Source organism: Gymnodraco acuticeps, unplaced genomic scaffold (genome assembly GCF_902827175.1).
Source record: "Gymnodraco acuticeps unplaced genomic scaffold, fGymAcu1.1, whole genome shotgun sequence".
Classification (NCBI taxonomy): Eukaryota; Metazoa; Chordata; class Actinopteri; order Perciformes; family Bathydraconidae; genus Gymnodraco; species Gymnodraco acuticeps.
In genome coordinates, this window is record NW_022991654.1 from 202041 (window position 1) to 346219 (window position 144179).

A 144179-nucleotide genomic window follows, 5' to 3' on the forward strand; every position below is an offset into this window, starting at 1 on the left:
AGCATTTACCAGACAGGGAGGGTTAAACAAAATGAAGCTATTGCATTATGGGAAAAGTAGGATCAAGAGTTTTTCTCAGAGCTTGAACCTTACTTTGGGCTGATTGGTCAGGGTTTGCTACTTTGACCATATATATATATTTGAAATATTTTTCTTGCAACATCCTAAAAGTATTGCACGTATGTAATACTACATTATTGAAGTTTTAAAAAAAATCCCAACCAGTTGAAAATAAATTATACCAAGCCTTAGTTACAAACCAAGGTACCTTTAAGCTGTATATTTCTTTTTTTAGAAAAACCTGCATTGGCTGGTGTTGCTACTTGACAAAATGCAGATGTATGTAGCTCACGTAAGATTGCTGCTCATACTGCAGTGAGAAGGACAGATGTTTAGTCATGGCAGATGTCATTATTCTGAAATGACTTGATGCAATGCCAGACACTGGGAAAAAACTCACATACACACACATAGTTATGTTTTTTTGTTGGATGCCCTCTTGCGTGATGATGAGCTGTCACCACAGTTTCCAGCCCAACTCCCAATGCCCCTGCTCCTCTGACCATCGGGGCAGAAAGGGCTCTGTACATGTGTAACACTTAGTTTCAGTGACCAGTTCTGTCATCCTCCCTCTCTGAAGAACTCCTCCACCCACTTCCTTTCTGTGACACACTTAATGGCCACTGTGCACTCTCTGAGAAATACAGCTGCAAGAGGCTCCTAATGTTATTTTACACTCTATTACCCAACCTTCTTTCCACGTCCCCGCCCTGCTTCTCAGAAACTGTTGTGATATTCTTCCTTCCTGTTGACTGAATGTATAAATGCATCCACCCTCTGTCTGCTCATTCTATCGCTTGAATCCAGATGTTTTATTGTGATTGTGTAACTTACATACCTGTTGACCATATAGTGCGATATGCCACAAGTTTAGCAGCTCCCACAATATCAGTGAAGGTCCTAATGTCTGGGGAAACTGCCCGCCCAGAGGACATTGCATTAGGTGCATGTGTTTTGAAAGTTGACTTCCCCTTGTAGCCGGTAGCAGGTGTTGGCTTTAGCATTTTTTGGAGGATACGGTGATGGGCTGGGAGGCGTGGGAGCGGAAACTGTGGTTTCAGAGTTATTGCCCCACCCTGCTGTACCCCTCCTTCCTCATCTGGCTTCTGGATCTCCTCAACAGGAACATGGTCGAAAATAGTTCCAAATTATGAAATATCGTATGAACTAGTTGGGGCTGTGGAGAAATATTAACAGACAGAAGAACTTTGCGCAGTCATAAAAACATATTTTGATAGTATGAGTGTTCCTTGATGATCTCTGAGTTGCTGTTACTGTTGCATGTTTGAAATCACTTTTTGTTGCTGACCTTTTAACGACAGCTTTCTTCTTTGAGGTGAGAGTAGTATAAAAGTGGTCGTTAATAAGAACTTGAAGGCTAGCTAGATACATGACATCATACTAAACAACAACAAAAAACTCATTTATGATGTGTTTGGCAAACCCCAGGTAGTTTACATTGGTTAAGGTTTCTAGAGTGAGAAATTACCCAAATCTATTGGAAAGAGTAACTAACATTAAGCTAAACTCTAAAATCATCCAGGACCAGCTTCTTATTACATTACATGTCACTTGTTAGACCCTTTTATCCAAAGCGACTTACATACTCAATACTGTGGGCAATCCCCACAGGAGCAATTTGGGGTGAAGTGTCTCAGGGACACAACGACATGCTGAATGCAGTGGGGTTTGAACCTGTGCTCCCTTGATCCGAACACCAACGCTCTATCCACTGCGCCACACGCCTCTTATGCAACCTTTAAATGAATGATGAGCTCGTCGGTGCTGAAATGTTAAGGTAATTAGCATGAAGGGCTAATGTGTACAACTTACTTAAGAGCACATACACATAAAGCACAATTATCTGAACTGTAGGAGAAATTAAACTCAGTCATTAAACGCCAAATGTCACTTGTAATGCATATACAGTCTATGTCACTGCTGCATAGGCCCATTGCATAGCTTCAGGGTTGGTGTTTAGACAATATCACTTCCTGTATCAACAAATCCATCCCATCAACGCCGGATCTAAAATTAAAATGCACTTAGCGGTAGTCGTTTTCCAGAGATGATATTCCGGATTGTCTTGTAAACCCATTTTTATTTGATACTGAGGGTCAGACACATGGACAGACGCCATGCTGTGGCCGGCTGCTGCATGTGGTCGATTGCTTCAGCTGTCCGTTATCTCTTCCCTCCAGGTGTAGCCCGCAGGCCACAACATGGGCACGGCCGTCTCTGTGGTGCCAGTCTGCACAGCTGGCTGAAGCGGCTGTGTTGCTGCCATTGTCTGATGCCCTCTGTGCACTCTGGGACGGAGACAGAAAGGCAAATGAATGAGAAAAGGATCCAATTGTGGAACAGAAAAAGAGAAAGTACAATAGCGACAGAGAGAGAGGGCACAGAAATAGAAAGTGGTGACAGCTCAAAAGGAGTTGTAGGCTTCACATTGACAGGAAGGCGTCTGCTGGGATTGTTCTTGATCATAATGTACCGCAGAGTCCGGACATACGACCATATAAAGATGAAACGATATCAGTATGCTTACAGTAGGTATAACCACCACTTATTCCTGATTTAATTAACATAACTCTGGCTGTTTTCCTTTCATCTCACCGTGCTTCTTACTGCATACTAACAGGCAGTGTATTCAAACAGGCTGTTTGTGCAGGTGGTGTTTGTCTGAATAATATCAGAGTGGATACTGCTAAGAAACGTTGAAGCTTAAATCAAAACCGTTTTTAATTCAGGACTCATTAGCAAGTTCATACATTCTGATGCTCTCTTGTTGGCACTGACTTCACACTGATTGTACTTTGTGATTTAAAGCTCTGTTGTTTTCATTATACCCATTCTCCGGTCTAAGATTTGATTAATTTATGTTTTACCTGGATCTTTGGTGTGATGATTGCCATGCACTTTGACTTTGTAAGTAGTATCTAAATCCATTGTGTAATTTCCAATTTGTTATTATGTCTTTCAGTCAGATGAGTTTCCTTAGACCTAGAAAATATGTGTGCAAGATGGGCTACACTATGGTTCATTATGGTCATCCTCCATCAGGCACATGGAACCCCAGCTTGTCGCACGCTAACTCTTACCTCAAATGAGTGCCATGGCAAATTGGATTTACCACACCATGCCCTCATTATTGTAACCAGGGTTACCAGGCGCCCTTTCACAATCATCCCATTTTGTCATAGAGGGAGAGGAACAAAGGCAAAGGCCGTAGTGAGGGAGCGAAAGAGATGAGAGAAGAGGTCTCTCTTTTTTAACAAGTCAGATTTGTTGTTACTTTCATCTCCTCTGACTCTAACTCACATTTGTCTGTATGAAGTAGAGGATTTGCAGTATCCTCCAAAAAGGACATTATGTTTCTGGCCTTTTTTAACCTTAGTCTCATACATTTCTTTCATGGTTTGACAGATGAAGTCACAAAGTCCCAGTAGCAGTTTTTCTATCTCCTTAAACTTCCCCACTTCCTCCCCTCTCTTGATGTTTCTGAGTTGTCTGGCCTTACAGTGAGATGCAGTTACAACATACTTTTACTCAACTTCCATGTACTTTAAAATCCAGTTTTCACAGGATTTGTGAATTGGCTTTTGTGTTGCAACAATATCCTGTTGTGTGACGGCTGTATTTTCCACTCTTCATTCACACTTGTGATTTTTATAGTTTCATTGTTTCTTGTTATAAAGGCACGACGCCTCAAACCAAGTCTTTAAATTCTACAGGAAAGGCAATTGCTATTTGTAGCTATTTTTTATTCAACCTAAGTTGTGTGGAAGGGCTTTTTTAGGGTGGTTATAGTCTAGTTTTTAATGTTGAATGTTGTGAATTAATGTGTGTTCTTTGTCCGGGGGCCATGTTGAAAATAAGTGTTTTCACTTTACATTTTTTGTTTATTTGTCTGATAATCTATAAACAAATGCAAACAAGTAATGCTGTTGCTCTGTATAGACAGGTGTGCTTTACACATAGTTTATTTGTTGTTATTGTATCCGCAAGTATTATGCTTTATCTTGAAATGACACTTTGAAAAACTGCAGTGCACTTAAAAAAAATTAAGTCTGTAATTAAAAACAAACAATTTACTCAACTTTTCAAGTGTGTTGTCAGAGTTTATTTAACAAGTTTAGTTTAATATTTACACAAAATAAAAACACAGCACATGAACTCAGTGACCTCAATGGCTACAGCCCTGGAGTGCAACAGATAGCAAAAATATGCAAGAGGATGAATGCTTGCAAATGAGCTAGCAACATAAAATTAGCCTGGATGCTAATGAGTTGCTGCTTCCATGCTTATAACGGATATTTCCGTACACAGTAACAGGCGGCGCACTGATGCATATTATCAGGGCCAGAGGAGAGAGTGTGTAGGAGGCTGAAGCCGCCTATTCAGCCTCCTGGGATCATCATCTGCTCGATTCAGATGCCAAAGAGCTCCATTGTTTGACCCCATTCAAACAACACCATTGTACGCAGCGGGTCTGATTGTGCTTCTCTTTGCAATGGTGGAGTAACGTGTGTGTGTGTGTGTGTGTGTGTGTGTGTGTGTGTGTGTGTGTGTGTGTGTGTGTGTGTGTGTGTGTGTGTGTGTGTGTGTGTGTGTGTGTGTGTGTGTGTGTGTGTGTGTGTGTGTGTGTGTGTGTGTGTGTGTGTGTGTGTGTGTGTGTGTGTGTGTGCTGTGTGTGTGTGTGTGTGTGTGGTGTGTGTGTGTGTGTGTGTGTGTGTGTGTGTGTGTGTGTGTGTGTGTGTGTGTGTGTGTGTTGTGTGTGTGTGTGTGTGCTGTGTGTGTGTGTGTGTGTGTGTGTGTGTGTGTGTGTGTGTGTGTGTGTGTGTGTGTGTGTGTGTGTGTGTGTGTGTGTGTGTGTGTGTGTGTGTGTGTGTGGATTATTATATGGACGTGTTTGCATCCCAGCAGCATGCGTTTGCATTTCCCAAAGCAGGGGGTTTTCTCTCCTTTTGACAACAATGTATCCAGTCATTGAAATGCAGCAAGGCAAATTCAGCCCATACTGGACCCCGTTTTCTGCCACTGCTGCCTGTAAAGTAGTCGGAGATGCTGCTGAGAGAGAGAAAATAAGTTGTTGAAATGTCTCAATGCTCGGATTTGGACATTTTTATAATTGCATGCGCCATTGTTTACTGTGAATAACCCTTGGTTTAATCTTAGAAGTGTTTTGCACATAAAGCCGGATACAGTCATCAGAACATGTGATGATTATATCAGTGAACAGATGGGAGTGGGACGTATCTTCATGAGACAGTGGGCTCTGCTTTGCATGTATGTGTATGTGAGGGTGTTTTCTGTTTACTTGCCTGCATGACCGGGGATTCCCCATATTGTATATAGCAGTGCTTCTCAAACTTTTTTCAGTAATGTACCCCCTTTGAAACATTTTCTCAGCCCAACTACCCCCATTTGAGAATCACTTGTATATAGGATCGGGCAACAAGTCAAATTATTCCTTTTACATTTTAATTCACTGGTTGGAAGTAGTTCATGCAATACTTCTGCATTTTCATATTCCTATACTTTATTTTTGCCGCTGCTTTTAATTGAATTATTCACATCTTAAACTGCACTGTAACTTTTATCCATGTATTTTTTCTTTTAATGTTTATTTTATTGTCTTTTCTTTTTAATGACTGATTTTAAATGCCATTTTCTTAATGTCTTTCGTTTTTTGTAAAGCACTTTGAATTGCCTTGTGTTGAAAAGTGCTATATAAATAAACTTGCTTTGCCTATTCTTCTTTTATGCAGTTAATTTCATCATCATTTCTGTAATGTCCAATTCCGCTGTTGGGAATGGCTGCTCCTTCGCTTTGATTAGCAGGATGTTCTGAAACTGCTGTCCCACCCAGTCCAAAAGTGCGTCTGTGTGTTTCAATTCCCTATTTCGATTCAAGGCGTTATTGTCATGTGCACAGTAGCTACAGTGTAGATATGGCAATGAAAAACGTAAGTCCAAGGCTCCTCCAGCAATGCAACATAATATATAGGACATAAAACCAATAAAACCAATAAAATAGTTCTACAAACCAGAGGAAATGTTTGTTTGCATTATTCTCCCTCTGTAAAACCTAATTGTCATACAATACATACATGTTCAAACAAAAAAAAGAATAGATTTGAAAATCTTTCAAATCATCTGAATAACTTTTGCAACAGTCTAATTTAGGAAGCTTTTAACAGTGTCTCCTCCCTGGTGACCAAAAGTACTGTGTCAGCTCAGCAGTGACCGTTAATGTCACTTCCTTATTAAAAACGTAAATGCTGAACAACCAGCAAACACGTGCACACACTGTCTCTGAACACAAACTCCTAACTATATAATATTTCTTAAATCCTTTAGTTGGTCAAACTTTTGAGAAACTGTATGGATCAACCTGCCATAACAATACATTGAGGCTGGCTGGTGTCTAACCCAAACCATGTCCTGAACAGCAAATATGAATTGTTACAATCAAATCAGAGATGCAGGGTCTCAAGGTCTCAATAGTTGTCTTTGCTGATATTGCAAATTAAAATTCAAGATTCATAGGTTTTATTGTCATATAATCTACAGTGTAGAAATGGCAATTCAATTCTTATGATCCGAGCTCCTCCAACATGGAGCTGCTGTGAAGGAGGAACAATTTCAGACTTGATCTGACAATGAAATATTATTGTATTGAATTATAATGCAAAAAGTTACAGAGAGCAACTTTCAGTCACATGTCCCTCATACTGTATGTATTCAGACCTCTCATCCCATCTCCTGCTAGGTGTGATGTTTCTGAACTGTCTGGACTAGCCTTTGTGAAAATTGGGTTTGTCTTCAGGTTCGTTCCCTCGAGCTTCGGCCTTAAAGCGAAGCGGTGGCAGGGGAGAGGAAGTCTGAAGGAAAAGTGATAATGACTTGACTTTAGGCCTAGTTTCTATTTGGGTTGAGAATTGCTTTGTATAATTGGTGTGTGAGTCAGAGAGCAGCTCAGTGAAGCGAGATGGAGGCACGTTGACAAAATTATGTATTGGCTGCATTTAAAAAAAAGTTATTTTCATCTTAAAATAAATCGAAGGTGAAAAAGAGACAAGACTTCATGCTAACAGTAATCTGGGCCTTGACATGAAATTCTTAAGCAGCACTGGTAAGGGGCCTCCTGGGGTCGGTGCAAACCTCTTGAAAAGATGGATAAAAGCTATTTAAAAAGCAGAGCGCTCTGCCCATAACAGGCTGGAAAGTTTGTCATTACATGTGACAAGAGTTTGGAGTTAGTTTGGTTCACAAGTTGCACCAAGTTTGCTTTGGCTGCCCAGATGTATCAAACAAAACAATAAGGAGATTATGTTATTTCTGGAGACCATCTTTGCTAGAGAAACCGGTTAAAAGCTACTCTATTTGTCATTCCAGTTGGTTTGAAGAGTTTTTAAACAACTTGCAGAGTTGTTCAAACTTGTCAATGCTGAAGTCCAAATGAAAAAACTGAATTTAAGAGAACCTTGCACTGTCTTAATCTGTCTCCTTCAGAGCAGGTGTGTGTGTGTGTGTGTGTGTGTGTGTTTATGCGTTGCATCCTGAGCGGCACCATGGAGCCTTTCAGCAGCAGCAGACGACAGCAGACGTTATCAGCTCTGATGAGGCCCCCTGATGTGGGCCAAGGGAAAAAATAGAGGGAGAAATCAGTGTGGTCCCATGATTCCTAGTGAGCTGTGAAGGAATGACATGTAGAGCTCACACGCCATGTCACATACACACAAACACACATTTTCACACCCTTTCTGCATTGTCCTCGCTGTGTCTAAATACAGAATCTAATTATTCCTGTTTATCACCAGCCACTCAAGCTGACTCACTGTAGAGCACCATACTGTGCATGTACGGATGCACACAACACTGACCCTCCCTCATACACACACATGCGCACACTTACTCATACAAGTGCTCTCCAAACCGCACACTCTCACTTCAGCTTTGCACAGGATATTATGAAATCAGCACTGTTGCTGAAACTTAATGAAGGTCTCTGGGAGTCCTCTCTCTCTCTCACACACACACACACACACACACACACACACACACACACACACACACACACACACACACACACACACACACACACACACACGCGCTCTTCACCTTGCACTCACACACACATATCCTTGTGCCGAAAGCTGAATCTCAGCTCAGTCCCACTCCTCTGCTTCTGGAGCGAGGAGCCTGCTGGTGATCGGACTGCCGCCTGAAGCGAAGAGGCCAAGCCGGCGTTGATTCAATTTTACAGCCCAGTCACCCTATCTGAAGCTCCGATTAGTCAACCGAGGGAGACGAGAGGGAGAAGAACGAGAGGAATAGTGATGGCTATGACCGAGATTGCGGAGGATGACCTGGATGAGATGATGCACGGAGAAGCGCAGGATGTCTTCTTCCAGGAAGGTAAGGCTGGCCAAGGGTCAGTTTGGAAAGTGTTGAAGCAGGCGTGAGCACAGGTGGGGACGGCTGGTGGAGGATCACAGCAAGGTCAGACTGGTTGGTTTGTGACTTGTGGTAGAGTTGGAGGTTAAAGAAGAGGGCAAAGTGATTCTTGAAGTGTGGCCCACAGGGATCTCTTCAGCTGTGTAGGTGGGGCTGTTTGCTGCATGGTTAAGCAGGCTCTGATACGCTCTGATGCTAAAAGGTTACCAACAAATATTGATTTCTCATGGGGGAGAAAAGCTCCAGCATGCCACTAGTTGAAGCCATGTTCAGTAGTTGCAATGATTGTCATAATAAGTCAAGGTAAGATGTAATTTACTAATGATAACGTAATGCTTCCTGTCTCCAGTATCAGGAGCTTTGTGCACGGGTTTGTTAATCGATTTTTCAACTTGTATCCTTTTTAGAAAGCTGAAAGCAGCCATGCCATCTGTAGTGTGGGCGTTCTTGTATAACAGGCAGATGTTTTAAGCAAGCATTATGCACCACAAGAAAATCTTTTCAAAATGCACTGTGTTTTATTTTTAAACCAGCTGTAATGACAACCTTTCATCCTGTAAGAGTGATGAGTTACAGCAGGCTGATGATCATTCAGAGGTAAAACAATACTGTCAGGTTATATAATAATTGACTGGTGTTCAATGTTTCTGCAGCCATTTAAAATGATCCCTCGGGATTGTGACGAAAGCATTATGGATAATGATGCTTCCTTAGCCCAGCATTTACAGTATCATGTCACTCTATCATACATTATGTTGCTTGTGTAAGAGTCTAACAATTAAGCATTGACCTTTTATAACATAGTTGGACTGATGAGTTGAATAATTTATGCAGCAGAACCAGGGGTCTTTTTTTCACCTTTCCCCTACAGCGCTTCAGAGTCATAGATTTGATAGTGTTTTAACAGTGGCTGCAAATGTCCCCTAAATGTAACTTTATCGGGTCTCCTCCACCACGTTGTAACCAAGCAGCAACCATCGTGTCTGAAAGTGAAGCGAAGGGGGGGGGGGGTGCGCACTGGTTACAAAAAAGAAGTCTGGTTGTATCGGAGTTATAAGAAAATCCCACTACTCCCACTTCATTTATTAACTTTTTCCTGGTGAGGTCATGATCTCAAAAGCTACATTCAAGTTTATTTCAATACAGTATGATGTGAATTGTGGTCCCATCTACAGTCAAATAGAGGAAGCAGGGCGACCCTGTGATTGACAGGTCGCTCCAACGTGGTTTCCTGTTCGGGGTGCCCTCTGTATTTTTTTCTGTTTTAACTTTCACTCTTTGACAGCTAGTTTTCAGTTCATGAAAGGTAATTCCTGTAACATTTGTGTGTCAAAAAATGTATTTTTCAGTCTTCAAGTGTATTTTGCTCCACCTTCTCTCGTGCCACTACTAGTTGCAAAAAACAAAATTGCCAAAATGCCAAACTTGAAGCATCAAAATTGTATTCCACCGACCAATGGGCGTCCACTTCTTGAATACACACTGTGTTGGAAAAACACACAGACACACAAACATCATTCCACAAGTAGTCTGAGCATGTATTATCTTTTAAACTGCTTATAAAAGTGTTTAATTGCAGACCAACAGCTTGCATTGTGCACATTGTAGGACATATTTAAGCTCCACCGGCTCTAAGTGCTCTGCAGCCTCAGCCCTGATGATGAGTGGATAGTGAGCGGAAGATATTCCCACATATTGCATCATTTGGTGTGTAATGTATGTTAATGCCTCCACTGACCCACTTCTGACTGAGACACACCGCTGGTAATGTGACGTTCCCTTTGAACAATACAGCCAAGAGGTACGCAGCCAGATGATTCTCCCCAACAATCCGTCCAATCACAGCGCAGAGATTCGTGTGGAGGTTAGCCAGCAGCAGGCTGCTGGCATCAGCGTGTTTGTTCACAGACTCAGCTGAAGGTTACAGAATATAGATATTATTATATTTTCTTCTCTAATTAGCTCTTTGTGTTAGTGATGGAAATTATACTGTGTGTTTTGTGTTGAATATTCAAGCACTTCATTCTTTTTTGGTGATTAATGCAAATGTGCTACTGGCCTATTTTTCTTTGTAAACCATTATCATCATTAGTAGTGGGCCTAAAATCTTTGAGCTTTTCTACCCATGCAATTTGAATTCAGTGTTGAATGAACTCAGCTTAAAGTGTAAAATATTAGATTTTGCAATGGTGTGCCCAACATAGGGATCTGAATTAAACAATGAGTTACCAAAATGAATCCAAAGGGGTCGCCAGATTAATACTCCGGTTGGAAATTTGATTTATTATTATTTTTGGGCTTTCTAATTGTTGCATATTTTTGTAGGCCATAAAGAATGTTACAGACATCACACTTTGTATGAATATAACTAAAAGTTGCCTCAGAGTTACTGTAATAAAAAGAGAGTTTAAGATGTATTTGCTTTCATCTCTGCACTCCCAGAGACAATAGGGTTGTATGAAGCATTGTTAGATTAGTTTGTCTTTCTACAGCTGCTGTTCTGCACACTGAATTATGACTAAAGGAGCACTACTTTTAGCCCGGCAGTGGAGATGTCAGAGCGTTAACAAAGCAGTAACACAGCCACAAGCAAACTTTCTCTCTCCCTTTCCCTGCCTCTCCTCTTCACTCACACTCAGTGAGTCCAGTTCATGTCGTATGAATTAGCAAACAGCCTTGGTTATCTTTGCTCAGTGGAACAATGTGTTTCAGCTTCAGTCTGGCCTCTGACAGCACTCCCTCTTTTTAGTCAAAGCAAAAAGCAGTTACTTTGCAGAAACATTTGGAGCACATGTTGACCCAGTAGTGCCCTCTGTATTTAGAAATAATGGTTCCCACATACATATACACATTTCACCACTGTGTTTACTAAGGTAGTCAGTAAAGAGGGAGGGTGATTTGAGACTGGATTATAGGGGTAGTTTACCCAGAATACAAATGAAAACTAGAAGGACACTCAAAGTTTCCATAGGTGAAAAAAAAAGAACGTGTTGATCCGCACCAAAATGTACTGGGTTCTTCCCCGGCCTGTGCACCACCCTTCAACTGAGTTTCATGAAAATTGAGCCCAGTATTAATTCTGTAATCCTGGAGACAAAATGGAAAACAAACGGGACCAAATACATGACCTCCATAGCTGAGATAACAACGATTGGAACAAGCAGCTATAAATAACATCCAACTTGAAATGTTACATGCTGGGATGACGATGGGATTGTACTAAAAAACAAAGTCTCTGCTTGTCATCCCTGAAGAGCCCCTGCAAAATCACCAAACACACGCCCAAACTGAACGGTTCCATTCAATCAATCAATCAATCAATCAATCAATCAATGTTTATTTATATAGCCCAATATCACAAATGTTACATTTGTCTCAGTGGACTTCACAGTTTGTACAGAATATCAGTATGACAATACGACACCCTCTGTCCTTAGACCCTCACATCGTACAAGGAAAAACTTCCAAAGAAAACCCACAGTTTAAAGGGAAAAATGGGAGAAACCTCAGGGAGAGCAACAGAGGAGGGATCCCTCTCCCAGGACGGACAGACGTGCAATAGATGCCGTGTGTAAATTGAAAAGACAATACATTTACAACATAGGTAGACCAAATGTTTGGAAATGCATGTGTGTATAATAAGAAGATGAATCCACGAGGATATCCATCCAGGACTTATGATCCAGGACCACAGCCACGACTCAAGATCCAGGGCTCGCGATCCAGGACACAGGACCACAGGGCCATTCAGATCATATAGAAACTACAGCCACTGCCTAAAGTGGTTCTACACACACATTAACACAAACACAACGCTGCTTTCTTCCCTTGTTATCACACACATGCCCAGCACACATTTCGCAAGTAAAATGGCTTCACTGAATGACAAAAGGATATCAGTGAAAGTGCACAGCAGCTTCATTGAGACCAAAATAAACACAATGGCCTCTTTAACTCCTTCTTCCTCCTTAGGAGTAATTCAAATGGATTGATTTTGCGGTGCTACAGTACTCATGTGGTTGTTAGCACAGTAGCAGGCAGGCTGCAAAAGTAAGGTACAAGAGAGTAGTGTGTCCCGAAGGAAAACCGCAGTAGAAGTGCTTTAATGGCAGTCAAAATATAGTTGAGTATGTGAGTAATGGTGTCCTGGTTGGAATGAAGCCTTACTGTTTGGTGTCTAACGGGGTCAGGTTAGAGTCATGAAGGAGCTGCCTTCAGTCAAATGTGAGGAGGAAGGGACACTGAATTGCATTTACACTCAAGGGCCATATAGGAAATAACTCTTCCTTTGAGACGTCTGATTTGACTTTTAAACGTGCGGTTTGTTGTCGCTTTGCAGCTGAACTGAATCCCTGTCGTTGAGTTGTGATCCGTTCTGATGCAGGAATGTGTCGTCCTGTTTATTTTGCAATAGGATGCGTTACCACTCCTTCCCTTACTACCAATTACTTGAGAAAACCACTAATCGCTGGGCTCAACAGCTATTGTTGTTTGTTTTTTTAAACCTTCCGGCACAATGACATGTCAATCACTCGGATTTAATGGAGGTTCTCCATTCAGCCAAAGTCCCTCCAAAGATTAAGATAATTTCAAGATGTAGTTATTAGATAAATCCTGAGGGGAGGGGTGCATGTAATGGTTTGAGGGGCCAGGACACCTGCATGGTGTTTAAGCTTTGATGTAGAGTTGCTCTTTAAGCCTCCGCTTCTTTGCCAAAGGGCTTTTATTTAATGTTCTCAGCAAAACAACACCTGAGATTTAAAGAGGGAACCAATAAGCAGAGTATGTAAAGACATGACACAACATGCAGGCTTATTTTAATGACACACTTAATCTAATTTCCACAGAACAGCAGCTTGTCTTGAAACGGTTGTAGATTGGTAGCATTTCTCTGGAAATCTAAGAAACAAGAGACAACAATACAAAGAAAAAATTATTATATAAAAGATAATGGTTGCAGTTTTAAACACGTGGTTGTTGACAGTCAACATAAACAGAGCTAAGCTAATCTGTTGGCTAACATAACAGTTGGCCTTAGCTAATTTTGCCTTGACACAGATTTGGTGCATTTCATTGTATCTAAGGATGAAATGCTTATTCTCAAGAAAACAGATATGATTAAATTGAAGTTAACTCAGAGCATTTTAAATTGCAACCACATAATTATATTTAATTTTAGGGAGAATGTGACATCAAATATGAGCTATGAGGTGATGCTGATGACATGAAATCTATCTTACTTCGACTGTACAAGCTTTCAACTCTTGCCAAGAGGGTGAAACAGAACACACACACACACACACACACACACACACACACACACACACACACACACACACACACACACACACACACACACACACACACACACACACACACACACACACACACACACACAGACATGAGCTATAGAGCTCGTGGAGTAGGCTGCAAGACAAGAAGCCAGGTCAGATTTCACAAATCCATTTCTCTCTGTCTCTTGTCTGAACTTGCCTTGTGAGGCCAACCCAGGAAACTGAATCCTCCTCTGAGCCGCACAGTGCCCACCGAGGCTCAGGATCACAGAGACTTGAGGGGAGGGGGCTGATCTATCAGCATAGAGAAACATCTGACGGTTTAGTCTGAAAAGATGCAAAAACAAATCAGGAAAGCCGTTTGAAAATATTATTATTATAAGAGAAATTGCACCTGCGTCTGCTATAAAATATCTGCTTAAAATGTTGTTTAATAATATTTTAAACTGGTAAGATGTAATGAGGAATTATTTGGCTATATGGTAGGGCAGAATAATTGCTTAAGAGAGTTCAAAGGATCCTTACTCTCTGTTTAAACGGCAAGATCAATGTGGACTTTTCTTAGACTTACAATTAATCATACAATATCTTTCTCTTCAACACATTTTTCAGGTGCAAACCCTTGTATTGGTGAATTTAGCTCTACGTTTATCATATGGTGACTTTACATTGCTACCATGACTTCAGCTATGAATTGTACTCTCCCTGCAGCAGTTTTTGGCCCGGAGTGTCGCAGTTTGACTGGGAAGTAATTTAATTAATGTTCATTCCTGTCCGTCAACTTTCTGTCAAATGTTGTGGTGGAAGTGCATATCTGAGCTTTAGTGGACATATAGGAGAGGAGGGGCGTCTTTAGGGCCAGAGAGTTCACTGCTGGAGAATGATCTAAAACCGACCTGATCTACTTACCCTACCATCACACACACACACACACACACACACACACACACACACACACACACACACACACACACACACACACACACACACACACACACACACACACACACACACACACACACACACACACACACACACACACACACACCCTGACCCACTCCTCTGTAACCTGTCACACACGCGAGCATTGTCTTCCATCCTCAACATGCACACCTTGGCAGCCCACCCACCCACACCTCCACTGTCTGGCCACAGATGTCGTCTCAGTGTTACAACAATGAAGAACACGACAGCGCTGTAGTTTGTGCGTTAGTGGACGCTCTGTGTGGGAATAGCTCTGACCTGAGGGGACCCTCTGGAGCTGGAATATAACATCACATCTCCCTCTTTCTGCATCTGACAGTTGGCTACACTGACCTACTTTTGCCAACAGATGCAATATATATGATTTTTTTTCCGTTTTCACTATCAGAGTAGAAGAATAACAAGATGGGAGGCTAAACGACGGAAAAATATAAATTGCATTTTGGAATTTAAGGTGATTTTTTAATGGTATATACATCCTGTAAACCAGATTATATATATATATATTTTGTCTGTACAGTAGGTGTTTTTTTTGGTCACATATGTTTACATGCTGCTTATATCTAAAATGGTACTTTCACTGTACTTCTGACCTTTCCTTTACAATTCACATGTGGTTACCATGACAATCCATGCTGCGGGAAACACTGGGCGTGCTGGTTTACACGTTGTGGTTTGGAGCGTCTCACAATGAGGTAATCCTGTTTACATCAAATGTAACAGACCACCCATGACTCTTCACAGAGGGCTGACCTGGGGGACTTTTGGAGATCAAGTCATGCAGCTGGTCACAAGACTATTACTGTTTTATGAATATTAAAAACAACAATTTGGAGCCGATAAGAATCTCAAGGCGGATAAAACGTTTATTTTTCACTTATGGATTATTTTATTTACCTCAATATCTTTATGTTAAGCTTCTTTATATTTTTACTCCACTATATTTTGGAAGCCAATTTTGTTATTTTATCTATACTAGATTTATTTGACAGCTTTAATTGCTGTGCAGATTCAGGTAATTAGCTAATTCAATATAAATGAACTAATAGATAAACATATTGACACATAATAATTATAGATTAAGGTACCCAGCAGCAGTAAATACTAGTAATAGTATCCAAGTATCAGCTGTGATAAACACAATGCATCCATAGTCATAATCCAGTGATTTATACACATATTCTGAAATTAGCCATCAAGTACTTTTACTTTTGACAATGTAAGTATATTTTGATGCCAATACTTTGACTAAAGTAAGATTTTGAATGCTGGACTTGTAACAGAGTAAGTGAAAGATGTGAGTTCTTCTTACACCACTGCTGAGGTCACCATTGAGATGATATTGTTGGCCCTACCTGCAGTCTGCAGACCTCTGACGTGTCTCCGAGACCCTCAGGGCAGAGGCTCTGCAACACACAACCTGTCATTACAGAGCAAAGGAGCCCCATCACGGAGCTGCGCCACAGGGCAGCGCACAGCTTCATGCTGAAGACACACAGTATGAAATGCAGCTTTGCACAGGCACATAGAAGCTTTAAATGTTTAATACAGTAGACACACTTGTGTATTTAAAGCTACACACACACTTTGTGTTTTTTTGATGTCTCAGCTGTAAACAGAAACTAAGGTTGAGTTGACATTTTGGAAATTTCACTTGGATTCAAGTTAGGCATTTACAACTCTGGGGAAGTCGACCTAAATGGGGAGAGTAACCGGAGAAGAGGCGGCACTTTGAGTACCTCACACTCTCACTCTGGCACACACACGGTCAGCTGTGCCTGTACATCCCTATGCCTTGACCTCCCTGCCCTCCAGTCATGTGGCCTCTCCAACATATCCTGGTTTAGTTGTCAAACGTTGTCAGGCAGAGATGAAGGCAATGTTTAGAGAAGAATATACAAAGAAGTAGTAGGATAAAGATTATGAATGAAGGACATATTAAATGCTGAACTGGATAACATAGCAGAATTGGTTGTAAAGAGACTGACTGATTCAATGCCGCGCTTCATGTGGAGCAGGAGGTCGATGGTGGTGACCAGCAGCAGATGTGGCTGCAGAAGGAAAGGACTGTCTCTGCTGGGAGGTCAGTGTGGGATTTCATTCATACCTTCAAATATGAATGGGCTTATGAATGAGCACACTTAAGTTTACATACTGTTTATATTCCCAATGTGTCACAGTTATGGTTTACAGGGAGAGAGGGTATCTGAGTGGGTTTTATTGAAGGTCAAGAGTATTCTGCAAAAGTTGAAAAGTGAAAAATGCACTGAAATGCAGGTTTAAAGTGCAATATGAGTCATTTTGTTCAAAGTGTTTCAGGGAAGTGTCTTTTACAAGAATAAAATAGAATTTCCAACACATATTCTTCCTATATAGAGTATTACAATATAAATATGTACTCAACAAGGCTATAAAGCCCTTTTTCTATTCTTTCAACGTGATTTTAAGTTAATCTTTTGAATAGGAAGCTGGACAATTAAGGTTGTGAAAGTTAAGATCTTAAATTGATGTAAATTCTCATGGTTTCACTTTGCTCCCTATCTCTTTATGTGAGCCAGAGTGACATTTCTGCTTCCTGAGAAAATTCTTGAGGGGCTGAGGATGCAGATTAGCTCGATGCTAAATTACCTGTTGCTGTGATTTTGATTGACACCTGCTTTAAATAGTTAGGTATGTGTTAGTGTGAATGTGTGTGTTTTCACGTGTGGTTGCAGGTGTAAGTGCGTTCTTGTCTTTGTGTGAATGTGTTTGTGCACGCTGGTCTTCAGTAAATATAGCCGCTAGTCAGGGGCTGCTGATGACAGCCTTAATTACAGGCTGAGCTGTTCAGCAGCTGAGAGTCAAGGCGGAAGAGAGAGCCAGGGGTGTCTGTGTGTGTGTGTGTGTGTGTGTGTGTGTGTGTGTGTGTGTGTCTCTGTCTGTCTGTCTGTCTGTGTGTGTGTGTGCGCACAAGCGTTCCCTGAATATTTTCATGAAGCATTTCATAGTAGAAATTACAGAGGAATGTAGGCTAAGTGTGGTTTTACATTTTGTACAGAGTAATGTACGATACTACAGTTGAAGAATGAGTATCCAAAGAACATTGAGACAGAGAAGGACTATTTGGTCAGTTAGGTTGAGGTGTGACCAGTGGCGGTTCTAGAACATTTTACATGGGGTGGCAAAGGGGGGGCAAGAGGTCATGCCAGGGTGGCATGGGAGGGCGGACAGTACGTGGTATTTTACACTGTATATAACCTATTTATTGTTAATTCATGCCCTAACACAAGTGTTCTTAATGCACAAGAGAAACAAGGTGTTCAGACAAACAATCGGGTGCCCTTTGAGTCCCCCAAGCTTACCTCAACCATTTTAAATGAAAGGAAACTACAAAATGTATTTTAAAGCAATTAATTAATGGAACAGGTTGTTTTGCATTACAAAAAATGTGTTGTCTTAGTATTAGACAGACATATTTGCATGTGCTCACTAAGCATTATTACATATTAATTTAATATTAAACAAATCAAAATGGCCAATTATTCCAAAATGTTGCTGCTAATATAATCATATGCTTGTCAACTTTAACTGATCAAAAATAAATTCTGAAAAAATACTTGAATTATCTATGAAATTGCAATATTGACACACGTCCCTCAGTTTGTTTCAACCCTGTCACGCCATACCATTTACCCTCCTATTAAAATAATGGATCAGTCCATGTGTGATCTGCATTGAGGGAATTACATCACAAAAGTGTCAGTTTCTTCTCTTACCTATATTTCAGTTTTTGTATTTTCAGATTAAGATTGACATGCTCAACATTTCAACTCTGTTATATGAATTAATAATAGTAAATAATTGTTTATTACAAAATAAACAATAGTTTTGCAAAATATTACAATTTTGTAATGTCCTTGATTTCCATGTGGGCCATATCTTAGCTAAACAAGGTATCATGGCTACTTTTTGTCAAAAACTTCAACCCTGTTACATTTTTTCGAGTACATTCCTAGTAATTATTTATATTTTGTGCCTGAGGTGGGAACATGTAAGTAGTCCACTACCAGATGTTATGACCAAACATTCAGAGAATACTCTAATTCTCCATACTGTAAATACTTAGTTATAATTAAGTACACCAGTGGCGAGCCGTCAGGGCCCTCTAGGCCCTCTGTGAGGGCCTAAGATATTCTAAAAAATAATATTTGAAAACATTAAAAAACATTTTTTTTTAAAATATTTTTTAATATATTTTTTTGTTACATTTTTCATTAATTTTACCAAAATAACTTGATTTAATTGTATTTAAAATAATATTTCCAAAGAAATAAATCCTTCGAATCTGTCTGTTCAGTTTCTGTTGGAATGTGAAGGGTTAAATGCCGTCTCTGCGACTGTGAAGACGGGAGGGCTTGTTGGTCCCTCTCTACATTCACAGAGGGCCCAGCTATAGTAACTCAACGAGAGAGTAATGTCAAATGACAGTACAATTGACCAATCATATCTTCCCTCTAAATGGGCGGGCTTTATTTTCGCGGACTTTATGACAGGATCCGCCCGCTGTGAGGTCTATGCATGGATGTATAATAAGTATGTAGGATGTATAATGGTCTATGCAAGTGGTGCAGTGACGCGTCCTAAAACCCGGAAGTAAGCTGCGCTCGGATTCCCTCGACAGAAAGCAGTGGGATTTCTCCATAGGATTTAGGAAAATAGCTCGAAATAAGGTCTGTGGAAAACGAACCTGTTAGATAAATGCACGTTGTGTTCAGCCGGATAATATCCACATGTCTAAACTACTTTTATTATTTTTGAATCATAAATCTAATCGATAGATTTATGATCGATAGATTTATGATTAGCATAAGTTCGTTCATGATGGCTCACTTCAGTGATAGTGATGACATCGTTGCGAAATTATTAACCGAGTCATTTTCAAGATTGAGTTACAATTATAAACTGGAGTGGCAAAGGATCAGCTGAATGACCCGCAAGTGCTTCATCCAAAAGGACAGGAGGATGGACTTTGTGTTTAAGTGATTTGATCATCAAAGGTAGGCCTTTCAATGCGGGCCGCCGTGCCGACTTAATGCATTTGTAATTGGTACTTGGCTGTGGGTACCCTGTCATGATAGGTGTTTATATAAATGATGTTGTTTTGTGTGGTAGAGGGTCGCTGTCAGTGATGCGTTTTGCACCCCGGACCACTGTTTTGATATTCCGCTGAAGTATACGTTGAGACGTAATATCTCTTCTTTTTTTTTCGAGGGAAGGGGGGGTCAGAGGGCCTAGGTATAAAAGTCACGGCTCGCCACTGAAGTACACAAATGACATGACCCATCTCTTCAGAGAGCTAAAGGTGACCTGTGCAGCAACACATTTCAATCAATAATTGTCAATACTAAGAGGCACACACACAGTGCACCCGCGACTGTTACAATGAAGGCTCGATAATCAGCTCACGGCATATAGGCAGGGGTAAAGTGGAGGGCGGACCTCACCTCCTCTAGGAGGGTCCTCACCTCCTCTAGGGGGGTCCGGGGGCATGCTCCCCCGGGAAGATTTTTTTTTAAATATTGAAGTTAAAAGCATCAATCTGGTGCACTTTGAGAGCAACATTATGGATACATCTCTCAACACCCATACGAAACAGAACTGTCAACAGATTTACTTTTTCTTTATAGATATTTTACAAATCACTCCCCTTTTAAAACAAACCGTTTGAGACCCACTGGAGATAACTAGACTAAAGTTAACCATCTAAACACTGAGAGAGTCCTTTACTTCACCTGAGCTGAGGTTACCTGAGACTCTCCGTCTGACAGGAGAGAGTTCTCCCTCCACCTTGTTGTTGAAAAAGCTCCTTATATCCGTTAGCTTGGCTAGCTAGCACCAGATGCTAACCACTGTCACTACCCGATCTGCAGCTCTGCCCGATCTGCAGTGCGCATGTGCGAGATGGTCCACCATATTGGACAACTCCGGACGGCAACCCAAGATGGGACACTTGACACAGTGGCTTTTAGCCAAAGCTCAAAAATAAAACGAGAGAGAGATGAGTTATTGTTATTACAACGTGACTTCACTATTATTTAAACAACTCCTTTTTATGGGGTCTTTTATTGGGGTTAAGTACATGTCAGAATAAGTGAGAAATTAATTTAACTTCTGTAGACAGCTATATGCCATACATTTTTGCACACATTCACAGTAAATATGTATTCAGTATGATAGCTGTCTAACAGAAGTTAAATCCATTTCTCACTTATTCTGACATATGTACTTAACCCCAAATAAACGAACCCAATAAAAATAGTTGTTAAATAATAGTGAAGTCACGTTGTTAATAACAATAACTCATCCCTCTCGAGTTTTCCTTTTTAGCTTTGCCAAAAGCCACTGTGTCAATGTTGTCCTATTTGGGTTGCCGGTCCGGAGTTGTCCAATATGGCGGACTATCTCGCACATGCGCACTGCAGATCGGGCAGAGCTGCAGATCGGGTAGTGACAACCACAACGATCTCCGGTAGATACCCACTGGTGCGCGAGGCGAGCTCTCTCGCTCGCTCGCTGCACGCACGCACACCAAAATGGCTCGTGCCACACACACACACACAGAGCAGGGCTTGAATGAAACACAGAGACCCAGAAGTAAGCTACTTGTACTCACGAGGCCTATTATGTGCAGAATCCCTCTCGCTTTCAGTTGGTTTTGATTGAGTGTCCACACGTGGACGTTTAAGGATTAAAAACGATCAATGTTTCACTTTGCTGTTAGCAAATCATTTGGCGCTCTAGCTAACAGGAAGTCACCCAAGTGTCACAAAGTAATTTAGTCTATGGGTAGGTCAAAAATCGAATGGGGTGCTGGCCATTGGCCTAATCATATCACCTGTGTTGGCTTTATGTTTTCTGCTAGATTGTGCTGCTGTAATGGAATATGTAAGGAGAATAAGAACATACCATGTGGTCCAGCTGGAGTTTCATCTGCCTCCTGATCCTTGCCTCTGGCCCTCTTTCTGATACTTCATCTTTATTCCTCACATATATTTATTCTTCTTCACTAATGTCTTCATCTCCTCCTCTTCCTCCTGCTCTGACCCTCCTGGTCTCTTCAGTGAACTCTCTTTTCCTTTTCCTCTTTCTGTTCGTCCTGATCTCTTCTCAGATATGTCTTTTTGTTGTTGTTGAATCACTCCTATACTCTGGCCTGCAAGAGTCTACTTGTGAAAAGCACTGGTACAAATGCTTGTATAACTTTACACGTTAGGGCCATGTAGCCTAGCTAATAAGTAGCATATCATCAGAAAGTATTTATCAAACGCACACAGGCAGCTGTGTTTGGATCCAGTTTTTACGGTAAAGGATGTATCCTGGTTTCATTGATCTGGCCTCATTGCTGTGATGTGTAGTTTACGTGGATTTAATAGTAGGCTACCGCATAGTTTAGCAAAGTGATCGATCTCCCAGCTAACGCTGTCTGCGTAGTATTTTGTAACGTAACGCCCCAAACAGCGCCCATCTGTTAAACGCTATCGATTCAAACGGCAGCGTTTTATTAATATTTAGTTTCAAGCTCTCGTCCTTAGTAAAAACAAAACTAGTGGAAAGGGAAATGCTCCCAGGGGAAGCTGACCCATCGGCGCTGGGACTCGCTCGCTCCCTCTCTGCAGCTCTGTGAGCCGCGGTCTGTGTGAACGCCGCTCCGCAGTTTAATGCAGGGCCGTAGCTGCGTTTTTAACGGGCCCAAAATGATATTTAAAATGATTCACTTTTAACTAATGTAATGCTTGTTTCGTTGCTTGAGAAGCTCGTGGAAATAGTGTAGGTTTGTTTTAGTACAGTTTTAGGGAAACAAAAGTTAGGGGGGCAGCTGGGGGGGGGCAAGGCTCTACAGTGGGGGGGGGGGGCAGCTGCCCCCCCGTAGATCCGCCCCCCCGTAGATCCGCCCCCCCGTAGATCCGCCCCTCCGTAGATCCGCCCCTGGGTGTGACTGAATACATTTGACAGGCTCAGATGGAAAGGCTCTCTGACAGCACAACATGTGGCATGTGGAGATGCTGTGGACAATCAGTTTACTTTGTTGCAGTTGGTATAAAGGAAGGTGTTAATTGATCTCAATGGTTTTGAAAATATAAATATCTGCTTTGATTGATATGACTTTCACGTCCGTCTGCTAAGTTTAGGGCAGCCAGCACATCTTAGGCCCCGGCCACACGAGGACGAAAACGGCTAAACGCATAGGATTAACTCAAACGCAATCGCAAAAAAGCTTCCGTCCACACGCAATATTCACCTGATAGTGTCTGTCCACACGAGACAGCTCCGTTTAGCTCCAACCGCTGGAGAAGCTGCAGTACATATGCAGGAGTCAGTCAACGTGTATTAAAGTTGAAATCTTCCGGACAAAATTATAAAAGTGCCGGTCAAAGGTCTTCTTTGTTATTTATTGAGCTTTAAAACAAATGAATAACGAATCTATATAATATAATAATAAAATACACGGAGCCTCTCTTTTTCCTCCCTCTCTTCGGACAGCGTCAGTGTCTGTTTCATGCAGCAGCTGATCCAGTAATGAGTGACCCGGCCGACAGTAAAAATAAACATATTTATAACTAGTTTAGGTAGTTTGAGAGGTGTCTCCGTCCTGTCAGATTAGACTTCACTCGCGTTTATGTCCATATCGAGAGAAAGATAAATAATCTGAATTCAGTGTGCAGTTTACTTTGACGCGGGGGTGAGCAGCAGAGGTGGGGAGAGGCGGGGCTATTGCCTCATCATTATCAGAAAATGATCGTATAGGGCGTACACACGGAGCCGTTGGACCCCCCAGAGCGTTGCGTATGCCGTTCTATCCACCTTGGGACCCGTTATCGTTTCCGCAGTCGTTTAGTGCCGTATTCGGTCGTCCTCGTGTGGCCGAACGGTCTATATGACGCTAAACAGTAACGCAAACGACCGTTTTCGTCCTCGTGTGGCCGGGGCCTTATAGCGCTCTTATACATATTGGAAACAGGAGGTAATATCTAGCCTTCTACCAACATCTTAAAGCTTATTAATAACATCAATCAATCTTGTTTGTTTGCTTCCTATAGTCTCCAAAATGTAGGTGTCAATACAACATGTAATGGAGTTCAGGTGTGTGCAGGAGTATTGTCTTGCCTGTGAGGTTTCCAGGCAACCAATGGCCACCAAGACAGTCTCTATGTTCAATCTAACTCTGATCAAGAAAGTAAATGATCTTATTTCACAAAATGGTAAACTATTCATTTTAAGAGGCATGATGAAGGGAGACTATTGTTTGCTGCATTTTGTTTCCAATGTTTCTCTGCCTCTACAAGCCTGTCTTCCATTCATACAATGACAGTTCATTTCTGGACGTCAGTGGAGTATGACTGCTAAATATAATGACTCAGAATGCAAGCTAGGTTTGAACTTCTGCTTGACTCTTTCCATCCTTCGAGCACTTACAGTATCTTCCCAGCAATGAAGCCATTTATAGATAGCTTTTATTTTCTTTGACAGCTTTTCTTATTGATTCCAAACCAACAACCCTCTGAGGAGAGCTTTCTCCTTGCTGTTATTTTTGGAAAGGTTATCAGTGTCCTTCTTTCGGCACTTTGTCAACAAAGATAATTTATCTTGTAATAGAAACATCAAAGCACTTTTTCTTGCCAAATCTGTACTCAAATTAATAAGAAGGACCAGGGGTGACGAACCCTTTAACCAATCATACCAACACCTCATTATGAAATCTCTTCCTCTACTAATACCAAACTGATGGATTAAAAGGGACAAGCCATTTTCTGCTCCCTTAGCTTCTTGGGAGGGCGAGCTGAACTGGATTTGTATGGACTCAGCGGAACAGCATATCCACTTATGGAGGGCAATTATGCTGGCAGGAGCACCTCAAGACCTCGCTCTACATAAGACCAAGTCTTCCCACAGAAATGTGTCTTCAACAGACCTCAAACATCAACACCTGTGTGTGTGCTTCATGATGTTTGTTGCTCCTGAAGATGGAGGTGTTTGTGTTTACATGGTTCCCTTCCACGTAATTCAATTTGTCGGAGGTAAAGCAAATGCTGTAAACCCACTTGAGGATTGGAAAGGCAATTTTGAAAAAGCCTCCGTTGTTAAGCTGTGTAATCACAGGTAATCACACCATCATTTTCACAACCTGCCAATACATCTACGAGGACCAATAAAACGTATTTCATGCACTGGTAAATCGCTATAGAATGAGGCAGGTCGTACTCAACCTCTGGGATAACATTCAAGTGAACATGAAAGGTTTAAGTTTAAACCGACAATGCTGAAAGGATCAGATTTCTCTCTATTCCAAAAAAGGCCCTGCTGCTGTCCAGAGTACAAGGTCGAAGAGAAATGCTCGAGACAGTTCATAAGGTGACAGCTGGTTAAATCTGGAGGTCAGGCGTTGATTTGCCCTGCAGGCCGGACTGGTGTGCATAAATAGAGAGAGAGAAGGACAAGCTACAGCCTGTGGCAATACATTACATACCAGAATGCACTGTGAGTGTGTGCAGAGCTGTAAAGAGTTCATGAACTTCATACTTTTAACTTCAAATATGGCCATTTTCGAAGTTTTCGGTGCCTGAAGTGCAGTTTACAGTCCACAGTCACATTCAGTTACACATAACACTGTTTTGAATAACCTCAAAGGCACGTACGTTTTGTTTGAACTTTTTGCACCTGGCACAAACATATCTTTATACAGCTGATTAACATGTGAATGTCAGATAAAACAGAAACTTATGACCCCAATGGATGTTTCTGTGTGAGAGAGATTACATTCATAAGGACTTTATAAAGTTCAAGACATTTATTTTTTTCTTTGTTTCTCCACTTACATTAACAGCAATAAATGATGATTTGAACTGTGAGATACATTACGTGTCTCTAGTGTTTAAGTGCAAATTCAATCACACCGTATCACCTTCGCTGAAATACAGCTTAACCTGTTTAACAAGATATACTGGCAATTAACAAAAATGTTGTTAATATATCAAAATAATGTATTATATTTCAAAATGCACCATTATCTTCTGGTTTTATTAACCTTTTATTTTCTTATTTATTGGTATTACGTTAGCTGTATTTAGAAGTATTGATCAATCTGAAATTACACCTATAAAGCTCATCTTATTTTATTTTATGGGACAGACAGAGACAAAGAGAAATAGACAGACCATACTTCATGCTTTCCCACACACACACACACACACACACACACACACACACACACACACACACACACACACACACACACACACACACACACACACACACACATATACACACATATACACACACACACACACACACACACATACACACACACACACACATACACACACATATACACGCACACACACACACTCAATGATCTGACCCCGCCCCCTCCCCGTGACATCCCTCGCCTCTGATTGGCTCTCCGTTGTTCAGGCTGAGCGCTGCAAACACAAACAGGAATGTGAGTGAGGGGCTCAGTGTTTGCGCTGCCGCTGCATCGAGTCTCACCGGGGAACAGACGTCGACCAACCATCGCTCATCCGGGCGGCTGGCTCATTCTTGTGGGAGTTTTTTTTTCTTCTGATTTACATCACGAACAAGCGCAACACATTTGGCGAGAACTCACTTTCTCTTTTTTTATGAACGCATGGATGGAGAGGCGCAGGTAGACGCGCAGAGACGCCACTGAGGAGCCGTTACTGAAGTTTTGCAGAGGTTAGTTAAATCAAAGTCCTGAGCCATTTTATAAGGCTTAAAAACAGTTAAAAAAAACACCGGATGGTGGGGTGTGAAGGGGTGCGCTCATTCAGAAAACTACTCCTTTCTCTCAGCTGTGGGGTAAAGCTTGTTCTCTGGGGCAGTGGGTTAGTGGATCACTGCGATGTGAGTTCACCAAAGGTCCAACTCATTGCAGGGTAAACCCACATAAACCAAAGATATTTTCATTTTTAATCGAATTTATTAATCTGAATAGTCCCAAATTTAATCCATATCCATATGAATACATCTTTTTTGGGGGGATGCTTGAACATATAGGTGGAAATGGGCTTTATTATGTTGTCATAAAAGCAAACGGTATGTCTGTGAATTGCAGAGGTTTGGAGCATGTCTGAGCCTCTAAATATGATGTTTGTGTAATTTGTGTCATCCCTTTGACAGATGATGTGCTGTGAGTAATGCCCAGCCCTTAGGTCATTGTGTGTTTCCTTGAGACATGTGAAACAAGTTTAAATTGAGGGAACATTTTGTTGTGAACCTTCTGGCAGTGTGTTTATGTGTTTGTTTTTACACAGACAGAATCAGGTCAGTGATTTTAAAAATGTCCTTCCAGTTTTGTTGAGGATGGAGGTCAAAGGGCATCAGTCTTTTGTCATGTATTGTGTAGTGATACCACCATAGTGGATCTGCCAGCTGAACCAGAGCAGCAATACTGAAGATAGCTGTCTGTTTTCAAAGTGAGAGGCCAACTGTGTATCTCCAGTTGTTAGAAGATTTCTACCTGCCAGATGGTGTGTAGAATCACTTTTCTCCTTTTCTCCTGCTCTCTGCCTACCAAGAGACAAGTGTGAATTCTTTGATATTTTAAAATCCCATTATTTTTCAAATCCTGCCAATTGAGCTGCAATCATTTTTTAAGCTGCATGTCCTCAAAGTTGATCAAAAACAATAATTTGTCAAGCTATCACACGTCCTCATTTCTCAGCCAGTTCCAGTACACATTGAAATTAAAACAAAACAGGAAAATATATCCCCTTAATAAGCATGCCGCTTGCAGCGAGGATTTCCCCCAGACTGCTCATTCTGTTTCTGAGAAAAAAGACATTTTCTTCAGGGCTAAATGCTCTTTCAGTGCCAGGCTGACTTTGATATGGTTAAGTGGAAGTGCTTTGCTTCCCTGCCAGCCAGTTTGAGCCATGGCTAAGCTGTTTGAAGGGGGATGGAGACGAGGGGTAGCAGCGTGTTTGTGCCAAGCTGAGGCGGGCTGCAGGGATGCTGGACCAGCTTCTGTTCCCAGACTCCACTCATCTCCTCTCATTTTACCCAGACGCTCTTTATTCCCATCATCTGGTCCCTCAGTCCCAGCCTGCTTTCTTTTCACTCCTTCTTTGCACTCTCTTTCTCTATCTTTCACTTTCTTGGTCTCCCCTATAAAGGGACCCACACACACACTCACACTCGCACTCACACTCATTTCCTCCCCTTTCTCTCCAAAGTCTCATTAAAGGAATTATGACTGTGTGGTTTGGAGGAAAGTCAGACGCTTGGTTGTTTGGTTGGGTTTTCCCCCCAAACTACTTACACACAGCAGTGCAGATAAGCTGAATGTGATTTCAAGGAATATTAGCATTACCTAAAACCTAAAATAGATACTTTTTTCGTATTAGACAGAGAAAATCTTCACAGTAAGTTAAATTCAGATTTTTCCATTAAGGAGAGCATGATCCATTAGTTTATTAATATAGAGACTGTGGTAACTCAATCTTTAATTAATGGCAACAATTTTGACAAGAAGGTTAATACAAAACGGTATTTCTGTGAAATTAAATACAGTTTGTACAGATATTCATGGTTTCGATTGGCGATCTTCTGACTTTTTCTTTAATGCCATCACTCTCAAGTAACCTCATTTGTCGTCTTACACAGTTAATTCAATAGAAGAATTATGAAGCCTCTGTAAAAAGCAAAACAAAGATGATAAATATGACATGGAGGGGCTTTGTTCGAGCAGCCATGATGAAGACTTTCAAGCTTTAAAGTCTATTGACGTCTCACACATGGAGCACTTGACCTTTTCTTCTCCTCAAGAACACCCACTTGCTCTTCTTGGGAATATTGCCTCCCTCCCTGTGTGTGTGGGTGGCTGTGTGCAGCATGTGTTTCACGCACATACATATGTCTTTCCATCTGCGAGCGTAAGTGTGGTTTTTGGGGGGAAACGCAGGCCTTGCATTCTTACAGGAGGAGTGCCTCCTTCAAGTTTTCACAGCTGATAGTTATTTCATAAGGCGTGTAGTCTGCAGAATTTTAAAGTGGGACGGGTAGAGGAAATTATTTGGCTTGGAGGTTTACTGACGCATTGGAGGCACTGAGAGTTAAACGATAAAAAAAACGGTTAAATAATGAACTCAAATCTCCTGCTGAGTTTCCATGATCCAGACATCCAAATTGAACTCGACCCCCAGCCTGCGTCTGGAAAGCTGCTTTGAAAAAACTTGTAAAAAGTAGATTTTGTTCTCATTCTCTGATGAAACTTTAATGTTGCCTTTGGGGGAATTGGGTCATTCTCTACACAAATATGGAAGACGGTTGTTTCGATATGTCTGTCACAGTGCCTAAACTGGTAGAAACTGAGTTTGTTCTCAGATCTTTTTGTTTGGAGACAAAGCGATTCATCTTATGCAGAGCTATCCTGATAAACCTCCATTTAGATTGTGTTTTAGTGACAGCAGATAAGAGGTCTGCTCTGAGTCAGAGGTTATCTGGTCTCAAGATGGTGGTCTGGCCTTCCTCGCCTGTCCTGACATGTCCTATTCTAAAATCACAGCCTCTTCGGAGGGGGTGGGAGGTATGTGTTGGGAATTGCTGGTGTCGAATAGGTGGGTTGTGGTTGTTATCTGGGCTTAAGTGGTATGTGGAGGGAGGGGCAGATGTAGGGAGTGGAGGGTTGACAGTGGAGACGACCAGATCGGAGGAATGAGAAGTGGAGTTGCGAGGCCATAACTCTGGGGAGGGGAACTGAAGAACAAGAGAAGAGATGAAGACATTTCTTTGTGGTATTTTAGCCAAACTAGCGGCATGGGAGTTTTGGTCCATACTTTTTGTTCTAAACTTAAATAACTCAACATGGACATCCAACATGTTATACAGACATTTGTGGTTAACAGAGAAAGATCAGTGACTTCAGTGTTGCCTCTTGACTGTTCATTATTGGCCAAAACCTACAAAAATAACGTCAAGATGTGCTTTTATTTTGAAAAGCCCATTGCAAACATGCGTAACTATTTCCATCTAAACACACCATCATGCTTCCTAGTCATTCAAACAGTGATTACACATGACAAACGTGGCCAACAGGAACAACAGTTGTTACGTGAACAACAGGTGGTCTACTTGTATTCCTTTTTAATAGAACATAAGTAAAAGTAGTCAAAAATAATCAATAATGTGATATTGTTGTGATACATACACTTATAAATAATGTTAATGTTCTAACAATACATTTAAGCTTCGCTTTAAACCAAACACTGTAAATATTGTACTTTCTAAACATCAACATGTTAGCATTGTCATTGTTAGCATGTTACCAGGGCAACCGTGGCATTCAGAGCTGCTCCTGTTGTCTCTTGTCATGTTTTTCTAGGTGTGAGATGAAAAGTAAATCTTGCTGTTGCTCATCTGTCCTCACAGGCCCTCTGCTCCTTATATAACCGCTGCTTGCGTAACCACTGTGTGTGGCTGTCTGCTGTGAATGATTGAGGATATAAACCCCATAACAATGAGCATATCGCATGAAAGCCAGGATATTCAGACTACACAAAGTACACAAAAATGTGTTTGTGCCAAGTGTAAGTGTGTAGAGCTGATTGCGTTTTTTTTCCTCTGCTGACCGCATGTGTGTGTGTGTGTGTGTGTGTGTGTGTGTGTGTGTGTGTGTGTGTGTGTGTGTGTGTGTGTGTGTGTGTGTGTGTGTGTGTGTGTGTGTGTGTGTGTGTGTGTGTGTGTGTGTGTGTGTGTGTGTGTGTGTGTGTGTGTGTGTGTGTGTGTGTGTGTGTGTGTGTGTGTGTGTGTGTGTGTGTGTGTGTGTGTGTGTGATGTGTGTGTGTGTGTGTGTGTGTGTGTGTGTGTGTGTGTGTGTGTGTGTGGTGTGTGTGTGTGTGTGTGTGTGTGTGTGTGTGTGTGTGTGTGTGTGTGTGTGTGTGTGTGTGTGTGTGTGTGTGTGTGTGTGTGTGTGTGTGTGTGTGGTGTGGTTGCTAGTCCACCCTTGGGTTTTCCATCTTTTATTATAATATTTTCTCGACCACTTTCATTTTGTACTTTCCTCCACCCTCCTCAGTTTCTTATAGTCCCTTCCCATCTGTCTGCCCCCCCCCTTTCTCTACACTCCTCCTGGATACAGACGGAGAATTAATGGATGGGAGTTTGAACCCAGCCTCACCCCCTCCCCTGTTGTCTCTGAGCAGATCAGAAAGGCCTTCTTGGTGTGTGCGCGGTGTTGCCCATTAATCTCTCGTCCAACTGTGTGACCATGCTATGAGGGGACACGCATGCACCACATGCTCTACACTGGCCATCATGTGCAACACATGATATTTGACACACACATGCACACACCTCTGGCCGGAGCAGCTGGGAGCAGCATTTTGATTGCCATAAGCGTTTTAAGCTGATAATCTGTCTGTTTTGGTATTTGGTGCGCTCCCTCTGCAGCGTTCAGCAGCTGGAAGAGCATTATTGGTTCACCATGTCTGTTTGTCGAGAGGATTTTATGTTTGTTTGCTTGCTTGCCAGAGATCGACATACTGATATATGTTGGTTACTGACCCATCCAGTGCCAGCTGTGCTGACAGTTTTCTTCATAGTTACTCAAATAAATTGTACGCATGCTGTCAACATCGTGATGATGGGACTCTCAGCAAACACATATTTTCCTCCAACCCTTCTGACTCCTATCTCCTCTGCTTTATTTGGTAGCTGTTTGTGCAGATTCAGTTTCTGACTCTTGAATACATATCCCTTAAGTGCGCTGAAATCACAGGTAACTGAGGTCATCTTTTGAACATTTGTGGGTTTTTTTTTTACCCTCACAAATTTGACTTTTCGTAGGCATTGTAAGTGGGTGTTTTTCCTACCCAGCTGCGGGATGACATATGAATTGAGGGGGATGGATGACACCGCTCCTTTCGTCGTGAGGCGAGTTGTTGCTAGGATGACGGTTTCTCTTTAAACTGTGCTTCCCTTCCTGCAACACAATATGCGCTTAAAGGTCGCTGCTGCCCTGTGTGATGCCTACTTTTCTTAACCTAAAAATGTGATTTGTGGCTGCAGATGCAGTGGTCAGTGCTAAATAGATAAGTTGATTAACAGAAAATTAGTCTTTCTTATTGTTAATAATGAATTAATTGTTTTTAAAAGGGTTCTGAACTAGAGATATAGGTCAGACAATGGAGACTACAATTCTTTATTAGAAAGCTCTAGTGACTACAAGGTTTTCTTTTTTGGTGATGCATCTCTAATGCGAATAGTAAGAGCTTTTCCTCGTCTGACCCTTTCTCAATCTCTTTGGGTTTTTTAATTCTTTGTGAAAAAAAGTAGTGAAATGGTGGACAACACCTTGGACTCTGGGAACATGCGATATGCATTTGACACTGACAATATAATACACTTTCTAATGGATTATGTAAATAAGAATTAGTTGGAGCTCTAGAAGTGATAATACATGTTGGTGGTGGATCCCGAAATGTCACATCACACTGGAAGATTGCATTGTGTCTTTCTTTACCTGTCTTGTAAAAATAAAGGCATTTAAAAATTAAAGAGCCAATAAACAGAAGGTGAGTTGTACTAGATATAAGACTTTTGGAGCAAGAAATTATTTAGTGCTGCACGAGATTTGACTGTACTGCACAATTTATCTTTTTTGTGTGATTATTAAGACCTTAAATCATGCTCGTGATTCAGCTACACCCCCCAGTAGGCACTTCTACTTATAGGCTCACACTGGGAACACTGCAAACTGTCTCTTGACCTTTTCTGCAAGTCCTCCCTTTTCTCCCTCTCATCTTCCCTGCTCGGCCTCAGGCTTACACTGCAGATAAAAGCTGACGAGCCATAAAAATCTGAATCAAAGATGGATGTAATCCATACAGGAGAACTCGGTGTGAACAGATGTTGGATACCAGGGTTTGAAGTATGTGAACAGCTGTGTGTCTATGGCTGGGCTTAGTGAGCAGGCAGGTGAATGAGTTCACTTGATGATCAGCTTTTTAAACTGCGGTGTGTCTCTACACTTGCTGTTTGTTTTTGCTGTTTCGTTTACTCTTATCTCATCAAGAACTGTGCCTACTTCCCTTATCAAAAGTATTAACACCAATTTGAACGTGTAAGTAGTGACTGTGCTCATGCTTGTGTGCAACTTTGATGCATTATGTGTTTAATTTACAATGTAATGATCCACAAGTGGCCATGGTAGCAGAGCTGTAAAATTGATTTAATTTAGTGCCCGGCTCCCTGCTGCGAATTCGCCCAAACGGCGTGATAATCTCTGCAGTTAGTTAAAATATTTAACACAGTTTAGGAAGAAGAGAACAGTTCTCCCCTAAAGTGTACTTCTCTGCCAGGAAGAACTCATTTCTGGAAATGTTTTCCTTTCTTGCCCAGCCGCTTGGTAAATTGCTTTTCTGTTGTTATAACATCATGGTAATGGCTTAGTCAAGGCTGCAGGAGGAATGTGTGGCACAGAAATTACTGTGACTGCTGTTTATAAATCACACCCACAGTGTGTATTGCTTTGCTGTATAGGGAAATATATGTGCATTTAAGGTTTACTGAAACAGATTAAACCAGAACATCTTTAGAAACAAAAAACATGAAGCATGTGGATCATGAAGTAGGCCATAGTGTGTTTGTGTGGCTGCCTGCTTATACAATTGTAGTATAAGTGTCTGTTTTCTGAATTCAAAATTGGTCAGTAACACACATCTGTTGTCTTCCTTTCGTGACAAGTACAGCTTTGTCCTGAAACCAAGGAGCACACCTCACAGTTCTGCTATCTTCTCAAGTTAATGTGACAATAGCTGGCTGGTTTCCCATGGTCAGCTAATTTACACATAGCTGTATAACACTCTGAGCTTGTGTTATCATAGTAGGAGCTATCAGTGAAAAGAATGTTGTCTTTCTTTTCCTGCTAAAAATAACAAATGGAGCTGAAATAACCAGTGAAATCCTGTTATGGTAACTGCATTCCAGCGCCGCAGCATAGGTGGTCACTTTCATTCACAGGCTGACACAGGCTAATGGACAAATCAAAGAGGAAGAGCAAGTGGGGAACTGGTTCTCATACTGAACCGGATGCAGGGGGATGCTAATATGTCATTCAGACATCCATCAAAGCAATATACACATGGCACACTGAAGAGAATGAGAGGATGGAGGAAGGGGATGAGAGGACACTCTCTCAGTGTTTGAAAACAAAATCCACTTTGAAATAATGTATTAGTTAAGATAAAAATGGCTACTGGTGAAGTTTGATGCTTTCTCTAAACAGACAATGTGACACTGCAGAACCGCTCCCATTGCATCACCTCTATGATGTTTTATTGTGTCTTTGTATGGATGTTCTCAATAAGATGACCTGTCAATATATAAGTTAAATAAATAAAAAAGACAATTGATATTATAGTCTGACTCCTCATGGACCGTTAAAAGAAGGATACAAATGTATGCAACAAAACCAGATAATATCATCTTTATTTGTTCCATGTATTCTTCTTCTTTGTCAAAGCATTATAATAATAATAATAATAATAATAATGGGTTTCATTTATAAAGCACTTCATATTTGACTTCAAATCCCGAAGTGCTACAAGCAGTGAGCATGAACAGTATAAAAACATTACACAACACGGTCAAATTAATAAAAAGCAATAAAAACAAACAATACAAATAAAATAAAAGGGGGGTAATAAATAAATAAGAGGTCTAGGGAAAGGCTCTATTGAAGAGATGGGTTTTGAGGCCTTTTTTAAAAGGCCTCCACGGTCTGTGGTGCTCTCATGTGGTCGGGGAGAGCGTTCCACAGACTGGGGGCAGCCGACCAGAAGGCCCGGTCTCCCATAGTACGGAGCTTAGTCCTGGGGGGTTTGAGGAGGTTGGAGTTGCTGGAGCGGGTGGTCCGCAAGTAGGTATTGGGGGTGAGGAGTTCCTTGAGGTAGGGAGGGGCAGTTACATGGATACACAGTTGGGTGAGGACGGAGACCTTGAATTCGATCCTCAGTTCCACGGGGAGCCAGTGTAGTGCTTTAAGGATGGGGGTGATGTGATCGTATTTGCGCACCCTCATCAGGATCCTAGCAGCGCTGTTCTGAATGTATTGGAGCCTCTGGATGCTTTTGTTAGGGATCCCGATGAGGAGTGCATTGCAGTAGTCCAGCCTGGAGGAGACAAAGGCGTGGACTAGCTTTTCGGCATCAGACAGACAGACAGAGTGAGTGTGGGGCGGAGTTTGGCGATGTTCCTGAGGTGATAAAAGGAGTTCTTGCACAGCTGTTTAATGTGAGCCTCAAAGGTCAGATGGGCGTCCATTTTCACACCCAGGTTGGTGACTGTTGAGGAGAGGGTAATGTCCTGGCCGGAGAAGGTGATGGTGGATGACCGAACCTGGTGTGGGGTGCCAACTATAATGGCTTCGGTCTTGGAGCTGTTGAGTTTCAGGAAGTTTTGCTTCATCCACGCCTGTATCTCCTCCAGGCAGGCAGTGAGTGTGGGTGAAGGCAGGGCTGCAGAGGAGGTAGGGTTGATCCTGAGGTACAGTTGGGTGTCATCAGCGTAGCAATGGAACGATACTCCATGTTGGCTGATGATAGAGCTAAGGGGGAGCATGTAGAGTGTGAAAAGGGTGGGGCCGAGAACTGATCCTTGAGGGACACCACAGGTGACGTCGTGGGTACCCGACTCTGCCTCGCCCAAGGAGACGTTTAACGCCTTAACTAACCATAAAGCAACTTGAATGCAGAGGGCCCAGTACAACACACTGATGTGTTGTGCTCAGATAATTAAGCCTCTAGGCCCAAGTAGAAATGGGGAGTGGGCTAAATAGTTCTGATCACTTCTCTCTCCGCTCATCCCTAGATTTATATCACGCTGACCCATGTGACATAACTTAAGGGGCTTCCTAAGACCTATACACTTTGATGTGTGCAATCAGTTCTAGTTTACACAATTCCTTGAGAAGAGGTAGACAAGACAACTTGATGAACTAACCATCACAACTTTGATTTGTCTTGACTAGTCTTTTAATAATTTCAGGCAGGCTCCTCCAGTCTTTAATGGTCAAACAAGCTCAGCAGAAAAGGCCTTCAAGAATTAGGATCCAAGTCTCCTGGAAATCCCTGATGCCAAAAATGCTGTGTTCAGGAGCTGCATGCTGTGTTACGGTGCCACTGTCTGGAATCAGTTGGACTAATCTACACAGGAACAAACTATTGTTCAGGCTCATCCGGATCAGTGCACTCTATTGACAAGTTGTGTTGGCCTTACCGTTTTATATGTTTCATTATTACCACCGTCAAGTTATGTTTCAGTTTGTTTATTTGTCTGTTTTTCAGCAGGATTATGGAAAAAACCTCTGGCCCATTTAATGAAACTTGGTGGAAGGATGTAAGTTAGGCAAAGTATGACATTTTGGAACAGATCAGAATCACGCATTATCTTTCACTTATGAAAACAGCCCTGGATGACGACTGCACCCTCAGATTGCCCTGCTAGTTGCTTTTATTGTTTGTTTATATATAATCCCTGCTAAGCAGCACTGATACTGAATGGATCATCCTGGTTACACACTGGCTGAGGATGTGCTGCATTAGCAGGGTTTCTGGTGATGGCTGGAGCATTTAAGGGCTTTGTTGTCAGTGTGTTGACGCTCGCTCAGCAACAGACTTATCACAGGCTTGTGTTTTAAGCTCCTGTCTCTCAGCTGCTTTTACTTTCGACTACACTGTCTAATAAAGTGATATATTTCATAAAAATAATCTTTCAATACATTAATCTCGATAGTGCATATTTTCGTATGGCTTACAGTTCTCACAAGTGATTACACGCTGTTCCCCGCTGCTGAAATGTCAGGCGCAGCTGCCTGAATGCAACTTCAGTCCAGACACGCCTCAGTTAAGCTGGCCATCTTTACATTGTAATGCCACTTCATGTGCTGGCCTTAATTTTTCCTGCATGCACTGCACAGCCTCACAAGGACACAGATGACCTATAATTAGAATTGAGTGACTATAATAGCATTTGGGGGAATGTGAATGTACTTACAGACACACTGGGGTGTAAAGAGCAGAAGGTGCCTTCGAATGCTGCGGGGAAATGTCAAACATGATGGCTTTAAAGTAGGAAATAAAGAATGGTAATTACGTGTACTGATTAAACTGGCATATAAATCCAACTCTTGCCTAAAATACACATATTTTATGATTATGTGTCAGTTTTAATGATGCGTGTGTGTATTTCTGCAGTTCGTTGGCACCATGTTTGACCTCTTTTGGCTTTCATGTGATGGAGCTGGCTTTGGTTAAATGTTCGCACTTTGGTGTTCTCACAACAGTCACGTCCCCTCTGTGAAGAATCCAGTTCCCAATCTGTCTTGGTAATAAACCGCATCAGATGACTGAGTTCACTTTCAGCTGATTTTAGTTAATTGTTAGACAAGTTTATCGTTGACCTAATAAAGTGTTGGCTGTTTTCTGATGTTAAATCATTCGCCATAGGAGGATGTCTGAGATCAGAAGATTTTGATTATCTGGGTCAGGGTTTAAGGCGGCTTGATGAGTGTTGGACAGAAAAGGACCTGATAAGCAGGGTGAAGCATACGTGAACAAAAACTATTATATAGATCATAAATTATTTTAAACTGTAGTTTGGAGAACGTATTCATTCTTGCCAAGAGGGATGAGAATAATAATACCACGATTAGTCTCTGGTAAATACTAAGCCACTGCTAACAGACGGTTAGCTTATAGCTTAATCGATAAGTTGTTTAATGCTTTTTAAGTCTGATTGACCCATTTTCAAGAAACCTATTAGTAAATCTCTTGTCAACAAACAATTTTTAAAGCAGGGCTTCTGCATTATTCTTTGTAAGGAAGCGCAAGAGATGAGTCGCCAAAATCGTTTTCTTTTATCTATTTCAAAACAAAATTATTCTTGATAAATCTTCAAATGTTTTAATGTAGCAGTTGTCTATTGTCTTCATTAGTAAATTGTTCCAGGTCGTTCAAGAACAGAAAATAAATCTCTTGCCAAATTTGGTCGGTCTTTTTTATCTTCTTAATTATTTGTGGTTGCATAAACTGACTTTGAAATTAGTCATCAGGTATTTAGTATCTACCCAGTGACAGTTCTGTGTTTTTGTCAAATGTTTGCGCTCCTTCAGGAATTTGTTCTCTATTGTTGCCATTCAAAATGACTGTTACAGAGAGTTAACATATGTAGAGAATAGCCATTGATTCCTTTTATACCTGAGGTGTCATGCATACTTGCATCACACAGGATGTGTGGACATTTCTGTTCTGCCCATTGTTACCTTTGTGTGTTTTGTCTGTGTGATGGGATGACTGGAAGGACAAGCCAGTGACTCTTGGTCTTAAGTCAGAGTGTAAAAATGTAAGTTATCATCCCTTTGGTGACTGCAGCCAAAACAGGCTCTCTATTCTTCGGTTCAAAACTTTTGGTGAATTCCTGAATGTCAACGTGTGTGTGTGTGTGTGTGTGTGTGTGTGTGTGTGTGTGTGTGTGTGTGTGTGTGTGTGTGTGTGTGTGTGTGTGTGTGTGTTGTGTGTGTGTGTGTGTGTGTGTGTGTGTGTGTGTGTGTGTGTGTGTGTGTGTGTGTGTGTGTGGTGTGTGTGTGGTGTGTGTGTGTGTGTGTGTGTGTGTGTGTGTGTGTGTGTGTGTGTGTGTGTGTGTGTGTGTGTGTGTGTGTGTGTGTGTGTGTGTGTGTGTGTGTGTGTGTGTGTGTGTGTGTGTGTGTGTGTGTGTGTGTGTGTGTGTGTGTTGCTGATACCCAGGGAGGCATGTTCACACATGTAAAGTCAGCTGACTCAAGGAAGTTGTTTACAGTGTTATTTAATACGTAGTAATTAAACTTCACATAATACATACATTTCAACAATTTACATTAACCAGTAAAGTTCCAAACCTTAAACAGTTCCCTCATTTCCTTTATTCAAATTTTTAAGAACCTTTTTTTACAGAAACCTTTTGGTAAAGATGAGTAAGCCCTCTTTTCTCAGGAGCAGAGGCGAGCAGTGACTTTTATACCTAGGCCCTCTGACGTTTTACACAGACCTTATTTCAAGCTATTTTCCAAAATCCTATGGAGAAATCCCGTTGCTTTCTGTCGAGGGAATCCGAGCGCAGCTTACTTCCGGGTTTTAGGATGCGTCACTGCACCACTTGCATAGACTTCACAGCGGGCGGAACTTGTCATAAAGTCCGTGAAAATAAAGCCCGCCCATTTAGAGGGAAGATATGATTGGTCAATTGTACTGTCATTTGACATTACTCTCTCGTTGAGTTACTATAGCTGGCCCTCTGTGAATGTACAGAGGGACCAACAAGCTCTCCCGTCTTCACAGTAACTCGCAGAGACGGCATGTAACCCTTCACATTCCAACAGAAACTGAACAGACAGATTCGAAGGATTTATTTATTTGGAAATGTTATTTTAAATACAATTAAATCAAGTTATTTTGGTAAAACTAATGAAAAATGTATCTTAGATAAAAAAAATATCTTAGGCCCTCACATAGGGCCTAGAGGGCCCTGACGGCTAGCCACTGCTCAGGAGAAACTTCAACATTGATTTATTCCTGATAATGAGGCTTTTTTAGTTATTCTGGCCTGTAAAAGTTTTAAATGGCCAAATTCTGAAGTTAAAAGAAATACATGTTTTCATTTGTCTGCTGTATAGGACTGTATAATCACATTAGCATTTGCACTACTTTGGTGTCACCTTTTCATAAACATTCCTTTGCAGTGATCATGAGCCTGCAGGCGGATTTGTCAAAGTTGCACACTTAACTGCAGGTAACTTTGGATTTAAAACATGCTCTTTTAAAAATGGTCAGCAGGTTAATGGGACATGTGATGAAAGCTGGATTAAAACATACTGCCTTTCATTTTTAGATTTTTTTTTTCATTTATGTGCATGCATGGAATTATGTAGACTGTAATCTGTTAAGAGTTGAATTTCCATGATGTCTTGCTGCACTATTTTTGTATCTCAACTTGTTTTTCTGAGGGAATATTTAGGGAAACATGATTTCCATGCATTGGTTTTGTAGTGTAATATGAGCATGCAATTAGACCAAAGTAAAGCCACCTTATTTTCTATTTGACTGTGTTTGTGACACTTAAGAGGTCCTTAACAAGCCAATGTGCACACGTAATACAAAACCAAACCCTACCAGGTTCCATCACTCTTGTTTTCAGTTCAGAACAGGATTATAGGAAAAGAAAAACAGAAAGACACAATGTATTTCTTTTGACCCAGGGATCGCAGCCTGCAGCCAGTTTTTTCCCAGTTTGCAGCACCAGCAGTGACCCTGCTCACTGAACCAGTTCACACACATGGACCCATCAAGAAATAACTGAGCAACTTTCAGGCACACGCTTGCAACCTGCAGGGTGTGTTGGAACATGCTAGTCCTTTTCTAGTCATGTCCAAATCCACCCTCAGCAAGGTCACTAACATAACTCTCACCATCGATGGCACCATTGTTTCCCCCTCCAATCAGGCACGCAACCTTGGCGTAATCTTTGACCCCACCCTCTCCCTCGAACCTCACATCCGCCAAACAGTCAAAACCTCATTTTTCCACCTCTGCAATATTGCAAAAATCCTACCCTCTCTCACCCGCCCTGCAGCCGAACGACTAATCCATGCCTTAATTTCCTCCCGCCTCGACTACTGCAACTCACTTCTTTACGGGATCAGCACTACATCCCTCAACAGACTCCAACGGGTTCAAAATGCAGCTGCACGTCTCCTCACGCATACCAAATCATGGCATCCCATCACCCCAGTCCTCAAAGACCTCCACTGGCTTCCTGTCTCCCATCGCATCAACTACAAAATTCTGGTCCTCACCTACAAAGCACTCCACCATCTGGCCCCCCCTTATCTCACAAACCTTCTCACTCCTTATCAACCCCCACGGTCCCTCAGATCCACCGCAGCCGGACTCCTATCCATTCCCACATCCACACTTTGCAGCTTTGGGGACAGAGCCTTCTCAGTGGCAGCTCCTAGGCTCTGGAATTCCCTACCCCAAGATCTCCGTGATCTTGGGGTAAGTCCCTCACAGTCTTTCAGTCCCACCTCAAAACACATCTTTTCAACTCTGTTTAGTGTCTACCCATAAGCCCCCCCCCCCCCCCCCCCTCTCAATCAACTTCCTCTTGACTGCCTTTTTATTTTTTACATACTTGTTTGCCTGTCCTTGTTTGTCTACCCTCCCTCATACTGTAAAGCGTCTTTGAGTTGTGAAAAGCGCTATATAAATAAAATGCATCGTCATCATGTAAACAGGAGATCATTACTGAAATCTCTGGGATTTGTTCTGTTTCAACAGGCGCCTGCTTGTTTGTATCTTGTTACTACACTACCACATCTTTTTATACACTTCTCTCCTGTCAAATCTCTCCTCATCCCCTGGCTGCTTTATTCTTTCATTTCCTCCTATTTTTATCCGCACTTCCTGACACATTAATTAAAAATTAGAAAGGAAGAGACAATAAAAAGTAGTTAAAAGACGCTGAAGAGTGACATTTAACGCAACATCTGTAAAAGATCTCAATAAAAAAATGTTTTTTTCCAAATTAGGATTGGTACTTTAACAGCGCTGGCCCTGTAGCACGAGGGTGTGTGTCCTACTTCTTGGCAGTTGGCTCATAACCGTTGTTTTACGTAACACACTTCATCCCGGTTTTTTCTGCTGTTGCCATGGTGAGGCTAATTTATACAGGCATTACAAATTAGGCTCCTGTTCTTGATATGCAACGCTGGCTGATGCTGTTTTTGTTACACATAAATACACTCTCATGCACACTCATGCATGGATTATTCAAGAATTAAGTTTGTGTGTTTTGTGAAGACATGAAGCTCAGAATGATTGATGTGATTGTCAGAGGAAAGTATAAGGTTTACAGGAAAATATTTCTTAACATACACTGAATATACCAAATATCAGACACATTCGTAATCTAGGGTTTCAGCCTAATTTACTAAATAATATGTCGTAAAGCTTAACATTTCAGCTCCTACTCATCTCTTTCCCTTCATCCTATTCTCCTGTTTGTGATTGTTGCAAACTTTTTCAAAGAAGAAAAGTTATTCATACCTCATCAGTATGCTTCATTAATATACATTTGTACAAAAAGTGACAATGAATAGGGAACAGGAAAAAAGCGAGTCATGCTCTCGTTGAGATAACGGAGCGACCCTGGTGGGAGAAATGTTTGGAAAAATCAATTCAAATCTAAATACTGTATAAACCTAAACATGAATTTATGATTCCAAAAAGTTCCCTTTGAGTTTCTGTGGTGTATTTTTTTATTCGGTTGCTGTTTAAGTACTGGGGAAACAAAGTGTGAGGTGTTGTGATGGTGCTTCTGTTAGTCATGCTGTCCAACATGTCAGGCGGCACATTTTTTGGAACATTGCTAATCTACTTTCACAGTCACAGAAAGTAAACCATGCAGAGGTGCATACATAATTGATTAATTGGAAAATCATTCAAACTCATACAGAACAATCTGTTAAAGTAGATTAGCATGCTAACAGTAGTGATTGCTCTGCTATCCCCCGCCTCATTCATTTGACCCCCCGCCTGTGCAAGGACCCTCTTCATAGTGGTCCATAGAGAAGTAATCCAAGACGCTCTCTCATCCTTCATGCACTTATCCAGTCTGTTTCTCACCACACACACACACACACACACACACACACACACACACACACACACACACACACACACACACACACACACACACACACACACACACACACACACACACACACACACACACACACACACACACACATACACACACACACACACAGGGACTAATGAATTAATGCACTTGGACCTTGGAGAGCTAAAAGCAAATTGAGATCAGGTGTCCTACTCTCACACGCTAATCTCCCTAACTAACGTGTGTATATTTTTGAGAACCATTTTGTGTTTTAGACCTTCGGTTTTAGAGTTAGAATAAGATTATGTATGGGGTTAGGATAGTGGTCGGGGTTGGGCATTTTGCTGTGATGGTTAGGGTAAAGGGCTTGGGAATGCTCTGTAAAAATGAGTCCTCACAGGTACATTAGTACAGGGTTGTGTGTTTCATTTGTCCACTCTTGCCAAGTCGCAGCTCAGCATACTGATCAATCCCATGTTCACATATTCCACAAAGAAGAAACATACTCTCACACCTCGTTGAGGGCATTTGAGGCTGGTAGCGTGTGAGCGCCAGAGAAAAAAGACCAGTGAATGGCCTGAATGGCGGCTGCATTCAACACGAGCTACCGGCTGGCAACAAACCAGAACACACTGCGAGGGTTGGCATTGTTGTACCCGAAAGGCTCTTTAGACGAGATGAGCGGTGACACTAAGAGGTGCAGAGGAAAGGTTTTTATGATTCAGTGGCTGAACTCGACTCTTTTGTGCCTCGCTGCTACGTGTGTGTGTGTGTGTGTGTGTGTGTGTGTGTGTGTGTGTGTGTGTGTGTGTGTGTGTGTGTGTGTGTGTGTGTGTGTGTGTGTGTGTGTGTGTGTGTGTGTGTGTGTGTGTGTGTGTGTGTGTGTGGTGTGTGTGTGTGTGTGTGTGTGTGTGTGTGTGTGTGTGTGTGTGTGTGTGTGTGTGTGTGTGTGTGTGTGTGTGTGTGTGTGTGTGTGTGTGTGTGTGTGTGTGTGTGTGTGTGTGTGTGTGTGTGTGTGTGTGTGTGTGTGTGTGTGTGTGTGTGTGTGTGTGTGTGTGTGTGTGTGTGTGTGTGTGTGTGTGTGTGTGTGTGTGTGTGTGTGTGTGTGTGTGTGTGTGTGTGTGTGTGTGTGTGTGTGTGTGTGTGTGTGTGTGTGTGTACCATTGATTTGAATGTGGAGTTTATTGTGAAGGGGCTTGCTGAAGCTGGGAAAGTTGTTGGGAACATCCAGAAGCCTAGACGTTTAGCATGCCAACATGTCTACTGCAAAAACACATCAGGGGAGTAAAACCGGCTGTATCTTCTACAACTTTAAGTAAATGGTAAACAATTTAGTTTTGAACATAAAATTGAATATATTCCAGAAGCCAACACAACGTCTCCAAATGTCTTATTTTGTCCGACTCTCAGACTGAGACCCAAAAATATTCTGTTTACTAAAAAAGCAGAACGAGTGTTTTGCTTGAAAATGTCCTGTCTACTAGAAAATAACAGTTGACATAAAAAATCAGGTACATCTTAAAAAGGTAATTATAATTTGTTATCAAGTGTCATGTTTCCCTAAAAAATGAATGTAGGAAAAACACTGAGTACATTTCTGACAGCCTCACAGTTAGCATTGGATTTAAGCACACTGTAACTCTAAATAAGAAGCTCTTTCTCCTTATTTTGTGTGAGTGCTGTTATCTATTCTCTGCTGTCAGCAAGTCGTACCCTTATTCCCTCTGGTCCTCATCATGGGAACAACTACCTACTTGTACCATTTGGGAATATCGGGGTATTGAACGAACTTGAAGCTAAACAGCTTACACCATTATACCATAATATACAGCCTTAGTTTTCAAGTGTCCACATTCACTCCGCCTCCGTCTAAATGTAAGGCAAACTGCTGAAGTGCAGGGAACAGTGTCCAGCCGGTTCTGTGATTGCCCGGATAGCATTAGGTAACACAATGTACCATTATGTATCATTTGCCACCCACTGCTCCTGTTTTAGGAGAGTGAGTCATGAAGTCAGAGAGGTAAACATGGCTGACCAAAAAATGGTGCTGTTGTGCTCCAAGAGACCAAAATGGACTAAAACACAGTATATTATTTGCAAATTGCTGCTCACCTGTATGATATTTTTGCTTGAAAACATTTGTTAGGCCAACGCAATAATGCAATATAACTGTTTTTAAGATGAATTTTATGATTTAGACATTTTAGATAGATAGATAGAATCGGAGGGATGAAACCCTCTTTAATGGTCACACATGCAGAGCACACAGTGAAATGTGTTCTCTGCTTTTAACCCACCCTAGTACCAGGAGTCTAGTAGATTTGATTATATACATAAAATCCAGCAAATCTTTGTTGTCTAAATATATCATTCTTAGTGTGAAAGTTGTCATAAATCTTACAAAATTGGGATGAAGGATATTGATTTGATAAGATATGATTCTGTTGTGATGATAAGTGAAGTCAATGCAGAAGTACCGTGAAAATGTATTTTCTTTTGATTGTTTTTGGCAATAATCGTGAGCATTCAATTTTAAATTAAATCGAAAAACAAGATATTTTTGGCTACATCTTACCAAGGAAAACAGACCATTGGTCCAGATGATTCACACACTGAGTCACAGCCATCGGGGTCATCAGTGTTAAAGTGAGCTCGCTGCTATTAATAGCCGAGCAGTATCAGTCTCACCGGCCTATTGTCACCCCTCCTCAAAACAAGGCTCTAGTATTTCCTCGTCCTCGTGCTGGGTCTTTGTGCAGCCCCTGTCAGTAGACCAAAGGTGGGGGTATTAGGTTGCTTAATCGCTTGTATCTCTGAGGAGTCAGTGGACGAAGGTAGTGTGTGTGTACATGCTTTCATTTGTATGACGAAATGAAGCCCACACAGAAATCTCTCCACTGGAGACAGCAAGACAGATGGATCAATGGAAGAAAAAAAAACAGGACACACACAAACACAAGGCCCCAGAAACACATTGACACACACAAACAGACTAACACTGCAGTGTTTTCTAAGTTGTTTAACTGGTAACACTGCGGGACGGTTTATCTTGTTTGTGTTAGGAAGAGTAGCGGCTCACAGGAGAGCTGAACACTGAAGCTTCACCGGCTGATTCCTCCGCTTGTTGGTGGAGTTTAATTTGATTTGACAAATCTCTCTCCTCCAGCCATCTGTATGTTCACTATGCTTTTCCTTTAACCTGAATATGAAGTGATACCGAAAGGATTCCTCCTCACTGCAGTGTTTACAGTCCTCACATCATTAACATTTAGATAAGCAGTTGATCTAAAGTGTTTCTTCATTCAGGATCTCTGAATTTGACTGATGCATATTTGCATTTGGCGTGTACCACACTGCATTTTTTAAATATTTGTGTTTAAGGTAACATGAGCCAACGAGATTGCTGTTGCACTGTTGGCAGCTGCTCTGACTTCTTGAATGTTACTGATAGTGGAAACTCTGACATTTAAGTTTACATTAAGGCAAGGCAATTTATTTTTATAGCACAATTCATACAGTGATGCAATTCAAAGTGCTTTTCAGGATCAAACAGATAAAACACAATACATTTTTACGATGGTCAAAGTGAGAAGAAATAGAAAAACACACAAAACAATTAAAAGAAAGAAAACCATGTTTAACAGTTCGAAAATTAGAACATTTAAATTTAAATTTAAAAAGCCATGTTAAAAAGAAATGTTTTTAGACCTGATTTAAATGATTCTAAAGTACTAGCCATTCTCAGATGTTCTGGGAGTTTGTTCCATGCATTAGGAGCATAGATGCAGAAGGCTGCTTTCCCGCGCTTTGATCTCACAAATGGAACAGTGAGCTGGCCTTGCGCCTGAAGACCTAAGGGGTCTGCTGGGTTCGTAGCACTGAAGGAGGTCCTTGATATATTTGGGTCCTAGCCCGTTTAGTGCTTTATATGTGTGCAATAAAATCTTAAAATCAATTCTCTCACTTACTGGAAGCCAATGCGATCTCAGCACTGGAGTGATGTGATCTGTTTTCTTTGTCCGGGTTAAGATTCTGGCAGCAGCATTTTGAATTAGTTGGAGTTTACGGAGTGATTTCTTTGTGAGGCCTGTGAAGATGCTGTTGCAGTAGTCAAGCTTGCTAAAGACAAATGCATGGACAAGTTTTTCAAGGTCTTGCTTGGACATAAGGTCTTTAATACGAGAGATATTTATTAGATGGTAGTAGGCTGATCTGTTGATTGCCCTGATGTGGCTGTTAAAATTGAGGTCAGAGTCTAAAATGATACCTAAGTTTCTTGCTTGGCTTTTCAGTTAGAGTAATAGTGATTCCAGGTGTGCAGTGACTTTAATTCTCTCTTCTTTGGTTCCAAAAACAATTACTTCGTTTTTGTTGTTGTGTTGAGCTGTAAGAAATGACGGCACATCCAGTCATGTATTTGTTTTAGACATGTGATCAATAAATCAGTAGGACTGTATTCATCTATGGAAAGTGATATGTAGATTTGGATGTCATCTGCGTAATTATGATATGAAATGTTATTTCTAATTATTTGAGCAAGTGGCAGCATGTACACATTGAATAGAAGAGGCCCGAGGATCGACCCCTGGGGAACTCCACATGTCATTTTGGTTCTGTCCGATGTACAGCTACCAATTGAAACAAAATACTCTCGGTTTTCATCATAGGATTTAAACCATTTTAGGACAGTGCCAGACAGACATTTCTCTAGTCTTTCTATTAAAATATTGTGATCTACGGTGTCAAACGCCGCACTGAGGTCCAATAGAACTAAAACTGTGGATTTCCCACAGTCGGTATTACAATGAATGTCATTTAAAATCTTTAATAAAACCGTCTCAGTGCTATGACGAGACCTAAAAACCAGATTGGGAGGTGTCTAAAATGTTATTGGAGGTCAACAAACTGTTAAATTGTAGGTAGACCTTTTCAATTATTTTGCTTAAAAATGGTAAATTTGAAATTGGCCTGTAATTACTGATTGTCATTGTATCGAGGGTGTTCTTTTTTAGCAGTGGCGTAATAACTGAAGTTTTCAAGCCCTTGGGGAAGTCACCTGAATAGAGTGACATGTTCACAATCTGCAGTACATCTGAGGCAATATACTGTAGCAATAGACACTTTTAAAAAAGTTTGTCGGAAGACTATCAAGACTACATGTAGTTGTTTTTAGATGGAATATAACATCTTCTAGTGTTTTATGGCTGACTGGAACAAACTCTGACATGTTTGCTTGGTTAATTATTTGTCCTTGCAACGGGAACATAGGGTCAAGACTCGGAATTGAGGTATTGATATCTTGCCTGATCTTTAAGATATTTTCTGTGAAGAACAAAGCAAACTCATTACATTTCTGAGTGGAGATTAGTTCAGGGGCTATTTCCATTCTGGGGTTAGTTAACTTATCAACAGTAGAAAATAATAAACGAGAGTTATTAATATTTTTGTTGATAAGATCAGAGAAAAATGATTGTCTAGCTTTCTTCAGTTCAAGACCGTAGGTGAATAGTTTTTCTTTGTAAATATCATGCGTTCAGCTTTCCGGCATTCTGTTTTTTGAAATTTCCCTGACGTAAAACTGCTTTTAATAATGATGTTTACTTGGTGAATCCAAACTAAGCAAAGGTGGATAAAATATGTTTGCTGATGTCCCCGTCGACAGCAGTTCTTTGCTGAGCTTCAGGACGGTAAACACTTTGTTTCATTAATCTGGCGGCGTACAACACACTGACTATGGATAAGTACCTTATCCTAGTATCACAGTTGTAGACATCCTAGTTATCCCTTTTAAAACTGGTACAAATATTCACTCAATTACCTTTTAAAGTTGAAATGCCAACCTGCTGCCACGAGAAGCACCATGATCTATACAAGCTGAATATGTCATTCAGTTATCTCAGTAGATTCACTTAATCTCTGCTACATCATTATCTGATGCTATTTGTGGATGATTCTCGTTCTATTTTCAGCTTGTTCCCGAAGTGGCCACATGAGACATGTTGCAGTCCACATCATTTAAAAAAAAAAAAAAGGATGAAATCTGAGGCTGCTATTGCTAAATATAGACACGGTGATAAAAGATGTCTTAACTATCAGAGAAGCTGATTAGATAACTCAGCCATTGGATGGTCTGGATTGTTTCTTCCTGGAAACACAGGTCTGTGGTGCCATCTTCAATTATGTAGTGACTACTGCTTGTACTTTATCTATTGCTTTTAAACAGCTATCAGTGTGGTGAAATGCCTTTTTAGAGCTTGACCTCTTAGTCCAGGTAACAAATATGCAGAAAACACTTAACAAAAAGTGACAAGAGTCGTGTTTTGTAGCACCTGCCTGAGGAAGGAGAGCATGAAACGGTAACAGTTGAGGTATGTTTCAGTTGAGTGGTGACTGGAAGGCGAGAGTAGTCGCGACATGTTAGTGCAGGCTGTGAATGCTGCTCATCCACATCACAAATGACAGCTTCACCAACTACTTTGTGGTGCATTGCACAATCCTCCATGCACCCTAATTAACCTTTCTGTTCATGTTTTTTGGGTGTTAATTGAGTTCATAGGATGCTTTTGTTTTACCTTGGATGTATTACTAACCCTGATTATGAATCTTTAACTCAGTGTCCTATAAGTGTCAAAGGATTTGTTTTTCATGGATTTGTGTGTCTGTGTTTTTTCCAGGAGTGTCGTCCCGTGTCCCAGAGATCATGGCGACCGGCACCCACTCCCCCGGAGGGCCCAACGGCATAATCCGGAGTCAGTCCTTCGCCGGCTTCAGCACGCTACAGGAACGACGCTCTCGGTAAATCCTTAAGGCTGTTAATCTGTGGTCAGCTGATGTTACTCATTTCTTAAATGACAATGGAGGTTAGGGTGCCAAATTGATTTTCTACAGCCAAGATTAAAAGATCATAACCTCAGAAACGGAATTGATTTTACGACTAAGCTCTTTAATAAATATGTTAATGATCATTTACCCACTATTATGTTCACAATTAAGGTGGGTCATGAAATGAATATTTAACAGCGGATCAGGTATTAAGTAGTTTTATCATTATGGTATTCTTAAAGGTAGAGATGTACTGTCAGCTGATGGCCAATGAAGGTGACCTTATCAGTTTGTTTAAATAAGTTAGTAATTTATTGTGTAGGCAGCACCCCCCTAATGTCATTATACAGATCAACAGTTATGTAGGATTCTCAAGGTTCATAAAATATAAGTTTTGTAAGCATTGTGTTAAATGTCGTCGGCATTAGCTTCTCTTTATATGATATTGACTGACCTAGTGACGAGTGCAATAAGACAGTGTCCTCTTTCTTTCTTTTTTGTAAGTCTTCCATACTCTTTCGTTGACATGACATGAAGTCTTCTCATTTAAGACCAATAACTTGTCATTTCACTGGCATTTATTCACTTACACAATGTACAATCTCTGATTATGTGGGAGAAATAATTGATGGAAAAAACTAAACGTGAAAAAGCAGGACCATCAAACCAGAAGATTTGAAGGAAAAAGCAACTTCTTCGATTTCTGTCTTTATTCTGTCTGTAATAAATGTGTGTGTTGAGTCTATGACTTACATACCCTTGAAAAAGACAATAGTTGCTTTGACACAATTTGTAAAAAGTCCTACAAAACATGTAGCTACAGCTTTGGTGTTTAGTTGTATAATGTCCCTTTCAGAAATCCATCACTCTTACCTAGATGCAAACATCACTCACAATCAGAGCAGGAATTTAACCTGTGACTCAAAAATCTGGTGTCAACCTTTGTGACTTTCCACGAGCCACGGCAAGTCTTCAGATCCCGCAGAGGAACTGAATTCTTAAGGAATGATCAACACTTGATTGCATAACCAAACGGCTAACTGAGTTTCCTGATGAGAAATACATTCATAGCCAGAAGTTAGTTTCGAGAAGTTCTCTACATTTCCTGAGAGATGTTATCTTCCTTCCTTCCCCTTTGACTAATCTGTTACAGCTCTCACTCAAGACAAGACAAAGCCCTCTCACACTCAGAAATATCTCTTTACAATCTTTTGGCTGTCGACACCCAGCCCTCTTCAGCAGCCCCTGGTCATGCTGAGAAAACCTTTTTTGAAGATGCTGTTCTCCATCTTTTCTCTGTGCTCAGACAGTGAATGGGGTAATTGGTTGGAATGACTCAGGCGACTGACAGCGACTGACAAGTTACTCTTCTGATAACGAGCGAGGTAGAAAGATGTGGAGTGTGTTATCCATCCTTCTGTGTACCCATGTGCATGTTTTGTGTGTTTTACGCACGCTTGCTTACTGAAGACTATGGGGTCACAGTTATAAGTCAGTATGGAATTGTGTTAGCATATGCATATGTGTGTTTCTGTGTGTCCCTGTCAAGAGAAATACCCTTCTACTCTACAGCTTGCGTGACCCCAAGGCAATGCAGCGCTCTCATTCAGCGCTGCCCTACATTTGTGGCAGCTTAGCCTAGCTTGTGAAGACGTGGCACGTTCTAACTTGTGGAGCGCTGGAATTGGTTGTTGCTGTGGATGATGGGACTCTGGGATTGTTTCATTAAGTCTAGTGAAATGTCATTTGTCAGCTAAATCTGTAATGGTTTCATAAGCTGAAATGTGCGTGAGCAGGTACAATTTGTGTGACCTGAAATTGTTTGATGTTAGGAGGAAGAGGATTGATGGAGAAAATCTGGTATTTTTTCTCTACTTGATCATAGAAGCTAGACATGCTGCTGAAATCATAAATGGAGTTCTTAATCACACATTTTGATGCAGATTTTTAGCTTCTTAAAAGTCAAATTGGGCTGCTTTTCTTAGTCTTTAGTATAATAAATGTAATCGTTTCTAACGTATTTGCTTCTTTTCCTTTTTTTCATGTTTCAGTCAATTGAATACTTTTGATAATTGGACCATAAGTCAGACAATACAAGACATGTGATCATGCCACAATTGGATCTGATTGGCATTTTTCAAATTTTTCTGATGTGTTATAGTACAAAAGATGAATTAATCAATTAAAATGTTATAATTTATAATGACAATAATCATTAGTTGATGCCCTTTTGTACACATGATACCACTTATAGGAGCATTTGTTGCTGCCTTACCCAGAAATATATCAAACAATGAACTCTATTATAACTCTGCTCATGTGTTGGCTTCCCCCCTTGAGTCGGTCACACTGGAGAAAGAGTGAATAACTCTTGAATGTCATTGATTGCCGGTGGTGTGATTGTGCTTTGTCGTTTGTAAGTTCAGTCCTGCAGAAGATAAATGGTCATCCACAGAAAGTGGGGGTGGGGAATCACATGTTAGCATGTGTTTACAAATATGTGCACACACTTGGGATTTAGCACTCCCCTGTGATTGATTTAGAGGTTCATCTCTGAGGTAATGCTGTAAGTTTTGCTTGTCTGACAGGTTTTCGTTGAATGATTCGAGGGCTGAATGCGTCAGTACTGTGTGAGTTATTGTTCTGTGAAACAGACAGATGAGATTAATTCATGCCGAGACTGGCCCAAGGGCAACTTCAAGATGCTGTTAAAAAACACAGAAATCTCATCTAATGCTACATTTAAACAGGCAGCTGCACACATGGTTATCTGCAGTACTGTTTAAATCCTATGTCAAATATTTAAGTTGAGATGTAATGTTGTGTCTGCGTGAGTTGAATCAGTCTCTCCCTCTGCCCCCTCCCTAAACTCTGTTACAGTTTTTTAAACCTATGCTCGGCGGAACTATCTGCACCTTTTCAGTTTCAGAAGGCGTTGATGAGAAAGTCTCCCTTCTTTGCTACGAAACCTTTAAAGTCATCCTGAATCCCAATGTGTTTTTGAATCATTGCAGATAATGCTTGTATAAAGGACTGTCTATTGCAATCACTGATGATGTGTTTGTGTGTGTGTGTGTAGGTGTAACTCTTTCATGGGGAACTCGGTGGTGCAGAAGAAGCCTCAGTCCAAGCCAAAGAAGTCCCACCTGTCGGGACACAAAGGAGGCAGCAGCTCCAGAGAGCCGCAGCCCAAAAGACTGGAGGAAGTTTACAATGCTCTCAAACAAGGCCTGGAGTGAGCAACCCTAACACTGATTTACATTTATACTGCTGCATATACACACTTCACTCATGTATTCCTCTTCAATACATTATCAAATTATCAAATGTTCTTTTAAGTTATTTAGAAAGAAGTGAGTTTAAATCCATGCATTTTAATATTCTCAAAGATTGATAAGTTGCTTGTTTTTTTTAACCTCAAGTTATTTTCTTTTTTTGTCCCCTAGTGAGTACCTTGAAGTTCATCAAACAGAGCTGGACAAACTCATGTCTCTGATGAAGGACATGAAGAGGAACTCTCGCCTGGTGAGAAGCTAATGCACACATTTTACAAAATAAGTGGTTTCTCTTTAGTCAGTGTGAAGCTGACCGTTGAGCGGCCCAGACCAAGCAAGGAGGCAGAGGCAGAACGTCCAAAAATATAACCCGGTGTGGGCATTTATTAAAACTTGAGCACAGGACACAGCCTCAATCTTGCTGGTCCTGTGCACACAGCCACCAGCCTCAATTCTGCTGCTGCTGTTCACGTGAGCCCAGCCTGCAGCCACCAGGATCTCACACACACACACTCCCTGCCAGCCCCCCAACAGACAGGGAAACAGAGCCTAAATACCCACACTCTAATCAGCACAACAAGACACAGGTGAGGGGGGAGGAGACAACACAGGGCACCAGGTGCACACAATCAACGGCAACAGACATAGGGAAAGGGGAACACATTTCAAAATAAAATACAATAAACACTACATCAATAAATTGTATAAATTGTATAAAAATGCCCGAAGCCGTCAGTTCACAGTGACGAAGTTACCTTCGTCACAGTCAGTTAGATAAAAAAGATGAATACCATTCTCATGTCTCTACTGTAAATATTCAGTTACAGCCAGTTAGCTTAGCTTTGCAAAATCAAAGCTGACAAAAGCGAATCTACAGCACAAACAAATAGTTTCTTTTACATATAAAATGTAAGTAAAAAAATGAGCTTTTCAACCAAGTCAAGCTGGTTACCCCCCGTTTGCTAATCATTTAGCTAATCATCTACTGACTAGGTAAAGATTTAGCTTACATGCAAAGTAGTGCATCTCTCAGCACAGAGTAGTTTTGAAAATATAAACTGTTCCTTTAAAAGGCCAAACTCACAGTTTTCTCACTGAAGATTTCATCTGTTTTATTTTCATATTTAATGATAATGCATCACATGCAGTAATAATCATTGACTTTTGCGTTGTCGATCCACCTATGGCGAACACATTTAGATTTGTTTACAATGCACACAGTAACATACACTTTGTGCTCATGCAGAGTAAAGGCTGCCACTGGAAAGTGTGTTTAACTAGATCCTTTTTGATGCCAGACAACTACAGTCTGCTTTGCATTTTATAAGCAGCCTCAGCTGTGCCGCTTTCTCTGCTAACTGTGATTGTGTGTGTGTGTTTCTCTCCAGGGAGTGCTGTATGATCTTGACAAGGTGAGTTGATGGAGGGGAGGGTCTGCTGTAACAACCGCTTCAAGTTTGCCGTTTGCAGGAGGGAATCTTTGATGTAAAAAAAAAATCAAATGAGGAAGGAAAAAAAGCTACTAAAGGAAAAATCAAAGGGGAAGGAGAGTGTAGAATTGAAGAATAAGGGAAAAGGATGAAAGAAAAAGAGAGTGTGTGATGGGACAGGTGAGCTGGCTTGAGAGGGATTAGCTGTATTTTCATATAAAACAACAGATATCTCTGTTTAATGATCAGAATATGTCACTTTTTTACTAGCTAGCAAAGTGTGCCTCATTAGGTCCTGCGTTATGGACATACAAATCAATCAGACTGCTTTAAACGACATGTAGGCACTAGTTAATGTGTGTTCTGTCTGTCTTTCTGCAGCAAATCAAAACCATTGAGAGGTACATGAGACGCCTGGAGTTTCACATGAGTAAGGTAAGAACTAATGTGATGGACTTATATCAGTCACAAGACAACTTGTTTAGAGTTTTGTTCCGAGTCTTTTGTCCGATTTGTTTTCTGCTTGGAAAACATCAAGTGATGTTAAAGAGATTTGCCTTTAAGCCTCTCCACACAGTTATTCAGAAACCACAACACTGGTGCATTCTTCAGCCTCTCCTAAAACAGTGGTTTGACATTTTGGGAAATGCGCTTGTTTACTTTCTTGACAAGAGTCTGATGAAAAAATCAATGCCACTCTCATATCTGTTCTTTAAATTTTAATCTACAGCCAGCAGCTGATTAGCTTATCTAGCTAAGCATGACGAGAGATTGGAGACAAGTATAATATGACAAATTAACAGGGATTATATATTTTTTGTCTCTTTCAGTCTGTGCCAGGATGTCGAGAACAATGAAACATCCTGTTTTGATGTAATTTTGGATGTTTGCAGGAAAACATATTTGGGTTTTCACTGCCAGCTGGATTAATTATTTTCACCCAAGAACATTCATTTATATAGATTTATTTTGTATCCGTTACACAACCTTTTTGTGGTGCAGAAATATGTGCATGCTCTTATCTGGTTCATGTGCTGACGTATTAGGGAAGTTTCCAGCTGTTTTCAATAGTTCAGGCGACAGGTTGCTAGGTAGGGAAACTTTTTTCCCATATCTTCTTTTGTGGTCTCCACCCTGGTAGTCGGTTCTGGACATTAAGCCCCTCCAAGGTGGCACGGCTCTGTGACATTTCTTCCACATCCCCTTTTTTGTAGTCTGGGACAGCAGGCAATCAGAAACACACCGCCCAACAACAGCGCAGCTCTAAAGGTAACCATGGTTACCCCCAAGACAAAGCCTTTGAAGTCCTGAGGAGCACAGAGGAGACGTTTATCGGTGACCTGGACCCTTCATGTTCACATACATCCCGACGGACCATAAAACTCACCTTTGTCCAAAAGCGAACATGTGTACAGAATAACAGAGAAGAAGAAAAAGAGTCTGGACAGATTTGTGTGTTTCTGAAGGGGTTGAAGATGATACTGAATCTGGGTCAGGGCAGCTGGTGGGTTACAGTGAGGAGTGATTGGCAGCGGTAAAGACGAATAATGAGAGGAGAGAGATGGAGGAAAACGTCTTGAGTAATTTGAAAATACATGATATTGCCTTAGAAACTCAGGGAAGTTATCTGCCTGCAACTTTGACCTTGATAACAGAGAGACGATTCAACGCTTGCTTTGTCTTGTGAGGTTGTCACAGGATTCAGTTAAAATAAACACACACTCAAAGCCTCTCCAGTTAGCATCCAACTTTACTCTGAAGATCTTCTGTTCTTTCAGACTCTGTGCAAAAATAGATTTGAACGCACTTGTAAATATTTGAAGGAGTGACTGATTCATCTTGTCAGGCAGACAAAAAGCGTAAAAGTTGAAGCGTAACTAAGTAAGTTAAATCCAGCACTCCCTGTTCTCTTTCATTCTAAATATGTGGCAGTGCTTTTCATCACCTGCCTGACTTTATGTGGGTTATTGGCTGGAAATGAAAGAGTTGTAAACACACAAGAACTAATGACGACAGAAATGTATGTTGGATTCAATAATAAAACGTATGCCAAGTCAACAAGCAGTATTTGATAACCCTAGCCTGCCATATCAAAAGACAAAACACACACACACACACACACACACACACACACACACACACACACACACACACACACACACACACACACACACACACACACACACACACACACACAGGTCCATTTTCCAAACCTCAGAATCAGCAGATGGAGACAGTCAGATCAATTGCTGAGCTAAGAGAATTGGCCAACCACAAAGGCATCATGATCAGGAAATTAAATCACACACACACACACACACACACACACACACACACACACACACACACACACACACACACACACACACTAACTCTCAAAGAGGCTATATGCTTGTAAAAGGAGTGGCTCTAGTTAAGGATGATTATTCTTTGATAATATTGTATGTTTTTATTCTGTTTTCAATCAGAGGTGTTTGAAAAGCTAGTTGTGTTTGTGAATAATACTTTTTGTTAAGCTACTCCGATAAAACAAAGATTGTTTATTACAGTTTTATCAAATCATTGCAAATGTTGGCTGATGTTGAGCCGTCTGAAGCTTATGTGCTATTGTGGTGCAACCATGTCTATGTTTTTAGGAGAGAGATAGTGATGATTGGCCTGTAAAGAGGAGGAACAATCATCGCCTTATAATATAATTAGAACATTCTGACGGAGTGATGAGTGCCTCAGATATCAAAATTGCTGCCTCGGAGCATGAGGAGAAAATGGATGATAAAACATGAATGTGTGTAAATCAAAGTTAGATGATCAGTCACTAACTATTTGGTAAACCGAATATATCTGAGTGTCTAAACAAAACATTGTCAGACAGATACAGAACATTGTGTATAATACTGGATCCAGATAAAGGCAGCATGTGTTTTTTTACCCCATCTCAGAACAGGACAGTCAGTTATGTATTCAGTAGTTGTGAGCTACAGTGTTCATGTCAGCGTTCCTGCTCAGGCACAGGCCTTTCTCTTTGTGCTGGACAGCTGCCGAGAGGGATGACTTAACAATCATCCATCAGCACGTTGTTAGTGTATATGTGTGTGAGTGTGTGAGTGTGTCATACATCAGCCCCGTCAGTCTTTTGTTCCTGCTCGTGCTGCTGACTGCCTGCAGATGTCTACAGCCGTAATTGGCACACATGGAAATCGCAGTTGGCCCAACACAACCCCTATGATGTCCTGCATTGGAGTGTGTGTGTGTGTGTGTGTTCGCTAGTTTCAGCAGGGCATCATTAAAGAGATGAGTGACAAAGATTGAAGGTGAGAATAGCAGCTGCCAAGCACCTCCTCTTCCCACAAGGGAGAGGGAAATTGTGTGTTAATCATGTGCCAAATTCAATCCAGAATGAGTGTAAATACTTTGCATGTGATTATTTTTTAATATAGGGCCTCTCTTCCCTTGAATGCTAATCTGGCCACCAACATACACACACACACACACACACACACACACACACACACACACACACACACACACGCCCACAGTTCCCCAGAGAGGGGCTTGTGTGTGTGAAATGCTGTTTGATGTGGCCCGCCTGTTTTAATCTGCTTATAATCACTCGCCCTCTGGCAGATTGTGTGTGTGTGTGTGTGTGTGTGTGTGTGTGTGTGTGTGTGTGTGTGTGTGTGTGTGTGTGTGTGTGTGTGTGTGTGTGTGTGTGTGTGTGTGTGTGTGTGTGTGTGTGTGTGTGTGTGTGTGTGTGTGTGTGTGTGTGTGTGTGTGTGTGAACCCAACATCCCACAATCCTCAATAATGGCCATATCTTAAGAGGATTTCAGCCATATCCTAAAGATTCTCTGCTCATATTTAAAATCCCACAGTTTTAAAGTCTGATGTAGAGTAGATACAGAGAAAATCCTTTAAAACCCCCAGTGATACTTCAGAAAAAAGCAAACTGATAAACAAGTATTATTATTTTGCAATTTCACAAGGATTAGCTTTGGAGGGACTAAGATATGGAATTAAATGGATATTTCACCCTTTATACACACAATATTATCCTCAATCTGGTCATAATTGATTCCCAAATATATATTTTCCTATAATCCCTCACTGCTTCTATGAACTATTCATTTGCTGTCGTCTCACTGAACTGTAATTGATACAGGGAGTCTGGGTCCATTAGAGGACTCAATGTAGAATACATTTACATTTAATATCCGTTCACATCTGGTAATTAAGAAGGGTCGGATGGTTTTTCTGTGGGATGAATTTAAAGCGGGGTTCTTTTGTATTGAAATGTCCTTTTTAATACACACACTGGTGCCATATTTCTGATGGTAATTGCTTGTAGAAAAAGTAATTATTGCTATTGTTAAAGAACAATTGTGACCAATTATCCATTATTAATGTTGGGGATGTTATGCATATGTTTGTATGTTCTTAATTTCCTTTTCTAATTAATTAATTTTAAACTCATCATATAATCTCGTTTTTTATGTTGTCCCTACATGACTTAAAGACCTATCTATACAAATGCAATACAAAAGCTCAGGAAGACAACACAGAAAATATTAAATACACAGCAATGAAGCTTGATGCGTTTATGCCAGAGATAATATTACATGTTATATATAAAATATCTCTAAATGTTTTGAATTTAGATCATTGTGACCATCTGCCTGTGTTTTAGGTTTCTGTCTTTGTTTGTGTATTGCCTTTTTTTTTCTGGGGTGAAATGCCCGAGGCAAGGCAATATGCTGACGGTCCTCTGGAGTGGCGCTTGGCTGACCCTCACAAGGACATTTCCTTGAAGGCAGCAAGGGGCCATTGTAATTGGGGACAAAAATGAGCTTAATTAGCTGATAATGATATGATTACTGATTGCCTGAGCAGAATGATGGCTATTCATCAGCCCCTGTTTGTTCAGTTCCACTTTTGTCAGACATCATTTTCTCCATATGAATACCTTATTGTAGTTGTCTGCTTTTACTGTATGCACAGTAATTTAACATCTCTTGACTTAATAAGTGCAAGTTAACTTGGATGAAGTTCTTTCTTTTGGAAAATGTAGTCACCTCTCTAGTTTTTGTTTGTTTTATGTAAACAAACTTGTTTAAAAGCTGTCGATTGTTGGCTCTGAATCAGCTCTAGATTAATCTGAGAGCGGAGAAGAACAGTTGTGGTTGGAGGGTATTTTATAGCTGGCTCAGCTCAGCTGCTGCAGCCCAGCCACATACACCACATACCACAGACAGGGTGGGTCCCAGTCGGGGGTGGGGGGCTGGTTGGTTTGAGGTGGAGTTGGTGGGATTGGGGTGGAGTTGGTGGGATTGGGGTGTGGCTTTTTGTATGTATGTGTGACCAGATATGTTATTTTAACATCAACAGTTTCATTACTCATCCTCTTGGACAGAAACATCACATTTTCACCAACTGAAACATTCATGTGCCCACCCACCACAACAAAACCATGCTCTCTCTATAAACATGTCCACAAACAAAGGCAGTGTACAGTTCAGACTCAAAGATACACAAACAAACACACAGAAGCTGTTAGTACGGCAGGAGCCCAAATGGCCCATTTTCTCCCACTTCTCCCTAATGAGTGCCATAAAGAGCGCGAGGCATCAATATTTCAGCGTCCTTGTCAGGCAGCCTGCAATATTTCCTTTTGATGAGGCGCACCAGAGGTGTTTTGTTTTGCCCGGCTGCCACTTCGATCAGATGTGAATTCAGGGTAGGCAGGAAATTATGGAGACAGGATGCGGAAAATCTGGACTGCTGGTGAATTGTGGTTTCTGTGAGATGACTCGGCAAAATTAGAGAATTAATGGACCCCTAATTATGTTTGGACTCTTAATTATGTTTTGGGCATTTCCAAGTTTAACTGATGCAGTTGTATTGTATATTGGGATTGCACTAAGACTTTAGGCAGACATTTATTCGTACCCTACTTTCCCTAGTCCAACATGACCCCAACACATCTAGTTTTGATCATAGACTACACAAGAAGTTGATATAGTCAATGTGATGTCACCCATTTGTGACATATTTTTGTAACCAACATTGGCACAAGATGATGGACCAAAGTACCATTTTAATTCTGAAAAATACATTTTCAGGTGACCAAAATGTTTCAGTTAAATTGAAAACACATTGAGAGAACAAGAAAAAACATTTAAGATATTAATAATTATTCAGAATCTTGTAAGATCTAGGAAAGTAGCCCTCAGAGTTCAGACCACACAAGCTTCATTACCTTTCCAGAAAAGTCCCCATTGGGTTAAATTAAACTATTAGTGTTGTGGTTACAACATAATCTTATCTTGATGACTCATTCCAGTTGAAACTCCAACGTTTCAGCTCCACAGTAAGGCGGCAGGATGTGGATGGACTCGTTCCCTCTCCCTGTGGGTTTTGGGTTAGATCAGGCTGGTGCTGCAAACTGAAATCGGGCAGACGTCTCCAAATGAGCTCTAAACGCCGTCTGTTGTTCCCCCCTCTTTGGGAGTGTCCCACTGGGCTTGCAGACTTGGACGGAATAAGCATCTGCCACTGGGGAAAACAGTCACACTGATACATACCAGCTGTATCTGCTCACTGCTTTCTCCTCAGTGTATCTCTGTCTTGTCTCATCTCTCTTGATAACTGTCCTTTATATCTGACTTTCTCTTTCATTATTTTGCTATCAACCCGTTCGTTATCTCTACCTTTACAGTCTCTTTTCTTTTTTCTGGAGTCTGAACATTGTAAAAGTCACATTTTATTTAGACACTCTTTATATACATTTCATCAGAATTTCTTCCTTGATAAAATGCCTAGTTTTGCTGTTGTTGAAGACCCAATGCTAATTACTTCTGACGCCTAAAGCTGAGTTGGCCATTGTTGGATGAATCCCAGTGAGATGTGAGCACATCCAGAATAACTTGGATTGCATGAGGACGTTATTTTCGGGTAGTTTGTGTCCTGCCCAGGGATATTTTGCTGTTCAACGTATGGAGGGGTCCAAACTTCAAAGACTTGCTTCGTTTCATTAGTGCAGAAGTTTCCCTTTCCACGAATGAACATGAGAGTTTGCAATGGAATATACATACTATTGGCTTCTTCCTTGTGTAACGTTCATTAAAGATGGAGGTACTCTGTGTGTGCTTTCAGGTGGACGAGCTGTACGAGGCCTTCTGCATCCAGTGCCGTCTGAGGGATGGAGCCAGCCGGATGAAGCAGGCCTTCTCCTCCTCTCCCTCCACTAAAGGCACCAAGGACAGCATCGCAGAGGTCAACCGTCGCTACAAGGAATACACAGAGGTACTGGCATATCGCAGTGTTTAAAAGTGGCCAACTGCTCAAGAGAAATAGGGGGCAGCCCTTTTGGCTCCATACAATCTAAATGTAAAGTCATATAAACAAACTACCTACTATCTAATAGCAGGGAAACAGTACCCAATTTCAACCAAACTGCTAAATATACAAAACTATCAAAACGTACATGAACCCTATACCTTTTAGTGTGATTTAAAAGCCTTTGATGCAGCTTACTTTAACTAAAATATCCAATAAACATTGGCTCAAAGAGGACAACACCCACAACATTCTTAAACACCTGATACAAATGACTGTTTACTGTCATTTGTAAACACTGACAATGTATTGTCACATACTTAAAGTGTGACCTTTAAATCTTGAAAATACACACATCTGTCATCACCTGTCCGCAGGGCTTACGCCGGCCGTCCTGCCTCCTCTGCAGCTTACTGTTGACAGTCAAAGTCTCTTCAGATAACTTGATTACTATTGTTGTCCTTGACTTACGAAACAAAGGGCTGTTTATGTGATCAGTGTTATCTCTCACTCAATTCTGCAGAACATGAGCACGTTCGAGAGCGAACTGGAGAACCTACTCGGAGAGTTTCATATCAGAATGAAAGGTAAGGAATATGACAAGTAAACCCACTCACAACCGGGGTTCATTTCTGAAAAAAAGAAGCATTAATGCTCTGCTGTCTACAGGAATGTTGTGAGCTGACAGCTGATCATCACTACACAACCTACCTCCTGTTTGGAGCATGTTCACACTCCTTTTTCAACTAGAACACTTAGAGTTCATCATTATGTAACAGAAAGGTCATACCTTTGTAGTTTATTTCCATTAGAAGAAATGTGTACTACACTTAAAACCTACATTGTAAAATAAAGCTAAACACTAAAGTCTCCTGAAAAAACAAAACATAGATATTCGGCTTGTCTTCTTAAAAGTTTCTAAACCAATGGATTTCTCTTCTCTCTCCCAGGTTTGGCAGGCTTTGCTCGGCTCTGTCCTGGAGATCAGTATGAGGCAAGTTGTTATTTTGTTATGTAACACATGGCTGTTACAGCAACTTGGAATCTATGTGTGAAATATTGCAAAACCATTTAGTTAAGACATAAAAATGTACACTTTAGGTTTAAGCAAAAAGTGGAATTTGGTAGAATTCAGCTGAATCGAATCATATAACGAGACCCATCAAGTAGTGAAAAATAACTAAATACATTTACTCAAGTACTGTAATTCAGTAAGGTCCTTAGATACCTGTATTTCCATTGTTATGCTACCTTATACGCCAACTTCACCACTGTACAATATTTCCCTCTGATATGTAGTGAACACATAATGCATTATTAATTATAATCAAATACTAGAAATATATGTTTCGGAAATGGGCAGAGTACTTTGACTTTTGATATACTTTGTGCTTATACTTTACTTTTACTGAAGTAAGATCTTAAATGGTATTGCTATCTTTACTTGAGTAAATAATCTGAATACTTTTTACATCACTTTTTAAAAAATGTTGCCATAAAGTATATCTTATGAGGCCATTAAAGAATTGTCCTTCCTCTGGCTTCAGGCTTACTTTCCTATTCTCTCCTAACTTTAGATCTTCATGCGGTACGGTCGCCAGCGGTGGAAGTTGAAGGGAAGAATTGAAGGGAACTCCAGACAGAGCTGGGACGGAGACGAGATGATCTTCATGCCTCTCATCACTGACCTCATTAACATTAAGGTAGACATCCAGATTCAAAAAACGTCAGTAAACTATCACCGTGTATGGTTAGGAAAATGACAATGTAGAAATCAGACATTCCTCCTACTGTCCTGCATGTGCAAGTTTGTTTGTCATTGTAAGAAAACTATTCATCAACAATCATCTGATTTACGTCTTGATGTCATAAGAACATTACATTTACGTCTTAATGTCAGATGAAGATTATTATCGTTTTCCTGGCCTGAGTAGTACATACAAGTGTCTTTGTTCCTCCATCAGGTGACAGAGCTGAAGGGCCTGGCCACTCACATGCTGGTGGGCAGCGTGATCTGTGAGACCAAGGAGCTTTTCACTGCCATGCCTCAGGTGGTCGCTGTGGACGTCAACGACCTGGGGACCATCAAACTCAACCTGGAGGTCACGTGGTAGTAAGTAGACTTTAATACGAACAGCAAGCAGGTCACGTTTCATGTTATCCATCATGGTTTGCTTCACTAAAGTGTTATTCAGTTATTCAATTAGTTGGTTTCTTTAAAAAAGGAAAACCTTATCCCAAAAATTACCATAGGTTTATCAATTCATATCTCCATGTTACCTTGACTTCTCTCGCATGACCCCACAGTGAACAACATATCCAAGAGAACTAAATCGGAGCTGCGTGCAGAAGTATTTTAAATAGAAAGTCTTTATTGAAAGTGCGTGTGTTTTGAGAAGATGTGGTCATTCTGGATAAATGACGCTTGGATTATTATGCACAGGTCATGTTTGCAAACTGATGGTTTGATATAGTTTTGCTTTTTTTTAAATCTGCACTAATTTTCTTCAATTCATCAGGACTTTTTTCCAATTTTTGATTTGGACGTTTTCTGTGGAGGCATGCAAGGATAAAAATAAGATGTATTTACCACTGTCACCAGGAGGCTAATTTGAGCTAATATAACTTTAAAAGATGTATTTTATTTATTTTCAGTCAACTTTAAATAATCAATTTAAATGCATGCACAGTCAATATCTCTCTCCGCAAGCAAAACTGCCAGCAAACACCTATAATAACCTTTATTAGTGTCGTATCTATGAATTCAATTAAATGTTTTATGGTTGTTCTGTCATCTGGTGGAAAAACATTGTTATTACACTCTATGGAAGATAACTAAGCAAATAAATCCTCCGCTCTGACAAAACCAAATTAATTAAATCCCTTAAATAGTACATGGTAGGCATTGATAAATGGCATAACAATCTTCTTGTTTCATTCCCCCTTTAGTCCCTTCGATGTCGAGGACCTGAGTCTGTCCTCTGGTAACGTGAGCAAAGCCACAGCGCTGCAGAGACGAGTGTCCGTCTACAGCCAGGGCACACCGGAGACCCCCACCTTCCAGGAGAACTCCTTTTTCGTGAGTAAAACTCCTTTAGCTTCATCAGTGTCGTGGTTTTTGTAGAACTGAGATCATTCATCATCTAGACTAGTAAAGAAACATCAGCACTTTATGTGTTTTAGGCTACATCAAGGTGAAATTGTAGTAAAAGAGATGACTTTATGTATTTTACACCTCCATAGTCCCTGCACACTTACCAGACTAATAGCTTGACTAATGCTTGTGTTAGAAAACGCCAGTGCTACCCCTAAACTAACCCTCCCCGTGTCCCTGCTATCCTCCTCTCCTCTCCTTGCATTTCCACGTCAAAACCCCCTTACCCACACTCTGTCCCACTTTACACGTTTATCCATCCCTCCTGCATCTCACTCACCTGCCCCTCACTCAAATACCCAACGCCTTGTCCCAAATGCCTGCGTGCATTGTGTAAAGAAGTGGCGGCCATATCCCGTGGAACGCCAGCGCCTCTCCTTCCTGCACATGCTCCGAGAAACCCTGCTAGAGAAGCTCAGGCGCAGTCGCTCGTTTGGTGACCTGGCCTCTCTCCGGCCAAGGCCCAAATCCAGTCTGGAGGTCTATGTGAGTGTGTTGCGGCCCCTCAACCCTCCTTACCTGACTTTGTGTGCCCCCTTCCTCATTGACACAATGGGGATGTAGTCTTTTCTGCTGGTGTGGATACACTGGGGCTTGTCCTGTCCATTTCTGTGGGCTGCAGGGTGCACTCTTTGCATGTATTCTTGTTACCTGTGTGATCTATCTTGGTTGTTAGATCTGGTCATTAGAATTCAGAAAGAAAAGTGGAGTGAGACTGGATTTGTAGTGTCTGCAATCTGTTTTTCAACTTTCTCTTGAACTTTCTTGCACTGATTTGAAGCTATTTCTTAATCTTCCATCTATTTTGTGACACATACTGACTGTGCTGTCTGTCCCTTCAGTCCACTCTACCAGATGACATGTTTGAGAGCGGCTGTGGCGTGGCAGAGTGTAAGCGTCTCTCCTTCACCTTCTCGGACACCTCCGGTTCCTCGCCCAGCCCGGCCCCGAGCTCCCACGGCCAGTCCAACCCTGAGATCACAGTCACCCCCCCAGAAATAGACCTATCGTCGACGCAAATCCTGCCTACAAGGGAAGACTCCATTGCTGAGGAGCATTTAGTGGAGGAGGAAGAAGAAGAAGAGGAGGAGGAGGAAGAGTATGAAGAGGATGGGGAGACGGCTAGCAGAGGAAGTCGGCGCACCAGTGCCAGCCTCGCCAGTGAGGAAGCCGAGGTGGCAGAGGACTCAGAGTGGGAGCGCACGGAGTCGCAACGAAATTCTGATTCCAACTGCGGTTCAGCGTCGCTCTGCTCTGACGGACAGCTGTGCACGGTGGCTCCAGAGGACGTGTTCTTAGATCACACCGATGAGCTGAAACCTGTGGAACTGGACACAGAGGAGGCGGGCAGCCTGACCCGGCAGCTCGTAAGAAGGCTGACCTCTTCGGAAATCATGTCGCCAGGTGGGAGCTCGACGGAGGGAGGGGGGAGTCCGAGCTGGGCGGGCGAGGGGAGCAGAGCGTTCCTGGAGAGCAGCCTGGAGGAGGCCATCCACAGCCTGCTGATGAGGCTGGAGGCCCTGACGCACCGCTGCCGAGAGCTGCAGGACCTGGAGCAGGAGGTGATGCGCCTGGAGGATCTGCTCAAGGTGACTGAACCTTTCTGTCTCCCTTTTACATGTATACCTGTGCAAGATCTTAGGAAATCTTAGATTGTTTCCAGGTTAGAAGAGAACAATTACATTAAAGCAGTCATTGGCAGGACATTCTTGGATCTTAGGCACCCTTCAACAATGACAAAATATTTATGGATATAGGGAAAATCACACAAGTTAAATTAAATAAGAGTTTATGACTTAAACTACTTCAAGCTTAAATATAGGGCTAACATATAAATAAATAAAATGGGATTTAATTATTATATATGTGCAGCTGCTCCTCATCTGAGGACTCCACAGACCACTAACTCATTTAAGAAGGGCCTAAAAACCTTTTATTAAACTTGTGTTTTAAAAAAAAAAAAGTATATTATGCCACTTGTAGCACTTTGGGATTACTTTTAGCAATGGAAGGTGCTTTACAAATACAATTTTTTATTATTATTATTATTATTATATAATTGATTAAGAAAATATCTAATGTTATATAGATAAACATATATAAGAAAGAAGATAATAATTCAAATGTTCTACATACAGGAAAGTAACAAGTCACTCTTTAACTCACTAAAATTGATAAAGTAGAAATGGTAAAGGGTTTATAAATTAATGAGTATTTACCTATGGTATTTACCCCCTCTCTCTCCTCCTTCACAGTGTCGCCTCCCGGGTCACAGGAGCCGGTCGTCCAGCCTCAGTCTGACGGTGGAGAGCGCTCTGGAGAGTTTCGACTTCCTCAACACCTCCGACTTTGATGACGAAGACACTGGAGACGAAAACACCATCCTCAGCACCCCCCCACAAAGGTCTCCGCTCTTTGATGCTGATGGAGAAAGGATCGGGTGAGTGGGAGGGACATTTATACTAAGTACATGTTGTTGTATAATAAGGTTTAACTGCTTATTGGAAGTGTCTGCACTGAAAATGGAAACAAGATGTTTTTGTAAGGCTATCACAAACAATTATCCAGAATTATTTAAACAATTTAAATTTAACTGAATGCCTGCCTCTTCATTGACTAAAGGATTTGATAGAAATTCTGAATTATCTTGCATCATAGCAGGACCCCATTGAAATCCATTTAGTGCAATAGATTACTGTTCTATGTGTTGCTGCTGCCCCCTGCTGGTGACTCTTGGTATGTGTCTCAGTGGCCAGCATCCAGAGGCCAGAGGTCACCTGAGTGAAGCCCTGACAGAGGACACCGGGGTGGGCAACAGCGTGGCAGGAAGCCCCCTGCCGCTCACCACAGGAAATGAGAACCTGGACGTGGCGATCGTCATCCACCTGCAGTACTGCAATCACCTCATTCAGGTAGATGTTTTTGAAGTATGAATGATACATGCAAAGTAAAAGTTAGATATGAAACAGTTCACTGCATCATGTATTTTTCTGTCTTCCTGTAATGACAGCTGTTGAGCAGCGGGTTGGGTTTGTGGCAGCGTCGCAGTATTCTACTAAAACTGTCCGCCCAGAGTCAGCTGTTAGAAGAGCTGTCAGAGCTCAGTGCGGACCAACTGGGATCCATTACATCTGCTGCTGACGGTAGGTAGCAACACGTGAAAACTGTTTTATGTTTTTGTGTGTTTACTGTGCAACAGTGCATCTGAGAAAGGTAATCTAAGAGTTTATACCACGCTGTCTCTTGCTTGGAAGGTTGCTTTTGAAATGTAATAGTTACAGATTACACAGTACACTTAGTAGATTTTTATTTTTGATAACTGTTTTTGATAATTTCACGGCCGTTAAACAAGATAGAAGAACAAAGATGCAAGCAACAGAATGATTGTTATATTTAACTTATAATGTTGTTACTGGAAAGAATAACTTTGGATATATAACCCCTTTAATATTCACCATCCTTTTGTTTAGTAGCAAAGTAATTTGTCTCAGTAACTGTAACGGATGACATTTGAAATTGATCTTATAATTTGTTTACATAATGCATTTGCATGTGACTACTGTAGTTACTCACCAACACTGGTTATACTTATTATTTTAGTATTTTATAAAGAATGATTACTTCACAACAGAAAGGACTCTCTGATGTGAGGGTTTGTAGCGTCTGACCTTGGTTTGGTCCTCCTCTCCCTCAGTGCTCCCGGGCCTGGCAGAGCGGCCCCAGCTGATGGCTCTGTGGTCAGAATGCAGCGGGTCTGCAGGACTGTTCCACACCACGCTGGACCGAGTGTTCAAACACATGAACCAGCATTACACGGCAGTGCTGCAGGAGAGACACCCACACAGCGCCGACACAGGTTCATCATCTCTATTTTCTCTCTGTAAACAAGCCGAAGGGCAAAATGGAATAGCAATGACTGTTAGGTTTGAACTGATTTGTTAATTTTGTTTTAACCGTCTCCCTGAAGGAAGATGAAATCATTGTCGCTGCTTAGTTTCAAATGTATTTAATTTACATGGCACTTAAAAAGCAAGTGATTTTTGCACCAAAGTATACATGTACAGTATACGCATAAATACATATGCATATCGGCATTAATATAGATAAGATAAGATGGAGCTTTATTAATGTATGTCTGCCGGTAAATTACGATTGTAACTCATTTAAAACCAGGTTATCTAATAAAAACTGAAAAAGAGACACAGACAAAGAATAAAGAATATTTCAAGTTTCAAATGTGGTTTTAAAAATGCTAAATAAAACACAATTAAAGAGACTAAATGGAATAGTAAATCCATATTAAATATTTCATAGATCTCTGCAAGTGCAGTTCCAGTTGGCTAAAAACAATTTTCCCTGACCTCTGATCTCTTTCTCTCCTCTCCAGTGATTGGTCTGGTAGTGGGTGAGATGGTGGACAGGAGCGATCTGGTGTCGGCTCACTGTCCCCTCGCCGCTGAGCTCTCCGAGGACGTCCTGACCGTGTTTCAGTTCCACTGCTACATCTTACAGCATGAGCTGCAGGACATGGAGACACACCTGCTGCATCTGGCCAGAGAAGGTGAGCAAAAGTGGGGAGACATTCACAAACCTACAGTGCAAAATAGGTCCCTGTGCTTTACTGTCTACAGGTTATATATGTGTAAACTAGAGCTGCAACCATTTATCGACTAATCCATTATTCCACAAATGTAAAACAAGCTATTTTGAAATGATTCATTATAAAAATCTGAGAAAAATGTTCTTTTCAGCCTCTCAAATATGGAAATATCCTGTATTTTTATTTAAAATCATAATAAACTGAATATCTTTGAGTTTCTTACTCACAAATCAAGAAAAATCATCAGCTTGGAAACAGATATAGATAGTTTCAATTCCTTTTTTCAATTAGCATTTTATCGAATAATTAATTAACCTAAAATATTATCGGTACTGAAAACTATTTTAGTATTATTATTGGGTTTAAATCTCTTGACGTGTGTGTGTGTGTCGTACCCAGAGGTGTTTTCAGAGGCTCTATGCAGCGGGGACTACTCTCAGTGTGTAGCGGAGCTGGAGGCGGTGCCTGTGTCCTCGCTGTGGCCCCGAAACAGCTCCCTGAGGGCCCTCGCCTCCCTGCTCACTGCGGAGGACCCCCGGGTCAACAAGGCCGCAGCCGACTACCTCTGCTCTGCATCAAACAGCCACTTCAGGACCAGAGTGAGTAGTGATCGAGCCTGTTAGAGAGATGTGTGTGGAGGCAAACAACATCTGAAATAGTTGTGACAGATGCTGTAATCCATGTTTTAATGTTTGTGTCTACAGGCAGTGGAGTGCTACACCCACGCGCTGTCAGAGGCTGGAGTTCAGAGCCAGAGGGCGGCCTGCTCGGCTCTCAGCTGTCTGCAGGTCAGTGTCCTCTAACGGCATACATACAGACGTGATACTGTGGGGATATGGAGCTGCTGTACTATAGCTACTGATACTATTTCAAAGATAGCTTCGCATTTTGTCATGTTATAATAATATGTCTATGTAAGATGTCCACTGTAATCATTCATCCCTCATTTACTGACTGTGATTCATTTAGCTACTCTTTCTGTGTGTCTGTAGGCAGTAGAGAGCATCAAGGCGGTGGTCGCTCTGTGTGACTCAGCTGATGAGGAGCTACGCCATGTCGCCATAGAAACCCTGCTCACATTTGGTGAGTAACACATTAATGGAAAAACTAATGTTGCTCAGCTTGTGTTTTGTTTCAGCTGCCACAAACAATACCTCTTGCCTTAAAAGTCATTAATATTGTCTGTTTCGTTAAATCCAAAGACAAATGTATTTTCTTCAGCATATATATATTTATAAATATGCTGAGGTTGCAAACCAGATCTGACCTTCTAAAAAGTCATTTGTAAGGCAAGGCTGTTTTATTTTAAAAGCACATTTTATACCCAGCTTAATGTTCCAGTTGTTGTATGCTAAAAACAAATAATTTCAAGTTAAAACAACAGAATACAAATTCAGACGATAGTCTTTTGCCAGAAATAAGTATATTTCAAAAACTATAAAAGTAATTGCATTCATCCCTTTTGTTTCTCACACTCACTCCCTCTCTCTGTCTGTCCCTCTCTTGGTTGATTGCTGTCTAGAGGCAATTTGCGATTACAACTATCAGAACCAATGGCAATAATTACTTTGTGAATATCATGTGAAAGCTCTAGTGTCTAACTTCAGTTGCTCTTGCAAAATCAATCTCTACTGCGTTGATCTTTAGTAGCAGGTCATTTGTCTTCACTGAAAGCTGCTTGGGGTTGCAGTGTTTATAATGACCCTTGTGTGTGTGGCAGGTGAGGAGGGGCGGCTGGCGTACGAGCAGCTGGACACGGTGCCGGGGGAAATCATCCGCCTTGGCACGCGGCGAGGAAACGCTGTCACCACTGCCTTCTGAGCCACCGTGCCACGTGAAAAACATCACAAAAGACATCTCAGCCTGACCTCGGAGAACAGCTACACCTCACAGGGCTGCTCAGTGACTGATCTCTTTCTCGATCTGCTTTTTGGCGCAGACTTAAGGATCTCCACACCGCCACATTAGATCACTGTTCTTGATACTGCCTCCTGTAAGGAACTAACACGACGGTCTTAACCACAGAGGACACACAACCTAAACGCCTCCTGAACGCACACTCCTCGTTCCTCCATTTTCTCCACTCTCACACACCCCTACACTCCCCCCTTTCCTCCCCCTGCTTTCTGAGCCAGGCAGACCGGTCACGCTGAATTAAACTGGAGAGCACACATTTGAGTGGACACAAAGACGCTGAAAGCTACTTTAAAGACCGTGGAAAGTCGATTTTTGAAAAATGCATCTTCACACAAGCTCAGTCAACAAACCACTGCACAACACACTTACATCACTTACTCACTGATTTATAATCATCTCGATTGTTGCACAGTCAGTTGTTTCACGCAATATACTAACCATGGTCTTTGTATAAACACTGTCTATCACAAGAGATGCTTTCTGGCGCTTTCGGGAGATGTGCACTGTTGTTAGGCATGTAGATATGGCATATTTCACACAGCACTTGTTTTCAAAGGATATTTTTGGTTCTGTTTTCTAGTACGTTCCATTTTGTGTTTCAGGGATTCTTGTACAATTGGAAGATGTGCGTTTTGTGGCAGGGATGCAATAATACGTTGAGACTGGCTTTCGAGGAAGAAGTGATTTTCTGGTTTAAAAGCCCTACCTTAACAGCAGTTTACAGTCTAAAAGGATTTTGACCGTGGGTTTATTTCAGTGGAGGGATAGTAGAAACTGAATGGGGAAACTGGTGAACACAGTGCCCACGTTTCACTCACTCAGCAGTTTATCTCAGAGATTCCTCATACTTGCAGTTGAACAAGTGCAATTTCTCTGTACATACGTGACTCTTTTGCACCTAGCTGACACAAGAAGACATTTGATAAAGTCAGCGGTGACCATTTGAGCCTTGATGTGTTCGAGCAGGCCGGTCTCCACAGAAACTCTTTTGTTAATCTAATTTCCTACCAGGTACAGAGCGACTCATACATTTACTGTACATTCTTACAGTATGTGAGGTAACGACAGGATTAGAAATGAAGCTTTTCTTCTGATAAGCTGCAGAATGAAGGGTTATGTTTTCGGTCAGTTTTATTTCCCTCCATCCCAACTGTGATGTGGGAAAACTGACCCGAGGTAAGCGCCTAACTCCACCTGTTCTCATTGTAACTGTACTACTGAGTCTTGTGCTAGTGCACGACGACAACTCACATTTGTTCACACACCTTATTTATTATTAACTTCTAATATTCTTTGGCGTTATCCTGTAAAAGTGCAGATAACATTGTTATGTATATGAAATGTATATTTATGTTCTATTTTGAATCAGGTCTAGTACTTGAAATATTGTTTATCGTTTGAAAAAGCTTCCTTGTTATTACGATGCAATTGGAGTTTATTTTGAAGGAATTATATTACATTAATTATTATTTTGAAGATTAAGATTTGCTAATAGTCTAATAATATTATAGATTTCCTTTCCCTAAAATGTCCCAAACATAATGGGAAATGATATATTAGACATTTTACTTTTTTAATTACTTAAGATTTACGTAACCAAAGGAATAATTGATTTTTAAATTATAATAAGAGCTCATAATTCATAAAGGAGAATGTATTTTTCAACATTTGGCCACAATACTCAGACTTACCTTTTTAAAAGCACAACTTCAAAATAAGACGAACACATAATATATGAATCTCGATGTTTGGTTCTAACTGCACAGCCCAAAAGCCATATTGAAAAAAAGCAAGTGGTAATATTTTTATGAAATGTATTTTTCTTTTGTATTATCTGCGAATGTGTGAAGTTGTTACTAAAAGCTGAAGATGTTTTTCTTCTATACAGCCTTTTGCAAAACAGTGTCCATATTTTAAGAGTTACTTTTATTTCTTCCATGATGTGAATAGCATTACAGTATTTTGTTAAAGTATTTTATCCATTCACTCACTCATTCATTGTTTGTTTATTTTTGAGTGAGCTACTTTCTTTTACAAACTTGCAGTTTACTAGTGTTTACTTTAAGTTGATTTATGGTTGTTCAATTCCTGTATACCACACAGTGCAAGTTGTCAAAATCTGCACATCTATTCTTATTTAGCGCCTGGTTTGAAGAATAACCTGGTCTACTTTACTGAACTCTTTATCTGTTTCTGTGCTCAACAGCTTCCTTACTCATCAATTAAGTTGCATAATACCATTCTCCATTGTGGTTAGCAGTATTTACTCTGCTCATCATACATTGCAATAAAGTTTATTTTTGCATAATTAAAACTCTGAAATGGTGGATTTTTTTAACATGTGTTAAATGTTCGACAAGACCAATGTATGTACAATTTAGCTAGCATTGTCTTATTTTACAGATGAAATATTAGGGGGAAACCATGGTCCATAGTTTAATACATAAATGAAATCCAAAAGTCGCATTTTCATTTTTACTTTGTTGATTTTTAGAGTTATTCATTTTCTGGCCCGAAAATAGGTTTAAGACAATAGAAAATAATTGGCAATGAAGATGTAGAGCAGGGGTGTCCAGACTAAGGCCCGGGGGCCAAATGCGGCCCGCGGACCATTTTGAATCGGCCCTCAGCTAATTCTAAAAGTATAATGTAATACGGCCCACAAATGAAACTTTTGCTTGTCTTATATTGTACTTCTTAAATATATATGTAAACATATATTACACAGTAGTATTCATGTGTTAATAAGCCCACTTTCAAATAAATAGTCAATTAAAGTTGGAAACATTTTCTAACATATCTTAGTTGATAAAAAAAAGGCCCAATAGCTTATTTCCCCTTATAAGCAAACTGAAGGATGAGCTGCCAACAACATAAATGAAACCCTATGTAGAGCTGTGATATAGGCTGTTTTTTTCTTAAGGCATTTTCAAGTATCAAGCATCATTTACCTACATTTGATTAATTTTGCTGACTTAAAACTTAACTTATGAGGCAATATACCTCCAGCGAGTGGCCCAGCCCTTTGTATATTTGTCTGTATGTGACCCTCGGTGAAAGAGGTTTTGACACCCCTGGTGTAGAGGCTAGGGAGGGAAGATGAAAAGACAGAAAGGAACGTAGGCAAGGGCTATCAAGAGAAGAAGGACAATTGAAATTGAGAAGACAGGAGAGAGTTAAGCAGGAGAGCGGAGAGGAGTAACTTTCTTTCCGTCCTGTCGTTCTCCACTATCCCCATGTTTCTTCCTACCAACCATCCTCTCACATCTTTACTATCCAACTCTCTACTCCCTCCAAAAAGACAAACTATTACACTCCACTGACAGACATACCCCAACCGACTCTTCCAGAGCGACAGTGTGATTCACAGTGCAGCCTTACATAAAGGTTTCTCTGCCATAACATTGCTAACAGCTCAGGGCCACAGCTGGCAGTGAATGCAATTAATTATTGGAGACAAATCAATAAGCCTTTCCTGCAACATGGTGGCAGATTGATCCGCACCATAGACAAAGCAGATTTTTCTTTGAGCGTCCACTCCGGGTGGTCAGGATTGCTCCCATACTGAAAGGCAATTCAATAACAAATGTTCTGCCCATCTGTTATTAAAAGTACAAAAAGAGTCACATCTTTATTCTAACACAAATGCTACATGTTTATCTTCCGATACCCAGTAAACTGAAGATCATTTATTCTTATATTATATATTCTGGAGTCTGAAGGCTTAACAGCCGATATCTTTCATTAGGGACTTTGACCCCCTTTAAAGCCCGTCAGTGAGGGGATATGATTTAAGAATCTTGCATCAAGGTTTCAAAATGGAACAGATGCAGTCCAAGTTTTTATCTTCTCAATGCATTTGTGTTAAGTGTTGCCTTTCTAGACCAAATGATAAGATGAAGTATATTGCTTTGTTGTACCCTGAATTAAAGGTTCAATAATACATTCAGTTCTGGTGAATTGTCGAGAGTTCACCCTTTGCAGTACTTTTATTTGAAGTGTTACAAGAGCTATGGTTTACTCAAATGATAAAACATAGAAATCAGCTAAATATACTTGCACCAAACTGCACAAGAGGCCAACCCATATAACAGTAAAACATTTAATAGTGTAGTTGGTCAATGTATACTTAACAGACGTTTAAAGCATACAACATGCAGTTGTATGCACAGACAGAAAATAAGTCAAGATCCAGAACTACAGATTCGTTTTTCCTAGAAAAAGTGTTTATTTTAACAAGGCATTACGTACAGAGCTGTGCCATAAGGATAACATTTGTACAGTGTAAACCAAAACACTTTATGGTACAGGCCACATATAATCAGGAAGGGAGCAAAATCAATAAGGCTTCACTTGTCACAGTAGGAAAAGCACAAGGGTTTCAGTCACATGGTGTCATATTGAGTTATAATGTCAAAGGAAAAGACCCCACAGGGGTTTGGGTAGTACCTAAATCCTTTCTCTAGCATCAGACAGCCGACAGCGTACCTGGTGGAGCTGCAGGGCTTTGTGTTAGTCCACCAGTTGCAACAAAGTAATCCGTGCTGCGACTTATCCAAAAACACCAACAATGGCTCTGGTCTAGTCAAGTGTCACAGTAAGCCAATGCACCTTACTGGAGACCTGCAGCACTAACGGAAAGCAGCCTTTGTTATTACTCACACCTGCGCTTCTCCTACTGTGACCTGCCAAAAAGGTCTGCTGTGTAAAAGGCCTATAATGGCTTGTTTTTTAACACAAACGTCTCAATCAAAACCAATAAAACAAGCCCCCCGCCTGTTAAAGGCGGGGGAAAAAAATGTCCACTCTCACACCCCTACACTCCCCCTGCTTTCTGAGCCAGGCAGACCGGTCACGCTGAATTAAACTGGAGCACACATTTGAGTGGACACAAAGACGCTGAAAGCTACTTTAAAGACCGTGGAAAGTAGCTTTTTGAAAAATGCATCTTCACACAAGCTCAGTCAACAAACCACTGTACAACACAAACTTCTCAATCAAAACAAGCCCCCGTCTGTTAAGGCGGAAAAATATAAAGATTGCATGCATTTAAAACTATTGCAGTTTAGAGTAAATAAATTACTTTGTAAAGCCAATTCAGTCAATGGATGGCCACTTGTTGCTTCCAAAGAAAACTTTAGCCTAAATCTGCAAACATGTATAAGCAGGTCAAAGTCCCATGACAGAAGAGCTGGGTCAGTTAATCCTGCTCTGACGGAGGTCCAGCTTCTTCATTGTCCGAGGTCTCTTCTTCATCTTCTTGGTGGTCTGAGGTCTCTTCTTCATCATGGTCTGAGGGCTCTTCTTCCACCGAGTCACTATGACTGAAATCAGAGTCGGCATCATCCTCCTCCTCATCATCATCATCTACCACATCAAGAGCAATATCCTGCAGTTCCTCCAGATTGTCTGGACTCTTCCCAGTCAGCCTCTAAAAAAGACAAGATGCAATATGTCAAATTAACATGAAAAAACATTTATTTTTTAAATTGAACCTCATCTCACTACAGCATGAAGACCCATTAATGTGGGCACCAGAGCAAGCAGTCCAGTGTGAATAGGGCTTTAAATATACTGGATATTGTGATGGTTCCATTTGATTTAAGTATAAGGAAATTGAGGGTACATTTCAAAAAATAACTTAATATAAAACCAGTTTATGTACCAGTACGGTCAGAGAATCTCACCAAACATTCGAGTATGCTTACCTCAATCATATCCGCCATGTACTGTACGTGCTGTGCCAGCGCCTGCAGCTCTTCATTTTCACACTTTAGCTGTGTTATCTGTTCCTCTTTGGCCTCAATGCATTTGTGCATCTAAAGAAAATGTAAATAAAACCATTGAGCTTGACATCATGCTTGAAATGGTTTTATTGTATGAGATACTGAGGCAACAATCCTGCAAAAACTCTAGCTGTTTATTTGCATTATGGTGAAAAACAACTTCAAAATCCACTGCCTGATGGACTGCAGCCAGTTCAGTTTGACTCAAGTCAGTGGGAGCAAGTCAATTTCCAGCTAAACATTAGCCATCTCTCAGCGATTAACTCACCTTCTTATTCTCCTGTATGACAACCTGCAAGGCCTTCCGACGCTCCTCAGCTGTCTCTTTCCAGTAGTTGGAAGGAGGAGTTTCTGCCATGAGAGAAAAGTAAGAGCAGGATATAATGAGAATCATCTGTGGTAGATGCCACAATGTGATTAAATCAAGTGCATTGATTACAAATACATACCGACGACCATAAGATCATATGCTTCACTGGTCATGCCATCTGTCGAACACTGAGTTTCTTCTGTTTGTGTAGATTTGACTTCTACCTTGACCCTCTTTGGACCTCTAGTTTGTTCTGAGCTCCACAGTTTCCGCTTGGGAATGATATTTCCAACCTAAGAGAAAATAAGGTTTTCTTTATATGATTAAATGTTACAGGGAACAATTCAATAACCAAAAGGAAACTACATTAACTTACATTGTCAGCTAAGGGTTGGAGGACCTGCAGTCTTTGCCTGGGAAGACCCATTGCCATCAGAGATGGTTTGAAAAAGCTCTGAATGACAAAAAAAAAAAAAAAAACAGGTGTTACCTTACAGCTGATTAGATCAGATAGAATGGTTAAGGGCAAGATCAAACACTTCAGATGTGTTTAGGGAAACTCAATCGAGTCACAAGGGAAAACAACATGACCCTGTTCTCATTTTCAAAGCCTGCATTCACCATGGCTTAGCATAGCTTTACTTTAGTTTCACTGTCACCATGGGAGAGGGCATAACTGAGGTGGCCTACCTACAACACTAACAACGGCAGGGCAAAAGCCGTGGGAAAGTTCATCCTCAAGACTCATTAGCGAGTAGCCAACATGCTCACTCAGTTAATGTTTGGCCACAGCCTCAAAACACTGATGGGAGTCTCATGACAATAGTTTCTGCTATGAGGGAGAGTCTGATACTACTCAGGGAGGTACAGACAAAAACTAATGGGCCAAGTTGCAGAAGCAAAGGAAACCAAGCCTTTGAAACCTTACATTTTATTGAATAAAACATTATATTGTAAGAGTCTGAGGGCATTACCTCCATTTACTCAGGGGGGTGGGGTAAAAGGATCCCCTTTTTCTGATAAATGTTATCTCGAGAACATTTCTCGTCACACCGATACTGAAATCTACCAGCTTAAAATTAGACATTCACACGTTTGAAGAGTTACCCCATTTGTACCCTACGCTTTACATTTCATAGATTTTTTAAGTAAAATGAAAACAGAACAAATGATTTGCTCACGTGTACATTCTCATCAGACTTTTGTTGTCTGTTGGTCATCTTTCCAGTGAAATTCATTTTCTTACAAGAGATCTGATGGGAAAACATGAACACGTCACGACACATGAAAACGTACAGGAGGTTACCCATATTGGAGTAACCTCCTAGCAAAACTGCCCAAAACGGCTAATTACACAACTAGAATTAATGTTTATAACTTAGTTAAGCTATACTTTAAACGCGGTATTTGTTCATGTAATGTGACCGCGTTTAAAGACACGTTTTTAAAAAATGTCGCCACCTCTAATGGAAAAGTATTTACAAAAAGGTCACCAAAGACGTTAAAACGCTAAGGAAACTAACGCGTTGCTGTTGCTGACAGAAACACTTAATACACGGTTGTTAACAATATTACATTTAGGCACTATTGTAGTAGATAAATCGCCTTACCGTTGATATGAACCACTGTGTCGTAGGTGGGGACTGCCTTTCTCTTCGCTGAGACTCCCGCGCCAGGGGCTTAAATAAGCCTACTCAGTCACGTGGTACAGCGTCACTCACGAGGAAGATTTTTTCATGCTGTTGTTTTTTAAATGTTTTATTCAATATCATATCCATGTATATCAAACATTATGTAGACACACCACATTGACATCAGGGGTGAACAGGAACATTTATATAAAAGAAACAATATAAAGAATGAAATCGAAAGAACATTTTGTCCAAACAAAAGATAACATTTCAAGTAATGTATTTATCAAAATGCACCCAGTAAATCTGAAGCAAAAACAAATAGTAAAAAGGCAACACAATTGGCACACAGGGAACACAGGACGACACCTTTATGCTTTGCAGCCAAAAATCAACAGTCAGGACAAGATAAGGAGCACCAAGGAGGAACATTTATTAACAAGGTTTAGACTAGGACACGAACAAAACACTACATTTAGTAAGTAAACATCCATCAGGATTATGTGAACACTGCCAGGTGGATGAATTTGTAGAACGTGTCATTCTGTAGCGTGGCAAATACAGTCAAGAAAGAGAAAGACAGAAATCAGGAAGCTTTAGTGGAACAACCGGATCTCAAAGAAACATTAGTCTCTGGGTCAGGTAGACTATTATATCATTTAAGACAAACAGAATGAATATAAATAATGTAATTTGAATTGTATTATTTTTTTATTTTTTTTAGGGGGGGTAGATCATTCTGGTCCACACTCCAATACAGTAGGTGGCGGTAATGCACCTTTAACGCTGGTTGCCACCCACCATACAAGCAGAAGAAGAAGAAGTAGTAATAAAACAAATAAAACATATATATATAAAGAAATAAAGAGATGTAAAACCAAAGGTAACATTTCAAGTAAAATATGTATCAAATACACATTAGGTTTTCATTGCCTCCTTATTTTTTAATATGTTTTTTAAGTGGTGCCATATTGTGGTAATTCTCATTTTAAATGTGCAACATTTTATTTAGATTCAGTCCATTTGTTCTTGTGAATGTGAAATGTTCCCGAAATAAAAGCAGAAGTAGTGGTGGTGGTGCTGTTTTCCCCCTAGTGTAGTCACATGTCAACACACGTCACATCTTTTGTAGTTGTCTGCGCAGCCATTTTGGGGGAGGCTGTGGATCGACGAGCTGCTTGTGCCATTATCAGCTGCCCAAAAAAAAAAAAACACACAAAGAAACCAAACGCAGAAACGTTGGACGACACGCCGTTAACGATGGGCCCGCCGGGAGACAGAACAGGCCACATGTCGACTGAAAGAACGGAGGACTTCAGCTGGATTGTCGATTTATCTTGACATGGCATGCAGCAGGGCGAGTCGCAGGTTGTGACGACTGAAGAAAAGAAGAGAAAGAAAACGGCAAACACCTCGAAACTTCAGACGTGAAAACTTGGGGGAGATTTTGTTTAAGCTAACGTGTATTTCTCCACGCAGCGTTAGCCGTTGATTCTCCCGTTTTATTTTGGTCGATGAAGTTGTTGACAAGACACGACGACTAGCTAAAAAAAATGCTGAGCTCAAGCAAAACCAGTTAGTCAGTTAACCCCGCAGGTCGCTTGACTTTCACAACACTGGCAGTCGCATTGAAGCTGGAGAGAAAATGTAAACGCGTAGAAAGATGACTGTACGCTAAGCTAGCCAAACCACACATAGGCCTCGATTAAGCCAATCAGTCAGAAGATAAGATGTAGCTTCATCGACGGGTCACTACTAGTTAGTGTTGGAAGTGAATGCCTAGATTAGCTTGCTAGCTCACCTTAGCTAGTGTGCTAAAAATACGCCCACATCATGACTCTCAGCAGTGGCAGCACCGCAGGCCGTGAGCTAAATGAGTGGCAGTAAAAAGTCAAGGAAATGTCAAGGCAGTAGTCTTCGATGTTACCCGGTGCCAATATCTCCTGGCATCTCTATTTACCTGCCATGTTAGTCTGTATCTTAAATCCGCCTGTAACACGCACATAACTCGACAGATAAATACACACAAAAAGATAGCCATGGATGAGGGACTTTGAAATGACCCAAATAGTAAAATATGTGTCCGCTTGCTAGTCTCTGTAGTCCTCAATTTCACTAGCAAAAAAAAAATATTGTCAGTATGGGTTTTTACGGTAGCAGCCGTTTCTGTTGATTTCAGTTACCTACTCAGAAAAGTTGCTCTTTTATCTCGTTGGAATCCCTTGTCGATGGCAGGTTGAGAAATAGCTAATTTGGCTTTAAGTCATGTCTTAAAACATGGATTTCTGAACCAGTAATATGGAGATGTAGTCTTAGTTTGTTGACCATTCCCCTCCTCAACACTGCCCTTTTACAAAAATTAAAATGACTTAGTTTTGTTTCTGATTTGTCGACCTTCTCAGTTGGTAGTTAGTGGGTATTTTACAGATCTAGCCTAGAGTTGTTTGATGCGTTGTTTCTGCAAAGGGTAGCTAGCGCCATCCTTTATCCAGCGTATGAATACAAAAGTAGAGCGTGAAGCCAAAGTTTTCTGCAAAAGAGAAGGAACTACCATCAAAATCTAACCATGGGGGACCCAACTTCACGAAGAAATCATACAAGAAATCGACTAAGAGCTCAACTTCGGAAGAAAAGGGAATCTTTGGCTGATCAGTTTGACTTCAAGATTTATATAGCCTTCGTTTTCAAAGACAAGGTTTGTCAGTAAAATTGAGGAATAGCGTTATTCTTAACTTCATCTTAAATCACACTCTTCTTTTATGACTTGTTTTATCATTACACATTTAAATGTTACAGCCAGTGTGTTTTTATCTACGTTTCTCATCACAGAAGAAGAAGTCTGCGCTTTTTGAGGTAGCTGAAGTGGTGCCGGTGATGACCAACAACTATGAAGAAAACATCCTACGAGGTGTGCGAGATTCCAGCTACTCTCTCGAGAGTTCGATAGAACTCCTGCAAAAAGATGTTGTGCAACTGCACGCCCCCCGATACCAGTCAATGCGAAGGGTAAGTCAGTCCACCATCTGAGGAGGATTTATCTTGAGTAAGAGAAAGCTTTTGTGTTTAAATTGTTCTCTCTTCTCACAGGATGTGATAGGCTGCACACAGGAGATGGACTTCATCCTTTGGCCACGCAACGACATTGAGAAGATTGTGTGTCTGCTGTTCTCCAGATGGAAGGGGGCCGATGATGAACCCTTTCGGCCCGTTCAGGTCAGATCATCTCACATTACGTGGGCAGCACATTTTTGGAGCCTGGTCTTGCTTCTAATTATGGCTGCAACTTTTTATTTATGGAATTATTACATTACTTTATCAATTAGTATGCGGATTACTTTCTAAATTTATCAGTTGATTATTTAGTTAAATACATTTCAAATGACCGTGAAATAATTCATCACATTTTCCCAAGATCTTTTGAAAGAAGAAGCTTTCTAAAGCTAGGGGGATTTTTTTCAAGCAACAATTAAAAATAATTGCCCACTGTCAAATTACAGATTTTAAGTTATACAAGTTATAACATTTAGCTGTTTTTTGGAAATGTAGTTGTAATCACTTCATTTTCACAATGTACATATTTCAAAAATAGTTAATTAAGTGAATTGCCCTAGTCTGGATGTAACAGAATGTACGTCTTGGCTCACAAGTCTCTCCTACAATTTACAGGCCAAGTTTGAATTTCATCATGGAGACTACGAGAAGCAGTGCCTGCATGCTTTGGGTCGTAAAGACAAGGCTGGAATGGTCATGAACAACCCAACTCAGTCTGTGTTTCTCTTCATGGATAGACAGCACTTACAGGTGAGTCAGTCCTCTGAAATGATAATGTTACTGATCTGACAAACCTAAACCTCAGACAGCGTCCTAACACACACACCACAAATGTTCTCTGTCCACCTCTCCTGCAGACTCCTAAAACCAAGGCCACAGTGTTCAAGCTGTGCAGCCTCTGCCTATACTTGCCCCAGGACCAGCTGACCTGCTGGGGTGTGGGAGACATCGAGGATCACCTCCGCCCATACATGCCTGACTAAGGCTTCCTGCTTCACCCAGCCTCATTTCTCTCCTGTCTAAACCTTCAGAAGCAAATAGATGTACCCATCTCCACCCGTTTATTTTAAAAGATTTGAACTTGTGCTTGGATCTCTCCTTTTTTTGTTACCTACTTGTTCTCCCCTCCCTGACCAGAAGCTGGTTCGATTCCCACCCTTGTTTTTCCTCACACCCCAAATGTTCCTCCTCTTCTCTCTGCCATTTTTTTGGATTGGTTTCTCCATTTTTTATTTTTTTTTCTCCCTTTACTCCCTTTTCATTCCCTCCTACTCACTCATCCATTTTTGTTCATTTGAACCTGCACGAACATTGATTTTGAGTGGTTGGTTGTTCTCTTGGAGCCGCTCTGTCAACAGCACCGGTCATTGAAGGAACTCTTTATGTTGCATCAAAACAGGAACAAACAATACACAGGTCTTCACGGTGGTTCTCAGATGGACGTGTTTGATATCCTTGTTGTCATAAGAAAGGATTGTTAAAGCTTGTTTGTAATGTCAATTGGGTTTCTAGAACTACTTGACACAATCTTTTGACCAAGGACAGGTGTGAAAAGGTGTTAAAACACCCGTATAAGCAAAGATGAACAATATTTGTCAAATCATATGGTGTAGGTATTGCTTCTTAAAAACTGCCTTAGTTTTTTTGCTGGACTTTTAAAAATTGTTTTGGTGTCATTTGCTTTCCTCTGAAACATGCTAGGCGGCCTTTGTTAAAATCTTGAGTGACCTGAAAGGCATTGTACACAAGTTGGTTAAATGTTGAAGGTCATTGTCAAGCCATTCATGCACCATTAATTTAAGCTACTGAAATCTGATGTTTTGTTTTATTTGGGATGTGGGTTGGTGACGAACTGAAATTGTGACATAGTTAATGTTTAACTTGCCTAACAAAAGTTGCTGGAAGCTAACAGATTTCTTTGTTTAATTTGACCTACTAAAATGAATATAATTTGCTACAATGCTCATTAAATTTGATTTTGCAGGCTTGCTTGCTAAAGAATATGAGGTTCATAGTACATATAATTTAGCTCCTTGTTGATTCAGTGTGTTCAGTTGAAAGGGTATAAGGCGTGTAACTTCTGGGTTTTTTCTGTTGATTCTCAAATCAATACTGCTGAGCATATCCCAATACAATGCAAATTCTGAAAGCATAACTCTTGTCTATTTATTTTATTGCATGTGCATGAAACATTGATAGTGTTTCCATTAGGAGTGAATCTGACCATACAGTTCTGTTGACGAAATATGTGTCACAACATGAATTAAGTTAACAGCTGAGAAGGATTTGTTAACAACATTGTGTTCACAGTCAGAGGTTGGTTGTTTTAACCATACAGATACGTGATTTACAGACAGGCACATAGGAGCAAGTTCAGCTGCCGCCGAGGTGTTTAGTGTGTCGGCCTTGTGCTATGACCTTCCCGGAGGCTTTGCTGGTGAGGTCTACTGTGGCGAACGCCAGGGTCCGTCCTTGCTTTAGAACCTGAGCAGTGATGAGTACGTCCTCTCCTATCTTGGCAGCATTCATGTATCTGTAAGACATTGACATTTGTTCCCAGTCATTTTTAGTTAACAATGTTAATCTTTAACCTATGACCTGGTTAACACACTGAAGGTCGAGGTCTGACATTACAAGCGTCTTTTAAAGCATCTTTGGGTTCAAGAAAAGCGCTGTAGAAATAAAATGTATTATTATTACAGCTGAAGGCACTGCTGTATACACAGAGATCACGCTCTCTATATTTTTCTGGGGCATTCAGGGTTTTTAAGGCACAAAGCCTAAACCTATTATTATGCCTGATATTATGAATATTATTAAACCTTAGTGAGTAACCTGAAATGAAAGAGTTATTTGGCGGAAATAAAAATCAGACTGCATACAGTTTAAATGTTGTGACCGTATAGGTCCATATAAGTCAAACGTTTAAAAATAGCACATTTAAGTGTTTAACAGCCACACATGTCAAATAAATTCAAAGAAAAACTGAAGATACAAAGCAAAAAACAAACACATCAGTAAAACAATTGCAGGACGTAATCTCAACTCAATCAAATGCCAACAGAGAGGTCTGCATCGAGGGTTCATTGCACACATTTTTTAAAACAAACATGATATGAAGTAAAAACTCTACAATCAATGTTATCTATTAAGTGATCTATTTCACAGGTAAATCTACAGGTGATACATCTTAAGAAATACACTAGAGGACTCACGTTATGTTCATATCCACACTGACTCCTGGTGATCCCCTCTCACTGTACATGATGGCCATGGTGGAGATAACATCCACCAGGGTGGCTGTCAGTCCGCCGTGCAGCGTCCCTCCTCGGTTGGTGTGCTCTTCCTCTACCCGCAAACCACACACCACCTTACCTGGGCTTGCAGACAAAACGTCCACCTGATGGAAACACAAATATAAAAGTTTCCTGTCAAGATGCAACAATGTTGATGATCATGATAGGTTGTGTTTAAAAGAAAATATCGAGGTGTCACAGAACTCTTAAAACATTCAGAAATGTAGCATAATATGCACGTTCACCTTGCTCAGGACTCTGTCAAAGCCTGGATTGTCTACCATTGCTCTCATGATTTGTTTTAACGTATTTAAAGACAGAGAAGCCATATTTAACGCGAGTATGAGACCAATGTCAAAATTGTGTTTTTACTTCAAACCGGAAGCTGTTGCGTCCGATAGATCGTCCGGGCGGAATTAAAGTTAATCTGTCAGAGAATGTTTGTTTAAATAAGTAAGTGGCACCGAGATTATCACAACATGCTGTTGTGTTAATTCCACACCGAAGATAAACTGTACTTTTGTATCTTGCTTTTATAATACAAAGAAGAGTTGTATTCTGGGATTTGTTGTAAACTACTTAGCACATTCACATTCCGGAAGACTTTAACAGGTACACCTGAGATAATTTGCAGAGTAAAACAAAACCTTCGGAAAACATTAATTTATGTCCGCAATAGTTGCTATAAAAAATGGCCTCAACATCTGCCTCGGAAAAACCCTCAGTTTCTAATGTGGAAGAAAACAGAAGTCGCCTGTGCAGTGAGTTTGCGGGCATAACAGGAGCTGATAGCGCGGTGGCTCAGTGCTACCTAGTGGAAAATCAGTGGGAGATGCAGGTACAGTAGCTATAACAACTTAAGCTACATCAGCCTGCTGTGGTTCTGCTAGATACAGACTGCTACAGATGGTGGCAACATTTTAGTTTAAATCTAACCTCAGTGCAGTTTATTTGACTGTGTAGGTAATTTGCTAAGGCTAGGTAAATGCTAACCAATGTTTCTACATTATAATGCTTTGCATGGTATGAACATGTGAAATGGAAATGTCTTAACTGTTGTCTTACAGAAAGCTATGAACTCATTCTTTGAGGCTGATTTGGAGAAAGTATTTGAAGAAGATATGTCAGACAGTGAGAGCAGCTCCAAAAGAAAGAGACAGAAAATGGAGGAAAAACCTCCAGCAGAATGGTTAGTCTCCTGTCTTCTCTCCATTAGCCGCTTTTACACCAAGTACTTTCACTGTTCGTGTAGCACGACGCTGACGTTAGCTTCCGATTCGGCAGTTAAGGGGGAAATTAAGGAAAATTAAATGTACAGTGCTGAGCGAACAATCCTCCGTGTTTGTAGGCCTACCTCTTAAATCGCTGCATAGCCGATTTATTTGGTCTAGATTATCCCAGAGATTCTAAACATTCTTTATAACACAGTTTTAGATTTGTAAACCTTTATTCTATATGTGAATATACAAAAAAGGGAGATTTCGCTGCTTTTTTCGCATCTTGACCACATTAGACCAGGTCCTGATCTAAAACCACTAGACCGAGACTCATCAAATCTGGACTGGATTATCCCAGAGGCTCAACATTCTTTATAACAAAGTTTTAGATTTGTGAAACCATAATTCTATTTGTGAAAATGCAACTGAGGGAAATTTGATTTTTCAACATTTGTATTGAGAAAGTCACTGCAGAAGTCCTCTCTCCATTTCATTTATCGTCTGCATTATCATGTCTTCTTTTTCACTTTGAAACAACAATTTCAAGAGTGCATTACCATGGTAATGCTTGCTTGAAATTGTTGTTTCAAAAGAAAACGACTGTTTTTCTTTTACTTTTCCTCTAACTGGCCACACTCGATCTCTCCTAGTGCTTCTGCCAGTTGCATACCTCCGACTTTATCTAGAGCTGTTATTGTGGCCTGTGTTAGAAGAATCATAATTCAGCCATTAGTGTGCTTGTTCTTCATTTGAGCTATATACTAAGACATTTTCATAAAAAGCTTTCTGTCAATTCTTTGTCTCATTTATCAACATATAAATCATTTTCATTTATCTGCCACTAACGCCTGCCATAATTTCAGACCCTGCTCTTCCTCTCCTTCCCACCATTTGCCCTCATCGTGTTCCTACCTTTGCAGTCCCCTGACCTCCCAAATGCCTACAGACATGATCCTCATTACCCCATTATCCATAGAGTTTATACTGTAGACCTGCACAGCAGCCCAGTCAGGAGCAACTCAGGAGATTTCGCTGCTTTTTCGCATCTACAGTATAAACTCAGTTTCAACTATTTAAGAGTGCATTACTGCACTCTTGAAATTGTTGTTTCAAAGTGAAAAAGAAGACATGATAATGCAGACGAGAAATGAAATGGAGAGACATGGATTTCTGCAGTGACTTTCTCAATACAAATGTTGAAAAATCAAATTTCCCTCAGTTGCATTTTCACAAATAGAATTAAGGTTTCACAAATCTAAAACTGTGTTATAAAGAATGTTTAGACTCTGGGATAATCTAGATTTGATGAGTCTAGGTATAGTGGTTTTAGATTAGGACCTGGTCTAATGTGGTCTAGATGCGAAAAAAGCACTGAAGTCTCCCTTTTTTGTATTTTCACAAATAGAATAAAGGTTTCTCAAATCTAAAACTGTGTTATAAAGAATGTTTAGTCTCTCTGGGATAATCTAGTCCAGATTTGATGAGTCTAGGTATAGTGGTTTTAGATTAGGACCTGGTCTAAATGCGAAAAAAAATAAAAATCTCCCTTTTTTGTATTTTCACATATAGAATAAAGGTTTTACAAATCTAAAACTGTGTTATAAAGAATGTTTAGACTCTCTGGGATAATCTAGTCCAAATAAATCGGCTATGCAGTAGGGCGGCTGTCCCGAATACAATTTTTCGGGCTCCGGATATTCGGTAGTAATCAGCAGCGAACCGCTTCACGTGTATTTCGGTGTATTCACGGCATTCATTTTGTTATTCAACAGTATTATTGTTTTATAGTTATTTGTTAATGTAACCCAATTTGTGTTCTTTGAAATTGAAAAGGATATCGCATTGTGTTTGTTACTTTTGTTGCAGTTGTATATGTCTTGTGTAATTTGGCTTGGCTTCCTATTTATGGACATGCTTTTATTTTGAAGGAGAGTACGCAGTTGACAGGAAGTTGATGCTGCATTGGAAACAACGTGACGGAGATTAACGGAGAAAAGTCATATCTGCATATAAAGACGGAGAAAGTAAACGATAACGTTTATGGTTAAGTGTTAGCAACCCCCCGAAGAGGCACAAGCTCTTACGTTGATTGGAGATTTCAATAAATTGAATTTGGAAAAAAAACGGGGGGAAAACGAAAAAACAAACAAAACGAATATCCGAATAACGAAATTGAAACCCGAATAGTACTCCAACGAACGAATATTCGGATTTTCGGGTACAGCCCTACTAAGCAGCGATTTAAGAGGTACACACACGGAGGATTGTTCGCTCAGCGCTGTACATTAAATGTCCCTTAACTTTCCCCTTAACGTTCCCCTTAACTGCCTAATCAGAAGCTCTGAATCGAAACCCAACTTCAGCGTCGTCTGTCACGAGTCTTTCTGATAGAGCCAGCAAACATTTACAACTCCAGAAGAATTGACAGTGTCTTAAAAATGTCCAGTATAGATTTGACTGGAGATAGCCCTGTCTCCACACGCAAACCATCAGAAGAAGACGACCACAAACTGTCTCTGATCTCCTGGAACGTGGATGGACTGGATACGGACAACATTATAGAGCGGGCCAGAGGCCTGTGCTCCTACTTAGCCTTGTAAGATTTTTTTTATATATATGTACACTGTTGGTCTTGGTTGTCGTAGCATGATATTGTATTTGTCGCTGGTAACCTAAACTTCTTAATTAAAATATGTTGAAATGAACGGTCAGCTGCAGAGCAGTGCCCTGGATATACATTGTTTAAATAGTTAGATAGTGTATGAACAATTAGCTTTATCTTCATGTAGATACACTCCGGACGTGGTGTTCCTTCAAGAGCTCATTCCATCTTACGTCCTGTATTTGAAGAAACGGGCTGTCAGTTACCTACTCATTGAAGGTACGGTATGAGTACTTTTTGAATTGTACTAGTAGTGACTTGTCCTAGACTTCGTTCCTGGTTTAAACTGGGGCTGTATAATACGTTATTTTTTAATCGTCAATGTGACATTAACTTGCAATACACTACAATACTGTACTTGTTTGCATTTTTAAATTCTGTTTTCTACTGATACCTTTTAAAGGTCCCATGTCATGGCCATTTCTACTGATCATAATTCCATTGTTGAGGTCTACTAGAATAGATTTATATTGGGCAATTTTCCAAACTCATATTGGTTTGCATTGGTTTGCATCTCAGTATAGTGTGTATTCACTCTGTCCTAAACGGCTTGTTGGAGCTCCTGCCCCCCCCCCCCCCCTCCTGTGAGCCCAGTGGCCGTCTGCGATACACAGCGAAACCCAGCCCGAACACACACACGCAGCCTGGCTGGGAGTTTGTGTGTGCTCACACACAGACTCATAGCCTCGCCGCGTCCCGCCGTCTCAGGGAGGAGAAATCGGCGGATTGGTCCATTTGGGTATGGGCACGTCACTGTACCCAGGAAGAAAACAATGGAAAAAGAGAAATCTCCAACGAGGCGTTCTGGGGCAGCATAGACAGGTATTTTCTGCGTTAGAGTTTTATTCGCTACAGGGTGTACTTTGAGGGTTTGTGACTTTGCAGGCCGTTTACATGCCTAAAAACCTTCATAACACACAAGGGGATGGGTAATAACCGGAAAAGCATGACATGGGACCTTTTAAGCAATACAAAAAGTGCTATGTGACGTCAGTTTAATTTATTGAAAGAGAATGCTGGTAATAGTTTCCTTTCACTTCCACACACAATTGTATTTGAGCAGTATACTGAAAGCAGCAGAGTAGACTATATATTAGCTTTTTATTGAAATTAATATTGTTATAGTGACATTGAACAATGTTATCCATATTTCCCTCAAATTGTGCTGCCATAGTCTAATGTATTGCTCCTCTTAACCTCTGCGGGTCAGGTGGTGAGGAGGGTTACTTCACTGGGATCATGCTGAAGAAGTCAAGAGTCAAATTTGTGGAGAGTGAGATAGTAACTTTCCCCACTACTCAAATGATGAGGAATCTGCTCGTAGCTCAGGTATGTGCACATATAGTTTTCCAGAAACTCGTTTGCCACCTTGAGCTCACCTTGGCTGATACAAAGTTGGATTTGTCGCATTGAATTAAGGTGACTTTCAAAGGACAGAAGCTGTGCCTGATGACTTCCCACCTGGAGAGTTGTAAAGCGCAAGCAGGGGAGCGGATGAAACAGCTGCGGGTTGCTATGCAGAGGATGAGAGAGGCCCCTGACGACGTCACCGTCCTGTTTGGAGGGGACACAAACCTGAGGGACACTGAGGTCAGTAATTTGTCTTTAAAGGTCCCATGTCATGGCCATTTCTACTGATCATAATTCCATTGTTGAGGTCTACTAGAATAGATTTATATTGTGGAATTTTCCAAAATGTCATTGGTTTCTCATACAGCATCTCTGTATAGTATGTGTATTCACTCTCTGTCCTAAACGGCTTGTTGGAGCTCCTGTCCCCCCCTCCCTATGAGCCCAGTGGCCGTCTGCGAGACAGCGAAACCCAGCCCGAACACACACACCCGCAGCCTGGCTGGGAGTTTGTGTGTGTGCTCACACATGACGACCCCTTAATGTAAATATTAATGATAATATTGTAGCGTGTCCAAGTTAGTTATGTCAGTTATCAGATGTGCACAGTTTAGTACATTTGTAAAGTTATTTAGGCAATGTTGTTGGTGGGAGTTAGGGAGAGACTGCCCCTTGTGTGTGTGTGTGTGTGTGTGTGTGTGTGTGTGTGTGTGTGTGTGTGTGTGTGTGTGTGTGTGTGTGTGTGTGTGTGTGTGTGTGTGTGTGTGTGTGTGTGTGTGTGTGTGTGTGTGTGCGTGTGTGTGTGTGTGTGTGTGTGTGTGTGTGTGTGTGTGTGTGTGTGTGTGTGTGGTACGAGACGGTAGGAGTTGTCTTCGAGTGTGGGGAAAAGTCATGAGTGTTATAGTATTGATTGGTTCTGTAAGGCGTGGCTGTGGACGTCAATACCAGAATATAAAGAGAACGTTTTCGACATTAAAGGCTCGAGTGATTTTGAATAGCGGTGAACACTACAATATGAACAGGCTCGTGCTTGGGCAGCATAGACAGGTATTTTCTGTGTTAGAGTTTTACTCGCTACAAGGTGTACTTTGAGGGTTTGTGACTTTGCAGACCGTTTACATGCATAAAAAGCTACATAACACACAAGGGGACGGGTAATAACCGGAAAAGCATGACATGGGACCTTTAAATCATGTGTGACTTAAAAACTATGATGTTTGATGGCTGAAATGGTAATCCACTCCCCCCCCCTTATTTAGGAAATCCACTCTTTATCAACAAAATCCTTGTTTCTCTGGGAAATATTACCCTTTTCTTTTTTTGTCTTGTTCATTACTTTTGTATAGAATTTAATGGCTTAAATTAAATAATTACAAAATGCCAGTCTCAAGGAACCCTCATCAAATAAAATGGAGAGAATTCATTTAAAATTTCATCTAGATTTTTAACAATTTGTTCTTTTTTTCTTTAAACCCTTTTAAGTATACTATGCATTATGAAATGTACCTGTTTAACTATTTTCTTTATTTTGTACTGATTGTTCTATAATGTCCCAGCCCTCACCTGTTCTGTGTTAATACATTATTTTTCACATCTTTGTTTATCAATTATCATCACACAGTGTTCCTCTTTAATAATCTTTCCCCTCGACTCCATCCCAGGTTGCCAAGGTGGGTCTCCCCCCACAGGTCAGCGATGTGTGGGAGCGACTGGGAAAGCAGGAGCACTGCCGTTACACATGGGACACCAAAGCCAATAACAACAAGGCGCTTCCTTACGTCAGTCGCTGCCGCTTCGACCGTGTCTACATCCGCCCAGCAACCAAGGAGGGCGCCCCCCGCCTGGCCCCCGACCACATGGCCCTGTTGGGTCTGGAGAAGCTGGACTGTGGACGCTTCACTAGTGATCACTGGGGAATCTACTGTAGCTTCATCGCTGCGTAGAAATGCACAACAACAACAAAATCCTGAAACGTGTCCTTTAAAGTTTAATATGAGCTCTTAAGTTGAGGCCTTGTCAGTGCTGGCATTATAAAACAAACATTTCTCTGTGATTGAAGATCTGACCTGCTCTGAATGTTGGTTACCTGTACATTTTATATCCTGATTTAATTAGTTTTATCTTCAAAATGTTCTCTTTTTGGAGTCTCTGACAAAGCCTTTTTTTTTTATAATTGCTAAATGAATCTGGGAAAATACTAATAAATGTTAAAATATCAAAGTTTGCATCACTGTGTTTATGTAGTTTTGATATCGACCACTAGAGAGCACTGCAGAGTTGAAATGTGGTTCCACGTTAGTGTTAACATAAAAACAAATCAAAATATTTGGATAGAGATGTATCTATTTGAACTTGATGTTAACCACCAAATCATTGTAACTTTAGCTATAGTTCCATAAAACTTGAACTACAAATTACTCACAATTAAATTAAACAAAAATAAATACACTTGCAGCTGATGGTCCTAACCAGTAAGGGTTTATGATTGCTTCCTCATTTTACATTACTAATACATGTGTGGTGGCATGTAAAGTGTCTGCTGTGAAAAAAGCCTATTAGAATGATATGCTGCTCTTTCTAATGATTTAATACCACCCTAATCTACAGATCTACATTATGACCTCTGTTCCACCCCAGATATATCTCGGTCGCTGTCGCCACACTGTCTGTGTCCCTCAGCTGCCTGTAACGCACCCTTCAGATCTCTGAGTGTGTTTTCATGTTTGCACGGCGAGCAGAAAACAGGTTTTACTTCTCGGTCACACAGAGTGAGGATCAGCTGACCTCAGGAGAGGACACAGATGCGACTCTTCCCCGGGAGCATGCGTCACCAGATCAGGCCTCCCTCCCCCTGTTTAGCAAGGACATGTGAGCGACGTCTGTCTAGCTTTGATGACATCTCCTAAAGCCTAAAACTTTAGGAATAATGTTTGTCGTCTTGTGCCTCTGTTGATAATAGCATTGTGTTTTCGGGTTGTCAGTCTGCCCCATTCTCGGGAACGCCGTATCTAATCAGTTCATCAGTCACTGTGACTGATGAACCATGAACTGATTAGATTGTAGGGGTCAAAGGTTGCTGTTGCTGTAACTTCATAAAACACGTTGTTTGGCCAACACTCAAGAATACATATGACCTCATATTCAAATCTTATTGCAGTCAAACTTAGGTAATTTAACATCCTGTGCCACAATGTTAAACCTTCATTTTGTTAAAATAACAATTAATTAAAATAAATCTTGAATTAAAATGTTTTAAAATCTGTTATTTTGTTCCACTAAAAGTCTAAAGCCCAATGAAATTCAGTTTACATTCACATTCAACAAACAATGTCAGAAAATAATTATTTATGAGAAGCAGGAACATTTTTGGGTATTTCTTAATACATTTTCTTAATGAATAACCGTTCAGTCAGTCATATAATCATTACATCTAAGTTTTAAATCCAGTAAAGTGTTGAACATGTTTTGTTGAATGTCCAGCCGAATACTGTAATGTAATTAATTTAAATAAAGGGTGAGGGTCAGCATGCATGGCCAGAGACAAACGGTATAGAATACAGGACAATGAGACAGAAATCTGAGTAAATGTGTCTCTCTTGGTCCTCTAGAGGTGCACTATTTCTCCTGTTTCTGTACTAAGCAGTTTCCCACTTCAGCAGAGAGGAGTGGAGCAGCAGCAGGTCATTGGTGCTACAGATGAAGGCAACATCTGTCGGGGCCAAGTAACTGGTCATGTGCAGGGGCGGCGCCAGGGGGGAGCTAGGGGGTGCTGAAGCACCCCCCAGGATTGCCAAAGCACCCCCAAGAAACATGTTTTTTGTTTTTTTTCCCGAAAATTATTATTATTTTTATTAAATTAAATCAGAAAAATATTGATTACATCAATGCAAATGTGAAACAAATAAATGTTTGACCAAAAACATAAAGCCAACAAAGGTGATATGATTAGGCCAATGGCCAGCACCCATTCGATTTTTGACCTACCCATAGGCTAAATTACTTTGTGACACTTGAGTGACTTCCTGTTAGCTGGAGCCCCAAATGATTTGCTAACAGCAAAGTGACAAATGGATCGTTTTTTAGTCCTTAAACGTCCACGTGTGGACACTCAATCAAAACCACCTGAAAGCGAGAGGGATTCTGCACATAATAGGCCTCGTGAGTACAAGTAGCTTACTTCTGGGTCTGTTTCATTCAAGCTCTGCTCTGTGTGTGTGTGTGTGTGGCACGAGCCATTTTGTGTGCGTGCGCAAGCGAGCGAGAGAGAGAGCTCGCGAACCGGTGGGTATCTACCGGAGATCGTTGTGGTTAGCATCTGGTGCTAGCTAGCCAAGCTAACGGATATAAGGAGCTTTTTCAACAACAAGGTGGAGGGAGAACTCTCTCCTGTCAGACTGAGAGTCTCAGATAACCTCAGCTCAGGTGAAGTAAAGGACTCAGTGTTTAGATAGTTAACTTTAGTCTAGTTATCTCAGTGGGTCTCAAACGGTTTGTTTTAAAAGGGGAGTGATTTGTAAAATATCTAGAAATAGAAAATCTGTTTACAGTTCTGTTTCATATGTAGGCCTATGTTGAGAGATACTGTATATCCATAGATCTCTTCATTTTGGCTCTCAAAATGCACCAGATTGATGCTTTTAACGTCAATATTTAAAAAAAAAAATCTTCGGATCCCACTAGAGGAGGTGAGGACCCTCCTGGAGGTGAGGTCCACTCCCCACTTGTAAAAAAAATAGCACTTTACCCCTGCTTACACATGCCGTAAGCTGATTACCGAGCCTTCATTGTAACAGTCGCGGGTACACTGTGTGTGCGTGGGGAGTGTTGCAGTAGAAAATTCAACTGTAGCGCATTAATGGGAAACCCTTAATGTTTGAGCACCCTCTATGAAACGTCAAGCTACCCCACAGCACCCCCTAGAGAAAATCTCTGGCGCCGCCACTGGTCATGTGATCCAACGTCCTGCCTTGAGAAGCATCCCTCTGCTGCCAGAGGCTGTTACGCCCAGACCTAGGGGAACCTAGGCGCAGCATAAAATGCACTCTCCCCACTTTTCCCACTCCCAAGAACACGGACGCCAAGACAGAGAAAGAGTTTGGTAAATGTATTTACCCAAAATTATTACACACCGGAGTAGCAAAACCACAAAAAAAAAACAAAGAAAGCTTTTAACACAAAATCTTACCTATCAAATGAGGAAAATAAACGTACAAAAATCTTACCTACTCTAATGCAAAAAACAGGAGAAAACGAATAATCCAGAAGGAAAAAAAAAGAAAGGGTTTTGCACTCCTAAGCAAAATAAAGCGTGTCTAACAAAGACAGGTTTAGTAGCTTTTCTACACAGTCTCACAACACGAGAGAAAGGACCGGCATACGGTATAAATAAGCAATCAGCGTAACAGGACAGACATTGCAGCGCAGATGTGTGTTTGGAGTAGGAGAAGTCTAGTCGGAGAGAGACCGAGGAACTGCACGGCTGCAGTTAAATATCCTCTCTTCTTCAGGTGGACCAATCAGCAGGTTGAAGGTAGCTAATCAGCTTAACGGGCACCACCTGTTGCTCACACACACAGACACAGGAGGGAAAACATTTCCACACACATGACCTAACGACCCAGGGTCGTAACAAGGCCCATCAACATTTCCCTCCTCCAATAAATATACAATCATCCATACGTTTCCCTCTGAAAAGCTGTGTGGGTGTATTCCAAGATATTTTCCCTCACTCTGTTTTTATATTTTATCATTTCACCGAGCTTTTATTTTCAACAGCCTCACAGATTTATTTTTGGAGCTCTCCTCCAAACACGTAGCCCTCAGTGAGAACTCGGGCTTTAATTTGAGGCCCGTCAAAATGAATGTTCTTGGTTTGTGTGGACGTTTGTGTGTGCTGCCGGAGAGGCTCTGGGACGAGGTTTGTCCTTTGAAGGATGATGATGGATCGGACACTGATCTGAGCCGAGCCCGGAAGAGATCGGCTGGTCTTGTGAAGATCAGCAGAGAAACTGTGCTGTAGCTCCTGGTAAAAAAGGGGGGACAGAATGCAAAAGGGGGGTCTGGTCTGCTGTGTGATTGATGGACCGTGGCTGTGCTCTCTTTGGGTTTTTGTTGTATCTGGGGTGTGAGCAGATGGCTGTGGGCAACGTTCCCACTGTATGTGTGTGAGCAGGATCTATCTGGACGGCGTGTGTCAGACTATGTCCATCCACACACACACACACACACACACACACACACACACACACACACACACACACACACACACACACACACACACACACACACACACACACACACACACACACACACACACACACACACACACACACACACACACACACACACACACACACACACACACACACACACACCTCTCCCCCTGTACAGATAGCTTGTCACAGGCAGGGCATGGCAAGGGCAAGCGTAAGTGGTGCTCTACTCTACATCACCACCGCTACATCCATCACTGATTCCCTTCAAAATCGCTGTGACAAACGGCCCCAGCAGCCAGCGTTATTTCAGACCGTACAGTGCTGCTGCTTCTGGTGCATATTTGAGCACTGACAGCTATTCAGATTTTTTGCAAGATAAGGGGAAACCTCCTGAGAGAACATTTTGTCTTTCAAAGGGTTGAGGACGAAGTCATACTGAGGGCCACCACTGGAGGTGAATAAGGTACAATATTACCTGATAGATATCAACCTTCAACCTCCCCAGTTGATTACGGACACAAAGATATAAATATCTATAAATAGATTTCTGAAAATGTGTTTTAATATGCAAAGAGGCAGTACTTTATTAATGATGTACTAATTATCATACATTGTAAGAACAGATATCTGAACATTGGGTCAAGCCAGGTTCAAAAGTTTGTTCCACACAAGACTTTGTGCTTTTTTTCTTTTTCTATAACATTTATTTTTGGCCCATCGGTGGCAATTCTGTGTTGAACAAGAACATTCATACAAATATTTTGAAATAAAAAGTTTGTTCCATATTTTAAACTAGTCAAAAGAGGACATTTTGGATATTTGTTTGACAGATAGTAATGTTGCCATGTTTTTATGAATACAATTTATAGTGCTATGAATGATGTATGAACAAACATGTCATGTTTGTCATATGGTGTTGATGTAGTGTAGATTTCTGTGAGGAAAAGACTACATTTTGTTTAATAATTCCAAACCATTTGATAGAATAGACAGGGTAAAACATGTTAGATTTCATCATCATTGTTGCCATGTTGATAAGTTGCATTAGGACAATATTTCTTTGTATTAGAAGTCCTTAATGTTATTTTTAAATAATCATTTATGGCATTATCTAATGCTTACGTTTGGCTAGAAGAGGGAAAAACCTGCAGATAAAAATAAGACAGCAATTAAAATTAACACATACATGTGCATTATGGGTGTTTTCTTTCACTAGTGTTAAAGAAGACATGTAAGACTTGCAGTCTCTCAATATAGTGCCTCGAGCGAGGATGTGGGGTGCTGTTATGAGTGGGGAAAGTACGCGATGTAATGGTTGAGATATAAGTAACACATTTCTGTGAAAACATCTGTCAAGAATTCAGTTTCCCACTGATAGGCTGTTAAAGTCCATCTTAAATAACAAGGTTACAGACAAGAGAGGTTGACTCTGTATTACATAAGTCATCCTGAGATGTAAATTATTAAACAGAGGAGTGGACCACATAAAAAACATTAAAGTAATAAAACTGAACCAACATTGTGTAACAAAGTCTGTTTTATTGTCTTATAAATAACACTGAACAAGCATTGTACAGCGATAAATATCAATATTTATACACTGTAAAATTATCTGTATTACAAAATACAGTATATGTGTAATGCACTTGATACAGATGGGAAGTATTGCATTTCATAGCACCGAACGAGACCCTAAACGTGACCTTTGAGTTAATGACATCACACTGTCCTCCTCTTAACAGTCCAGTTACATCCCATGTGCAGGTCTGTGTGGGTGTCTATGAAATATACTTCCCTTAGGAATCAGTTGTTGCATAACTATATCTAAGTTAAGTAGAAACCACCTAAGAGGAACGCCTTCACTGCTCATTTTCCCACAATCTCAAGTTTTCAAAATCTCAATGAACTGTGGCTGATCAAGTTTCATCGATTAGATTTTTGCATTTAACGTGGTATAACGTTGACTTCATTGACTCACATTTTGTTTGGAGGGTGGGGTCACTGCTAGAACTCAAAAGAATTTCTATGCCGTTAAAAAAAATTAATGGTGACTAGATTTGATAAAATCTTGCAGCCATAAAATAAGCTAATCTCTCTCTACCAAACCGTTCATTTCAAGTAAGAAACTGGAAAACGTGTCTAAATTGCATTTAGAAGATTTTCATAACGAGAGGTCTGATCTCTGAACATCAATGAGGGATCGGTATGTTTCGAGACTCCAGAGGTTTTCTGTGTCTCTTTCACTCAAGTCAGTGGCAGCGCAGAAATATCTGTCAGAGGCAGCGGGAGGCAACAGGCAGGTTGAACACTGAAACAATAACCTGTAGTATTTATATTCAGCCTTACAGAGGAACATGGCTCGACTAACAACTCAAAAGCAGTTTTTGTTCCCTCATGTTCACGAGTCAGTCTTTAACATCCGTAGTAAACAGCTCTTCTCAACAGATCTCATGATTTCTATCATATTGTTTTTGCTTTCAAACATTATTGCTAAATTCAGACAGCAAGGGGCCCTTTCAATCAACACTTAGCATGACAATAACTCTACAGCTTTGAAGAGGACTGACAGCATGGAATGTTTAGGGCGAACATTAAATCTGGCTTTGAAGAAAGAAAAACAAACTTTAGTACAAAAAATTTAAAACTAAAATGTGTGCCAGCATTACAAATACACAGAGATGAAGATTTCATATAGGAGCCCTTATTATTCCTCAACCAGACTTTGTCTGAGGAGCAGCATCACAATAATTCATGTAAAAATAAAAAACATTATCACATTCATCACTTAGTGTCCGTGTTGTGTTTGATTGTCGGCTTCTGAGACACATCAGCTTCAACTTTTGAGCAACCAAAACCCTTCCACGTGTAACTCATCTGTATGAAAATAATGTACATCTGTTTGTAGTGGACTGTGCAAGAGAACCTACAGAATGAGAGCTTTGTCGTATTATAAAGAACCGGTCCATAATTAACATTAAGTAATAAAATACTGTCAGTCAGAAGTCACATATAGCCTCAGTGTCATGATAAGCTTTACCTAATGATGGCACATACAAAATAACAGCTTCTCTATCTCATCTAGCTTACTCACATAGAATCTAAGTAAAACCTTAAATAAACTCAGCTTTGTGTTATGTTGATGCTTTAGAGCATTTCTGATTAGTTTGGTTTCAGCACTGAAATACCACATTCATGCCATTTAATCACCGCTTGTTGATGTATTGCACAGAATTGTCAAAACAACTATCTTAAACACAAATTATATAATAATCCTAATGGATAATCACACAGCCAAAGATGTATAATGAAAAGACAAATGTAAAACCTAATTGAAAATGAATATAAACATTAACAGGAAAGCTTGACATCTCGGTCTGGGCGCAGTGTAGCAGAACGTGTGTCTGTGCTACCGAGGAGCTGATGATCAACATTCCTGGCAGAAACATTCCTGAGTTTCGTGCTGTGAAATCTGCTCTGCTCCCCAGCTGCTCTTATCAAAAAACTGCAGAAGCGCCAAAACCATGTCCGGGCAGACAAGGCGGATTCAGCTGATGTGGTAGGAAGCCAGCAGAAATCACACAGTAGTTCTCGCTGAGAGCTCCCCCCTCTCTCCATAGTCCGAAAATAAGACACTTAAAAAAGAAACTGGACTAAAAAGCCACATTTTCTTTTACAAAAGTAATAAGGCCCTTATTATTTGTACCGTGAATTAGCACTGGATGCAGATCATAAATAGCTTGAGTCAAATAAAAACGGATGAATGTGCATAGGTTGGCATTTCTTTGACACTGAAATGGAAATTCCTTGGTTCTCTAGAAAGCTCCAGATTGCACATTCATGGTGTTGGCAGGCAGTTAATGCCTAGTTATGGTTTGTACGGACTCACTCATTTAGCCGCCTCTTAAATCTCTAAATATCATCATTTCATTGACAACTCCTATAACAAAGTAAACTAAGTTAATAGGTTGAGAAGTGCCTTAAAAAAAAAAAATTAAAAAAAACATCCAACAAGATGTGTAGCATCTTCCATCAGCACCGTTTCTTAAAGGGTGCGTGGTCCACACATCTAAAACATCGTACCGACTAAGGATGTACGCTTTCAGGGTTTTTCTCCATAGTGTGGCTACAACAAGATTTTGGAAATTATAAACCCTCCGAAAACATTTCAGACACCGTCTAAACATAGAGGGGCTCTGAAGTCTTACAATTCAGCGACTGAGTGGTAGGTCACACCACGTTGATGCAGTTTCCGCTGCCGGCCGCCGCTCTCTTGCTGCAGTAGGTGAAGCCGCTGTGATTGGTGGACGAGCCGTTCATGTGCGACGATTTCAGCTCCATCTGGCAAGCGGCGATGGCGGCGTTGAGCTCTACCTGTGCCCGGTGCACCACGTAGAACATCAGGCCGATGCTGATGACGATCTGCAGAGGAAACACGGAGGAAAGTCAGGGTTTTTGTTTGACACACACATAACATCTGTACATGACAATACATCAGACTCATTAGCTCTGACTCAAGCTCCATTTTCACAAAAATTGCAGACGAAAGTTGAAATGGTGTCAAAGTAATGCAGCTGTTGTTTCCCATGAACTGGTTTGGAGCAAATGATTGGTTAACAGGGTAGTTTATTTCATGTATGCTAGTGATGCTAGTAAAGCCAACGCATGGCTGTAATCCACCAGTTAACGGGAAAAGCAAAAAGTAGACGTTTAAACACAATTCCTTGGTTTTTAAGACATGTATGAGGTCTCTAGGAATTTGTTTCAATTGGATAAGTTACATTTTTGTATTCATGTCAGTAGGTTTGTTTCATACTTTCTCAAACATCTGATAACATTTTTCTGCGCAGTAGAGAAAGTGATACGGAGTTTTGTCATTTGGGTATAGCTCTTCTTACAAAATACTTCGAAATGCACTTAAATACGTGAATGAAACAAGGTTTGTGTGATTATTCATTAGACAATTATACCTTTTCTTGACAAGAGTTAGCAATAGTAGCACTGTACTTAACACCGGAGAAACGTGAAGCCTAAGACGGTAAGAACAGTCAGAGATAATCTGGTTTCCCACCACCAGTGACTCAAGCTTCCTCCTGATTAAGGCCAGTTGTCGATTAGGAACAACAGCTTTCAGTTCTGCATGAGAACCTGACGCTTACTTGATGTTCAACTGACCCTTGGCCTTGAACTCTGCTAATGTGTCAAAACTGCACCTACCCATAATGCCGTAGCACCGAGGATATAAAGAAGCTCAACAGCTGTTGGAGGCGTGGTGAGAGACTCAATGACCATTGACTGAGCTGAACAGAAGTGGGGGCATTTTTAGCATTACTACACAAGGCTTGGAATTAGCACTCTAGACGGTTATGTAACTGAAGACTTAGGGGAGGGGAAAATGTCGAGGCTCGTTTGTCCTAGGATACGGTTTGACAGGCTCAGTAAGATGTCGGTTTTAAATTCAAGGAAGGGGAAAAAAGCACCAAGCAAACATGTGCCTCAATGATGTGGGTCAAACCAGGACAAGTTTAAAAACAGACTTTTAAAAACCAAATATTTTAAGGACATGTTGAGATTTGTATCTTCAATTCAAAAAGGAAGAGAAAAATGCCTTTTGCATGCTTCCTCGGTGAGAGAAGATTCAAAATAAAAAAAATTAAAGCAAATGGTGGCCGTGGAGACGCTCATGAAAAGGTACTCTTTCAGGTTTACTGTGCTTATTCCTCGTGTGAAGGACATGGGTAGAATATGATCTCAAAAACAGGTAAAAAATGTATTTCACCCTCAAAAATGATCCAAAGCACATGGCAGGGGTTTGTTCAAAATCTAAATAACTTTTGTCAATTATACATTTAAATTGATCAACATGGTTTGACTGCTATAGGTTGTAAGTAGGGCTGCTCAATTAATCGTATTTGAAATCGCAATTACGATTATGGCTTGCAACGATTACGAAAACAACGTAATCGAAATAAAACGATTATTGTTTTTGTTGGGGAATATTTTCCAAGGCCCATAACTTTGACCCAGTTTATCAGTTCAAACTGTCCTGACTGAGCACACGCACCTCGTAACCTTGGCTGCTGTGCTCTCAGTGTTCTGTCTCCCTGTTCCTGCCTGTTGGCGTCAGCTGATAGAGGTGTTATGGTTCTATGTTCCTGCCTGTTGACGTCAGCTGATAGAGGTGTTATGGTTCTATGTTCCTGCCTGTTGGCGTCAGCTGATAGAGGTGTTATGATTCTATGTTCCTGCCTGTTGACGTCAGCTGATAGAGGTGTTATGGTTCTATGTTCCTGCCTGTTGGCGTCAGCTGATAGAGGTGTTATGATTCTATGTTCCTGCCTGTTGACGTCAGCTGATAGAGGTGTTATGATTTTATCTTGTTATGCAGCATGTTGATGATGCTCTCGGAACTAGCTAAATACATGGGTCTGGGGTAGAGTTCTTACGTGGCAACTCTCCCGTGCAGTCAGATCGTGGCTGCTGTGACTTGTGATGTGAATTCTCCGAAGCTCCAAATAAACCATCAGTGTTTGACATCAAAGCTCCTGCTCTTCCCGTGTCTCTTTCCTGAGTCTGTGACTCCCACTGCATTGCTACACAGAAGTTTCCCTAACCCCCTGATCCCACCGGAAGCGTCTGCGCTGCGCCGCGCTGCGACCTCCTCCTGCGTCCTCCTCCTGCGTCCTCCTCCTGTGTCCTAACCCACCAGGCGCGTTTCAAAACGTTGCGGAAGCGGAGCGTCGTGTGTGCAGCCTCGCAGTTGTTGGATGAACATTCCACTTCCTGCCTGCGCCGCGCCGCGTCAAAAATAGGATTCATCCTATATTTTAGAAATTCCTTGCGGCGAGGAGCTTCTGGGACGCTTCGAGCCGCAGCGCAGCGGGTCTGGTGGAATAGCACCCATTGACTAGAGTGGCCGCGATCGCTAAAAACGCCGCAGCGCAGACGCTCCTGGTGGGATTAGGGGGTTACAGTTTTATTATTATAATTTTTTTTTTTCAAATACATTTTTTTATTTTTTATTGGTTTTTCAGTTGAATTATACTTAAAGTTAAGGGTAATCAACTGTTCAAAACATACTGTTCAACTTTTTTTTTTTTCCAATAAATTGATGTTTTCAAAGTAAATGGATAATCGTTTTTAATAATCGTGATATCAATTATTGACCCAAATAATCGAGATTATGATTTTTGCCATAATCGAGCAGCCCTAGTTGTAAGGGTGTGTAAGACCATGTGTAACAGCAAAACTATTTCAAAAACATCTAACAGGATATGCAAGTTAGGAATATATTACACAAGTTGTTTGAGACTGAGAGGTATGTGCGAACGGTAATGTTTGTAAATGTAAAGATAAACAATGTAAAGATAAACAGAGAGAGAGTTTGATAAATGCTTCCTTTGTGACCGGCAGCTGACCTGCAGGCTGAAGACGAAGTACCCGCTGACGCTCTGCTCAGCGATCACGTCCTCCATGGTGCGGAGCGTGGTGCCCAGGTACGAGTTGAGAAGCTGAGTGGGCAACAGACCCACAGAGGAGGCCACCAGGTAATTTGGCAAGGACACGTCTGTGATCTAAAGAAAAGAGGAAAATGTTATAAAGACCTTCTAATAAGAGAACAAAGCAGAGTGAAACACATCTGCTGTAGTACTACAATGCCGTTGTTCAACAGCCCCTATTGTGCTGAATTAGTCGTTGTTGTGGTCCTACGCGTCCATTGTTAAATCTGTTTATATTTCAAATAAATGAAATAACACAAGATACAATTATTTAAGAACCTAAACTTATCATTCAAAGAGTGAGGCTAAATACCTCACTCAACATTTCAGTTTGCCAACAAAGGTTCAGACATTTAAAGTTAAATAAAAACTGGAACCAGGCTAAAGACAGGGTCAGTAATACTTTGACATTTGTCACCAACCTGCATACAAAACATTTGTATTATTTATTAGATGTGAAAACTATAACACAGGATTAAATGATTCCAACTAAAGTAATAAATATGACGGCAAATTATTTGATATTTTCCTGAAGATATTGTAACTGTCGTTTTGCTGTGACTTTATAATACGAACATTGATGAACAAGGCACATTTAACACTAGGAAAATAAAGCTCCATCTTATCTTATCTCAATTTAGCTGGGTTAGTTCAAGTGTATCACACATTTGCATGAATTATAACTACTGAACTACTACCATATAACCACCACTCTGTAGTAGAAAGAAATGTGCTTGAAAAATCAAGTCATATATAAATGATTTCACTCGCCCATATGTAGAATATGTGTAATATCCGATGAGAAATAAACTAATTGTTTACCACTATAATGTCATTTTGGAGAGTAGCTGCAACAATTGTAATTTTGAGCCACAAAAATAGTCTTCATGATACCTGTGCCATCTTGTAAATGTACTTTGAACATATCACACGTGCAGCTCAGTGTCTCATTTCATATCGCAGTACCTCCACCTAGAAATAAACATGGGTCTGCTTTACCATCACCCTTGATTAAATGATGACATCAGCAGGTAAGTCTAAGGATAGAGGGTGTCGTTTTTTCTCATACTGATATTCTGAACAATCTGTGCCGTTGTATTAGCTGTAAAGTGTCTCTACTGTAGGCTATTTTTATTATATGTACAGCACTTTGGCTCGACCAAAAATCGTTTATAAATGTGCTATATTAAACTTGATTTGATTTAAGTGAGGATAAGACCTTGGCACTGTGCACTGTAGTGTTGCACGGTGTACCGATACTTGAAAGGTACCGCGATACCCTGCCGTTAAAAACGTTACGATTCCTCCGTTTCATTGGTATCGGTACTTTAAGAATGACGGTGAGAAAGCGCTGTTTTAATAAGAGCCGTGTGTGTTCAGCGCTCTGCTTCCACTCCTTGCACTGCAGCCGTGCCTGCAGTCCCTCCCCTCTCAAGCACGCTCTAAGTCCCTCCCCTCTCTCATGCACTCGCTAGCTGCCAGAGCATGTGAGAAAACGAGAAGCATGGCTGCAAGTGGGAGTGCAACTGCCGCTGCGCCTCGGTTTGTTGACAAAAAAGACGCCAGATGCAAACATTTTAGCTATATCTCTGACAGTGAGGGCAAGCCTACGGACACCACGAGGCCTGTCTGTGAGACATGTTTTAGATCCCTGCAAACCAAGGGAGCCAACACATCAGACTTGGCTAAGCACCTCGCCGACCGGAATCCAGAGCTGTTTAAATAATTTAAAAACAGGTTAGCGAATGTGATAGATAACATAATTACATCATGCTCAAGCCCATGCCCTCAAATCTAAGTAAAACAAGTGTAATTTATTTTGTGACAAACGAACGTTTTCGTAGTTTGACGAGGCAATTAATGGCAATGATAACTGTCTAATATGGCTATCTTTTTAACTAACTTACCAATGTGGCTAACATCTGCAATGTACATTTGGTCAATAATTATTTATATTACATGTTAATAAAATATAAAGTTAACTATCAAATAAATCACATAAACTCAAGTATAAAGAAGAGACCATGTTGTAAGAAAAACACTTAACAGATAAACTACCATTTTATTGATCATGAAAATAATAAAAGAAAAGTATCGAAAAAGAATCGGAATCGCAAATCTTGACTTAGTATCTGTATCGAAACCAAAATGTTGGTATCGTGACAACACTAGTGCACTGTGGCTGATAGCGGCGTGTTCCTGCAAGACACTGCCTGGTCCAAACTACAACAAGGTACAATTAAGTGTTTCCTCCTTGTGATACATCCTAAACCCACTCATCCTACACACTGATAAGAGTCTGGCTTACACTTTATAGGAAATGTACGTTATGAAAACCTGGCCAATCCAGACCATATTATCAAGTTTTTATCCTGACTTGGTAGTTGTGCAGTTTTTCCTCCACATCATCATGTAACAGGCTTTTCCCCTTGAAAGATAAGCAGTGATGTGTCGACACCATTTGTCAACACGTTCAAAATGCCTTCAGCTGATCTCTGAGATATGACATGTGAGCCTGTGAGAGCAGGAGAAGAATGCACTCTCTTTCTCTCAGCTATCATCCCCGAGTTGTAAAGCAACTGTCCTCTGAAGTCTCTTCCCACCGAGGCATGTAGCGTATGCAGCTGTCTTATACGACCAGGGAAGGGCTAGTCGGTATTTTTATAACTGCGCAGAGAATTCCCACTGAACCTCCCACTCGCTTCTGCAAGCCCGTGTATCAAGATAAATTGCAAATTCAAGTGAAAAAACACCCCATCCTCGGCTTGACCTGATTTATTCAGAATAGCAATGCAGATCTGAGTTTGTGCTCGTAAACAAAAACAAGAGTAGTGTATCTTGACTGCATAGTAAATGTAGGATTGCTTCTGTAATGCGCTTTTGATTTCTATCTGGACACGCGCAGGGTTTACCCTTTAAAGTGTAGGGTGAGGAACAGTGTGTAAGTACTGGCTGCACAAACACGTCTGCCCTGTAGTTAGGGTCCTATAAATCACACGAGGAAATTGCTAATTCATCGGTTCATGAGCTCTTTATGACAGCAGGATGGACCCAGGCCAGCGAGCAGGGATTTCATGTAATAAAATGCACACGCCGACTTGAATATGCCCGCTTTGTGCACAAAGGATTCTCAATTTTCTTTCTTAGCCTTCCCAATGTTTTGCTAACTACTGCATTCTTGGTGTGGTTTTAGGTTACCCGCTATAATGTAGCACCGTCCACTTCAGCAGAAAGAGGCAGCGGGCACGGTGAAATGCAGCCTCATCCAAAGAAAATGCTTACCAAGGGCAGAGCAGACAACACATAACTCCACAGTGGGGTCCATAAAGTACCTCACCACGGGCAGCTTGACCTTTTATTGTGGAGAATAAGATAATAAAGATTCATTATCAGCTATGCTTCATAATGAACGACAAGGTATGATGAATTGCAAGGTATAGAGTTAAGAGAGCTGGGTTTGAACTCCCTGAAGGCAGGAGGGCAAAAGGAAGAGAGGAGGCAGCAGACTATGGGACTCAGCTCATTAGCCTGCTCCTCTGCTCCTGGCAGCAGCAGCAGCTCAACCCCCAGGTGAGATGCTCTGCTCCGACCTTCAGAGTTCAACTATGGGGTTCGTGCGAGGAGTTGACAACTTCATTTTCTCCAGTCCCACCAACCTTGAATGAAGGTTTACTTCTAATAATGATAATATTTACTCTTGTTCTAGCTCCTTTTTAAGTCTCTACCAACTCCTGAGACTTCTAAACTATCAATGATATAGACCAGGGGTGCCCAACCTTTTTTGAACCGAGAGCTACTTTTAAAGTTGCCAGTCTGCCGAGATCTACCAGTCCAAATAGAGAGGCGTAACCATTACTGACAGCCTACTACCAGGTATAAATACACACTTCTACTTGTATAAAACTGACCTTTGTACAATTAATACTTCATAAAATCCTGCAGATCCTTTATCTTACCTCTTTCTAATCTACACACATACAAGTATTTAACTGAAGTTACACAACAGTGTTGTGGATACAGAGTTGGAGTTTATTCACACGTCACTACAGTGGGTAATGTTTTCAAGAAACATTGAACAGTGCTGCCACATATGACACAGGGAAAAAAGAAAAGACTCTGAACCCTTTCTTTGCCATTATATCAAAATAGTGTTGCTACAAAAGTATAAATTAGGCTAAGACAACTCAGATCTGAAGCTACACAGGAATCTGCTGCCAAAGTGCAATAAAAAAAGATTATCTAAAAAATGTATAGAATCAAACCCTTTTTTTGTTGCATTTTAGTAGAGTATAAAAAGAAATGCCTTTAAAATAGGATGCAAGCAACACTAGTTTCTTAACCTGAATTGATAATAGACTATAATCAATTTAAGTTTGCATTCTTATACCATTTTGTACAATAATTATAATGAATAAGTTCAAACTTACAGCTGATTAATAACGGTATCTAACTTTAGTTTTTATTTTATCAAAAACCTGTTGAAATGCTACTGTTATTTTTATTGTCCCCCAAAAGCGCATCGGCAGCCTCCAGGAATGCTTCTTTCACAACTTCGCCGTCTTTGAAAGACTTCATGTGTTTCGCAAGAACGTGACTGACACGATAAGATGCTCTGGTAGCAGCCTTGCTCTTGTTGTTGGGCCTGGTGAAAATGGACTGCTGTGCATTTAGCTGTCCTTTCAGGCCCCTCCCCTTTTGGAGCGTAGGGCAGAATTGGGAGGGAATTCCGTCTCGTAGCGTTTGTGCACTGTTTTGAAATGCCGCTCCTAAATGACCCTTCTTCGATAAAGCCACGCTCGCATTGCAGATGAGACAGATGGACTTTGAATTGGAATAGATACAAAAATAATCATCCTCCCACTCGGAGTGAAAATTATATAGGCCAATGTTGGGCTTTTTTGCTTCTGCCATAATTGCGGTCTTGTGTGTGTGCGGACTGTCACTCCTGTCGACACGGACAACGTCAGCGAAATACTGCCCAATGCCCACCAGCCACGCCCCGACACATGGGGTCACGCAGGCCAATCACAAAGCTTTGATGCGTTCAAGTGCATTATTCTGGACAGGAAGATTATGTTTCAGGACATTAACATATGTTGTTCTATTTTTAGACACATCTCGCGATCGACTGGGAATCTCCCCGCGATCGACTGGTTGGGCACCCCTGATATAGACAATGAGAGCGGTGAGAGTACATAGTTATGTCTGGACAGATAAACAATGGGCTGAAACTTGGTTTGGAAACTAGAGTAATCACGTTGCCCCTTGATACATGGAAATCAAGACATTATGTGTGATTTTAAAAGCAATATTAGCCATCCAAATCAACTCACAAGAGGCCAAATATTAGGCCAAGATGTAGGGTCAATAATAAAAAGAAAAACTAAAATTATTTGATACAATGGCCAAGTATTTTATTGCACTATTATAGGTCATTCTAAAGGGTTAAGTTGGTTAACCTGGCCCTTTATGTGTTTAAACCTATGGTTCGAACCTGTAAAGCTGAAAGCATTCTCAAAAGTCATGACAATGAGTCAAAATCAGAGAAGCTGCATTTCCAAATACAAACAGCTGTCATAAGTTGAAACTATCCAAAGGAAATATGACAAATGCAAACTGGCATACAACCAAATATGACCCAGTTTTGAGCAGTTGAGGTTGAGCCATTTGAAAGCCAACGTCCTTTTTCATTAGGTGATCGTTTGCTGGCTTTTGTAGTAAAAAACAACCCAGAGCAAAAGCAGCATTTCACTGTTCTGTCAATTAGCCAGCCTTTTAATTTCACCCCGGGAAACTGATTGTGGAGCACCAATAATTCCAGTGACAGTGGCAGCAGCTGGGCGACTCAGTGTAAACAGTCTGTCCCTTTCAATTTGACACCTCATTTTCACCTCTGCAGAATGAAACAGAGAGTTAAAGGCTGCGACAACTGTTAGAACTAAAGCCATGATCCTTGCACGAGTGACACATCACAACCTTTGGACACAGAGCAATGTACCAACCCAGGAGGCCAAGAGTATGAATCAACAACGAACAGAAGCCGTTTAAGTAAGTCACGCAAAAGACAACCGTGAAAACAGAAGAACTGTATATGTATGTAATAGTGTTGGACTATGACAGAGGAATCAGTCATCTTTAGCATCACAAAGACTCTCACGTTCAGCCCGAAGCTTAAACTCAACCCTGAATTTTATTCCCAGCCAAGACATTCTCTCTCATTTTCAAAAGCACTCACAGGGTCAGGCCCTGACTCATTGCAAATCAATGGCAGTCTTCTAGCATTATTAGCATACAAATTGACCAAAGATGGGCGAATAAAGCTCTGCAACATTTGAGATATTTGGAATGAATTGCACATAGTGAGTGTTTATTTTAGGCTGGTTGCGAGTGTGAATATAGAGCGGTCAAAGGCCAAAGCCAAACACCCTGAGATATGTCCAAGTAAATCAGTATCACAGAACACTAACTGGTTTTTGCAACATGCAATTACTGTGCTTGTGAATCTCACTTACGTCATCTTAGTTCCCTTTTCCTGCCTCAGGCCTGAGCATCAACTCCTTAACGCTCTCAGCTAGAAATGCCTTTAAAAGCTCTTTGGATCCACTCCTGGATATTTGTGCTGCTGCTGGTTTCTGCCTTCAACAATACTTTTATTCTCTCCTCCCCATATATTTGACCAATAATAAAGTGCAATATTCAAAACAGAAATGTTACTAATACACTCAAATAGAATCTATGACATTGAACACATTTTATCCCCACTTCTTACTGGGATGTTAAATATTTTAAACAGTGCATTTTTCATGTTAGTGCAGCTCCAGCACATTGAACTTTCAACCTTTTAAAGCCTTTCAATTTGAATATTTAAAAAAATACCATGTGAATATTATTTTAGAACACAAATGTAACACAACTTTGTGAAAAGAATCAATCGGAAAATGTGGGACTTGTGAGAAGGGCTGCAACTAATGATTATTTCCGTTATTGATTATTCTACTGATTTTTCTCTACATGAATAGATAACGTGTTTGGTCTATTTCTGTAAATATTGACAAATGTCCTTCCTGGTTTTTCAAAGTCCAAGGTGTCTTAATTTGTTTTGAAAAAATTCAGTTTAATTTGATAGAAAAGCAGAAAATCTCCATATAAGTCTGAAAAAAAACCGTTCCTGACATTTTTATGCAAACAAAATAAAACGATTATCAAAATAGTAGCCAATGATGTTTAACCAATCGATTATTCGACTAATGGTTGCAGCTCAACTTGTGAGAGAGGATATAATCTGGTGCTAGACAGTGATAAGAGCTATATAGCAGCAGTATAGCTTGAAATACTCTACAGAGCCAGGCCTGAAAAGCTACAAAACATCAAGTTCGCCCGCAGGTCAGGATTCTTCATTAATCATTCAATTACCACTGGCATAACATTTTTCAGTTTGCATGACCACCCAGCTGACGTCCTACTATCCAGTCACACATCCCTCAAGGCTTTTTTTCATTTGGATGTATCAATGAGTTGACTGAGAAGGGTAATCACCAGCGAGTATAAATTATTCATGCGATGTATGAAGGTCAAGGGCCTCAGGTTAAACGTGGGAGTGCAGGTGAAAGCAATATCCTGGAACTGCTTAGCGCTATCATGTAGATCACATGGTGTGTGTTGCCTAGACAAATGGCTGAGGATGTATACTTACAGGAAAACAAAGATGTTCATGGTTTTGTCAACATTATCATCAGATAATTATTTAATTCAGGAAAAAAAGCATTGCTCCAAATATGAAAACCAAAAGTAAGACTTAAAAATGGTATATTGATAGTTCAGTCCTTAGGCTACAATAGAATCCATTTAATAGGAACGGTTTTTTCTTCTACAAGAGAAATCCGTCTTGTTTCTCAGAGGATTTCCCTTATATTTCTTTCCTACTTGACTGAAACCTCTTGAATATTAAATGAACAGGTCATGACATCTACTATGTCCAAAATTCATCAGAACTAAAATGATTAAATTCTACATACTCCTGGTCTCTTACTTGACGCTATTTTCTGTGCGGTTGTGATTTCCCTAGTGTGGTAGGTTGGTCCAGCAAAAAAGAAAATGATTTATTTCTAAAAATCAAAAAGGTCACAGGTTTGTTTCTCATGACTGCAAGTAATTGTTGAACCATCCTCTAGGCCAGGGGTTAATGAGTTTGCCTCTTTGCTGGTGCATTGCTGTGACCTTCCTGCTCCAATCCATATGAGTTTACTATTAAAACGATAGGGTTAGATTAGACCATTAAAGACACCACCTTGTTTCACTGTTTCTGCCATTTTATAGACAGAACAGTTCATCAAGAAAAAAGCAAGTTAAAGGTCCCCTATTATTCTCTTTTTCATCAATATATTATAGGTCTCAGATATATACAAATCATGTCTCTGAAGTGTTTGGCTCCAAATACCAAACAGATCATGCATTGTAGCATCCCATAATCCCCTCTGTTTCAGCCCTGTTTCAAAAGTGCTGATTCTCTGTCTGTTACTTTAGATGAAAATAAGGAGCCACTCCCCACGCCCCTCTGGGAGGTATTTGGTTAAAAATAACTCAATGGTGCTCTAGGAGGAGATTCAGGTGATAAGGTGGTGGGGGGGGGGGTTACTTTGGTTGGTGATTGGCTAATGGTTACACAAGACAAAAAATCGTTATGACATCATATAGTGGCCAAAATCTGATCAGCTCATTTTCAGACAGGTTTTTATAGAAATGGATCAGGACAAAAAGTGAGTGAATCTTTTTTCCTGAAACCATCAGAATCTCTTTACACAGAGGGGACACATGCTTATGTATAACAGACATGAAAGAGTGGACTTTGCATAATAGGTGAACTTTAAGAAATACAAAAATAAAATTGTGTTTGGCTCATACTCACCGAGAAAACTGCATTTTGGAGCCCAAATGGTATTGGGGTGAGTCTCGCTAAGGCCACAACTTTGAGTCCACTTCCTCCCTCCACCACTCGTATGACAGCACTGAGCTGTTCACTGTTCCCAACTTTGTTCAGCACCCAGTCAGTCAATAGTCGTTTGCACACCAGGTGTGCCATGAAAGTACCTATTAAAACTCCCACCATAACAAGTCCCATGCCCAGCACAAAGCCGTAGAGGTAGCCAGCTGCAACATTAAGAACAATATACCCCCATCCACACGGGAAAGACACGATAATCAAACCAACTATAAACAGCAAGGCTCCGACGAGGCTGTCCAAGCTCTCCACCCAGAGCAGGAGGTCCTTGAGGTATTGGCGAACCAGTGCAACTGACGAGAAGCACACAGCAGTCAGGACGCAGGCCAGCAGGGCACTCTTGAAGCAAAAGGTGGTGATACAGCATGGGTGTCTGAACTCTCCACTGTTGCTGAAGGTCGATCCCCCTGAGTCACAGTTAACCTCAGGGTCTCCATCTGACTTTCCAATGCTGGCCCCTGTCTCATCGAAGGCGCTGCATATCAGTATGTCAATTTTGTCACAGTCATCTGTGGCAGTCCTCTGCAGCCAGCGGTTCAGCTGAATCTCTGCCTTGCCCACTGCATGCTTGACAAGCTTGGTGAAAAGCTGCACAGTCGTGGACCCTGACATTGACATGTTGGCCCTCAAATAAGCTCTGGGGACCAGCAGCAAGGCTCACACAGCTGTGACGTTTGAGATTTCCAGATAGTCTTTACATCCAGGGCAAGTCCATGTCTAGAGTTATCAATGTGTTGAGCTTCAACAGAGGAAAGGGTCTATAAGCATTTAGCAGTGGTAACCCTTTGCATGCAGTGAGACATACACATGAAATCCGTCACTCTCCTTGGCCATTTGATGAATTGTCCAATTTAACAATGTTTATCTTGGGTACACTAGCTGGGCAACGTGCCAGTCCAGTGATTTAAAAGCGCCAGTTTTGTACTCTCGGTGTGAAACCCTCGCCATATTCAGAGTTGTTCTCGGCTCAGGACAGCCGAATGAATGGACGGAGCGAGCTGTCAGTGCAGGAAAACTGAGAGTGAAAAAAAACTCTTCTTTAGACTGAGATGAACAGAAGCGAAATATTGCGAGATCATCAACTTTTAAGACTCCACCAGCATTGCCGTCCAGCTAACGTTAAGGAGTTAGCATTTATCACAGCACGGCTAACTTACTGCTGGCCGTTAGCTAACTAGCTCACTGCCTGAACAAAGTCCACCGTTGCATCTCAGGGACTAAACCACCGTCGCTGGCCTCCTCAAACGCTGCTTCACTCGGACAACAGAGCGACAAACAAGCCGCAGACACCGGATAAGGAAATACAGTTATCTCTTTCTCTGTTTGCTGGCTGTTGTTGTTTCTCCGGTGGCCTTCCTTCTTCCACAGTGGATAGAAACTGCTGCTGTTGACGCGGTTATAAAGCTTTTCATACCGACCACTGTTTGTGTCCCAGAATGCCAAGTGACCCTCTATGTCCACGTGACCGACCGTTTGACGTTCTCGTCCAATCAGAGCGCTACCGCTGTCATCGCGAGATTTCTTTTACAGGGTTCCACGACAAATTGTGTTTGTTTTGGATCAATTATCAATTATGGATGGGGTAGTTTGATGGTGGAGCTTGAGTTTATTGTAACGGCTTTATTTGAGCTTCTTTTGTTGGGTTGTTGGATACGTTATAATCTATAGGCTGCTCGTAATATTCCTCTAAATTATGTACATGTTTAAAGAAGCATACAACTGAATTATTAAGTACATTTGGATGTAAACTACTCCACCAGAAAGTTGCATCAATATGATTTAGTTCCTTTAATAAATATTAAGGAATTAATCAAAAAGGGACAAAAGTAGTAACACTCCCTCTGTATTTGTTTGGTATAATTTATATATTGATATAGACTGAGAGAAAAGTGTTAAAGTTACCAGAGGTGTGTCTGAAAATATTGCAATGCTGTTATTCAAGTAATGCAGTTACTGTTGGGGAAAACATTTCTTCTATTATCGAACACATAAAAGGACAACTCATGTCTTTGGGACTTTGCCTTTTTGGCATAACCCTAATCTATCAGTGCTGCTGTTAGATACTCAAACATATTCAAAATAAAATGCATGTATACACACCAGCACATGTGCAAAACAAAAAAACAAATACATCATCATTACATTTTAATAATAATTTCGTCTGTCAGACATTGCTATCACATGCGTTTCCACTAACAACTACCATTATTATTTAGATTAAATTACTATCGATTATCAATAAGGTAGCAGTGATGGAAGATACTTAGATTGATTGCTTAAGTAGGCTTTACAAATAACACAACATACAATTCACTAAAGACACAAATCCATTAACACACACTTTAATGTAGCTTGCTTTTTGCAGTTCACTATTGACCCATAACAAAGCATCATAAGTTATAATAATTTAAAAGAAAATAGTGTACAATTTATTAACATGGAAAGTATACATAATAAATAATGGCTATGTTATCATATAATTAATATTATTAGCTTATAATTACAAATGTTGTCTAAAGGTTGGGTTGTTTAGAACAAGGCTTCTCGTGGGTTTAGGTTCAATCGTAATCTGCTAAATCATAGCATTCAAATAAATGAGTACAATGTTCCTCTAAAATGTAGTAAAGTAACAAAAAGTGCAAAAAACTAAACAAAGTCCATTCTTTTTAAAATTGTAGGCTATAGGAGCAGTTCATGAATATATTTGTACAACGTTTTACATAAGACAAATAATATGGTCATCAATTATTAACGGAAATCATATCACACACAAAATTGAATTCTACTTGATCAATTTAGAATATTAAATGTGTAGCAGAGTGTGCATTCATATTATCCTGTATTTCTGAGAGCATACAATAAAGTATTAGCCTGGGGGTTATCTCCCTGCTTGGTATGCTCATCATAAATTCATAATGAGGGGAGTGGAGCAGACAGTGCGTGCATTCATGCAAACTGCTCACCGCCTGACTCCCAGCTGTTGGCAAGAGTTTTTTTTGCCTCGGCTTCCTGAAAAGCTTTCATTTTGAAGTAGTACATACGGAGAGATTATACTACACCAAATGTTTATATTTAATTAGTTTTTGCGTTGAGATTGAAGACAGCAGTGCTGTTTTAACACTCCACTAGATGGAACTGTTGCACAGTTTTACAACCAATCCATTTGCAGGGTTTATTCATGAGTTGCATTGATGTATCGGCTACATGTGGAAACATCATGCAGGCTTGACAACAATCTGGTCTGACAAGATCAACAGGTTTAACATCTGAGGGGCAAACTGTTACATAAGTAAAGCTATTTTTTTGTAAGTGCTTCTTTCTCAAGTGTTTTTCTTTCCCTTTATTATTATTTTAAGATTAAAAGTTGTGAACTTGTTTTTGCTATTTGGAATTTTGTGGTTATGTTATGTCAACCACTGTATGTTACCTAACACATTGGTCAACTTAAAGGAGAACATATACATTTAGAAACCCTAAATACATTAAATTAAGTAGGCTAGATGATCAAATATATAAGGCAAAAGAAAAAGAGGAAGAAGAGACTACCTCACATTATTGTTTAACTAAATGTCAAAGTCCAAAGAGGACTTTAACTCAAGCTGAAATTATCTTTTGTCTGGTCTTCATCTTTAAAAAATAAAAAATATATAAATCTTTATAGCTTATAGGATTCCTATTTGGGCATAGCCTTCGTTACATTTGTTGCTGCTAATTTGGCTTTATTCGGTAGATATGTTTGATTCTAGACATATGTTATCTGTCATTAAAAGTACATCTTTCATTTATTGATTTATTTTCCTAAAGTGCGATACTGAAGTTGCATTTGAGTGACATTTCGCTTCCTCACAGTCTATGGTTTGCACTCATCACAACAGCAGCAAGCCGACAGAGCACATGGCAGGAAGTTAAGTGACTTCGCTTTCATAATAAAAGCATACGTATTCAGGAAACGTATCGTTGTTTGTGGCAGTCATGCAAACAATAGCGTCAAAACTATACACAGAAACATGTGTAGCGAAATGAGGGCAGACAAAAACATCTAGAATAGGTTGGTCGTGGTATGGATGTAATAGTGAAAGTGTGATGTGTTAAACCTTAATCCGGAAGTTGTGCCTTTTATTCCGTCTGACTTGACCGCGTTAAACAGTCGCTCTTTTTGACCATTGGCTTTGATCAGATAAGAGGTTCACGCGGACACATTCCCCTGCACTTCTGAAGCTACATTTTGAAAGATGGATTGTTCAGAAGAGGTTCGGGCTGTGTTTGAGGAGCCCACCGCTGAAATGGAGCTAAAAAAGGGGATGTCGATTTTCATTGATGTAAGTAAAACATTTTTTGATCATTATTTCCAATACAAAATGTATTGCATCTTCATAATACAGGACTATATTAGCATTTTTCTGATAACCTAACAATCTAAAGCCTATATTAGCAGAACAAATCAGGGAAAAAAACATTATTCTTTCCAGATCATTTCAAGAAGCATTTTGACTTTTTAAATGTATGTTTTAGTGATTTCAATAGTTACCCGTGGAGGTTTTTTGATCACACAAGTTAAAATGGATCCCTTTTATGCATATTGGGTGCAGAAAAATCCCTTGGTTCATATGATTAATTAATTAGATTTAGCAGACTCTTAATTTAGATTCATCATGTAATGACTTCAAAGGCTGGCCATCCATTTTTACGTCAGTTTTCAAAAACCAAATACCAATTAATGAAGCATAATAGATCTTCTTGGTTTTGACCAAAGCCAGGCTGTTATTCCTTTTCTAAAGCCAAATCTAGCTCAAGTAAGGCAAGTCCTTATATTAAGAACTTTTTTTAACCTACGTTTTTTTAAAGGATGATAAGGATTACCAACACTTGTAGATCTCCCTCACATGATAAGAAATTCAAGATTGAAATAACATATTATATCCATATCACGGCACTGCATTCTGCTTCTGCACCCACCACCTCGTTATATTCCTCCTCATTCCTCCACTCTCTCATTCCTCCACTCTCTCATTCCCTTGAGAAGCTTTGACAGTAAACCTGTTGGCTGCCTGAATGGGAATCAACAGTTATTAAAGGTTGATGGTGTATAACATCAAATGTCTTGCTGATAATGAGCAGTTGCTTTATCTTAGTGAATGAAACCACTGCTTTCCTTTAGAGGCCAGTTTCAACGTCAGATTGTTGCTTCTGTTGTTTTCTTGACATTTCCTATAGCTAGCTCAGCCGGGTGCGTGTCATTTAAACACACACGCTGACTCCAAACAGTCGTTTCATCTTTTAAAAGGTTAGATAAACTGTGTCTCCATGTGTGACCTTCTTCCTTTTTTTCATGTTGTGGTGCTAGATTTTCCATTTTTTGTGATGAGTTACCAGTATAATTAAATCCAATCAGCACACAAAGCTTAATGATTTTCAACAATATAATTCTGCATGAATATCACAATTAATAAAAGAAAAACCCCACATTTAAATATTTAAAAGGGGTCTTTACGATGTGTAAAGCGTAAGATACCTGTCTTTAGACCCTTGCAGCGTAGAAGGACAGCCCTCCTTTCCAAACATGGAAGAAACCTCGGGAAGAGCAATTGAGGATTGGGACAAAATAAATGAAGATATGTATAGATATAGATTTTTGGTTACATTTTATATTAAGGTATACTTATTCACCATCGACTATAGTTGTTAATTAACATAATAATAATAATAGTAATACATGTTATTTATAAAGTGCTTTTCCTGACCTTTCTTGTGGTACTGCTGCCTTATTATGCCCATATTGAGCATATTAAGCCCCAAACTCATGTAGAACAACTTCCTTACAATAAATAAGCACTAATTAGAGGGTTATTATGGAAAAACTCTTAACTGATGGCCTAGTACTGGGAGAATATGGTAATGTGGAATAAGGCATTAATTAGTGTTTTATAATGACTAATAAATAGACAATATGCTGCTAATATGCATGTTAATTAACAACTAGTTGATGGTGAACATGTGTACCTTAATATGAAGTGTTACCATTATTTTTCCCAGAATCAGAATTGTTTTTAGTGTTAGTTTAGTTTACACATACGAGGAATTTGCTTCGGTGCAAGTGATGCATAGAAAGAAAAAAGAATACGTCGTTTGGAAAAAGAAAGAAAAAAAAGTTACTATTATTAAGACAGAATTCACACATATACATGTGTGAAAACTGAGTACAGTAAAAGAGAGAATTACAAATAATATATTCAAAGTGGAGAGATGTGCAGATTTAAAAAGAGGTAGTGTGGAGCTGAAATGTGCAACATGTTGTGCATTTGGTATAATTGATAATTGATAGAGATTACAGATACATGAGATGTGTCAAAAGTACAGAGAAAGAGACTAATAGCAGTTTTTAAGTTGGGGTCAGCAGAATAGGACACAAAGACGGATTAGAAAAAAACAAATGATGTAAGTCAGAACACACAGAGATCTAGAGGAAGGGACAAGGCAAGGCAAGGCAAGTTTATTTATATAGCACCTTTCAACACAAGGCAATTCAAAGTGCTTTACAAAAAACGAAAGACATTAAGAAAATGGCATTTAAAATCAGTCATTAAAAAGAAAAGATAATAAAATAAACATTAAAATAAAAAATACATGGATAAAAGTTACAGTGCAGTTTAAGATGTGAATAGTTCAATTAAAAGCAGCGGCAAAAAGAAAAGGGAAGATAATTTTCCCCCAAGCTATAAATCCAAAGATGAAAGGATGGCGTTTCCAAATGTTAATCTTGCACATTATGCCGTCAGATTTATCGCTAGTGTTAATGTGTATGTGGACTTAAAGACCAATCTTCACAAGTACAAACTCGATAAGAAGCGACAATAGGACGTGCTATTTTGATGTGTTTCGAGCCTTTTAGAGCTGATGTGGTCATCGCCACTTTGCCTTTCATCTTCTCTGGACTCTGGGACAGCACTATCAATAATTTATTGACACACTGCTTTTGAGAGTGGGATCAATGATATACACACACAGACACACACACACGCCCCCATTTATTAAACACACACACATTTATTAATTTTGATGTAAAGATTTTGTTGACGTCTCTCCTTTTCCCCTTTTCTTGTTTCAGATTTTACGGAGAGCTGATAAAAACGGTAAATATGACGCAAAAAGCTTTTAGCAGAAACACACACACACACACACACACACACACACACACACACACACACACACACACACGCACACTCACACACACCAACATACTCACACACACATATCTCTATGTTTTTTAAGCCTTCCTTTCTCGTGTGAGTAAAAAACTATTTTCTCAATTAAATTCTGGTCATGATTTTCTACTAAATCTCTTTCAGTTTCCATGGAAACAGGAAACTGACCATGCCCACTGAGGTTCGGTTTGAGTGCATTCACGAAGAAAAACATAAACAATGTATACCAGCCAGACAGTTTTTATCATGTCCAGCAGTCACACTTAATGACTTATTTTAGCTGGAGGTCTTAATAATATACAGTTTGAACAGTGAGAACACACACAGAAAGAGTTCACATGAACTAAGTTCACATGAACCTTTGTGGGAAAAGTACCGCAGTGTAAATGCACCTATTGAAGATGAGACCACCATTTGATTGTATGACTGACAGTTTGTGTCACCTTCACGTGTGTCGTAAAATATAACCCTGCAGACGCATTCTTTCACACATCATGTAAGGCAGTGGTTCCCAAAGTGGGGGGCGCAGAGGCATGACAGGGGGGGACCAGGAGGAAAAATGGTTATTAAAAAAAAAAGATAAAAGAAAATCATAATTTGAAAAATTATTGATTCGAAAATAATATGATACAGTACAGTACTATTACGTCTGGGTCTCTGTGTTTTATTAAAGCTCGGCTCTGTGTGTGTGTGGAACGAGCCATTTTGTGTGTGTGTGTGCGCGAGAGAGAGAGAGAGAGAGAGAGAGAGAGAGAGAGAGAGAGAGAGAGAGAGAGAGAGAGAGAGAGAGAGAGAGAGAAAGAGAAGAGAGCACACCGGTACTGGAGATCGTTGTTGTTAGCTTCTGGTGCTAGCGAGCTACGCTAACGGATATAAGGAGTTTTTTCAACAACAAGGTGGAGGAGAGTCCTCTTCTGTCAGACTGAGAGTGAACTAAAGGACTCTCTCAGTGTTATCTCAGTGGGTCTCAAACGTTTTGGTCACCATTAATGTAAACAATTATTTCCGAGGCACACGTTTATCATTATAGTTATAAAAAAATAAGAGAATAAATGAAAAACAGGTATGAAATACAGTAAAAAAAGAATAAAGTTTAAAAGGGTGATTTGTAAAATATCCATAAAGAAAAAGTAAATCTGTTTACAGTTCTGTTTCATATGGGTGTTGAGAGATGTATCCATAGATCTCTTCATTTTTCTCTTCAAGTGCACCAGATTGATGCATTTACCTTCAATATTTAAAAATAAATCTTCCCGAGGGAACTTACCCCCGGACCCCCCCTATGTGAGGTCCACACACCACCTAGAAAAATAGCACTTTACTCCTGCTTACACCTATATGCCGTGAGCTGATTATTGAGCCTTCATTGTAACAGTTGCGGGTACATTGTGTATATGCGTGGGGAGTGTTGCAGTAGAAAATTCCACTGTAGTGACCCGTACATTAATGGGAAACCCTACATGTTTGAGCACCCTCTATGAAACGTCAAGCTACCCCACAGCACCCCCAAAATAAATATCTGGCGCCGCCACTGAGCCTGACTTGTGTTGGGGGGGCCCGACTTTTTATTTCTCCAAAGGGGGGGCCTGACAGAAAAAGTTTGAGAACCACTGATGTAACGCATTCACACAGTGACAATGATTGCTGGTATCACACAAATAAACCACATCGTGTTTTTCTTCTGACATTTGACAGAATCTAGCAAAGAAAATCCTCAAGGAGCCAAAAGAGCTTATTAAAACTCATTATTTACGTGCTGTGTGTCTTGTCATGCAGCAAGGTAAAAAGTCATCCCACATTTTTGTTGTTTTTGTTGTGTAAACAGCACTAATATGGCAGGTCCGTTCCAAGATTATTTCTGAGCACATCGAGTGAGTCAGTGCGCCCTTGAGGATGGTGCGTTCTCATTGGTGCATCCCTCTTGCTCACATATGCATGCATGCAACACACACGGAGCATCCTGTGAACATTTTAAGATCAGCCACCTCTAGTCACACAAACAGAATACTGCAGCCAGGAAAAATATTTCCCCTGTGGTCGATGATTTTGCTGCTGAAAAACATGTTGTTTACTTTTACCTCTTCCATATTTCACATAGCTAAAGCCTTTTTATTCTAAGCATGATTGCCTCAAATCATAAAAATTAATCATTGTTAAGGATTTCCATGAAGTTGGTTAAAGCAACACGGTGATCTCTCCCTGTTCTTTACTACAACATTAAAAACAAGAAATAATGTTTCAATGTTTTTGTGTCAATTTAAAGGGACATTGATCAATTTGCTTGATGCTGTATTTTATAATACCCCTGAAGTTTATAAGGGGATGTATCTGGTCTCATGTCAGCCTTTTTTTCTGCTTATCAGGTGGACTTACATTTTTTATTTAACCCTTGTGTGGTGTTCGGGTCAAATTGACCCGATTTCCATTTTCAATGAATAAAAAAAAATATAAGGATATTTTCGTTCAACCTGAAACTCAATGGCCAGGGCTTATTTATTGTGAAGGACATGTGGAATTGTTTTTATTTTTTTCCACTTGTGAAAAAATGCCCAACCGCATTTATGTCCTTCATAAGAGGTTCGGGTCAATCTGACCCGGATACAATACCAGGACAGAGAGACAGAGAAAAACACACAGAAACACACAAACATAATTGTATGCATAGAGAAGCTATTTGATCCTGTTTTCCCTTGATCTTTACCTTTTGTAGTGTGTGTCAGCTAAATGCAATGTAATGTAATGTACACAAAACTATCCTAGAACATTATAAACATTTTAGATCTTCCAGACATTTATAAACATTTCACATTTTCCCGCACTGTCCCCCCTCGCACCTGCACGCCGGAGGAGGGACTAAACAGAGACATAACCTCACATTACAGTGTATAGTGCAGACAGTGTTGCCAACTTGGCGATTTTCCAAACCCTCCGGCTACTTATTTGTGTCAAAAGCGACTAACGACTAATCTAACGATTTATAATGGTGTTATTAGGGACTTTTCTGGTGTTTGGAGACTCACGTATTGTTCTGCAGTTAACGAGCCGCGGGTGCTGCCGTGAGCCCCGCCTCCCTCCCATAGTACAGTTGCCTGGCCGCAGCAGAGCTGCTGCTGCAGTCAGAGCAGAGAGGAGACAACCACACTCCCCCGCGTCGAGACTGGAAATGAATTGCGCATGCGCCAACTGCCAAGCCGTTTGATTGATTGATTGATTGAAAAGTTTATTAACAGCTTGTATATTGGGTACAGTACAGTACAGCTCAAAACATACAATTGTTAAGGGGATGCAGACCAGAGAAAGACTTTCGTCTTGTTTACATCAGGGTCCCCCATTTCCAATTCATCATGTCATTTAAGACATATAAGACATATTTGACATACAGATGGCTTATTTACAATTTACATACAGGTGGTTTTTTTACATACAGATTGCTTGTTTACAATTTTCATTTTAGATTTCGTTCTAATACATCCTAACCGGACATTTAAGACATACCAAGTCTACAGATATACAGTTAGTAACAGAGTCTAAAATGCGAGTATATACATAGATGGGGGGGGGGGAAGCTGTCCATTGAACGACAGGTTGAGATTTGTACCATTACCGGGGCCAGTTTTGCAATGCTCTCCCCCGAAGGTGCTCTTTAAGAGAGGTTTTGAAGGTAAGTATAGTTTTACTTTCCTTTACAGTTGTGGGAAGAGCGTTCCACCTTGATGTGGCATAATTGCGAAACGTGTATACCCCCTTTTTTGTGCCAAATCTGGGTTTCACATGATTTGTGGAGCTCCCTCTGGTGTTATGATCATGGTATTCCTTGACCTTTGGGAAGAATTTTGACATGTACATGGGTACCATAGAGGTGTAGTGGATCTTGTAGACCAGGCCCATTGCAAGTAGCTGTACTCTGTCGTCTACTCTAAGCCATCCTAGGTTGTCAAAGTGGGCAGAGGTGAGGTGGGTTCTAGATGAAAGGTCAAGCAGTAGTCTGACCAGTTTATTTTGCGATGTTTGAAGTTTTATTTTTAGCGCCTTGGAGGTGCTATGGTACCATGACGTGCAAGCATAGTCATAGTACCCTTGAATGAGTGCTCCTGCCAGAGTTTTCAGGGTGTTTTTGTTTACCAGAGAGGAGATCCGGTATAGGAATCTAGTTCTTTGATTGACTTTTTTTATTACATTGGATGCCATTTTGTCACAGGAGAGGTTTGCCTCAAGAATAGATCCTAGGTATGTAATTTCCTTCTTACTTGTGACAATAATGTCAGCCCACTGCAACTGAGAAGTCGTCGGATTTGCTGAGATTATGTTTCGAACCGAAGAGAATGGACTCTGTTTTACCCAGGTGTAATGATAATTTATTATCGGCGAGCCAGGTGCAGATTCTGCCGAGCTCGGAGCTGAGGGTTTTTTCAACCTGCAACCTGTTCCTGTCAGAGACCAGCAGGGCTGAGTCGTCCGCGAACAGGAACAAGTTGCAGTCACATGCTGATGACATGTCATTTACATAAATTAGGAACAGTAACGGACCTAATATGCTTCCTTGTGGAACACCACAGCTCACTGGGAGGGGGGGGGACAGAGTACCGTTTACCTCCACCATCTGTTCTCTCCCCTCCAGGTAGGATTGCATCCAGCTCACCGATAGTTTATCAAAACCAATTGCTTTTAGCTTGTCAATCAGAATGGGGTGATTGACAGTGTCGAAAGCCTTTTGTAGGTCCAGCATCACCATGCCGCAGTACGTGCCCTCGTCCACCTCTTGTTTGATGTGGTCGCTCAAATAAAGAAGGCATGTGTCAGTGGAGTGGGATGTTCTAAAGCCAGATTGAAATTCATAGATTAGTTTCTTTTCCGCGAGGTACTTTTCGACCTGTTCATATACTATTTTTTTCCATGACTTTCGAGATGGAGGTAAGTATAGAAACAGGGCGGTAGTTGCCTGGGTCCAATTTGCTGCCCTTTTTGTGCAGGGGGGTTACTCTTGCAATTTTGAAGTCTTTGGGTACTTTTCCCTGTTTTATGGAGAGGTTAATTATGTGAGCTATGACTGGTGAGATGGCGGTTGCTGAGTCTCTGAGGAATTTGGAGGGGATATTGTCGTGGCCAGTGACCTTGTTAGGTTGGAGGGCGCTCAGTTTAATGAGTACCTCTGCTGTTGTTACCCTTGCTAGACTGAAATCATCTTTGCGTACCCCTAGGTCTTTGTAGTAGGTCATGATGTGATCTACTCCAAAAAGCCCTGAGTGGGAGGGTAATTTATTTACAAGAGTTGTGGCTATGTTTGTGAAAAAAAATGTCAAGTACTTGGCCACATCCAGTTTGTCTGTGATGAGCCTGTTATCTGTCTTTATGTTTAAGTTAGAAAATCTCGTTTTGAGTTTTTTACTGCAGCCAAGCTGGTTATTGAGTAATTTCCAAAGTTCACGGGGTTTATTTTTGTTTTCCTCAGTTTTGACATTGATGAAATTCTTTTTGGCAGTTTTGATCATGGAGCTTACGTCATTTCTTAGTCTGTTTCTTTCAATTTTGAGTTCAGTCACGTGGGCCTGGAGTTCACTGCTCGTGCTTTTGGAAAGCATTGCCTGACTTTTATGAAACTCAGAGCATTTTTTGTCTCTGGTTTTCATGGCGGTCAGTATGCCGGAGTGCATCCACGGCTCAGCGCGATTTTTTACCCTGGTTGTTCTTAGGGGGGCCAAATCATTGAGTATTGCAGAGAATTTGTTTTTGAAACCAAGACATGTTTCTTCAACTTGTGTACCACTGAGCTCATCTGACCAGTCCAGGCTCTCCAGTTCTAGGTTAAAGGCCTCGCTAGAGTAGTTTTTGAGGTCTCTAGATATGACTGTTTTGTGACAGCCGGCCCTTTGTTTTAGCTTTTTGCGGGTACAGAATATCATATAATGATCACTTAACCCGCATGCTATAACCCCTTTACTGGAGATCCTGGACTTGTCAGAGGTCAGAATGAGATCAATGGTAGTTTGTGTTGTTTCACATACCCGGGTGGGTTGGGTGATTAGCTGGCTGAAGCCGTGCAGATCACAAATCCTACTGAAGGACTTGAAGACGGACGTGTCTTTACGTTGCATATCCGTGTTCCAGTCTCCAATAATAATTGTCTCTACATCCCCCACATCAGCCAAACACCCATCTAATGTATCATAAAAGTCACTCTGTTCCGGTGGTCTATAGATTGTCTCGACTATTACAGATTTAGCATTGTCAAAAAGAATTTCAACCCACACAGATTCAATATTAATAATGGATGAGAGTGAGTGGAATGCATTAGAGGAACACGGTGAAGTGGAACAGGAAGACATTTCTGAAGATGAGGATAATGTGGAGGTAAACTCAGAATTTGACAGCGAATTGGAAGATGAACTTGACTCAGAGCCAACTGCTGGAAGACCCCCAGCCAGCCGCTGAAGGACTCCCACATCCAGCTGCTGAAGGACCCCCACAGCCAGCCGCAAGAAGACCCCCACAGCCAGCCGCAAGAAGACTCCCACAGCCAGCGGCTCAAGGACCCCCACAGCCAGCCACAGTAGGAGAAGAGGTGAAGACATACATGTCAAAGAACGGCAGGATTGAATGGTGTTCATCCCCAATAAGTGAGCCCACTCGCTTGTCTGCAAATATAATAAGGATGGTACCCGGGCCAACACGAATGGCAGTGACGCATGTTCATGACATCAAGTCATCATTCAAGCTTTTGATGCCAGACTCAATACAAAACATCATATTGGACATGACCAATCTTGAGAGGAGACGGGTTTTTGGGAAGGAATGGAAAGAGTTGGACATGTGCATGCATACCTTGGCATCCTTATTCTTGCAGGTGTGTATAGGTCAAGAGGGGAGTCCACTGAGAGTCTGTGGGATGCTGAAACAGAGAGAGCCATTTTCAGGGCAACAATGTCTCTTGAGACTTTTCATATTTTTTCAAGGATCGTCAGGTTTGATGATAGGGAGACAAGACCTGCTAGACGACGGAGGGACAAGTTGGCAGCAATCCGCACAGTGTGGGACAAGTGGGTGCAGCGGCTTCCATCCCTCTACAACCCTGGGCCAAATGTTACTGTGGATGAACGGCTTGTGGGTATTGCCCTTTCAGGCAGTACATTCCCTCCAAGCCAGCAAGGTATGGAATAAAAATCTGGACTGCCTGCGATGCTGTATCATCCTATGCATGGAATATGCAAATGTATACAGGGAAGCCAGAGGGAGGAGTGCCTGAGAAAAACCAGGGGGCAAGAGTGGTGCTTGACATGGTGCAGGGCCTCAGTGGCCACAATGTCACCTGCGATAATTTGTTCACATCGCACAGCCTGGCACAAGAACTTCTCAGAAGAAAAGTCACAATGATTGGAACAGTACGAAAAAACAAGACAGAGCTTCCCCCTCATCTTCTAACGGTGAAGAAAAGGCCACTTAATTCCTCTGACTTTGTGTTCACAGACAACACTGCCCTGGTATCCTACATACCAAAAAAGGGCAGAAATGTCATTCTCATGAGCACGTTACACAGAGATGCAAAGATCAGTGGCTGTGAGGACCGTAAGCCAGATATAATACTTGATTACAATGCCACCAAAGGAGGAGTAGATAACTTGGACAAGCTGCTGTCCTGCTACAGCTGCCAAAGAAGGACCTTGAGGTGGCCACTTGTGATATTCTACAACATCCTGGATGTCTCTGCTTACAATGCCTTTGCACTTTGGATGGCAATAAACCCAGAATGGAACCAAAAGAAGCTCCAAAGAAGACGCATTTTTCTGGAGGAGCTTGGCAAGGCACTGGTGACACCTCACATGCAGCGAAGACAACACATGCCCAGGAACCCAGCCTCTGTTGCTATATTGAGGAAGATGGTGGCAACTCCTGCTGCTACACCTGCACGGCCAACACAACCACAACCTGCAGTGCCTGAAGTAAGTTGTGTGTGTGTGTGTGTGTTTTTTCCAGTGTTAGGAGATGTGGTGAAAACAATTTCTGAACTGTTCTAGATTGCACCCTGTGCCGGCAAAAGGAAGTGCTGTGAGGTCTGTGGACCCTCAAAGGACTCCAAGACACAGACTACATGCAGCAACTGCAACAAGTACATCTGTGCTATACACACGAAGAAGTTCTGTACATCATGTGTTTCCTAAACGGACTTGCCCATTGACTCGCATGATGTTCTGCAGCGTTACTTCATCAATATATTTTTCGGATATACTGTATTTTATGAATAGTGACTGTTAATTGTTTTTATTTGCTTTGTGTTTATATCTGTCTCTTTATATTTCACAGCCAAATACTTTTGGATGTGTGGTTCTTGTGTTCCAATTGCTGCTAAATTGCTTTATTTCCTTCAGGGCTTTGATTATTATATGACAGATTAAAAATAATAAACATTAATGAAAACATGTTTCATTTACATTTGTCCTAGAAAAGCATGAGCAAAATGTAAACCTAGTTTTTATTACAGTGTATTTTTTTACATTTGTATCACAAAAAACGATGGACACTTCCATTGTTAAATTTGATCTAGCAAAGAGTATATTCAAAAACTAATCATATATTTCATTTATATTGTTGGGGAATGAGTTAAAGAAAATATATATAAGGAATTGTGCATGTTGAATTTAGTTCTGTATTTTTTTTAAACCCTGAAATATGTCCCGGGTCAATTTGACCCGAACATTACCAAAGGGTGCGAAATGTGAACATAACACAAGGGCATCATTACTCTTTTTACATTATTGAAACATGAAGAGTTACATCTGAGCTACAGCGCTCCTTAAACCTTTTGCCCGCCATGAAAGCTTACATTTCATTGTTATGTCCAACACACGTGCAGAACAAATGAGACTTTTAACTCAAACATCTTTTGTATGTAGCGAATCTATGAAAATGGCCACCTCACCCGATGTCCTAGCACTGTGTTGACAAGTTCCCTTTTGTGCTCCTTCCCCAGATGATGGAAAACTTTCCTTTGATGAGTTCAAATCCTACTTCTCTGACGGAGTCTTGACAGCTGAAGAGTTGCAGGAGCTCTTCCACACGATTGACACTCACAACTCAGAGTAAGTACATTTTTTTGCTTTATTATATTCTTACTTTATTCCATAGAGGTCAGAAGTGAGTTGTGAATAATGGAGGAGATGTAGACACTAGCTGTCAGAGGGAACGATGTATTGATGGAGCCCACATGAGCTGGAGGAACACATCAAATGTTTATTAACAAATTAAAATAGTTAAAATGGTTATGTTTAGTTATGAGACCTTTATATATTGTATTCATATTTCTACTCGTTCACAAAAAGCTTCTACCTTTTTGATTTGTATAAAGATGAGTAGATCTTTCACACACTATTAAACTGGATGTTTGAATGGATGTGAAAAATGACATCAATAGTTTTTCTGTCTTTATTGAATGCAAGTATCCAGGTATCAAGTTTATTCAATGAAATCACAATCTGCAGACAGACATGTTGAGTGGTCTGAAATTGTTGTTACATTGAGAATGAATACTTCGTTTAACAAGTTAGTTGAAAGAAGATCCAAATCAGGATGAAACTTTCCAGCGTTAATGTCATCGAGGCCTGACATATTGATGGAAGTGATGTCTTCTTCATGGAGGATGTGATATGGCGGACATTACATTTCCTCAACACAGACGTAAGTTCTTGCTCAGATAAGGTCATTGTATTTCCCATTTGCAGGTTAAAGATTAAACAAAACTATTACATAAAAAGGCAGTTCATCTAGACAAAGATTTAACTTTAAATTGATCAAATCTACTAATATCTTTCTTCAATATTGTTGAAAAAAAGATTGTTCTGTGTTCATGTCCCTTCTTAATAGAAATCAATCAATGTGACAACAACAACAATTATTTTGTCTGCAACTCCAGCATCGTGCGGCTCCCTCTTCGCCATGCGCTGAAGGTGAAGCTGGAGCCGTCGCTGCCATTCGTTCTCCTGAAAGATGGAGCTACACTTCAGGACATTTACCCTTTGAAACGTGATACAGGCACAGTACCAACAATTGAGTATTTTGATTAGGCCTGCTTCAAGCCTTGAAGGTATTGAGACAATAATTCAGATAGTGTCAAGAACTAGGGAGGATAATATGTTTAATATAAATTGTACAGAAAACAGTTTACCTCTTTTAACAATGTATGCACAAACAGAGTATATGAACAACGGGTTAAACCCCCCATTTGTAATGCATGTATCTAGTCTTCTTAACCCATGGTAGGCCATCAGCAAGCTAACTGGTAATGTGTCATGAAACATAAATATTGTTACTTTACTAGAGGAGTCTCCATGTACAATTGTATTTGTGCTAGCAATGTGTTATAGTTCAAACCGGAGAGACGTGATGTAAGGAATACATATTTATTGTTTACACGTCATATGAATGAAATGATTGCCATGATAATACAAAAGGAGAATGGAATGGTGTTTGGCGATTAGGCCCCGGTTTGCAGGATAATCATTCAGGAGGGAAAGAACCGCTCCGATGAAATCCCCGGGGTCTAGACACTGGTGGTGATGATGAGTAGGTGGGACCGGTCTGAAGAAGGAAGTTTAGCTTTGTCCTGGAGGAGACGGGAGGCGAGAGGGGTGGAGGAGGGTTGCGTGTAGTCACCTGAAATGACAACTGACAGGGAGGAAGAGCAGGTATTTAAGGAATTTAGCCTGTGCAGCAATTGGCTGCTCGTATTTAATGAGAGGGGAAGGGAGCAATAGAGTGACGTGTAAGTGACTCATGTTAGGTCTTCCTTATTGAACTTGCGCTAAAGCTTTCATTTGTAGAACATCTTTTTAAAGAAACAGTTTAATGGAATGGACGTATTGGCTCTTCAGCAGAAACTTTGATAAGGAGAAGGATTTTTATGAAAGTTGCATTTCAAACCATACTGCGCTACTTGAATAAAAACTCAAACAATAAATGTATTTCAATGTGAAACAACATCTAACAGAACCATGTTAGTTCACTTTAAACAGGTGAGTTTATGTTTAAATAAATTTGTCTGTCTTTTTTCCTATGTTTAAACTGAAAATAAACTTAATTTAAAATCATGACTGATCTGTTTGAAGAGAAAATAGGGAATGCAATACAACACACTGCATGGTCGTACACAGAAAAACGACATTTGCATGTTTGCATTCAGACAAAGCAGAAGAGCTTAACCACTGGGCTCATTCTCTGCTTGCAAAGCACTGTTTAACTATTTCAAAGAGAAACAGATTCAACACACCTTTAGTAAATACAGAAAATTATTTGAACACCCTAAAGCGTATATTCATTAAATAATATTGATAAAAGTCAAACAAACCCTTTTTATTATCATACTGCTACTGTTCAGCACCGCAGACGGATGTGGCCGATGCTAAGTGGCTCAATGCTTCTCTGATCAAACATAAAGTTCATATTTTATTCTAAACTAAACTCAGTAGGCATTATCCATTACTCTTATCTTACTCTATCTTGGTTTGCAAGGACTCTCTTTGCCTAACCCATTACTCCCGCCCTTTAACTTTTTTCACACATATGTCAGACTTAAAGATAACTGTCATGATGATGTCAATACAAAGATAATTGAGTTGCATTATGGGAATGAGGTTGTCTTTATGATGACTGAAATATATGAAACTCAAGACTCTGTGTATGTACACGTTGAAACTAAAAGGTGTGACTTGAGCCGAACAATATGTCCTTACTCTAAAAAACGCAATTTAAACGTGTCCTAAAAAGAAGACACATTTAAGTGGATTAGGTTAAATTAATTGAGTTAATTAGAAGTTAAACAAGATTACACCTTAACATCCAGAGGGGTTTGTTGAAAGGCCGCGTATAAACCCTAAATTGTCCAAGGTGGAGTAACATTGGCTCATTTCACACCTTCCTTTCATGGGAAATTGCCCAATTGTATTGAACGTGTCCTCATTGGAATAATTAAACAGTGTTTAAATGAACTCTTTAAGCCACAGCTGAAGGTTTATAAAGACTGCATTTTCTTCTCCCTCCATCACTCGCTACCTTCTTCCGCAAAGACAACATCATCAGATAATCCTCACAACAAAGGTAAGACTTTCCTCTCAGCATTGCATCAAATGATTATTCTTAATTATACTAGGAATTTTCTTCCAAAAGATAACTTTTTTTTAAGGGTGCTTAAAATATTGTATTGAAAAGTTAAAAAGTTAAATTGAAAGCATTTCCAATTTTAATGAATTAAAAACGTGTTTGAATCATCCCAGTGTATGGAAGTAAATCTGTTCTATCTGAATAATTATGCATTGAAATTATGTATCTGGATCTTTTGCCTCTGAATTTCGTTGTTCGAAAACACATTGTTTTCACCTTTTTTTTAATGTTCACAAATTCAGCTGCAAAGATTTAGCTACAAAAAATGTAGATCATCATCCTGGAACCCAAGGAAAAGCAATCGATTGTAGATCAAGTCAAACGCCCAGCCAAATCAAGCTACGCTTATTCACTGCGTTGGTCACGGAAATGGATTTGTGTCTGAATTTTTGCTGCTGAATTTGTGAACATTGAAAAAAAATAGTGAAAACGAGTTGTAGAAAATTCGAACAATGAATTTCAGAGGCAAACAATTCAGATACATAATTTCAATGCACAATTATTAAGTGAAAGACAATGGCTTTCTAATTTCTAAATCAGATGGAACATATTGACTTCCATACCAGTGTTAAGGCTCTTTAGAGTATCTGAATGCAAACATGTGTTTTCTGCGACCACGCAGTGTGTTGTATTTACTTTCCTATTTTATATTTACACAGATGCCATCAGTTATTCATCTTGCTGGGCTCTTGCTTATCAGTGGACTGGTGTTGGTAAGAAAAAGATGATATCATATATATACAGTATATTATTATGATTATCATATATTTACAACACTAAACAATCTCCCCGTCATTGTTTAGTGTTTTTAAACCATTTGTAAATTAAATAAACATTGTTAATTTTCAGTTTATAATATGGTTGAAAAGAAATGGCTGGAGAATTTATTAGATTTAAAAATTAAATATAAACTCACCTGCTGAAAGTAAACGAAAATTGTTCTTTTGCTGTTTACAGATGACATCTGCAGGTCAGTCCTACAAACGTTTTCCTTTTTATTCTTTTTATAATTCAATTCAACGTAAATAAGTATTTCTAATGCATTTTACAGCGTTGTTTTGAGGTGATAAAAAATCACAATTTGAGAGAGGGTTTTCTTGGAGAAAAAAAAAGGCATTTTATTTATAGCTTTCAACAGAAAACATTATTTCACAGAAACATTACACCCCCTCTCTTTCCAGTCACATTTATAGCAGATTGCCCGCCTTCCCAATTCAACCTCATGGTCATGACTCTGGAATGAGAGTGAACAGTTAAACACAGGAATAAACATTGTTTTCTACATCTAACAAAATCGTTTAAATCGTTAAAATTTTTCGTTCCTACCCTCACCTATGGTCATGAAGGATGGGTCATGACCGAAAGAACGAGATCGCGGATACAAGCGGCCGAGATGGGTTTTCTCCGCAGGGTGGCTGGTGTCTCCCTTAGGGATAAGGTGAGAAGTTCGGTCATCAGGGAGGGACTCGGAGTTGAGCCGCTCCTCCTTCGCGTCGAAAGGAGCCAGTTGAGGTGGTTCGGGCACCTAGTTAGGATGCCACCTGGGCGCCTCCCTAGGGAGGTGTTCCAGGCACGTCCAGCTGGGAAGAGACCAAGGGGTAGACCTAGGACCAGGTGGAGGGATTATATCTCTTCGCTGGCCTGGGAGCGCCTTGGGATCCCCCAGTCAGAGCTGGTTGATGTCGCCAGGGAAAAGAAAGTTTGGGGCTCTCTGCTGGAACTGCTACCCCCGCGACCCGACCACGGATAAGCGGGAGAAGATGGATGGATGGATCTAACAAAATCTTCATGGCCTAAATCAATTCATGAACTTGCACAAAATAGTTTAGAAGTTAATTTGCCAACAATAAATCACACATCATCGACCAATTACTTCCCAAACTCCACCTACTCATACCACACTAGAAAATGAGTACTTTGGACTCAAGGTGGCTTCCAGGACTGAACACTTTAATTAATTAAAATCATGATTGTGTGTCTTCAAGACATACATTTTTTAAATAGAAAAGTTAATTTAAGTGCTTAGTATATTTGCCTATGTAACTTCATATTATAAACTTTAAAGAAAATAAAAATGCCTACCTTTCTTTATAAAAAATGTGTTTAGCCAAATGTTAATGAGGGAGTGTGTGCTTCCTCACATTCGTCTTCTTCCTCACTGCAGAGGTGATGTCGACATTAAGAGTTAATATTATCATTCATGGCAAGAAATAAAATCCTCCCTCCACCTTTCCTTCTTTCCACTCAGCTTCTGTTCATGTCTCCCTCTTTAGGTCTCCGTGGCAGACGTTGAAGAGCAGGAATTCTTGAAATCTGTGATTTTATCAAACATCGCAAGCATCACATATGGTGCCTGGATCGGAGGCTATGATGCTATCATGGTGAGTGACTTTACAGATAGATGTGGTTAGTGTTTATAATTATATCTTCTGAGTGTTAAACATTAACAGTTGGAGGATTTAAAGTCAGCCCTTGTGCTAAAATGCCACATTGGGGCATTATTACAAGTAGAAAGTAGAGTATTGATTAAGGTTTTGGTAGCATACTCCCACATTTTAAAACTGGTTTGAATGCATTTTCTATTGAGTTTAATAGTGACTTGCTTTGTTTGTTTTAGCGCAAAATGGATGAGGATTCAACACCTATTTTCATATACTGAGAATGATTGACATATATCATGGATTAACCCTACATCAATGTTTTTGTGCACACTTTGATGAATGAGGATACCTTGCTTAAATCGTTGTTTGTACTCTGGTTTATAGGTTTCCCACACTCCTAATACCACAGCTGTTACCTCCTGTTACTCACGCTGAGTTCCTGCTCAGTTTGACTTGTTGTGCTCTGGGAACAAGTGCAGTTTGGTTGTCTACCTAAAAAGCTTGAGCTCAGCCTGTTGAAAACCTTTTGCATGAGGACAATTGGAAGTGGAGCGACGGCTCTGCCTTCACCTTCGGGTGCTGGGGAAACTGCATGGAGATGCATACTGGTAAAACATTATTATTGTTGTTGTTGACACATTGATTGAAAACGAAATCTTTGTCCAGATGAACTGCCTTTTAATGTTTTTTTTTGTATCTAATCTTTGACTTCCATTTGCCAACAGATGGGAAATACAATGACCTTGGCTGTGATAATTCAATAGCTTACATCTGTGCTCAAGACATGTAATGATGTCCGCCATATCACATCCTTCCTGATGAGGACATCACTTCCACCGAGATGTCAGGCCGCGATGACATTAACGCTGAAAAGTTTAGAATTTAAGGGAATTTGGATCCACTTTGAATTAACTCTGTAAAAGCATTTATTTAAGACAATTACCAGTCTTGAGATTGTTATTGTTTATTGAATAAACTTTACAGGTGGAATTGAAAGTGAAATATAAAACACTTGCATTCAATAAAACAAAAATATAACTGATCTTTTGTATTGTCATTTCTCATATCCTGTATATAAGTCCATGTTAATAGTGTGTACACATAGCCAGCTAGAAGGTTAATAAAAGAGGACTAAAAGTTCATAGCCAGCTTAAAACACTGTTTGCCATCAAAGTTTGGGGGAGAGAAACTCCCACTGGAGGGAATTTGGGGATTTTAGCCTTTGCAGACCATTTACATGCCTAAAGAAAAAGAAAGCAGAATTGGTCCCCTCAAAGAAACTGCTTCCAATGTATTGCTGCACAAAATTGTTTTTTCCAATGGTACTAATTAAAGTAAGTATACTTATACTTAACTAGAAACAGAATCAACTAAAGTTACATTTTCCTGTTTTTCTCGAGTCACTAGGTTGACGTCAGTCAAGCTTACATTTCATAATTGAACCAAATCTTCTACAGTGACGGATGAAGAAATTGTCTTGGTATATTTTGCTGTATGAGATGCTGCTCAGGCGATGTTGAAGCAATAATGTTGCAAACCAACAAGTTAATAGGTGAATTAAGAAACTTAAACTCACTTACCAACTTCCCAGTTGACGCACTTTTGTGGGCAAAATTTGTATTATTACAACAAACACAGGAAAATTATCCTGGCAGAAAAAGTCTATGGTATTTAATTGAATGAATATCACCACTGATTGAATGTGCCTGCAGTCAAAGAGAATAAGATATTACATGGCAACGGTTCATTATCCATAAAAGTATTTGTGAATTATGAGAGTATCTGTCATTTATGTGTCAAACAAGCAAGAGTTGTTAACAATGATGGCGCTATATAACTGTTTAATTATGTCAACAGCATAATTAGATGCACAAGAAGACAGTATGATATTTGCATCTAGAGCTGAACTTAAATTGAACCAAAGCAAACATGTGGCTCTGTGTTCATCTGACAGATAGTAAAGGTGTTAGGAAGTGGGACTTGAATCCTGTATTGATCAACGGATGAGTCAATAAGCTGTGAGGTCTTTCTGGTAACAATTTAAGTTTAGCTGAAGGCGCTCATAATTTACGGTTTGCTTGTGCACCTAATTATGCTGTTGAGATAATGAACTCTTTATATAGCACCGTCACTGTTAACTCTTCTCAGATTGCTTTATTCTTCAAATAAATACAAAAGCAAAGACATTTCATGTAGCTTAAATTCAGTTTAATTTGTGCAGGAAACGTGTTTAATTGCACTTAATTTAATTTTGTTTAATTGCACAAGTGGACTAGCAGAACTCTATACCACTATAATTCATCACGTGTTTCATCCTCTCTTTGTTTTCAGTGCTTTACTTGTGCTTGGTCCATCCACACATCCAAAAAGGCCATGTTCAAACCACACAAGTAAAAGCCTTTCAGCGAGTGGCTCAGTTTCAGTTGCTAACCCCTGGTCTTCCTCCTCTGTGGCTCTATGTGTTTTCTCCTGTTTGGTCTGATTGATCGAGTAAATCCCCAGCCTCCTTCACTGTAACAAGGAATAACGTTTCTCTTAAATCAAGCTATACAGGGGACACTATTTCAATTGTTTTAGCTGTTGTCTTTATTTCTGTGTATTACTTATACACTTTCATGCATGAACGTTCATCACAAACATTTCTGAAGGGTTTCCTGTGAGAGATTCACTGTCTGGACCACCAGTCTCTAGCCCACAAAAAGCAACGTATTGATTTAATTATTCATGATTCATGTTTGATTTCCCGTTTGTCATCATTCAATCATTCACCGAATCATAGACTGTTGAGAAAAAACCGTTTTTACAGGGACGAAAATGTATTAATGTCACCTCTGTTGGTAAAGCAGCGTTCAGTTATTATGCTCCAAATATCTGGAACAAACTCCCAGAAACCTGCAGGTCCGCTGCAACTCTGACTACTTTTAAATCCAGGCTGAAGACTTTTCTTTTTGTCGCTGCTTTTAATTGAACTATTCATATCTTAGACTGCACTGTAACTTTTATCCATGTATTTTTTCTTTTAATGTTTTAAATTTAAACGTAATTAATTTCTCCATGACATTTATGAGAGGGACTGCTCGAAAGTAGGATATTTGGGATATCCATCGTAGCCAGGGTTTACGATCAGTTTTTAGGTGAGTTGTACTGAGGAACAAGTATCACAGCACCGACGGGTGAAAAATAGTGTTTAGGTAACACGGGGTGTTCAGGTAACACTTAAAGACTTTGTTATGGAACGCAAAGCAGAGTAGGGGGCTAGTACACCCTCCTGAGGGTCCGATTGTGGATGTCATGCGAGCAAAACATGGTGAAAACAATCAGTCTAAATTAACAATCGGGACGGAAATGGTCGGATTTCCAAAGGGAGGTTCTGTGAATAAATAAAAAATCAAGAACCGAAATAATTGAACTATTCATATCTTAGACTGCACTGTAACTTCTATCTTTTAATGTTTATTTTATTAGCTTTTCTTTTTAATGACTGATTTTAAATGCCATTTTCTTAATGTCTTTCATTTTTTGTTTTTCTTTGAATGTTTCTTTTATTATCTTTTACTGTTTTTAAATGCCTTTGTCTGAATGTCTTTCATTTTTGTAAAGCACCTTGAATTGCCTGGTGCTGAAAGGTGATATATAAATAAACTTGCCTTGCCTCTGTTAACCTTGGAAACGTTGACATGTGAGGAATTCTCTTTATTAAAATATCTCTCTCATTATTTCTCTCTGCAGCAATGTGGACACCGATGAGCTCTGTGGTAAGTTGATTTATCACCTATATAATAACTTTAAATATCAGTTATAATCTGCACGGTTATAGTTTGTTCTTGCTTTGCCTCACAATGAGAAGCAGCATAGACACAAATGCTATTTGACATTTTTCCCAGCGTAAAATAAGAAGCATGTAAGATGTCACATGACCAAACCCCCACAGGCTGACTGAGGTGTCACATACTGCTGCTTCTACAAAACACCTACAGCCCTGTCCTATCCATTTAACTCACAAAATGTTTATTTTGTTGTGTCTTTCTTGCGTGAAGAGTATTTTTCCCAGCACCTCGGTGAATATGAGAATGTTCTCGGTGCCTTAGAAGACCTGAATATGTGCATACTGAAGGCCATGGACAAGACAAAGAAGGTATGATGATAAAAATGAAAGATAAACTTGCTTTTCTAATTTCTTTATGTCACTGTAGTAATAATAGTTGTATTCATTTATAATCAAGTATCTTCCAGACATACAATGTTGATTGTTTTAATTGGCATGTATCCCCGTGTATGTATACTGAAAGTTAAGCTGCTCACAAAAGTTACATAAGGTACCTGCATTTATTTCATAATAATGCATCATTTCTATTTAAAGTCTACCTTTTAAAAAGGTTTTTAAAAAAGAGCTATGTAAATGTCAATGGAGCAGAGGCAAATCTATAGTGTTAATAGAAGAGTATCGGTTTTAAACCTAAACAAATATAAGTCAGAATTGCAATGGGCAATTATTTATTTTTAACTTGTGTTTGTGTATATAATGGGAGGTTTGAATTTAAGTTTAAAACATCCAAAAGTTGTCAAGATTTTTCACAAAAAGCCAAGATTGGTGATGGCTCTAAGAAAACAAAGGGCTTCAAAGTCATCCTTAGGTTTCAGATGACTAGGAATGTGTGTTTAATGTTTCATGGCATATCATCAAATATTTGTTGGGATATTTGAGTTCTCACCAAAGCGGTGGATTTACTGATCTGCATAGACATCCCTTAGCTACCGTGGCTAACAATAACAGCAGTGCACCATCAGTAAAGCTTCATTGTGCACAACACAAGTAAATGAGTGAACTTTGATAAATGTTAATCTTAAATGTTTCGATCTGTTTTGATTTGATATGATACAGTTTGTGTAAATCAAAAGAAAATGCTACTTGCATCTGTTTAGATCTAATAATACGTTCTCATATCTGTACATTTATACTAATTTAAATCCCTGTGACACACAACCACACTGCTAAGAAGTAAACATCACAATGACATCTCATGCAGTGCACATAATGATAAAAAAGAGATGTTTGATTTTCTCAGTGAGGCTTAAACTCCATGCTGCAAATTTCTCCCAGCATGCTCCTCTGCTTCCTCTGATCTCCCATTAGTCAGATTTCCATTACAGAGCCAAAAAGAACAAGCCAGGGCTCATTCATGCTACTCAGTAACCCCCGAGAACAAAACATGTTGTGATTATTTTTGTGCTCGAAGCCAACGTAGATGAGGTTACCATAGAAATTCTGCTTTTGATCATGATTTGGAAAAAAGCTTTAGGTCGTTCTGATCTTACTGTAGAGATGTAGACGAGTACCTTTTAGATTATCCAAAAGGAGAGGGAAGGGATGACTAAGGCAAGCAGACAGAGATGAAGGTGAGGGTCAGACATAAAAGAGGACTGAAAGGAAATATGATGAGGAGAAATGATGTTAGGATGATAAAGAGAGGTGGCTTATTATTTCTGCAGGGAGAGGCTCTTTTTCTTTCCACCACCCTCGGTTTCTCCGCAGCATCTCATCTGGCACATATGACTGTGAATCTCAAATGGCCACTCATATCTGCACTTACGCAGACACGTCTCACTGTGGCTACTTCAGACACAGAGTGGGAATCAAACCGTTCATTTGCTGATGGTGTTTCTTCATTAGCAAAAAGAGAGGTAACACAATATGACATCCAACTTCAACATCTACAAACTGTGGGTCAAAAGATAAATGGCAACAGCAGATAATGACACGTAATTGAATTAGGAAAGACAGCAGTGAGCGGAGATCAAAACAAATTGTATCAAATAAAACAGGATTTCAAGAGACACACTTACGTATACATGAAGTTACCATTACTATAAATGAGAAACAACTTCCTTTAAATAACTAAAAGAGAGAGAGCGGATCTCTCTTGAAAGGTTTGTGAATCCCCAAACACATGTGCATTCATTTCTGCAAAGGAAATGAAACATTGATAGTTTTGTAATCCTTTTGCAATCTTTCATAAAGACCTCAACTATTGCCAAAATGAAATTGCACCTCAAATAATTTTCTGTTCTCAGAGAAAATAGAAGAGAGTTGGAAGTGAGTCAGCACGGAGAGGAAGCGGAGAAACAGCAGACGCAGCATGAAAGTGTATTGTTAGGTGTTGTCGACCTTACTGTGGACTTTTAAAAGTCTTTGTTCAGCCGTGATGAAGTGCACAGGAAACAGCCAGTCCCACAAATTCGGTTTTTACCATCCACGCACTCTGCAAGCTCACATGACTCAAATGACTCTGCACAAATTGGACAGAAGTGAGGAATTATTGACCAAGGCAATACGTCTGAAATCAAATTACAACATATACACACTCCGCGTATGTCCCCCCGTTCTGTTATAAAACAGTAAGAGACTGTATGCTTCATTTCTCCATTAGCAATTATTGGCTAGCAAGGAGGAGAACAGATGCTGCATTAAAAAGGCTCGAGCATCTCTGTTGAACTGTGTGTGAATGAGTGGATGTCAGGCTGTGGATGTGTGTGTGCATCTGTGAGTTGTTCCTCCTCTTTTTGCATTGGAGAGAGAATTGATGTGAGCTTATTTATGTACATGCTGATGTGGTGAAGGATTGTGAGTGTGCTTTTGTGTCATCAAACATCCGTGCACATGTGCGGGGGAGCTGGAACAAGATTGCGCCTCTAAATCAAAGCCAGGCACGTAAACGTATCTGTGCTGAGACACTCAGGGTTTAATTTTGCACAGATATTCCTGCCAAAGCTATTTACATGCTTTCTATACACAACCTCCCTCATTGTTCCACTCCAAACCATATGAGATCTCAGGTCTTTATCAGCTGCTGTCCTTACAAGTCCCAGTTTATTTTAGTGTAAAGCAAAATAGATACAATAACATAATTACAGCAAACACTGTGTTTGCATGTTAAAATACACATAACATCGGCACCATAGGCATTTTCAGTATGTGTTCAGTGGAGATTTACACATCACTCAATTAAAACAGCTTGCACCAAACAAACACCTGTATTGATGAGTTTGTTGTTTCTAAATAGTTGAAGGTGGTTTCTGCCAACTGTAGCTTAATTTACCAACTGACCATGCTAGCATTAGCTTGATATGCCCATTTTTAAGTAGGGGCAATGCTAACGGGTTATTCATCATCACAAAAAGATATAGCAAGAAAAAAACATATAATACATATACAGTATACAAGATAGTAAACATTATTAAGGGTTAAAAGATTACCACAAGTAAAGTAAGTATTGTATTAATCATGATGATATAAAGTGGCATTTTTATGTTTAAAAAAAAGACACAATATATTTCTATCTAAGAATTGTCATACAATATATATTTTTAGATGTTAGAAGACCAAAAACAGAGCTGAATATTTAAAAGACATTCATTAGGTGGTCAAAAACACGACTCAAAGGCACATTTAGCACAAAATGTGAGGTTTGTGAGACTGGGTGAATGTATAGGATTATAGTCCTGATTAAAGTGTTATTTGAGCAGCATTACACTACCTCCAACAATTAAATAATGTTACCTTTTGTACAACTAGAGATGAAAGATCAGAGATCAGGGCAAAGGCAAAAAAGGCAAAAACATCAGGCAGACCTTAAGCAGTTTAAAAAGACTGTGTGAGGCACACACACACACACACACACACACACACACACACAAACACCCACACACTCACAAAAAGATCACAGGAGGTAACCTGTGCTCCATGGCAGACAGGAGACTGACCTTTCCAATGTTGTCGTGAATGTCACTGAGTGAATGTGCGTTTGTGTGTGTGTGTGTGTGTGTGTGTGTGTGTGTGTGTGTGTGTGTGTGTGTGTGTGTGTGTGTGTGTGTGTGTGTGTGTGTGTGTGTGTGTGTGTGTGTGTGTGTGTGTGTGGTGTGTGTGTGTGTGTGTGTGTGTGTGTGTGTGTGTGGTGTGTTGTGCGTGCGTGTGCCCGAAAGTCATAATGTCAGGGGACCAAACAATACCTGTGAGCGTTTTCTTCTATGCGGCTCTGTAGAAACTAAGGATTTTGTGTATTTTTTATCGAGTTGCAGTTAATAATTCTCTGCACACACTGTTGAATCTTTGATCAGGTGTGGCTGTTGGAAAGACAGATGGGAGAAAACTAATGTATCTAATGATCTGCTCAGTATTCTGGAGAGCCACTCTCTCGCGGAAAGAATCAAGAAGCTGTAATGAATGTGTGTGTGCGCATGTGTTTGAGTGTGTGTGTGTGTGTGTGTGTGTGTGTGTGGTGTGTGTGTGTGTGTGTGTGTGTGTGTGTGTGTGTGTGTGTGTGTGTGTGTGTGTGTGTGTGTGTGTGTGTGTGTGTGTGGTGTGTGTGTTGTGTGTGTGTGTGTGTGTGTGTGTCCTATTCATTGTACTTTTAAAGACAAAGTAATTACCAAAAGCACTGAATTATATTTATTTTCCCATCTTTCTTTCTCTCACACACATAATCATATTCAATCATTAATATATTTATAATCTAACTCCCATTAGCATTATCTCAGTCATTGTTAGTCGAGTGTACAAATGGTCGCTGTGCTCAAAATGTTGGAGCAGGTGCTGCGTGCAAACAGCAGACTGTGTCGTATGGAGCATTGTTCCCTCTCCTTTGATTTGATCCAAAACATCACTCACACCTCCTGCTCCAGTCCGGGCATTACTAATGACGCCTCTCCAAAATGTCATTCTGTTTGATTTTTTTCCCTTCAGATTTCTGAACAAACACAACAGATGTCAAATTAACCATGATTTCCAAAATGACACATTGTGCCTTGGACTGAAATTATCGGTACAGGGGAAATGATGTGGCTTTGATTGAAGTGAAAAACATTTTCACCATAGAACGTGTCAACAGGTTGTCCACCAACACAGATAGCTGTTTGCACCAATCATAAACATGACTCGACACAATAATGTCATATAATTATAGTAATTATATCTATCCTTCAATTAGTGCTTTCAAATTTGCATCTGGGTCTGAAAATAATTGTTTTCCTGCTCAAAATACTATGGAATATTTGCTCATATGATTATATTTTCTAGTTTTTAGTTCCTATTTTATGGTATTTGTTAGAAAAATATCACTCGTCACCGGCTTGGTCTTCAATATCAGGATACATTTAATGGAAGTAGTCATCGCACACAGAGGTTGCGTGCAAATAGTTCCTAGAACAGTGTCCTTGACATGCCTTATATACAAGAATTACAGTCACAATATGCAGAATACCGGTTCAAAGCAGTACTTAGTTCAGATTAGCTAAGGCCTGCGTAAGCAATAAACATGACAGTCATATGCCTATCTCCATAGAGGCTGAATCATCATGTTAATCGTTGTCACATAGCTATCATATGCCTAAAACAGTGTGTCCTGACG

The 144179-nt window shown here is 40.4% G+C and overlaps 7 protein-coding genes and 1 long non-coding RNA gene across 15 annotated transcripts in view; 5 read left to right on the top strand and 3 right to left on the bottom strand.

The window, feature by feature from the left end:
- The first annotated feature begins 8154 nt into the window (after positions 1–8154).
- Positions 8155–73350, top strand: ripor2 (RHO family interacting cell polarization regulator 2). Of its 6 annotated transcripts, none has more exons than XM_034198549.1 (23): positions 8155–8484; positions 49181–49301; positions 52408–52563; positions 52775–52853; positions 53992–54015; positions 54415–54468; positions 61183–61332; positions 61889–61952; positions 62316–62359; positions 62943–63068; positions 63330–63478; positions 64315–64444; positions 64859–65005; positions 65362–66108; positions 66775–66959; positions 67269–67431; positions 67530–67662; positions 68214–68375; positions 68907–69080; positions 69519–69718; positions 69824–69907; positions 70112–70202; positions 70840–73350. In XM_034198549.1, exons 1-23 carry the CDS (start codon positions 8406–8408, stop codon positions 70938–70940), a joined length of 3363 nt encoding a protein of 1120 aa, XP_034054440.1. In that variant the 5' UTR covers positions 8155–8405; the 3' UTR covers positions 70941–73350. The 6 variants fall into 6 exon arrangements, with proteins under 6 accessions (XP_034054440.1, XP_034054441.1, XP_034054444.1 ...); XM_034198550.1 differs by having other exon boundaries at positions 64862–65005; XM_034198551.1 differs by lacking the exon at positions 8155–8484 and adding an exon at positions 26263–26531.
- A 1890-nt stretch (positions 73351–75240) lies between these two features.
- Positions 75241–78830, bottom strand: gmnn (geminin DNA replication inhibitor). Of its 2 annotated transcripts, none has more exons than XM_034198542.1 (7): positions 78743–78830; positions 78314–78385; positions 77509–77586; positions 77272–77425; positions 77091–77173; positions 76745–76855; positions 75241–76467 (listed from the first exon to the last, which is right to left on the bottom strand). In XM_034198542.1, exons 2-7 carry the CDS (start codon positions 78368–78370, stop codon positions 76237–76239), a joined length of 714 nt encoding a protein of 237 aa, XP_034054433.1. In that variant the 5' UTR covers positions 78371–78385; positions 78743–78830; the 3' UTR covers positions 75241–76236. The 2 variants fall into 2 exon arrangements, with proteins under 2 accessions (XP_034054433.1, XP_034054434.1); XM_034198543.1 differs by having other exon boundaries at positions 78320–78385; positions 78743–78818.
- Positions 78831–79914: 1084 nt separating this feature from the next.
- Positions 79915–83966, top strand: cunh6orf62 (chromosome unknown C6orf62 homolog). Its single transcript, XM_034198557.1, has 5 exons — positions 79915–81458; positions 81593–81769; positions 81851–81976; positions 82430–82564; positions 82672–83966. The coding sequence occupies exons 1-5, from the start codon at positions 81330–81332 to the stop codon at positions 82795–82797; spliced, it is 693 nt and encodes a 230-aa protein (XP_034054448.1). The 5' UTR covers positions 79915–81329; the 3' UTR covers positions 82798–83966.
- A 4-nt stretch (positions 83967–83970) lies between these two features.
- On the bottom strand, positions 83971–85513 carry acot13 (acyl-CoA thioesterase 13). Its single transcript, XM_034198558.1, has 3 exons — positions 85356–85513; positions 85030–85214; positions 83971–84347 (listed from the first exon to the last, which is right to left on the bottom strand). The coding sequence occupies exons 1-3, from the start codon at positions 85437–85439 to the stop codon at positions 84188–84190; spliced, it is 429 nt and encodes a 142-aa protein (XP_034054449.1). The 5' UTR covers positions 85440–85513; the 3' UTR covers positions 83971–84187.
- A 130-nt stretch (positions 85514–85643) lies between these two features.
- Positions 85644–92559, top strand: tdp2b (tyrosyl-DNA phosphodiesterase 2b). Of its 2 annotated transcripts, none has more exons than XM_034198555.1 (7): positions 85644–85948; positions 86178–86299; positions 88774–88923; positions 89117–89208; positions 90200–90318; positions 90409–90579; positions 92001–92559. In XM_034198555.1, the coding sequence occupies exons 1-7, from the start codon at positions 85802–85804 to the stop codon at positions 92280–92282; spliced, it is 1083 nt and encodes a 360-aa protein (XP_034054446.1). In that variant the 5' UTR covers positions 85644–85801; the 3' UTR covers positions 92283–92559. The 2 variants fall into 2 exon arrangements, with proteins under 2 accessions (XP_034054446.1, XP_034054447.1); XM_034198556.1 differs by lacking the exon at positions 85644–85948 and adding an exon at positions 86073–86091.
- Positions 92560–98073: 5514 nt separating this feature from the next.
- On the bottom strand, positions 98074–114482 carry tmem64 (transmembrane protein 64). Its single transcript, XM_034198562.1, has 3 exons — positions 112956–114482; positions 103970–104125; positions 98074–100973 (listed from the first exon to the last, which is right to left on the bottom strand). The coding sequence occupies exons 1-3, from the start codon at positions 113664–113666 to the stop codon at positions 100782–100784; spliced, it is 1059 nt and encodes a 352-aa protein (XP_034054453.1). The 5' UTR covers positions 113667–114482; the 3' UTR covers positions 98074–100781.
- A 2582-nt stretch (positions 114483–117064) lies between these two features.
- The window catches only part of necab1 (N-terminal EF-hand calcium binding protein 1), a 45440-nt gene continuing 18325 nt past the window's right edge, over positions 117065–144179 (top strand). The window contains 5 exon segments of the mRNA XM_034198566.1: positions 117065–117367; positions 120154–120178; positions 129213–129321; positions 138505–138530; positions 138813–138910. Coding sequence (XP_034054457.1) covers positions 117281–117367; positions 120154–120178; positions 129213–129321; positions 138505–138530; positions 138813–138910 — 345 coding nt within the window. The 5' untranslated portion in view covers positions 117065–117280.
- On the top strand, positions 130893–138482 carry LOC117534383. The gene is made up of 5 exons (XR_004567192.1): positions 130893–133107; positions 133352–133364; positions 134668–134775; positions 135160–135383; positions 135501–138482. It is a non-coding gene; the product is annotated as an uncharacterized LOC117534383 (long non-coding RNA).

Bases quoted from the DNA above. Each gene is read 5' to 3' on its own strand.
- ripor2 (XM_034198549.1), top strand. From the start codon at position 8,406: ATGGCTATGACCGAGATTGCGGAGGATGACCTGGATGAGATGATGCAC. The intron at 66,960-67,268 runs GTGAGTGGGAGG...TATGTGTCTCAG, and splicing joins GCTGATGGAGAAAGGATCGG to TGGCCAGCATCCAGAGGCCA. The intron at 68,376-68,906 runs GTTCATCATCTC...TCTCCTCTCCAG, and splicing joins CCCACACAGCGCCGACACAG to TGATTGGTCTGGTAGTGGGT.
- acot13 (XM_034198558.1), bottom strand. From the start codon at position 85,439: ATGGCTTCTCTGTCTTTAAATACGTTAAAACAAATCATGAGAGCAATG. The intron at 85,215-85,355 runs GTGAACGTGCAT...TGTTTCCATCAG, and splicing joins TTGACAGAGTCCTGAGCAAG to GTGGACGTTTTGTCTGCAAG. The intron at 84,348-85,029 runs GTGAGTCCTCTA...AATGTCTTACAG, and splicing joins AGTGTGGATATGAACATAAC to ATACATGAATGCTGCCAAGA.
- gmnn (XM_034198542.1), bottom strand. From the start codon at position 78,370: ATGAATTTCACTGGAAAGATGACCAACAGACAACAAAAGTCTGATGAG. The intron at 77,426-77,508 runs GTAAGTTAATGT...ATTTTCTCTTAG, and splicing joins TCCAACCCTTAGCTGACAAT to GTTGGAAATATCATTCCCAA. The intron at 76,856-77,090 runs GTGAGTTAATCG...CATTTTCTTTAG, and splicing joins TCATACAGGAGAATAAGAAG to ATGCACAAATGCATTGAGGC.
- tmem64 (XM_034198562.1), bottom strand. From the start codon at position 113,666: ATGTCAATGTCAGGGTCCACGACTGTGCAGCTTTTCACCAAGCTTGTC. The intron at 104,126-112,955 runs GTGAGTATGAGC...TCTTTTCTTTAG, and splicing joins TCCAAAATGCAGTTTTCTCG to ATCACAGACGTGTCCTTGCC. The intron at 100,974-103,969 runs GTCAGCTGCCGG...TTTCCTCTGCAG, and splicing joins ACTTCGTCTTCAGCCTGCAG to ATCGTCATCAGCATCGGCCT.
- cunh6orf62 (XM_034198557.1), top strand. From the start codon at position 81,330: ATGGGGGACCCAACTTCACGAAGAAATCATACAAGAAATCGACTAAGA. The intron at 81,459-81,592 runs GTTTGTCAGTAA...TTCTCATCACAG, and splicing joins CCTTCGTTTTCAAAGACAAG to AAGAAGAAGTCTGCGCTTTT. The intron at 81,977-82,429 runs GTCAGATCATCT...TACAATTTACAG, and splicing joins AACCCTTTCGGCCCGTTCAG to GCCAAGTTTGAATTTCATCA.
- tdp2b (XM_034198555.1), top strand. From the start codon at position 85,802: ATGGCCTCAACATCTGCCTCGGAAAAACCCTCAGTTTCTAATGTGGAA. The intron at 86,300-88,773 runs GTTAGTCTCCTG...AAAAATGTCCAG, and splicing joins GAAAAACCTCCAGCAGAATG to TATAGATTTGACTGGAGATA. The intron at 89,209-90,199 runs GTACGGTATGAG...TCTGCGGGTCAG, and splicing joins CAGTTACCTACTCATTGAAG to GTGGTGAGGAGGGTTACTTC.